The sequence below is a fragment of the Cupressus sempervirens genome, chromosome 1 (assembly GCF_028749045.1).
Source record: "Cupressus sempervirens isolate cs-2001-9-10 chromosome 1, ASM2874904v1, whole genome shotgun sequence".
Lineage (NCBI taxonomy): Eukaryota > Viridiplantae > Streptophyta > Pinopsida > Cupressales > Cupressaceae > Cupressus > Cupressus sempervirens.
In genome coordinates this window covers 812,521,047-812,632,510 of record NC_143118.1, presented here as the reverse complement: position 1 = coordinate 812,632,510, position 111,464 = coordinate 812,521,047, and the positions used below count along the sequence as shown (strand labels likewise).

Here is a 111,464-nt window from a genome sequence, read left to right as displayed (position 1 = left end):
TCCTCTTCGAATCTGAAATGCAACGCCCGACCCTACCAGCCATTGTAGTCATCTCTCTTGTTGCCATCACTAGCATCTTCCTATACACATCCTCTAATGTCACAATCATCTCTCATGTAGGCAGGTGGAATGTGCCTGTTTTGTTGTGCCACTGCTCATGCAATGTTGTCACCATCGCCATATAAGTGCCTATATGGGGCAACCTTGCCAGATATCCCAAGCTGATGCCCTCAATCCTTGCCCATTCTACTGGTGTCAATTGCTCTCTAATGCATAGTAGGACCGCTCATCACTCGCATGACACCAGAATGTCCAAAGACCACTGCACACAAAAACCACTCACACATCAGTATTCATTTTCATAACTTGCATCCCCTCACTTAAACACCCATTCCCCTCTCAAACCCCTGTTTTGTTTGTACACTTCCCCCTTTTCCCCATTTTTCCTACATCTCCGCCACCACATTCCCATGAATGCTCGCAAACTCGCGATCCCACAGACCAATGTTCTTGTGGGATTGCTCTTTAACTTTTGACCCCTCAGCTAGCCTGACCCATATTTCCACCGACAAATTCCCACGCGAGCTAAACCTAGTGATCCTGCTAAACAATGCTTGCACGAGATCGCACTTGCACCTTCCCCTCCCAGTCAAACCCTATCATGTTCCTATGTTGACCAGACCCCTACTACGGGATCGTGTTCCCAAAGCCAAATTTGCATTTTTTCTGGTGGGATCGCATTCTCGTTCACCTAATCGTAATCTCGCTAAAAATCCTTACCCAAATTTGCGATCTCGTTGTTCCCTATCGCAATCTCGCTGGACCCGTGTCCATGGTATCGTGTTTTCTACTTCACAAGAATGCTATAACTGCTAAAAAATAAAAAATGAAGAATGGTTTTCGACCCTACCAAATGATCTGGTGTCTAACGCACTCATACTCGTCATACCACGTTCGATCGATGCTCTAGTCATCCAATTGCAGCCATCGTCTCGTCCAAATCAGAGCTCCTATTAGCAATATCTAATCATCTGTATGAAATAAAATAATCCTTTTTAGCCCCCTTCTAGCCCCTTATAGGCACCCTAAGGTGCCCTATCTTCCTCTATGGCTCCTTCAGGGACCTCCTTTTGCCACCGCCCTATTTCTTGTTGCCATTTACTATCTTTTTTACCTTCTTTTAGCCCTTCCCTATCCTCTTGTAGCCCCTGGCTTATTGCAACTTTTCAAGAAGTCGTCGTGCCTCGTTTTCTTTCCCCTCCGCCTTCTTAAGGGGGCATCATGCAGTTCATTCTCTCCTTTTCTACTCAAAACTGGGGCACCCATGTTGCTTTAAGAAAGTCCTCTTCGCGTTGTTTATATTCAAACTTCTTTGAAATAGTATTGTTCCAACACTATGTCAAAGAGGGGCAAAATGTAGACACCTAATCTGATTACATCACTACATAATCTTATCTAGTTTTCTTCTAGGACATTACTAATTAAATATTTATTATCTAATTAATTAATTGTCACCCCTTAGTTAATTTATTTATTTAAATTAACTATAGCCCAAATGATAACCCAAAATCAATTTATCAATTAAATCCCTATTTCCTCTAATAAACTAAATAAATCCTCAAATCTATTTAATTTAATCCCATGTCCCTTATTTATTAAATAAATTATTTAATAAATCATTCCTAACCCCTAAAACATCCCTAAACCCTACCTTTACCCTTAATCCAACCCATTCACCCATACTAACCTCACTTAGCCACCTAACCAACCTATCCCATCAAAGCTAAGCCACTTGCCCCCTAACCCCCTTTCTAAGCCAACTCTAATCCCCCTCCTAAACATGTGCACAACTTTAAGCAAGGGTTAAGACTTGTTAACCCAAGCCAAAGTCAACAATATCATCCTCACCCTCACCCTCAAGCATTTATGGCTCTTACACAAGCATTAAAAGCTCTTACAAAGCATTCATGAACATTTATGAAGCCCTTATCTCTTGAGCCTCCTTTGTTGACTATTCATCTTGCCCTTCACTCCATCCAATCACCTTGTGACATGTGTCACCTCCTAATTGGCTCCAAACTAGAACAATCCATGTGCTTCCTTTTAGGACATCCTAGCCCTCCATAAGCTTTTCCCAATCCTTGCATCTTGGTCATTCATCCCTCTACCCCTTAGCCTATAAATGAAACCCTTTCCCTTCACAAAGAGAATCCACCTTCCACACAAAGTTATCATGCTATTTTGAGAGCCTGAAAACTACCAAAAAATCATCATAATGTTGAAACCCCTCCATACCTCCATTGTTTAAAACCCTAATCAATTACACACACTTGATAATCACCCATCCATTGGAAGATTGAGCACACCGTGGGCACACATCTCCATCCATTAGGGATATATCCATGTCGTCGAAGGTTATACCATGAGGAGCCTACCATTCTTGTTTTGCATTCCTTCTTGGTGATAACTTTGGTCCTATCATAAGTATTAACTTATTTAGTTGTGTAAATGTTTTCATTTATTAGTTAGTATTCATTTGGAACTACTAGATTAGGTGATACACTCTCTTTGTACAAGGAATTTCATCTCTTTCATAAATTAAAAAACTTTCAATGACAACACAATCTTTGTCCCTGCATTGTTGATTCTTTATATTTTTTAATTGATTGATCCAAAAGGGAGATAAAGGATTCTACAAATTTCAGTTCCTAATGTAATGTTGTGAGAAGGCGCATTTCCACCATGTAGCTTGACCACATGGATTATGCTTAGAGTTGAAGCATTGAATAATGATGTGTCTTATTGTTAAATACCAATGACATCAAAAGGGAAAACCTTAACAAATTATAACAGTCTATTTTTTTAGACTAGTTGCAATGTGTATTTTAATATTAATATTTCTAGAAAGAACCTTCAAATTTTCAAGATCAAAATGAATGTTTATAAAGTAGTATGTATAAAATTTAAATTATCAATATCAATTGTGAAGAAGTTATTGTGAGTATTGCTAATACCCTCAAAATGTACATTAAACTATAATTAGAGTGAGAGGTTTATAGTACGAATCCACATGAGTTTAACTTGAAAGTCTCAATAGATTATGATGTTATGGTTCGAGCATGGGTGCATTCTAGTACTAGATAAAATGTTTTCCATAGTATAAAATCTTGTTATGTCTCACAATTAAATTGACAATAAAGAAATCACATGTGTAGGGCTGGATTTCAAGGTTACCTTTCAAGAAAGGTTGTAAAGCATCTAAAATTCATTTGCATTGGTTGAGAAGAGCACCACAAGTGATTGAATCTACCAATTAAACTAGATATACCATGAAAAATAAGGCCCTAAGATCAAAGGAAATATTTGAACAAACAAAACTTTCCACAAAGATATAGCTATATAAACCAAAAGTGGCATAGAAGGCCCAAGTAAAAAACACAAAAAAATATCTCCAAAGTGAATCATTCCACCTCATAGTAAAATTTATCCAAGCTCAACATGTGTGTGAATTGGTCCAACTATAAAAAACTATCCTCGCAATCTAGGCCCACCACTTTTTGAAGGAAGTGTTTGCCTATGGTTGTCCATTGTCAATGACTCACAAGTACCTATACATCTAAATTCAAGATGAAAGAATGCTCGTTAACCATTTCTCCTCATTGGAGTTTCTTAGAAATGTCCCTCCCTTGACCAAAGAATGCCCATTCTAGGATGAGCAAACACAAATATATGAATGTCATCCAACAAAAGCTCTAGCTTGAAAAACTTACTTAGCAAAGCCAAAGTTTAAACCTTCAACTCACCTAGGTCCAATGAAGATGCCATAAAATGTGAGTGTATCTTTGCATTCACCAAGTATTTGCTCATAGAGTCAAGAAAAACTCGCATGAGAATCATTCTAATGATTTATATGCACAACATTTTTGTCTTCCTAAATGGGTACTTGATTGTATTAACTATATTTTGAAATAAAATAGAAGTAATAAATATACTTTTTGAAATAATCTTAACAAAAATGTATCATCCAACACAAACATTGGCTTGTAATATTTATCATTTCTACAAAAATTGCTACTATATCATCCAACACAAACTTTGGCTTGTAAACCTCACATAGTATAGCAAAAACTTGAACCTTCCACTCGCACTTCTTTGAGAGCCAAAGTTTAAACCTTTAACTGCCCAAGTCCAACAAGGATGCAATCTAGAAGACTATATTTGGTCATGGTCTTGAAAATCTCCTACTGTTTGTTCACAAAGTCAAATAAATATTAGCCCAAGAATTTATTCTAATGACTTCTCGGAACAATAATAGTCTTCCTAAATAGATATTTGATTTTATGAATATTATTTTGAAAAAAATATAATTTTAAATTAATTAAATCTTTTTAAAAATCTATTTAAAAAATCTATCATTCTTACAAATATTTACTCATAACAATTAAAATGATTATAAAAATATTATTTTTTAAAAAATAATTATAAAATTAAAAATTGTACATACTAACTTAAAGTAATCAAATTTTCACAATCTCTTAGAAATGCATGTCATAAATAAACAAGAGACGCAATGCGTCATAGTTCCTGCCCAATGCATAATGGTTGTAGAGGTGTAGATGAGTGAGAACAAGGTTAAATAGTTCTAAATTAACATTGTGAATGCATTAATTTTTTTCTAAAAATGCACTTGTGATCTCATAGGATGGTTCATGTTTTGTTGTTAAGTTCTCGTGTTATTATATATTTGGGCATTTAAGCCCAAGAATTATAGAACTTGAAGAAGTGACGAAGCATTTGGAGTATCACATTATATGTTTAAGCATGTTATGCATGCTACTAGAGAACCATAAGTAGTTGGAAAAACCCCCTCAATGATCAATACATATAAATTTGATGTTGATGAATAAATATGATATAATAAATAAGAAATGGAATATAACTATTTAATTTTAATACATAGTTTATAAAAACTTAATAATAATTTACATATCTTTTAGAATTGAATTATTTCTTTTTTGTGGTTATTTCCTTTACTATGTTTTTTTATGTAAAATATAATTATTAATTTAATATCAAAATATATATTTAAGTTTTAAATATATTTAAACTAAATGATAAATTGTTTAAATATAAAATATTAATAATAATAAATGATATAATTTACAAATTGTAACACTTATCAATTATACATATTACAAACACAATTATAAAATATAATTAAAAAATAATATTGTTTAATTTATTTGTACAAAAGTAAAATAACATTAATAATTTAACAATTTTTATTAAAAAAGCAAAGTTTTAAAAAAATTAGAAATTCAAATAGAAAGATATAAAATATTGAAATTATATTTTTATTGAGAATTAATATTGATTAGACATGTGTGGGGTGGAAGATAAAATGATTGAAAAAAAAAAAAATTTATCAACTTAAAGGTAAGGTAAGGTAAGGTGGTTTTATAGTCCACGACACTATGCCATAGTTTTTGGGTTTACATATGGTGACAGTGATATGGGACTACCTCGTACTCTTTTTCGAGAGGCGCTTGGCGCTACAAACGAGGCGTACATACCCTACCCCCCAGTGGGATTTGAACTTGTGACCTCTCTTTCAAGAGTACAAGTTCTACAAATGTTGAAAGGATAAAGTTGTAATTAATGCATTCATTCATGCAAGATGAAGTTGTTAGAAAATATTTGTATTTTTGTTAAGGAAAATTAATTTTCTTCCTCATCAAAAATAGTATGGATCAATAGAATGATTGAAAAATGTGATTATAAAATAATGAAAAATTAGAAAAATATATAAACATTTGAAATTTCATATAATGTTTTAAATTCTTTGCTTTGATTGGTCAGTATTAATGTCTTATTAGCAATGACATGAATGCATAAGTATTCATGTCTTTGGAGAACTAATAAAATCTAATAATTGATTTTAAAAAACTGATTTATCAAATAATTGATAATACTTACTATTTCTAGAACAATTACTTATACAATATGGTCTACTAAAACATCTAAAAACCTTTTGTTATCCAAAAATGGATATTTATTAAATATAAAGTATTATATTTTATAAATTTCAGTGAAAATCATGACAAACCAAGTGCAAATATGTGATACATCTATTAAATATGTGCAACTTGAAGTTTGAAAAGGCACACTACTGTTGTGACAGCATTCCCAAAATCATTTACCAAAACCCTTGAAGTTCGAGCACTTAATCATCCTGCGACTAAATTATAAGCAACTTATTACCAATGTTGACCTTATCCCGAAGGAATCCTTTTTCACCATATTAGCCTATAAAAACTTCACATTGGGGTATGCTGCTTACATATATGAGCTAATTGGGACAAAATATAACCCTCGGCAAGGTTTTTTATCAGTACCTGACTTGGCCTTCGAAGCCCCCAGCGAAGTGGGTACTGAGCTTTTTTCATTCCGAGGCAAGTATTTGCTAAATCTTCAATCATGGCTGATTTTAGATTCAAGTACTGATTAGGAAAGCTGTTGTTCATTCGTAATTTTAGTAGTTTGGATTCACTTTTATGTTGTCTTGCATTGTATATCAATTGGGTATCTAGTGGACTTGTTTGTTCTTGGTGACCTAGATAACTATTGGGATTTACTTATTTCGTCTAATCTTTTTATAATTTTTTAACTGGTGGGGCAGCTAAGATTTGCTTCAGCAGTCTTAATTTTTGGGAAAAATTTGCCTGATCCAAGGTTTGCTTGATATAGAGGGTGAGTTAATCTGATATTAGACCTACCGGCCTTGTTCATATATTAACATATGGGTAGTTGTTGAAAATGTCCATATTCAGTAGCTTTCCGATCAATTATTTATAGTCTTCGATGTGGGTTTTAGGTTTTGTCTGGATATTTGATTATTTTGAGGTTAAAATCAGTAAGTTTACACGTTTTCTTTATCTGTTATGTCTGTATGTTCGGTGATTTATGAATTTGAAATGGTTTATCCCGTTTCCTGTTGTTTTCTGTTCAATACAAGGATGATTTTGGACATGTGGGTAGTGAATTCGGATTCAGAAAATTCATTTCCGTAACTTCTAGCTCATATATACTGTTGAATTTTTTACTCAGCATAGGTTTTTCTATTTTATTCTGACTCTTTTGATCAAGATATTTTATTTGTAGATATTTACATAGGGAAATGTTCAATACAATGATGTTTTTAGACATGTGGGTAGTGAATTGGGATTCAGAAAATCCATTTCCGTAACTTCTAATTCATATGTACTGTTGAAGTTTTTAACTCCGTCTAGGTGTTTTTATTTTATTCTGACTTTTATGATCAAGATATTTTATTTGTAGATATTTACAAAGGTAAATATTCAATACAAGGATGATTTTGGACATGTGGGTAGTAAAATTGGATTTAGAAAATTCATTTTCTTGACTTCTAATTCATATATATTGTTGAACTTTTAACTCAGTATAGGTGTTTCTACTTTATTGTGACCTTTTTTTATCAAGATATTTTATTTGTAGATATTTGCATAAGAACATATTCAAATTCTTTTATTTGGATCTTAAGCTGAACTGGGTTCTAGGTTCAGTGAAGCATGGCCAGCAAGCGTATTCAGAAGGAGCTTCAAGACTTGCAGAGGGATCCCCCCACCTCCTGCAGTGCAGGGCCGGTGGGTGAGGACCTATTCCATTGGCAGGCAACTATAATGGGTCCAGCTGAAAGCCCTTATGCTGGAGGGGTCTTCTTTGTCATGATCCATTTTCCACCTGATTACCCCTTCAAGCCTCCAAAGGTCAACTTCCAAACCAAGGTAAGCAAAATTAGATATAGCTAGTAGCATCAATACTGTTTTCAGGGAAAACTAATTAATAGCATTTAGTTACAAATCCAATAGTTGTGTTAGAGTTGGTTTTAATTTTACAAATTCAGCACACCAGTTCTACTGAAAACGCTAGTTGGCAGAATTATTGGTTGAGTTGAAACAGGGAAAATTAGTGGATGAAAACTTTGTTGTAATTATTCTTTAGTTGCCTGGAGAAAACATCAACCATTTGGAACCCAGCATCAGAAGGGATGATGAATATTCTTTACAACCAAATGAAATATAATCGAATCACATTTGCTATTTCCTTGGGCATCTCCTGTTACCTGATAATTTAAGCTGGAGTCGACTGCTTAGGATTCTAATAAAATGATTTTAGCCATATCATAACCAATAATTATTTTTCTCATTCATTTTCAGCATTAATTCTTCTAGAATAGAATGCTTTTATTTCTACAATTTAAAAACAAGGGAGAAGAGCAACTTTGGTTGAACCCTGCAGCAGCAGTTATAACGTCTAGAGCAGAGTTCCATGACTCTTCATGAGTTGTGCGGATAGTCTGAGTCACCGAGTCAAGCAGACCTTGCCGAGTTTTTATGACTCGGTCCAGGTCATGGAATATTGATATATAATTGCAGATATATATATAATTATAGAAGTTTATAATTTCAAGGGTTTTATCATTTTGCCAAGTCATTTCCGAGTTGTAGCTGAGTCATGAGTTGAGCCACAAGTCAAGTCAACCTTGCTGAGTCTGGGCTGAGTCCGAGTCTGGGAACTCTGGTCTAGAGTGCTTGTTCTTACTCTAGCATTATCATTCAATGAAATGCCGAGGAAAATTTCTGCAGGAGCAGTATCACACTTATTTTCTTCTATGAGATGCAGGTCCTCATTGAGAAATTAAAAAAATGTTTTATTAGAAGTTTGGAGCTTCAGGGCCCATAATATTTCAACACAATTCTTTAGGGGAAAACTGCATGAGTCCATAGTATTTTATCACAACGTTGAAAAGAACTGTTAAAGTTTTTTGAATTTATGTTATAGATCACACACCATGTTCCATCATCAGGAAGCATTCTTATGCATTATAATTTTTGCTTTTTCTAAGAAAAGATAGGCAGGGACACACTTGAAGAAAAAAGATTAAGAACTATACTGGTATGGTGATTTTCTGAGGACATTCTTTTTGTATAGTCACCTTACCTTTTGTGGGTGGAGTTTTGGTTGTAGAGAGTATCAAAGATATGATAGAGCAGAAAAATCCAAGAGCTGATTTCTCATGTTGCAGGAGCTGAAGATTCTGAAGGGACCGAGAAAGGCTGTCGCATCAGAGGAATGAAAGTTCAGTTATACTTTCGTTTTCTATTTAGTATGAGCAGAAGAAAGGGTTATAAAACAAGCACGAAATTTTATGAACAAAATAAAATGATGCCTACAAAAAGTTGACACTTGGTGAGAAGGTTAGTGTGGTGCTGATTCTAGAATGCAGAGAGCCAAGACAGGGAAACAAATAATTTAATAAATAAAACATCAACAAAACCTGTCCAGATGGACTTTGTTAAAAAAATGCTTTCAGCTATTATGTTGGATCCAGATAGAACAATGTCAGTTAAATAATAAATGTTGCAGGTATCAGAAATATTAGGAATGGTGCAACGAAGGCTTGTATGATTCAATGCAAAAGACCCTTGAGCTTTGTGCATTAACCAAAACAATAAGTTATCTCTGTAAAAATTATCACCATTCATTTCTTGATTTCACTCTATTTGTGGCTCATATGGTACTGCATTGTTGACGTTTTCTATGTTTGTTCATTTTTTTATCATTGATTAACTAAAGAGTCTGTCTTTATTTTTTTTGTCTCTGTGATTATGTCATGTTTCTTTGGATAATTGAAATTCCACTTGCTCATACGGTTTCCTAATATCTGTTTACTTTTTCTTAATTCTTTGCACACAACTGGCTCCTGAATTCTAACAGTCTGACTATTTTTTTCTATTAAATGCATACTCCTTGGGATGAACATAGTTTTCTTCTTGTTTTCTCCATCGTCTTTCCTCTTAACAATAGAGCATATAGGATTTGTTGCATGGAGCAAAATCAAATTGTGTCTGTTTAAATGAACCTTTATAGAGTTGATGTGATGCTCAAATGTAGGCTTTCTGCCAGCAAGAGCGTGGCATAGTTTTGTGTTAGCATAATATGTATAGCTTTTCATTTGACTGACATGATGCTATCCTGTCCTTAATTAGGTTTATCATCCAAACATAAATTCAAGCGGTAGCATTTGCTTGGACATCCTGAAGGAACAGTGGAGTCCTGCACTGACAATTTCAAAGGTACTATTGTCAATTTGCTCTCTCTTAACAGATCCTAATCCAGATGATCCTCTTGTTCCTGAAATAGCCCATATTTATAAGAATCAAAGGACTCGTTACGAAGAGACAGCGAGAGCATGGACTCAAAAGTATGCCATGAACTGATCGGAGTTCAGGAATGATGAACCTCTAACTTCTATATATAAAGGTCAGGGAAGAGTTTGCAGTTCATAAAATCCTTGATTTTGTTTATCAAGTGTTATCTTCTTCCTCAACTCAAGAAGACAGGAGAATTACTATTCTCATGGTATAAGATTGAGACTTAAGGCATTCAGGAGAAGCCTTGATATGGTATAAATGCATGTGATGTTATATTGTACATTTTGAAGTGGAATTTAATGTTTGATTCATAATTGACCCTTACTTTATGATGAAGGTATCTATAAGGTTTTTCTTAGCCTATTAGTTTAGAGTGTAAGAATGTTGGTATTTTGATTATTTCCATTCGATTGCAAAGTCTGTTACAAAACCATTTTTCATAGTGATGCTAGAATAAACTTCAATTGATACAAAATGCATGTTGTGAAATTGAGACCCAAATTTCAGATGCAACACAGATCTGTCTCGCTTTTAGATTTCCTAGATTCTTTTGGTCATGTGGTATGTGCTTCCTAAGTTTTTTATTTGATGTGCTTCAAACTCCAAATGCAGTTATTAAATTGGTATTAAATCTTCCAAACACTTGGGTAGATGTTCTTCCAGAGTTAGTCTGGCAGGTAAACATTGGCCTTGTAAGGAAGGTGGATGTGTACAGCATTTGTCAGAATTTTCCATTTGCTTGTTGGAAACAATTGGGGTTGCTACTGTATTTATCAAATTGCTTGAAATAGTAATGGGAAACATTAATCAGATACTCTGACAGCAATTCAATTAATTAAGAGAAATCTGTTGTTCTAATGACATTAGAATTTAATCGATGCAACATACATATCATGAAACTGAAACTCAGATTTCGGATGAAACAGATTTATTTTGCTTGCCTGGTGTTGTGGTTCGGACTCCAGATTCTTGCAGTAATGTGTTTGCCAATCTTTTGTTTTGAGACACATTAAACTTCAAACGTAGTTGTTAAATTGGTCTCAAACCTCACAAACATTTGGGTAGGTGCTCTTTCAGATTTAGTCAGGCAGGTCATTGTTGATCATGAAAGGAGGGTGGATGTGTTCATGATTATTCTGAGTTGGCCATTTGCTTGTTGGAAACAATTAGCTTCCATACCATTTATCATGTGTTTGAAATGTTGATACATTAATCAGTTCCTCTTACAGCAAGCATGATTTCATTCAATAGATTGTTCTTCTATCTAGTTTTGTCTGATAATGTATTCTGAAACTGGATGTTTCATCCTGATTGGTTTTCCTCTTCTCTGCTCTATAAACAGAACTTTCATTTTATTCAGTACTCATAACCAAAAAGATTGTGGGTCCCAGAAACAATCCTGACATGCATGATATGGCATATTCTACACATGGAAATGGGTTGTTGCATGATATGTACATTTGTGGGTCAGATATACTGAAATTCTCAATTGACATCTTCATTGTCAAATGCTCTGCTATTGACAAGGCTGCTAGAGTTTTAATTGCTTTCCCTATCCCCAGTCAAATCACACACAGCAAATTAGAACAGATCAACATGCAAATCCAACTTAGTGTATAGGCAAATTCAAAGATTTTGGCATGTCTGAGGTTTTTAAATAGAAATTTTGAATATTTTCATTTTCTTAATTGCTTACTTTTTCCCAATTCCAAGTTGTTTGATAGCATAATAGTGCTATGCCCTAACATCATGTGTTACTATGTAATTATAGGTTCTTTGTGCATTTGAAATACTTTAGCACAAATGTGTGATTTGTTTTTTCTGTATTGTGTGAGTGTCATCTTTGTGAGTTTGCTGCATTTATTTTTTGTAATATCTAATGGCAGTAAATATAACAGTAATCACTTGTTAGTAAAATGGAAATTTTGAATGTTTCCATGTTCTTAGTTGCATACATTTTCCCCAATTCCAAGCTGTTTGATTTCATAACAGTACTATGCTCTAACATCATGTGTTACTATGTAATTATAGGCTCTTTGTGCATTTGAAATACATTAGCATGAATTTGTAATTTGTTTTTCCTATATTGTGTGAGTGCAGTCTTTGTGAGTTTGCTGCATTTATTTTATGTACATTTAATGGCAGTAAAATATGATACCAATCACTAATCAGAAGGAGATGTGGATTTTATTTCAGGGCAAATAATGTATTTTTTTTTTTCCGTGCTCTAGGGCCAATTGTTTACACTACAGTTTTACTACTTGTTTCAGTCGGGGATATAAATGTTATTTTGTGTAGCTTCCGTACCAACTGCATGACTTTATCTCCTCGAGGTTAAGGATATAAATGCATTTTTAGGGCTTTTTGGGAAACATTCAATGTTATTCGAGCATGTCATTTGCATTTAGGTTAAGTGGTGACAAAGACAAACTCTTTAACAATTCCAAATATTGTCACTGTTCACCAGAATTATGGGTCATAAATAATCACAAATAGAACATGACATGAATAAATTTAATGATTAAAGATCACTAATGTGATGCTTTATTAGTATTGAACTTCTAGATTTGCATTGAGGTTCCATGTCCAGTTCATGTGATCTTTTGGAATGCTTAGAGAGGAATGCCTATAATTCTAACAAAGAGGTGCAATTTTCATCCTATCACAAAGATGAAGGTCATCTATACAAAGAGGGTGGAATGTATTTTTTGTTGCTTGCATTAGATATTATGCATAAATTGAATGTTTAAGAATCAATAAATAATAATTTTAAATGACTCCAACGACAACTTCTCCTGCTGACTTGCTTGTGCCATTTTTAACCTTTGAAGGCCATGCCGTTGGAGATCCTCTTGGTACTATTGAGAATGCTTGCACTCCTAGGCTTGAGATTTCCTCTGTTGTTGGGGTGCCTTCGCCATTCGTGGGAGTGCTTGGATTGTCCATCCCTAGCAGTTGCCATTCATGCCTGAACTTTCAAATTTCTCTAGGCTTGCTATTAGAAATGGGGGCTCCCTACTGTGCATTCTACTAAAGGGCTTGTCATTGGCTTTGCCAATAGGGGTTGCCACTCTTGTCACAACCTCCCTCTTAGTGTCTTAGTTGAGGGGTTTACTAATTTACCAAACATCTTGGGTGTTTGGACATTCATTGGTGGCAGTGTTGGCCTCCTAGCTACTATTATGGGAGTTCAAAATTCTTCAACTCTTGGTGGCAGGAGCTATGCTAGGGTTGCCAAGGCCTCCAGTGGGTCTCTTGCCCTCTTCCAAATCTCTATTGTTGGGTAACTAGTTTTTGGGGACCCCTAACATTTGGTGACATTGACTTTAATCTGTGTGCAAGGATTAGTTTTTTGCTTCATTTTCCTCTTTTGAAGATTGTGATGTAATAAGTTGCAGGTTTGAGGAAATCATTTCATTTTTGCAAAACCCTGTATTGTTTCTTTCAATCCTCTCACTGAACCACTCAATGTGCATTTAGTATGGGTTTGCCTTCCTAATCTCCCTCTTCACTTCTAGGAGATGTCTTGCTTTGAGGCCATTGAAAACTCTCTTGGTTTTTGAAGGTGGACAAACCTACTGCTACATTAGGCCATTCTACTTGTGCTTGTATCATGTTTGATGTGGATGTCTCCACTCTACTTCCAAGGAGGTGGTGCTTATGGTCGGTGAGAGGCCATGGATTAGAGTGTCGGTTTATGAAAACCTTCCCTTTCGTTGCTAGTGGTGCTTTTCTATGGGACACATGGCTATTGATTGCGTTCTTTTGCATAGAAAAGGAGTTGCTACTTGGAGAGTTGCAACTGTTGATCATTTGATTGTTTGTGCTTTTGATTATCCCTCTAATTTTTCCTCTACAAACTCTTAGTTTGTTGACGAAGATAAAAGTCCTGTCAAAAATTTGGATGCTACTGATGTTGCTGATATGAACCAGAACTCTATAGTTATCCAACTCCTAGTTTGTTGTTGTCCTGGATGTTCCTGCCACTTCTAGTGCGAACCCCACTGGCCATGGGGCTTGTATGGATCCTGCTGTGCTTGCTCCTGTTATGCAACAAATTATTGTTGACAATGCTCTGCCTCTTCAACACGCTGGCCCATATTGATGGGTGTCCTAGTTGGGTTTTCTTTTTTGGTGAACCTAAAGGATAACATCGCTTGGGAAGTTGGCTGACAGCGTAGGAAAAACTATTCTTCAAAGTCACACATCTTCTCATGTGGTGCAAGTCTAGCCCTTCCTTTGACGGGCTTCTAGCCTTAGTGCTCAGTGGTCGTCTTTCTAGTCAGCACCTATTGTGCTGAATATGTATTGTTTATGGTTGGTTTGTCTGCAGGCATGCCTTAAAGGACAACCCCTTTGTTTTGGGTGCTTTAAAACTTAAAAACAATGGCTAATCAATAAAAAAACCACTGATCAATGGAAAAATAAAAACTACATGCTTTTGGGTAAATTTGGAAATTTTATTTGTATTTGTTTCTTTCGTTGAAGATGTTTTGTGCTAGTGCTTTCAAAATTAAACTGAATAACTTTTGAATCGCCCATGTTTCGTGAGTATGGTTCACATGACATGTCTCAAGCTCACTTTATCTATTTTATTATTTGTTCTTTGTATGCATGACCTAAATTACTTTGGAAGAATACGATTGGGTCTGACTGCCAAAAGGTGTGAGGGATGTTGGGAGTGGAACTTGCCACTTTGTTTGCAGTTTTGCCTACGCCATTTCAGCTTTAGTTATACATGGGCATAAAATTAAATGATTGTTCGCTATTAATTAAACCTATTAATAATTCATACTATTTTACTAATAATTGATGTTTTTAACAAAAGTCTAATCAAACCAAGCTAAAAGAGACACCTTATTCTTGGTCAACAATGACACAAATACACTAATTTGTTTTTCCTCTATTTCAATTATTAGACATTCACTGGTTCTCCTTGAGATGTGTCAAGTAGTCATCTCAAAGGGATTAAAGTCTTATCAACATTGAGTTACCCAAAATATGAAGCATTAAGAATTATCTGTATTAATTATGGGGAGGATTTTGTTTTGAAAAGCAGCAGTCATGATAACTTCTAGAAACTTGTCCAAAAAGCATTTTTGGAGTTTTTGGTACAGCAGATGTAATTGATAAATTATTGTTTTTAATTTTGGAAAGTAGGGAGATATAATAGGACAATTGTAATCTTGCCGACACATTATGGGGCAAATAATTTAATTATAGACATTGTATTTATAAGTTAGAATGTCCTCTTAAAGTCTTAGATTCTTTAATCAATATTTCAAATTTTATCATTTATAAGGAAAAAATAATTATGAAGTAGTTGACCTACTCTCGAAAATATTATTATTTATTTAATTGTAATTACATTATTATAATTATGTTCTATTAGATGAAACCATGGGATAGATAAATTATTTTATTGGTTATAAAGAATGAATGTTAATTTGATTTTAATTAAAACATAAAGTGGTACATGAAGGTGATAAATAATAAGTTTTTGTTATTTTAAGTAAAATAAATATTCAAATGAAAATATAGAAGTTTTATGAAAAGTTTAGAAGTGAATATTTGAGAATGTAAATAAATTTTAAAAATAAGTTATTTAATTTTAATAGAACTTAACATAAATAAAACATTACATTTAACCATTAGATTTAAGTTCTACATATTATTTGTAAAGTAGAGGATGAATATAAGAATTGATTTGAGCTTGAATATAGAATATAAATTGAAGATAGAATATAAATAAAAATTAGAATAAATAAAACATTTTAACCATTAGATTTAAGTTCTACATATTATTTGTAAAGTAGAGGATGAATATAAGAATTGATGTGAGCTTGTATATAGAATATAAATTGAAGATTCATTTTTCTTATATAAGGATTAGATAGTCAAATTTCAACAAAGCTTTATGGAGTAAATTAACATTTTTTTGGATTACATGTATTGAATGGCCACATACCCTTTAGTACTATGGGGACAAGGATTAGACTTTGTGACATCTTGGTTGAAAAAGGATGTTTTAGCAAATCGAAGCCAAGACTCCTCCCATGTAAAAATCTTTATTTTTTTCAGAAAAAATGGGTAAATATTTATTAAACAAGAATATCCAATATAAAGCAAGAAAGTCTACCAACCAATATTGTCTACCATAGCAATTTTTTTCTAAAACTTGAGAGTAATCTTTAGATAAATATCCTTAGTCATAAACATTCCACTCCACTCATCTAATTGCTCAAAAGCCCATTTAACCAAACAATTTTCCACTTTGTTCCATTCACAAGAAATGTGACATGAGACTTGAACTAAGATTTTGTTTAACCACCATAAGAAATTGCCAATTAACTCCACACAACCTTCATTCAACACATTAATCGCCAATTGAAAATTTGATTCACAAATTATCTTGGACCTTCATACAACATAATTGCTTTCCACTGCATATATAGATAAGATAAGCTAAGATAATTTTATTAATGTCCAACAAAAGACCACAACATGGGTCTATGGGACTGGAAGCTTATACCAAGAAGATAGCAGACAAACGGAGCACCAAACGGTGTCCACAAAAGAACAAGTACAACAAATGAAAAAGAAAGCAAGAGACATCAGGAAAAAGATTAGGTATCTGTCCTCACAAGGAAAAAGTCCAACAATGACTAAATCTGGGCAACTACCAAAGGCCCTGTGATGAGGCTGAGTGCTACGAGAGAGTGATGTTGGCGAAGAGGTCTACAGGGTCTCACAGATATGGAATGGCCCATGTTAAGGAAACTGTATGGTCGCTTCACACCCCAAGTCAAAGCTAAGGGCAAGAAGAAGGTCGTAATAAGTTGTGTCTGGGTCTGGCTTTTGGGAAATGATAGCTGTAAAGTATGGTCGCCAAGTTGTAAAGACTCACAGAGATAGAGCGCAATGCAACGCTAATCTGTGTACCTAGAAAAATCTGAAAAGGATCTATAATCTCTAAACAGACAATAAAATCACCCTCTAATCTCATAGTATATGAGACATCTGAAAAGGAAATGGATCTCTGATTTTGCCTCTGCTAAGGTACAAAGTCTACACACCCAATCCTCTCTAGCAATATGGTGATCCACTTGGATCCGAAGTTTGTGCGAGCCCACCCTGAAGCAACCAAGGAAGATACGTAGGACGTGTGTCCAATATTTGTGTAAGTACTCAGGGCATACAATAATCCCATCTTGAATATCTAAGAAGTGCTCGGCATAGAAAGCCATCCTCAAATGTAGTCCCCCTGGAAGATCAACCCAGGTCTGTATAATATACTACCTCTAGATGTCAAGTCTGACATGCCCGTTCAACTCCTACTAAGAGGGGAGTAGATGAGCAGGAGCATCAAATGAGAACTAGTAGGGAGGGATATGGTTGATGTCAATCCTAACTGAACTCAACGAGATAGTACCCTGAGCATACCAATAGTGGGCTCTAGTTGCTGGATAGGAGTTTGCAATAGCAACTGAGGAGCAGTGGGCTAAGTAAGGGTATTTGTGTTGGCCTTCAACTGAGTCTGCAAAGCCATGAAGAAAGTGGAGAAACCAGATCAAGTCAAAAATGGCTACAAGCCTAAATGGGTGAGCTCCAAACTCAACCAAATTAACACTGCAAGGGGTAGATCTATGACATCTGATAATCTGATGGAGGAGCAAAGTCTGGGTGCGCTCGATCATGGCCCAATTCAAGTCTAAAAGAGAAGGACCCCAGACCACTGAACCATAGAGCATTATGGGTCTTACTAAGGAATCCAAGAGGGATAGCTTAGATTATGTGTCCTGAAAGTGGTGTCTAAAGCATTGTCTCTCAAGCATGGCAAGGGAACCCAACCCTTTATTAATCTGAGGCTGAATGGTTGACTCAAACTAAAATGAGATCTAGAAAACTTAACCCCAAGGTATGTAGGGCCCATTTTCCGTTGCACCAAAAGCCATGACTATTAGTGAACATGGAACACCACATAATTAACCACCTGTGGGCAGGGGAGCGCGTCGCATCACCCAACAATCTCCCCCTCGACGCGCATACCAGGTGCTTATGGGGGTCGGGAAGGCACCGGGGAGATTTGAACCCATGACCAAGCCAAAACCAAGCTCTGATACCAATTGTTGGGCCCACTTGCCGTTGCACCAAAAGCCATGACTATGACTGATCAGGAAAGTACTGTACAACTATTAGTGAACAGGAAAGTACTATACATACTTCATAAATAGTGGGGTTCGGGGCATCGCCCCGAAATTTATTTTTTTGGAAGTAGCCGACATGGTAGCCGACATATTATGGCCGACATATGGCCGACATGTTATAACCCTAAAGCGGTTTAATACTTGTATAAAAAGGGCTTAGGGTTGGGTATTTTTCATATGTGGTGATACGAAATTGGTTCTTGCGGCGGTATTGAGCTGTAAGGGATTACGGATTGTAATTAGGTTGTAATCACTGGTTTGTAATAAGATCGGACTTGCTGTTTGGTGGACGTAGCCCAAGGATTGGGTGAACCACGTTAAATCTTGGTGCCTTGTGTTCATTTCTGTGTGTTCTATTATTTTTTGTTATTGGTTATATTTGCATGTAGTTTTTATTTCTGTCTGTGGTTTATCCTAACAAGGTATGTGTAAGATGATGTAATCTCAACTTCCCAACCTTGGGAGTGAAAATGGAGATGTGAGGTCTTTAGACCGTTGAAGACCATAACACGAGTCTTCTCAAGGTTCACGACCAGCTCTCTCATGTCGTAAAAAGATGCAAGTCTATCTAGAACCCTCTGAAGACCCTCAAGAAAAGAAGCAAGAAGAACCACATTGTCAGCAAAGAGAATGATGTAGATCAATACCTAGTGTAAATGACAACTATCACTCGGAAGCGAGGAGTCACAAAGAAAAGCCTCGAGCTCATCAATGTAGATCCTGAACAAGGTGGGCAAGAGAGGGAAGCCCTGCTTCACCCCAATGGTGCTCTGGATAGGGTCAGAGAGGCCCTCTATGGTCCTGAGTCTACCAATCACTGTCTCATATAACCTCATGATAGTCGTCAGTAAGATCTTAGAAATACTAATATCTCTAAGTCTCTAAAAAAGGGCCGCTCTGGGGATGGAATCAAAAGCCTTATGAAAATCGACAAAAAAATAGTAGACTTTCTTCGAGCGGTGCCAAGCCTCCTCGATAATAGCCCATAGTGTAAAGATATGATCCATGGTCTAGTAGTTTGCCCTGAATCCTGCTTGACCCTTAGCCCTGTGATTCCTCCTATCAAGCTTACTGGATAAAATAGTATTCAATGTTGTAACATAAAGCTTGGAAAATGTATGCCCAATCATGATGGCCCTATAGTTTACAAGATCATAGGCCAACCCAAACTTATGGATCAAGTGAATAACGTGTCTCAACCATGAGTCTGAAAAAAGAGTGTAGAGAGATAAGGACCCAGGATCATGGTACCGAGCTTGAAGAGCTCAACCTAAAAACCCCCTCATCAGCCACCCTATTGCATCTCATAAGTCTGATGGCCTTGTAAATGTTGGAGGTGGAGAACAAGTGACAACGGGAGGGTGGGCTGGGAAGGGGAGCAAGTTGAGCCAGGATGTCATACAACATGGAGACATGGGAGGCAAGGAGGTGAAGGTCAAGGGTGGACTAGGGTTGGCTACATCGGGGGAACATGATGTGCCAAAATAACTTGGGATATTGAATATGTGTGTCGTAGAGGGATCTGCCCTATGAAGTAATAAATAACCGCTTCTTATGGCGCAGAAAGTGTTTGTAAGAGAGTCATAAATTGGGGAAAGTGAGGGAATGGGTATCAAAAGCCAAGCGCAAGGAGTGGTGGAAAGTTTTACAGGTATCATCAAACCACTAGTTCATGGGGAAAATATTTCATCGAACAAATCTGGGAGTGTTGGGAATGGAGTGGTGGGGGATAAAGAGGAGAGCTGACTCCTAAATCGCGGTGGCTAGTGAGTGAAACATGGTGGACACATGACTAGATCTGTGAAGCTAGCGGGACAAAGGAATATTCTCAAATGAAAAAGGAAGAGGTCTTGATCACTATCATCAAAACAAAAATGGGTATGGGGGTTGATTTGGGTAGGGTGACTAGATATGGGTGGTAGAGGGTGGGAAGAAACATAAACCAAAAGGCTAAGGAGGGCATGATCAGCCAAGGGAAGATGGGAGATAGTAAATTTGTGGATGTACGGGAGGAAAGAAGCAACAATGAGGATATAATCAACCATGTTCGCACCCCCACTATGAGGCCAACACATAAAAAGATCAGAACTCAAGAAGCAAGAGAGGTCATTTAGAATCACCAGGTCAGAGGACTCATAGAGATTGAGAAGGTGGTGACCATAGCAAGTGAGAGGCCCACTGTGATCTTTGGACAATCGTTGAAGCCCCATACTAGTAGGATCACTCTCTATAGTACAAATCAAGTTGGACCCATGGTCATACTAAGGGGTTTGCAAATCTTTAAGTTGTGCATTAAAATCTCCTAAGATGATGATGTCACCCATAGCCCCAAACTTGGAGATGCTCTCGAATAGGTCTATAAAATCCCATCCTCAACACTATGCATGGTGTAAGGTGAGGAAGTCGATGAAAAGTAACATGACAATGAAGATATCTCTTTGACAACAACAGGTGCCTCCAACTCGGATCCACATAAATCTAGCATGAGTGTCAAAAAAAACCAATGTGGTAGTACTGAACAAATCATCTCTAATAAAACAAGCAACCCCACCAGAACCATGCACACCACCTGAAGCGCAGACCTCCTCTCTATAAACTGAAAGCCACTGATACCCTGTGTAACTTGGAAGGGGCCGAGTAGGACTCTCATGAGTCTCGATAACAACTAACAAATTAGCAGACCCAACTGCATCATGAAGTAAGCCCAATAAAGATCACAGGGAGCCCTTGTCATTTCAATAGTTGACAAGCAGAGATCCCATGGGAGGCTTAGACCTGCCCAACTGTTGGTGCTCAGACCGTCATTTGGCTTGGGTATATCTCACATCCCAACCATTGGGAGGTGAGTCACAAATAACTACTTTTAGATTCCTTATTACTTCCCATTTCTCGTTACTCCTTACCTCTACCACGAGACTCCTATAGTGTTTTAATTCAGCTACCTGTGATTTTATGAGGTCCTCATTAAGAAGTATCTTTTTGGGAAGAAGGAAGAGCTTCTTCTTTGCCTTGAGAGCTTGTAATCGATCAGCTAGTGAGAGAAATCTAAGAAAAAGGGTGCCATCGTGTCCAAACCATGCTCTATCTAATGTAATATTTGAAATACCCAGTTACTCGTTGATAAATGAGTAGCATGTGGGGAGAGGGTCAATGGAGGACAAGAAGAAGACCTCTAACCCGAAGGTTGAGTTCCCAGAAGCACCTAACTCAATCTTCTGCTAACTTCTCTTGGACAATTTTTTTGACCTCGAGCAAAGGCATAGTGTTGGATTTTTTGCAAGTGGAGGCCCAAGACTTAATTTGTTACTTTGTTTTAGTCAAAAGAGATGTTTGTTTATTAATGAGCTTGGTCTGCTTGTCCTTGAGGTTTCCAATATCCTCAAAGTCTTCAATAATGGAGCTAATATCTTTTGTAATGTATGTTGTTTGTGTGGTAAAAGTTTCAGAGAGGTCTTGAATGCGTGAAGAATTAGCCACAACTTATTGGTTCAAGTCATTTAATGATTCAAATAAGGAGTGGATAGTGTCTTGGAGAGTTTCGTTCACTAATTCAAACTTCTGCAACTGTACTAAGAGACCTTGGGAAACCGTAGAGAGAGAAAGAGTTATGACTTTTGGAGCTACATTATCCTTCTCCAGTAATGTTAAGTGGTCAACTATCTATTGAAATGTTGTTGGATTGGGTGGGGGGTCCATGATACAAAACAATACTAAGCAATATTTGAATAAACAATACTGCGTAGTATTTGAATTAACCAAAGCAGATACAATACTAGATATTCTATCAAATAGTTCACATGCAATTTGGTGTTGATATCTGGATATCGTGGATAATTTGCTTGAAGAGGTATATTGTCAAACACTTGGTCATCAACCTATACACGCAAAGAAAGTGCCAACAACTGGCGTATCAACACCTCTACAGTTCAATGGCTCTACTACAGCCTACGACACTTGGCTTGGATATAATCACGCTTGGCAATAATCATTTCTTCAACCTACAAAGACAAGGGGGCACGGGTTGGTACCTACACACATCATGGGCATGGTGTCTGCTCACAATAGGGGCTCCTTGCTTGCACAACCCAATCTTCCAAGAGATTATTATAGTTTATTTCTCTTTATAAAATGAAAAGCAAAAAACAATGGCTTCATAATTATCTCTACCAAAAACTTGTGCCCACATTCTTTGGATTCCCCTTGGAAGAACCATTAGTGTTAATCATCAAAACTCCTCAATGAAGCGAAGATCATTGAACTTCTCATCGGATATTCCTTTTAGCTATCAAAAGAAAGGAAGTCTTAACCAAAAGTCTTCCCAACTACCCAAAATTCAACCAACAGAGTGGTATGAAGATAAGTTTCCTTAAGCTGCCACCTACAAGTCCCTGATCTCCTTAGTGAAGGAAGCTTAAAAGAAAATACACAAAGAACATTCCACATTGTTGTTGCAATAACACAGATAGAAGACCCCTCGAAGCATCCCTTCCATAAGCTCTTTCATGTGGGGCACTTATTCTATGCAACAAGTTGCAACACAAAATGCACTTATTGCAAGAAAACTTATGAAAAACCTACTTCTTTTGAATTGTTTAAAATAAGTCCTTGTAATATCATATAACTAACAAAGAACACCTTCCAAAAATAAGGGAAGCAAGAAAGATATACTATATTCCTCAAAAGAGAGATTATAGAATCAAAATTACAATGCATAAAGAATTACTTTATAAATGCAAGTCCTTTCAAATTATGAAAAATTTAATTAAGATAGAAAGAAAACTACATCTAAATTAGGGTAAATTAGGCTCAATTAAAGCTTCAATAAATGAACTTAAGCTAAGAATGCATGGTCAAGCATGGGCTTAGTTATACATGGCTATGTGCACAAATATGTAATGCAACAATATACAAATATGCATCCTCTAATACCTCCCATAGTTCAAATTTAAGAAGAAGAAAAAAGCTCCAAGTGCATGAAAACTAAAGGCTTGATGTGGTACTAATGTAAAAACAAAAAAAAAATTTACATTTGGAGAAAAGGAGAAATCCTTGATGCAACAAAACTACTTTCAAAATAAAGAAACAAATGGAGGGCAAAGAAGTCTACAAAATAATGTTTGAAAAAGAATAGGACCTTGAAGAACCTTTGAAATAAAAGGAAGCTAAAGAAAATTGCTAAATGATAACTACTATCATGATGAATGAATAATTTCCTTTCAAACAAAGACGATGATTAATCCATAAAGATTTAAAAGATTAAAAAACTACATGAGTGACCTTAATAGCACTACTTGAACAATGAAAAATAGCAAAACATCTACCAATTAATGAGATTAATAAAACATGAATTTTTACAAGTGACCTCAACGACACTAATCAACATCTAAGAGTAAACTTCTAGTTAAAAATAGAAGTGCCAAATTGTTCAAAGAGTAGATCAACCAAAGATAAGTTTCCTTCACAAAAATTGGAATGCAAGATTGTCTATCTGGTAAAATCTCCATCTCATTAAAATACAATGCCCACATCTAACTAGTACTTAGGAATAAATGTTACGTATGTATCCCACTCCAAAGCAAAATTCAGAAAGCATTAGCATGAATAGTACAAATACCCACATAGTGTTGACAATGGAAAGAGATGATGGATCCATTGAAATTGTGTCACCAAGTAGCACATGAAGGATAACCTGAATGTGTACAAGTACCTACAACTAAATAATTGTTCACAACCAATGCACATGCACATGGGACAAGAATCATTATAATTCAATGACATTGTAGAGTAACACTCACCAAAAGAATGTGTGATACAAAATAAAAAACAATACACAACCCCACATGATACTCTATAATATAATGCATGTATAAAACAAGGAACAACATAATGTGAAAAATGATCCTTTACTCTTAACATTAACATTATATCTCGATGGCTCCTGCTCTCGCCCGTGCAGCGATTTAAACTATTGCTCCTGCCCTTTGCTCTTGGGCCAGTGCTAGTGTGGAGGCTACATATCTGTTTGTTGTGGCCCAGTTCCCTGTCGCATCTACTCATGCGGCTTCCTTTGCCATGGTGAATCATGTGCCTATTGTGGCTAGGGTCGTTGACGCAGGACCTGAAATTCTTGCTCCAATTGTTCATGTTGTGGTTGCCTCTCTTGATGTGTCTCAGGTTGTTGTGGGGAGATCTGTTATCTCTTATGCAGATGTGGCTTCTTTTGAAGCAGGTATTAATGCTCTAGTTCTAAGGAAGGAGTTTTGTCTGGTTGTGGTTAGTCATGCGATTGTGCTTGTTCTTGTAAGTAATTTGATTGTGCTTAATCTTGATTCAAATATTGTTGATGAGATCAACACATATGTGGATGATTTCTTTGCTACTGCTATTATTTTTCATTTTATAGGTTTTTGGCCCTCTCTCTCAGATTTGCATGCTTGGATCTCCAAATTTTCAAAGCCAATCATTTTGGATTTAGTTCAGATTTACCCTATAGCAAGGGGTTTTTTTATTGTGAAATTTGCTAATGTTGGTGACACGAATTCCATCATGTGTCGTGGTTTCTCTTGGGAGGAAAGGTTCCCCCTGATGTCCAAACCTTGGTATTTGACATTTAATCCAACTACTGAATCCTTTAATAAGATTCCTCTTTGGGTTAGGTTGTTGAATCTTCCCCTTCACTTTTGGCAAGACTCAGTCTTGGAGGCTATAGGGGAAGGCCTTGGGGATTTCTTATTGTTTGATTCAGTCTCCTCCAATGTCTATAGGACAACGTATGCTCGCATCCTTGTGGAGATGGATGTCTCTAAGGGGCTCTCTGTTATGTTGAAGTTGGCTTCTTCAAGTGGTTCTTGGATTTAGCTTCTTGATTATGAAGGTATCCCCTTCACATGTAGGAAATTTCATAAAATCAGCCATCTTGCTAATCGATGCTCCTCTGACAAGCTTAGATCGAAGAAATCACCTTCTTGGTGCTTAGGGGTTTTGGATGATCATTATACGATTCAGAAAGTTGCTACGGATGTGGATGGGTTGGATAGCTCTTCTCATGTTGATCTCACTTTGGATAAGGATTATGTTGATGTCTCTAATGATGCATGTTATCCATACCACAGTTTTGACTCAAAATATTGTTGCTAATGTGTGTCCTGCTACCGACTCTGTTGTTCCAGTCCCTTTGGCAACTTTGAGTTAGAATTTTGTTGTTGTTCCTTCTGCTGCTAACTCTATCCATGACACTATTTTTGGTGCTTCTACTGTTATGGGGGTTTTGGGGGTTAGTGGGGATTGGTAGAAAGCTACGGGGAAGGTGGAGGATGGTTTGGACTTCAGTTAAAGGAAAAAAAGGCAAATCCTCCAAACCTTCTTTTGATATGTCTTTATGTTCTCAAAAGACTGGACCAAAATGTAAATCTTCATGGTCTGTGGACTCTTGGGTTGTTTGCCCTCTTGTTGGGAACTTTGGTGTGTCCCTCTAGTTTGTTGGGTGGTTTTCCATAGTTGTTTTAAGATTCTCATTTTTATATCTTTTTTGTTCCATTGTACAAGGTTTTGGGTCTTTTCAAAACCTCATTTTACTTAATCAAAACATAATGTGCAAAATCCTCAAAAATCATATACAATAGTGACACTTAATCTCAATACATCTACAAATATAAAAGAGCATGAAAATGATGTTCAAATGCTTAAATATGACAAAATGTGAGAAATTTATGCAGAATATTCAAGGGCAAAATCTGAAAATTAGCATGGATAGTTATGAAGAGCTTGAGGAGACCTTTTCAACTCTACAAGAATTGTAGATAATAAAGGAAATGATAGAAAGATATTAGCTCATAAGAAAGAAGAAAAAACAACATATGAATTCGAAGGGCTCTAGGAAAATATAGGAGAACATTTTGAAAATAGAAAACATGAGCACTCTAGCTCTTTGGATAAGCTTTCCGATGATATCTTATTTTCAAGAACTGGATGTTGTATGTTTTATGGCCATTAGAACATTCTAAATTTAGCTAACCAACAAAGGTGACCCTTGGAACTTGGTTTCGACAAAATTTAGTCCCAAAAATTCTAATCGATGTTGATTTGGTCTTCTAGGGTTAAGAAAAAGAGACATGAAAAATCTTGGGAAACTAAGAGCAACCCTGATGATTTTTTTTGGTTGTGTAGAGAAATTGAAAATAGTTTTTGTCCAATATGAGATTATGCGTAGATTCTAAAAAGTGCACACTTCTAGATCCATGATAAAGATAGACATGTTGAACTTGTAACACTTCTAAGAGAAGAAACCTTCAAAGATTGAAAAGTTTACTAGACCCACACTTTGATACCACGTTGAATTTTGCAACACAAGCACTTGCAAGATCAAATAGAAAATGAAGAACACCTTCGACAAAGGAGAGTAGCAAGAATGATATACTACACTACTAAAAAAAAATTACAAAAATAAATATTACAATGCACACATAATTGCTTTAAAAAAAGTAAGTTTTCTAAAATTAGGAAAAGTCTAAATAAACTAGAAGTTAGTAACAACTAGAATCATTATAATCTCTTACGCCAAGACAGCACTAGTGACAACAACTTGGTGCATCAAAATCTTTTACAACAAAAAGTTGTCAATGTAAATATGGAAAAGTTTTACTTATTCTAGAGGCCTCAATATTTTAGGAGTTTCCTACAACTTCAAAAGTCTCAACCCTAAGTAACTTGCAAATGGGTTTTAGTCCTTCGAATGAAACTATTGTGGATGAGAATAAAAGAACGTATAGGAGCAATCGTAGAGCCAAAAACAAAGAATAATAAGGGACTAACTGTGGAGCTATGTCCATGTTGTCAAATCTTCTATTACTCTTCCTCCAAAAGTGAAAATACAACCTATTGCTTATACCATGGAATCCTTTGTGTTTCTACCAAAATTGTGGATTGATTTCTAGATTTTCTAGTGTCTTTCCCTCTCTTTAAAATTTTCATCACTAGGTAAAAATTAACTGGTGATCCTTCTTTGGTAATATTAAGTTGTTCCCTTGTGCAAAAGTGTTTTTTATTGCTATATTTTCATCTTTTGAAGACCATGATTGGGTGTTGATCAAGCTATGGGTTTGGGAGAATCACTCCCTTTTTTCCAAACCTCAAACAAACTCCTTCAACCCTCTCATTGAACCACTCAAGGTGCGCTCAGTACGAGTTCATCTTCTCAATCTTCCACTGCATTTTTGAGAGATTTCTTGCTTTGAGACCATTGGAAACTCTACTGTCAATTTTTTAAAAGTCGGTGAAGTTACAAATTCATTGAGATGTTTTACCTTTGCTCACATTTTGGATGACATGATATCTCTACACCACTTTAAGGGGATGTGCTACTCATAGCTAGGGAGAGACCTTAGACTCAATCAGTAGATTATGAGGGCCTTCTCTTTCAAGGTCAATGATGCTTCTCTACTACTCATAAGATTACAAAGTGTTATTTGTTGCATCATTAAGGTGTTTCTTCTAGGTAGAAGGATGCAAATGATGGTCATTTGATAGTTCAATCTTTTGATTCTACCTCTAAGGACTCTTCAAAAGTTGATGCTCTTGTTGAAATAACCTCCTCTTATCCAATGGACTTGAATCCATCTCTTGTTATTGGTGTGGTCCTCTCTGACTATGTAGACCCTTGTTCAACTGCTACTACTAATATGTGCTAGCCTTCATTGGCTAATGTACAATGTTGCAAACACTTAGCTATTAATTTTGATTGTCCCACATTTGGGGTTTAATTGCAATCTAGTGGAGGGGGCTACTAATAGTATCACTTGGATGGTTGCATGTTAATGAAAGAACTATGTTGTGAGTAAGTTGGCTTCGCACTCTTAATGTGGGTTACTAGCTATGGTATGGTTTAATATTGATCATGTAGTTAATCATTCACTTGTTATAGCCAACACATATGGTAATGTGCATTTTATTTTTTGATGCCTTTTGATTTTGGTTGTGTTAGGGTTAGGCCCCTTTCTTGATTGTTGAGCTTGATTAAAAAATAACAAAGAGATATTTTAGGAAGCATTTGAGTTCCAATTTCTAGATTTGGGTACTAAATTTATGGTCTTGTATTGACACATATTTCTTTCAAAATCATGAAAATTCATTGTAACCATTGAAGGATGAATGTCATGTGCATATTTGACCTCAATTGAGATTTTTCTATGTGTTTTACTCATTTTTAATGTATTTTATGGAGTATTTTATAAAAAAAAAGAAACTTTCTTATTTATCCAAAATCGCTAACAATACTCGTCTAGTAATCTATAATTCATGTTATATATATGAAAGTGTGTGTGGAACCTAATTTGGTTGTGTCTTTGAATGATAATCTTTTGTAAGATCTTCATTAAGTTGCCACTATTGATTTCAATATTGCATCTTTTGAATGAATAAAGTGGCCCTCTATTCAAGTTGATATGACAATAGTCTCATCAACCTAACATACCAAGATAATTTATACATCCTTTTTATACCATGTCTAAATGTGAACAGGCAAGTTGTGGACTACTTAAAATCATAGTTTTAGAGCTTCTATATGGTATATATTTATTTAATCAAGTATACTACCTTTTAAGTTTGAACTAATCCATATATTGAAAGCAACAACCTAGATATAGGTATACTATAGAATGGGTGTAGTTGGTCATTAGTAACATTTGTAGCAATAAATAGTGAATCCCCACTCTCTACTCCCTCCATTGCCTAGTCAGTGAATGGTTATTGGGGTCTTGTCTTCTCAGCCTGTCTCCAGCAGTCGATTAAGGGTTAGGTTTCCTGCCTCGGTTGATGGTGCTAGTGTTGCTTCCTTTGCAGATGTGGCCACTTTCGAAGTTGAGGTCCATGGTTTGGGGGTTCTAGTTATGGATCGTCTAGTTTTCTTCTCGGTTGTGACTCCTATCATGATCTGCAATCTAATCCAGTTGGAGTTGGAGGATGATGTTGCAGATAAGATAAAATTATTAATGTCCACGAAAAACCAAAACGGTTTATGGGACTGAGCATACAAACAGAAGAGCCAGCCAAGCAAAGGCACCAAACGGTGACTGAAAAGGGACAAAGCAACAAGAAGAAAGAAAGACAAGGAAAGGACTAAGGGTCCTTCATTGTCACAAAGAAATCCATAATAGAGAGGTACATCTGTGGACAATCCATAGTCTTCGGATGTCGTGAAGAACCCCTATAGGACTAATGCTGCTTGTAGAGACTGGTACAATGTCTGACAGATCTGGAATGTGAAGTAGTGAAAGGCCTTTTCAAACCCCACGGAGGAGACAAGGGAGAGAAAAAGGTGGTAATGAGCTGATCAGAAGTCTGTCTGTGATGAAAGGACTACAGGGTATTTTATCGAAGATGGGTGGCCTCTTGAAGATAAAGTGCTAAACACCGCTGATCAATATAGCTGAAGAACATCGAGAGAGAAGAACAATCTCTGAAAAGGCAATAGAATCTCCCTCTGATCTCATAGTAATGAGGACAACGAAATATGAAGTGAGTCTCGGTCTCAACCTCCATCAGAGTGCATAACTGGCATAATCGATCAGCCTGATCCATATGGTGATCAGTCAGAGCCTTGAGACGATGAGAACCAACCCTAAAAGAGTCCAAAGAGAACCGTAATGCATGATTCCAACACCGGTAAAGATAGGCAAGGCGAACAACAATACCATCCTGAATAACAAGAAAATGCTCAACATAGAAGGCCATCTTAGGTCGCAAACTACCCAGGGGATGACACCAAGTAGTGGTAATGCACTGCCTATAGATATCCTATCTGACATGCTCATTCAACTCCTAACGAGAGGGAAGAAGATGAGCTGGGACATCCAACGAAAACTGATAAGTAGGAAGACGATCAATCTCAATCCCGATCAAACCCAACAAAGAGGTTGCCTGAGCGTACTAGCATCTTGATCTAGCAAAAGTGTCAAATCTCATAATCTCCACCGAAGAACAATATGCCAAAAAAGAGTATCTATGTCGGTCAGTACCTGTCTCCATAAAACCATGAAGCTGATGAAGAAACCAAATCAAGTAAAAAATAACGGCAAGTTTGAGAGGATAAGCAACAAACTCCGCTAAAACAATGTTGTGAGGGGTGAATCTGTGGCACCTAATGATACGACGCAACAACAGTGTTTGGACCCGCTCAATAGAAGCCCAATCAGAAGCAATAAGAGAAGGTCCCCGAACCACTGAACCATAGAGGACTATCAGACAAACCAAGGAGTCAAAAAGGGACAACTTGGATGAAATATCCTGAAAATGATGCCTGAAGCATTGTCTCTCCAGCAAAGCCAGGGAGACCATACCCTTACTGACTCTGGACTGAATAGCAGGTCTCAAACTGAAACGTGGTCCTGAGAACTTCACACCAAGATACATGTAAGAGGGAGTAATCTCAACCTCCTTCCCCTGGAAGAAGAAATGGAGATGAGAGGTCTTAAACAGTTAAAGACCATAACCCGTGTCTTAGATAAATTGACCACAAGCTGTCGCAGAGTACAGAAAGAAGCAAGACTATCAAGGAGTCTCTGTAAGCTATCAAGAGAAGAGGCCAAGAGAACGACATCATCAGCAACGAGGAGAATAGAGATCAAAACCTGATGTAAATAACACCCATCTCCTAGTTGAGAGGATTTCATAAGGAAATCCTCCAACTCATCAATATACAAGCCAAACAGTGTAGGGGAAAGAGGACAACCCTGCTTCACGCCAATGGTGCTCTGAATCGGATCAGAAAAGCCCTCCGAAGTTCTAAGCCTACCAGTAACCTTCTCATAAAGTCTCAAAATAGCAGTATGTAACATATCTGAAATCCCAATCTCTTGAAGCTGCTGAAATAAAGCCAACCAAGGAACAGAATCAAAACGGAAGTCCACAAAACAACAATAGACCTTCTGAGAGTGGTGTCTAACCTCCTCAATGATAGCTCGCAGTGTAAAAACATGATCCATAGTCTAGTAGTTTGCCTGAAAGCCAGCCTGACCTCTCGCCCTACATCCCCGTCTATCAAGCTCACTGGATAACATGGTGTTCAGAGCAGTGGCATAAAGTTTGGTAAAAGTATGACCAATCATAATAGTTCTGTAATTTCCTGGATCACAAACAAGCCCAAACTTGTGAATAGGGTAAACAACATGTCTAGACCAGGAATCAGGAAACCCAATGCAAACCACTCTATTAAAGAGTGTAGGAAGGTAAGATCCAAGAACTAAAGCACCAAGTTTGAAAAGTTCTACCTGAAAACCCTCTTCATCAACTGCTTTGTTGCATCTCAAAGATCTGATAGCCTCCATAATGCTAGAATAGGTGAACAAATAGTAGTGGGCAGGTGGAGTGGAGTAGAGAGGAGGCTACCCAGGAATGTCATAAAGCGTCGTGATATGGGAGGTCAGAGAACAATAGTCAAGAGAGGAGGAAATTGCTCATAAGATCGAGGACTTCTCTAAGAGGGCAACTATTTTCAGATTTTGAGGCTTCTGGCCTTCCCTTCAAGCTCTTCATGCTTGGATTTCTAAGCACTAGGACCCTTGATTTTTTAATCTATCCAGATTTACCCTATGGCTAGGGGTTTTTTCATAGTAGATTTTGATGTTGCTAAAGATAGAAGGGCTATTTTGTGTAGTTGCTTCAGCTAAGAGGATTGTTACTGTTTGCAGGACAAACCATGGCATGAAGGTTTCGACCCTACATCTGAATCTTTTTCTCATATGCCTCTTTAGGTTAGGCTCCCGCATCTTCCCCTTCACTTGTGGTTGGATTTGGTTCTTGAAGTTGTGGGAGATGCCATTTGAGACTTCCAAATAGTGGATTCTAAATCTTTGGATATTCTTCATACTACTTACACTCGCATCCTCGTGGTGGTTGATATTTTGAAGAGCCTCCTTGAGAAGATCAAACTCAAGGTCCCTAATGATTCCTAGATTCTAACTCTAGACTATGAAGGTATTCCTTTCCATTGTAGGGTCTGCTCCAGAACTGGACATGTAGTGTTGCCCTAAAGAGTTGAGGAAATCAAAGAAAAGACCTTCTTACTCTGCTCCTTTAATTTCCCCTGTGTCTATGGTTGCTTCGGGTGCCTGTAGCTCTTCCTCATCTAACCAAGCTTTTGGTCCGTTGTTGAATATGGATGTCGTGGTTGCCCCTCCCTCTGTGGGTCGAGATCCTGTGAGCAATTTTTCTGGTATGGTTTTCCCTGTTTCTCCGGTTGGGTCTGATATTGATGCTCTGGCTTAGGAGAAGGAGGCTTCCTTGGTGGAGGAAGGTTGGACAAAGGTTAAAAAAAAAAATACAAACTATCCCAACAATCCTTTGATCAGCTTTTTAGTTCTCACTCTTTTGGGACTAAATGGTCCTAAATGGTTTTATTGAGTTGTAATTTGGTGGCAAAAATGTAATGTGTTATCTGTGAAGCCAGCCTGCTCACATTATCTTGGTTGGTAACCTGTTTCACCTCTAGTTTGTTCTATCTTTTGTTTGGGCTCCATTAAAAATATTTTGATGTGTAAAGGTTTCAAGCACCCTTCAAAACTTGTTTTCCTTAATCAAAAACATTTGTAGCAATACTTATTCAATACCTTAGAGACGACCTCAGTTTATTTATTTTTTAAAGTAAAGATAGTTGTTTTAACCCACATCAATTATTATTTTGTGGTAATTTAGTCTTAGCATAGGTTTCATGATCTTCTTCTCAAGTTTGATAGCCCTAGCACCTATAAGAAAATTAATCTTTAGGGATCTTGGACATACAGTTTCAATCACAAATAGATTAAAATTATTGAAGAGGAAGTGTTGGTCTAGTTATATATGTTGAGAACCTTGGTGATCTTGTGAAGATTATATTGTGAATGTGTACATTTGACAACATAACAATTTACACCAACAAATTGGCTAGAAATGGTGTCTCAAATGTGCATTTACATGAAGTTACTTTTAGAGTCATTTATTTATTTGAACGTGGTTTGGTCCAAAATTTTCCCCAAAGATACAAATTGGATATGTAAGCATATAAGTGATTTTTTCTTGCACAATCATATCTAAATTTGAAGATATTAAAGTCTTCATTTTTAGAAAATCCGGGTCAATTTTGAAGGGCTTCAAAGACTTTTTGGACTTGATAGTGTAATTGGCACAATGTTTTGTAACTTGATAGATCACTTTATGAGCTTTATAACTCTTCAATCAATTCATCAGTCGGACAACTGGATCAAAATTTATTGACTATAGAAATTGGCCCTCCTAAAATGGAAAATATAATGATGCGTTTGACACATAAATTACTCATAAATGGTGGTTTCAAGTGTTAGTGTGTACTTTTTGGCCCTCCTAAAATGGAAAATATAATGATGCGTTTGACACATAAATAGTGGTTTCTAGTGTTGGTGTGTATTTTTTTCCCAAATACATCATAGGCCATCTTGAATTGGAGATAAGTCGGGGATTGTTTTAGCTCAAGGTTTTGTAATCTTGTTCAATAGTTTCTTGTACAATAACTCGTATTTATTAGGTCTGTAATTTGGGTTAATGTAAGAGTCTTAGATCTTGAGTTACCTTTGGATCTCTAGTTGGTGATGCCCGTGTGTAGAGGTTGCTCTTCAAATATATTGCATTATGTTGTTTATTTATATATATTATATTGAGTTCCTTTTAAAGCATATGGTTTCTCCTAAAAGAGTTTTCCCATGTAAATTATTGTGTCGTTGTATACATATTATTTATATTCATTGTGGATTGTTAAGTTGACGAAAATACTCATAGAGAGCCCAATCTAGAAGCGATATAAAAAAATGCAATGACTACTCTAGTAAAATATAAATTAGTTGAGTTTTTGCAAAGTACATTCGTTTCGTAGTAAATGTGTTATGTGCTCACAAGTGACTCGAGGTAATCTACCATCAACCGTTGACCATATTGATTTATTATTTGTGGCAGCAATTTCACAAACTAACATTCTCAATTTCACTCTTATGGATCACGCATTCTCAATTTCACTCTTATGGATCACGCATGTGGCTCACAATGCAAGATACACAAATAACCAGTGTTGTGGCACAAAATATGGTTTAGTGCATAACCTTTGGCTGCATTTTTTGTAAGTAAATATCTTGTTCACCACCAGTCAGATCCAAATAAATTGCACTTTTTTGTCGGAATTGTAGACTACTCTCTAATCATTACAAAACATCACATAAATAGAACATGTAACCTTAATGCATAACATCAATGATATTTAATCATTCCAAATTTATTTATGTGATGTTTTATTAGAGATTGTTTCTGACCCATAATCCTGGTGAAAAGTAACAAAATATTTGGAACTGTGACCCATAACCTTAGTGCACGACTTATATCTGCTTTGTGCATTAATTACATGTTTTAGGGAGATGCTCTTTTTCTACTTCGCCCATAAAGCCAGTTTATTCTACTTTCATCTTGGCCTTTTCACCAATCTTTTATACTGTGACAACAGGCCTGCCACATAATGTAGGCAAGCAAGAATTCAATATTTATGTCGATTGCATAATGTAGCCTACAAGTCCACTTGAGTTTCATAGATATGCAAGAATGTGAATAATCACCTTACCCCTGGCGCCATCTTATACATCACTTTCTTGTCCCGCAAAAGCTTATGAACATACATTCAACACCACACTTGGATCACTTGTCATTAATCTGTATTATAAAGCCCGAGGTATGGAGAGCTGCAAAGAGCTTCACAACATAATCAACTTACTAAGCTCCTGTTTTGGAATTTAAAAATATGTAAACATTACAGAATGCTCCAAGAAAAACAACAAAATTGCTCCACTTGCACAGATATGTAGAGGTTTATGTGAGTAGTTGTGTGAATGAATGACCATTCAATCACACCATGATTTTCAGAAAGCCTGTTTTGTGTTTGATCACATCAGTTTAACATGTTTCAGCATCAACGATATTTTTGTCAGATGAGTGCAATTCAAGCTGCAAGCAATTTTCACAACTTGGATGAATAGCTTCCGAATTGCATTGGACTTTTATGGTTGCACTGAAATCAAATCTGTCTGTAAGCATCCATCCAGTGCTTTGAAATAGGATCAGTGTATTGTTTACACATAAGTTTACAGTAACTTTTGTTGACGCCCAGATGCATTGTGATGTATTTTTAAAGTTTCACATGTTATACAACAATTACAAGATTGCATCCACTCACTTGCCATTCCCTTACAGCAGACATTTTCCATCTATAATTGTCCAACAAGATACACTTAAAATTCCACCCTCAATAACTCACTCAAAAAGATGAATAAGCATACATGTTCATTTGCAGCATTTTAAAGTGTAAATAATGTTTAATAACACGTTTGCCTAACTTCATCTCATAAAATACAATGTTTCTCAACCAACACAGGTGCACACTAGCTATCGGGAAAAAATGGCTGATAACACATAGATCATTTCTTAATATTTGCAATACACGTGAGAAGCAATTGCTGACAGAGATAATTTATGGGATAAAAATTTATTTTTCTTATCATGAGGTTCTTCATACACCAGCAACAAAGCAATAAACATGTTCAAAGTTAAAATTTGAAGTCCAGCTAGATGAAACAAATGACAAGAAAATATCAAATAAATGCCTTGGAATAAGTTTCTGATCTAGTAGGTGAAAAACAATCAAATTCGATTCTGATTATTGGGATTCACACACTCAGTAATCAACAATCCAGCCCTAAAATAGCATATCTGATTCAACAGAGCTTAAATCAACCTCATGGTAAATGTGTCCAATCTCTTCTGGATGATGTGTACAAGTTTGCGTCCAGATGAGCTCCATAAAATATCTTTTTACCAAAGACTCAACTGTAAAATACATGGCAAATTGTTGAGCTTCTTATTGAAAAGTGGAGAGTGCTCCATAATTTCCTATTTGTAGCAAACGTACATCACTCAGAAAAGAGTTTTATTGTTACACATCTGCATCAGTCAAAGCACTGTTACAACATCTGTGTGACTTAAAATACACTAACCTGCCAATTTTTTATCAACATTGATTCTTAATTAGTCTTACAACAACATTAACAGGATAAATACAAAATACTTTCCTTTGATTGGACTAGAAATAGCATCAATTGTGAGTTAACATACAAAATATTTCAAACATTAATTCTTGATACATCATGCTGCTTTAAGTTTGAACACTGCCCATGTCGTAGAAGAAACTGAAGCTGTTCCAGGCAATGAATAGAAATTATGATTACATACTACATTAAAAGCAATTTTGTATTGTCTTATGATGTAGATCAGTACTCATAAAAGTACTCTAGTGTTACTAAACAGAAAGGGTGCAGCCATGCTTTTAGGTATAGAATTCAATACAGTAATATACAGCAGCAATTCAGAGTGTTGAACAATGAAAATCATAGTGAAGAGTTTAATTTGACAAAAGGGTGGAATGAATTAAACCTTGGAGCAGTTATGATGCAATAAAAAGTGCATACCATTTGTAGACAAGTTTCACTGTCACACAACAATCGAATGCTCCATTTCTGGATCAAGGTTGCAGAAACTTGTACTTCTCGTTGCAACCTGGATAAAGTGACAATGGCTATATGTGTAGTTATCACACGATTTTTCCATTCCTAAATAGTTATATTTAAATATCAAAACATCTATAGCCATCGGAATGCTGTTAAATAAAAGACCATTATCTTCATTCACGAAATTTGGCAAAGGGAGCTGGAGGTGCAAAGAGCCAGCAATTACATAGAACAATTGGATTGGAGCAAACAAAAATTGCCACCACTATCTTATATAAATACCCACAAAAAGATAGTGGGTTGGTTAGAACAAAATATTATTTATTCAAAATCTGTTAAAAATTGAAAGCCAGAATTCTCTAACTGTATAAGCAAAAATCATACGCATGAATGTCCATAGAGACCAAAAGGCAATTCTATAACCGTATAAGCAAAAATAATATGCATGAATGTCCATAATAACCAAAAGGCTCTCACATTAGTACTCCCAAATCCCTGCACCACCAATAAAAAGATATTTTGGGTATGCATATAATCAACAGTATTGAACCCAGATATGATCTACCAGCAGGACCAAACATACCAACTTATGCCTTCAGAGCACTGCAATAAAAACTGCATACCATGCCTGGGAAAAGTGACAATGGCTATGTGTAGTTAATAAGTTATCACATAATTTTTCAATTTGTAAATAGTTATATTTATATTTCAAAACATCTATAGCCCCACCGGAATGCAGTTTATAAACAAAAGACCATTATCTTCATCCATGAAATTTGGCAGAAGGAGCTGGAGGTGCAAACAGCCGGCAATTACATAAAACAATTGGATTGGAGCAAACAAAAATTGCCACCGCTATCTTATTGAAATACCCACAAAAAGATAGTGGGTTGGTTAGAACAAAATATTATTTATTCAAAATCTGTTAAAAATCGAAAGCCAGAATTCTCTAACAGTATAATCAAAAATCATATGCATGAATGTCCATAGTGACTAAAGGCAATTCTATAACCGTATAAGCAAAAATAATATGCATGAATGTCCATAATAACCAAAAGGCTCTCAAATTAGTATTAAATCCCTGCAACACCGATAGAAAGATATTTTGGGTATGCATATAATCAACAGTATTGAACCCAGATATGATCTACCAGCAGGACCAAACATACCAACTTACGCCTTCAGAGCACTGCAAGCTTGTGAAGAACATATTGATGGTTTGATTTTAGTTCCTACAATGAGTGGTGTCAAACATATGGTACACATGTACAATTCCCGGAATAAACAATTAAGATTCTCCTCACAAACAGATTCAGAGTTGCATAAGATCCTCTAGTCGATGTTACAAAATATTTAAGCAGTAAATTTGCTTCAATTCGAATCAATAATACACGAGCCACATTTTGAGGCCACAAAGGATTGCAGTGATAATCTTGCAGGGGGGAAAACATACAGACTGTCAGGTAAACTAGTCGATACTCCTGATATCTCCTCAGAAACACTGCTATTGACATTCAATAGTGTCTACAACATAAAGCACTTTGCAGTTAGCAATAAGCATTCATCATGTTGTTGCATTTCTATTTATATTAACTATGGAACAAATGGAGAACCCAAAGCTGGATACCAGCACAATAAAACTTGGAAAACTCCATACTTATTGCTACAAATTGGAAACTAAGCAATGGAACCAGCATAAAATCTACTTCGACCAATAAATTTTGCTTTAGAACCCGATGAACTTTTCAACTTCCCGGATCTCTTGGGCCTTTGTCCATCTTCTTGCTCAACTTCATCTGATCTCCACCTCAAACCACCATCTGGGTTTGGAGACTCAACCCCTGAATTGGAACTGGTATAGAAGACAGTTGTACATATCACCACAAGGTTTCAAATTATCTACTACTTCATTTAAAAATACAGACTTCAAAAACAAGAGCTTGAATCCAGACTTACGTTTGAAAAGACTCGGCAGAAGAATAGCCAGGTGACAGATCCTGATCTTTTGGACTAGACGAACATGGAGCTGTTCCACTTCCTTTTCCCCTCCTGGAGTCAGCATCAGATGGACCAGCCAACCATGAACGATCAGATGGTGGTCGTTTTCCATTTGATCCTGGACTTGATATACGATGCATTGGCATACCTAGTGTTCGAGTTGCAACACTTGATCTTTCTTGCAACCCCTCTCTGCTTGAATGTGGCGCATACAGATGTGAAGTAGAAGAAAGGTCTCTTATCTGGATTAAGCCATTGTCAAGGCCCAAATGGTTACCTTTCCCAGTTAAATCAACTTCTGAGATTGAATGGCCATTTTCTATTAAGTTTCTAGTTTCAATCTGTGCCTTGTTTGATACTTCAAACCTCTTCCTCTCATCAGTTGAAGTTTCCAAATCTGAAATGAATTCTTTTGATGGTCGCCTGTTGAAAGCAACTCCTTCCTCCACAATATGCAGCTCCTGTGATGGCATGTAATCAGATGCATGTGACCCGTGCTCAGTAGATTCAATACCCTCAAGTGCCCTCCCAGAATCGAAATCGTATTTTAAAACTCGGGCTTGTATGGGACTGAATCTAGGCCTTTCCTGATCCCTTTTGTTTGATAATCCACCTAGCGTAGGAGATAAAACAGGTAGAGGATTTGCAGCTGCAGATCTAAATGGTTTACCATGAAGAATAGATGGCTGAATATAATCAGCCCATCCCAAAGGTGAAGACAGAGGAATATCCTTGGATCTATTGAAAGTGTCTAGGGTAAGTTCTCTTTTCCTTGCATCAAATGGTTGATGAACCAGTGAAGGCATTCCTGTGCTGATATTTTGAGTAACTGGAAGGACTGTTGATGTTTCTCGTTCTTTCTCCAAATCCAGAGGTTGATCTCTCTCTCCTGTAAGAGGAGAAAAATAACATTCAGAAATGTTTCCACTTCTTAGCTGTTGGCGTTGGATTTCTGGCAGCAACTCAATACATTTTTCCTGTTATGAATAAAGCAAACATTAAGGTCATTGTAAAACTTGTGGGTATGCATATACTGGTAAATAGAGTGCAATATAAAAAAAGTTCCACACTATGTAAATAAATAAGAATGTGCAAAGACACCAGAAAAACAATAAGGTTAATGGTCCAAACCGAATACACATGCCCTGGCTATCTGCTATTATCAATAAATAAAACCTAAAAATTAAGATTATTTAAATACTAAATGGAATATAAGCATTCTGTTAACACATCATTGACATGGTGCCATAACAGTGCAAATGAGAAGCACACAGAAGAAAACTCTGTAAAAAACAAGAGATAAATAACTATTTACTGATTGTATGATCAGAATAAAAGTAATATTATTATTTCAGCTTAAACTTACTGTGTAGATAAAAATAGACATTATTATGATAACAATTATAATCATTAGAGAATTGCACAGAATTCAAATTTATTTAGTATTTAACTTCCACCAAGAAGGTTTTCTGAAGAAAACATGTCTGGCCTGAAACAGTGGGAAATTCTGTCATAAGCATGCAGTATAAAGGCAGGCATGTATTATTGTCTAAACCCTGTTTATGGCATGACAATGAATCAAAAAAAAATTAAATTAAATAAATAATTATGCTTTAAAATTGAACTTATAAGAAAAATCTATTCCTTGTTAAAAAAATTACAAAGAGAGTATGCTAAACCAAAATCATTATGGGCCAGCGTTAGCAATGAAATTCAAAAACCGGGTTTTGGAAAACACAGAGACAGCGTGGCAACAGCAGCAAGTCATGATCGCTTGAGATTGGCAGGTTCTCAAAGTGTAAAGCTACGATGTCTTGAATGTTACAAATTACAATCACCATTGAGTTTATTACTTGGCCACAAGTTATAGAAAAAGAAAACAGTTCAAACTCAAAAATTTACAACTTCATTAATCAGAGTTGATTGGTTCAACTTGAAGTTCTCATGTGTGCAGTCCCATCATCCACCATTTAGGGCCAGACCATCTTCTAAATGCAATTCATAGTCCCTACCTTCATACTCCTTGCAATATAATTTCATATCCTTTTTAGCCTCTTCCAACTAAATATGAAATTATAACTTATGGTTACCTTTGCAGGTGTTTAAGTGCCCACAAGGAGGATGCAGGAGCAAAAATAAAACTGGAAACAATGTCCATCTAATTAATGGTTGTGATCAATGAAAAAATAGAGATACAAAGTAGTTCCGGGCTAGATACCAGATTGAAAGAGAACGGAAAAAAAATTGAAAATGATTTTTGTCATTTGTCAAGAGTTTGGCCAACCTTGTGCCTACAGAAGACCAGCCAAAAGTGTGCGACTTCCTATTGAAATTTTCTGCATTTTGCTTACATAAAATCACATTAAGCATAAAAGATTTAAAATCTTCTCAGCACTGCTCTTTATTATCTTAGATATCCTATGTGCTTGATGGGATAATTTTAGAGCCCATCTAAATTTAAACTTTCACCAAAACTTAAACAGGTAACTTCACCTGTAAATCCTGAAGGATTATAATACAGCACATCTTGTGCTTTCACTTTTTTTTAACTAAATTTATAGTTGTTGCCTCCAGAGATGAATTTAACTAAATATTTCACCTTCGGGATATCCAACAATTGAAAAGAAATGTAGTGATCTAATTACTCTGCAAAGAAAACAAGCAACTCATATCACTTATAGCTTCTAACTAACTAATTTGTAGTGCTCTTTCTAACAGAATTAAATGTATTTTTAGGCATATAGCTTGTAACTAATTAATTTGTAGTGCAGTACACCAATGCATGATTCCTCATGTTTGTTTCTTCATCAGAAATTCCTCAAAGAAAGAATCATTACCTATATAGCTTTTAAATAGAAACAACGCAAACACTTGTACCAATCAACACTCAAAGAACCATGTCTGCATCTTTGCAAAAATGAATTCAAAGATAAGCTACTCACTGTCAATCGTGCTCTCCATTCTCTTGCATTCTCAACCCTCTCAGCCATTTTCTCATCTGCACTTCCAGATACAAACTGTTCTTCCAAGTTCCAAAGTTTTCTGTGTATTTGATATGCTTCAATATAGCGGCAACGCTGTAAAAGGTTGGAAATTCAATGGAATCAACAAATATAATCTTTGATAACATTGAACTATTTTAGTTTAAAGAAAACACCATAATATCAAGAGCATCAAAACCAGTAACAGAAAAAGAGTTTGCAAATATCTCGATCAAGTTATCATTTAATTAACATCACCATAAAACAGGACTTGTTAATTCCTTACTTCACTCAAATCTCATGCAAAAGTGAAGACGTTCAAAGTGATTAAAAACTTTAAAGTCAAATCATACTTGAAATTTTAAGAATTGAAACATGTCTAATTGAAAATGCAATGCAATCAGATTAGGTTCAACAGTTTGTTAGGACTTCAAATTAGATAGCCTTTACCCTTCTGCTATAAATGTTAATGAGCTATTAATCAAGAACCTTAAGACCAGCCAATGCTATTCATGTTAAAAATAATTTTTAAAAATGCTGTAATAGCAGTTTCCATGGGGACGCATCCCTGCCAAAAAGCTTCTGGGACATTTCTGAGACTTGAGGACTTGGGGAAAACATCCCCCCATAGAACCACCACCTTTGCCACCTGTATTAGGGATGCTAATGGGTCACTCGCTATATAGTACATGTCTTCACATAGTACATACTGATTGCAAGCATTAACTTTGTGAAAACTAGTTTGTCTTGCATACGGCACTATCTAAGATGCTATATTGCAGATTTTGCTTTGAAGATTTCAATTCACCTGAATATGTCCAGGAGATGATACTCCAAATTTCTCAAACAAGAACTACACAACTAAGTTTTTGGCAGATTATTTTTTGAAAAATAGAAAACAGATTATGCCATTGGAAAGTTGCAAAAGAATAGCCCATTTCAAAAAAAAAAATGTCATTAAAGACCCTCAAATGATAGAGTTAAGCCCCTCCACAGTTCAGTTGCAAAACCAAAAATGCCCAATGGAGCAAGAATGTCCATCCAAACAAAAAGATTGTTGACATCAAGATACACTTGTGACTTTGCATGCCTAGTCAGCAAACATGTGTCACTCTCCCATCGAGAGTGAATCTATGAATTTGCATGGTAGATCAGAGTCCTCTAGTCTACTCACCACATAGGGACATGTGACAAAAGTATATATGCCACATGAGAGATACAGCATGGAGTTTGAGTTGCATTCCATGTAGGTAATCCTACTCAAAGAATCTCCACAGGTTCAAAGAACCTCCCCTACAAGGCATTAAGCAAAGGCCTACAGTGATAACTCCTACGCATTGATGATAAACGTAGATACATCAGACACACACCGCAAGTTGTATCAGTCAGCATAAAAAATCTTTCAATAGAAAATACCAACAATATTGAAAGTTGTTGGAAGTAGAAAATTGAAATTGCAAAGTCCGGCAATGAAAATTAATCACAAGACATGACAATCACGAAAGCCATCAAGTGACTAAAGCCAATAAAGAAGGTGCAGTTGCTTGTGTGAGGAATGACAGTGCTGATAAAACAAAGTGACCATGGTACAAATGAAAGGTATAACTACCAAACACAGTGCACAAAGCCAGGCACCTCTTTTGGAAAAAAAAGTTCAGTGTAAGCAGAATACCAGAATACCATATCATTCAACAAATGTAGCCAAAACACAAATACACCAAGGGTAGCTCAAGATTAAACTTTGCAAAGAATCTTTGTATGAATTTAAAAAACAGATGATGAATATACCTTAGCAAACCATACAACTTTCACACTATCGTGATCAGGAAAATCTCATAGGAGATTAGAGGAGAATGCTTTGTTTCAAGAAACAAACACTTTATCCCTAAGTTTTTTGGACCTTGTGGACAAGATGGCAAACAAAAAACGTTCACTGAACTGCCCAAAAATCTACTCACTTCCAATCGTGCACATGTTAAAATGAACAGAAACTCTAGATGTTCAAATTTGAGAGAAATAAAAGTGACGTGAAGAATTTTGGGCCCTCTCAGATTAATGGCACAGAAGAACTTGACAATGTACACTGGAAGACATGAAACATGCAAAGAACAGGTCAAAAACAAACACAGAAACCAAAAGCTAAACCCTGAATATCTAACCTAGATGACTTTAAGCCAATCCCAATTAAACTTCGCAATGATAGGCAAGACAATGCTATTCAATTAACTTGACAATGTCCACTGGAAGACATGAAACGTGCAAAAAACAGGTCAAAAACAAACACAGAAACCAAAAGCTAAACCCTGAATATCTAATCTAGATGAATTTAAGCCAATCCCAATTAAACTTCGCAATGATAGGCAAGGCAAGGCAATGCTATTCAATTAACATGAAAGCAAATACATGTAAAGAAATAAATGCAGCAAAGATGCATAAGCTTATGAGGCCCACACTGACACAAATGCGAGTATATATATAGAATATGTGAGAGAGAGTGATAAATACAACAAATAAGAGTCTAACTCCTAAGATAGATGTTGACAAATCAGCCCGCATTATTCACTCCAAAACAGGCCTAAGCTTGGGTGTTTAATATTAAAATAATAAGATTGGAATAATAAAACACCACCACCAACTCTAAAATTATTTTGAGATAGCAAATAAAAAATGTTCACTGAACTTCCAAAAATCAACTCACTTCCAATTGTGCACATGTTAAAATGAACAGAAACTCTAGATGCTCAAATTTGAAAGAACGAAAGTCGTGTAGAATTTTGGGCCATCTCAGATGCACTGGTACAGAAGAACTTGACAATGTTCACTGGAAGGAATGAAACATGCAAAAACCAGCTCAAAAACAAACACAGAAACTGAAAGCTAACCCTTGAATGTCTAATCTAGATCAATTTAAGCCAATCCCAGTTAAATTTTGCAATGATAAGCAAGACAATGCCATTCAATTAACATGAAAGTAAATACATCTAAAGCAATAAATGCAGCAAAGATGCATAAGGTTATGAGGCCCGAACTGACATAAATGCAAGTGGGTACATAAATAGGATGTGTGTGTGTGTGTGTGTGTGTGTGTGTGTGTGTGAGAGAGAGAGAGAGAGAGAGAGAGAGAGAGTGGTAAATACAACAAATAAAAGTGTAACTCCTAAAATAGATGTTGGTAACTCAGCTCACATTATTCACTCCAAAACATTGAAAACAAGCCTAAGCCTAGGTGTTTAATATTAAAATAATAAGTATGACAAAATAAAACACCACCACCACCAACTCTAAAAGTTTTTTGAGCAGACCAAAGTTCAATAAGCATAAGAAACAAAACTGCCTGTTAATGGGCCTAGATGGGTTAATTCATCTTCAGACAAGGAGCCACAAGTGGTTTGGAAGGAACTAGTGAAGGATGGAAGTGAACTTTGACACCTCCAGAGGAAACCCCAATCCCTCAAGGGTGGGTGTACCATGTTTTGGCATGGTGTACACAAAAATTGGCTATTGAAACGAATAACATTGCCGAAGCCAGAGCTACTTTGTTGGGGACAATATTGGACAAACAGTTGAGTAACCCCAACATGCACCTCAAAGGATATTCTCATATTATCAAGGATGCAAAAGGCAAAGCGTAAGATTTGCATATTGACAAGCTGGTCAAGTTGACTTCAAAAACATTGGCTTATTGACAAGTGGTTGGAAGGAACCAGTGAAGGATGTATGAAAGTGAACTTCCATGGCATCTCGAGTGTAAACCATGATCCCTGAAGAGTGGGGTGTATCATGTTTTGGCATATGTTGTACACAAAAATTGGCTATTGGAGCCAATAACATCACCAAAGCCAGAGCTGCTTTGTTGGGGACAATATTGGCCAAACAGTTGGGTATCCCCCACTTGCATCTGGAAGGAGATCCTCTAATTTATAATTATCACAGATGCAAAAGGCAAAGTGGAAGATTGGCATATTGAGAAGTTGGTTAAGTTGATTTCAAAAATGTTGGCAATGTTCAGGAATTTCAAAATCTCCCAAGTTAGGCAGGAAGGCAATGTAGAGGTGAATGTGTTATCACATGGCAGCGATGTCTGAGAGTGAACTGGACTTGATTATTTTCACCAACCATAGGGATAAACAAGCTGGCAGTCAAGCAGAAAAATTGACATGAGGCGGATTTCGATAAAAACCTTTCAAGCCTTCTCCTCAAGCTTTTCATGTTGTCGTTATGTTACAGCAGAGAACTGGTAGCAAGCAGGGTAAGAAGATGTAGCCCAATTTCTCATTAAGAACATTGAAGATGATTATTGCTTTTGGGGTAAGGTTACACAGGACTGCCTAAAGGACATATTTGCATTTGAAGATGCCGAGTCCCTCTAAAAGGTCACCATAGTGTTTAGTGATGATTACCTGGCCATGGAAGGCAGATAGAGATCAGACATAGAGATTACTTCCCAGTTCCTCAGGTTCGAATGAATGCAAGGTGACTGGCGACAAAGTGTATTTGAGAAGAAACAAGGGGTGGGTCAGATGACATACAGCTTAGGGCTTGTACTGGAGCTGGTCTTGTGCCAACAGCGGAGGACTGGCTACGAATTGGGGACGTGGATGCACCCATGCATCCCTTCTTGATATGGAATGCATTTGGTGACAGGGAGGTTTGGAAGTGGTCGTGAGCTTGGGATTGAGCGCCATCAAGAGCTTCCTGCAAATTTGGGAGATTAAAGCTCGTCGGGATGAGCTAGACCCAGTCAAGGAGAGCCCAAAATGTTACGAGGATGCTCACGAGGGAGCTCAAAAATCATAAGGTTGGAGGCGGGTTCTTCCTCACAAATGCCATAACCGATCTTGTTGCAGGGGAATCCAGGTTTTGAATTTGGCACTCTGTTTTTGTATGGAACTGATTATTATTGTATATTTTGCCCCTTGCCTTCTAATGTGAAATCTGCAAATTTTGGTGCCATGTATGGCCCCAAGGGTAGGTTGGTACTGGCTTTGGGAGGGATTAATGATTAGTATAGAAGGAGGTTTCTTTTGGCTCAGGTTAGACTGTTTGGGGTTTATTAATGCCCTGTTTGGAACTTTTTTATGTATACTTTACTTAAATTGTCACTATAAACTAAAATATTTACTGATTGAAAAAGCATAAGAAATAAAACTAAGATAAGTTGGGTACAAGATCATAGGAATTGTCTGATTGTTATTTCCAGTACTTTAAAGCTTAGTCACAGAGTTCGACAAATTTCATGGATGAAATTTGAAGTCCAAAGAATTGTTTTTTAAACCCCCTAAAAAAAATCTGTTTGCCTTAAAATTCCAATGGAAAACTGGATTAAGCTTTTTCTATCAAAGTATATTTTAGACACACATTCAAATATGGTATACAGATGAAAAATGGTATCACAGTCTACATTGTGAGCTATTTAAAATCCACCCTACATGATGCAGATGCTTGTGTCCTACAAAGTGACTTCTACAACTCCTTTCTGTGCCGGTCATTGATACAGCAGCAAGTAGCTCTCAGTGGGAAATGCGGGCCATATCTCCAAGCTCTCAGTTGTCAAGCTGAACTCTCAATGACATGTCTCACATATTTATGTCCAAACATTTCCAATGATTAAAAAATACATGCATCCTTCCATTATGTGAATAAAGCACCTAGATAAGAGTCATTTTGACTTGTTCCCAACGAGGGATTAATGTTCAATTCATTTTTTATGTTTTGTTCTTTTCCCTTGATTTATTTAATTTATGTTTCATAAATTCAATATCTTAAAATTTATTGATTATTTTATTTTTTATTTATCAAAATTAAATATTTTAAAATATTTAATTTAGATTATTTATATTAATATACCTTATCCAATATATTTAGTGTTAATAACATTTAAATGAGTCTAGACTCCAGGAGCTGGAGGATAGGATTTCCTCCCTGGAAAGCAAGAACACTGGTCTGGAGGCAGCTCTGAGGAGTATTGGTGACCAAAGCTACAAAATAATGAAGGCTTATGCGGATCGCCTTAGGATCCTTGTTTGAAAGCTGGAGAACCCTGGAAGTGATAAAGCCATTATTCAGATGAGGGATGAGAAAGACAGTCCTAGGGATGCTGCCTCTGGCCCCAGCAAAAGGACATGAGTGAATACCCGAAAAAGGACCAGCCTACTGTGAAGGAGATTCATGACATAAAGAAGGCTGCGGAAGATATGAAGAAGCTGGAGCTTGAAGCTGCTGAGCTTCTTTATGATTTCGTTTAGCTTTTTCTAGGATCTAGGTTTTGTGTCTACTTGCTCTTGTTGTTGTTGTTGTCTGTTTACTAACTTTCTTGGAGTGTGGATGTTCCTCTGGCTGGACTTTTGTTGTTCTGCCAGCCTGTCCGTTTTTGGTTGTTTAGTCTAGTTGGGCTTAATATTAAATCTTTTGTTCTTTTATTCTGAAGGGTTTCAGGGCCCCTTCCTACTTTCACGTAATCCAAAACATGTAAATTTTTTATTAATTTAAGTTGAAAATTATAAATGTATTGATATTTTATTTTAATATTCTTAAATTTATATAAGGCAGATATTTCGAAAACAAAAATTGAAAAATCTCTCCTTGTAATATTTTATCAGAAATTTATCACTACCAAATCTGAATTTGAACTCGAACCTTGTGACAGAGATTTAAATGCTGGAAGCCTAAAATTAAAAGGACAGATGACACTATTTTTTAAAACAAGTTTTCAGTACAAAAATTTATGTCACTGGAAGATACATTTATTCAAGGAGTTCAAGGAATGTGATTCAGAATTTGTTACATCAATGTCACCACATCTACTTGTACACAACACAAAAACTAATGGATACAATAAAAATAAAACCATAGTTACTGCCCTGGGGGACAGGTTTCTGGGCAGGGGGGCGGCAGAGGCCTCAATTTGGGGAGGGCGAGGGGATGGCGGGGTGGGCAACAAGAGTGGGGGGTGTATATACTATATAGTATATAGTATATACAGTATGTAGTAATATACTATACATGTGGTACTTCAAATGCTAGTTATGAAAATATGTATGACAATATAAGACATAAAGATGTAAAAAACTAATTTACTAAAATTTAAATACTTGAACATTGCATTAAACATTGAACATGAAAGTTGAACATTGGACATTGAACAATAGATATTTAACATTTTAAATAATCAAATCAGCAAATGGAAGAGCTCTAACTTCTATTATATAAATATTAAATAATAATAGTTATAGATATCAAAAGTATGAGTCTCTCACCATTAATGATTACATTGAGCAGCATGATATGATATTCATTGTATTATGCAATCAATAGAATATTAGAAAAATGTTTTTATTTTAAACAACTTTTTTTTTGGTTGGAGAGGTCAAGGGTTGTGTTCTCGTCTCCCTGTCCCCTCAGGGAATGCCAGGACATCCCCAGTCTCTGCCAAAACTGTGGCAGACTGGTGATGCTGGAACGGCATCCCCCTGTCCTTGTCTCAGAGACGTTGGGATTTTGGTCACCTACACCCCAATCTGTATTTATAGATCTTGTGTTTGATTCTTTCTTCATTTGGTAATCAAGCAAAAGAGTAATTCAAGAATCAACCATTCTTAAATTTAAGAAATTTACATCAAATACAACTTTCCAAGTTCAATGCATGTCTTAACATGCAAGATGCTTCAATTTCATGTTTCATACACTAAGTTGCACGGTGATTATTTCTGGTTGTGATCTCTCAATACACAGATTATGGTTTTAACCACATAAGTGTATCAGCAACTAATGCAGTTGTTAATTTAGACTAAATACTCTAAAATATAACAGTTATTAGAATTATAATTTTTATAGGAGGCCCAGATGAATCTGTAGGTCATCCAATTTATCTACTCATATATATTGGAAATAATTACAAGACAAACCCTTTGGAGCATCATGAGCCTTGAAAGTTACCCTATTCTTACAATTTTAACCAGTATGGGACTAAACTGCATAAATGTGTTTAAGCATTGAATGCTTTAACAGGTGTTTTTACTAGAATTCTTATTTGGGTAATCTCATTTGAATCCATAGGCATTCATTGACACTAATGACATTTTATTTCCTCTGGAATGTTGGAAATAATTACAAAGGTGATAGGACCCACTTCCCACACAAAGCAACCATTACCATTTAGTGGCAGGGGGCTCATGGAATGTTATGTGAACAATTTCACCCTTTAGCTATTCTCACTTTCATTCCTCAAAATTAAATGTGAATTTTAAGATTTTCCTATCCTGATGATCAGAGCATAACACTTATAAATTTGATTACAAATAATCTCATCTATTCTCAACTACTTAAACTTATGAAAAGTAGGATGTGGGCCAAATCCAGCAAAACAACAAATATTCTATTATATTTCTTTTACACCTAGGGGCAGTACAAATTTTAAAATGAGATTCTGGCAAGACTCGCTACAAATCACAGACATCCTATCAATGCTAATGTTCATTTTAAAAACAAACTTATCATGATATCCAATTTCTTTAATTGTTAAACATGTTGAATCATGTAAATCATACAACTCTTCAAGCCTAACTGCATACTCTGCATTGCTCACTTGACATAGGTTAATGGAAATGCTTTTCATCATCAACTTACCCTTTATTGCTAAGCAAATGTGAATTCTTCTAAGTTTATATCTTGGTTTCAATTCTGCACCTAACAAATTATAAAATACAAAATATTAGTGAATTTCCTAGCAAGCCATGTTTTACATAGGTTTTCTGGTCCTTCAACACAGTGACAAGAAAATTAATTTCTTTAATTCAATAGGCTCTGTTACCATGACAGTAAGGGTTAAGGACATGCTTCTCTTCACTCTTTTATGATTGTATCTTTTATGACTGTTTGTCTTAGACAAAATGATAGAAAACAAGTGTTCTTAAAATTCAAGGGTTTTTGTTTGCTGCAATGCACTGATTAGCAGAAATAAAAATTCATTTCAAGGGAAAGGAACATCAAAAAGGTGACAAATTGTAAACAACCACCAAACAGATAATTTTCTTATTCAGATTCTAGTTGCTTCCTTTTTCACAATTTCAGAGTTAAAATTCACATCTAGATAGCTGTCAGAACCTACAAATACTATAGGTATAGTACCAAACAAGTATGAAAAAAAATTATATCTTGGTTTCAATTTCACACCCAACTTACAAAACACAAAATATTAATAAATTTCCTGGCAAGCCATGTTTTTCATAGGTCTTGCTGGTCCTTCAACAAGATGACAAGAAAATCAACTTCTTTAATTCAAAAGGTTCTGTTACCATGACAGTAAGGCTTCAGGACATTCCTCTCCTCACTCTTTTATAAATTGTATCTTTTGTGACTGTTTGTCTTATGGACAAAATGATAGAAAACAAGTGTTCTTAAAATTCAAGGGTTTTTGTTTGCTGCACAGCACTGATTGCCAGAAATAAAAATTCATTTCAAGGGAAAGGGACAAAAAAAAAAAAAAATTTAAACAACCACCAAACAGATAGTTTTCTTATTCAGATTCTAAGTGCTTCCTTTTTCAAAATTTCACTGTTGAAATTCACATCTAGATAGCTGTCAGAACCTACAAATACTATAGGTAAAGTACCAAATAAGTTTTTTTTTAAAGGATCAATTTATGTTAACAAAGAACAGTAACATATGGCATTGGCCTTCAAGCACTTACATAATGGATGGATTCACAATTAATTTACATTATCATAAGCAAGACTTCCATTTTTATATTTAATAAATTATTTCATATAGGGCATGCAGGAACACAACAGAGATGAATTTGCAGTCTTCTTTGAGAAGTCGGATTAAAAATAGATACTTTGGTAAATATAAACTTTTCACACCAGATTAAATGCTCCAGTAAGCACTCAGGGGCACAGGTAACTAAACTAACTCATACGTAACATCACCTTAAGTTTCCCTAGCACATGCATTATTTATAAAAAGCCAAGATTACCCAAATAAAAGAATAAGAATAGTATTACTTTTTTCTTTTCTCTATTCGAGCATTTAAGTGGAGGAACAGTAACCCACCTGAATGAAAAACACAACAAGAAGACTGCCAGCAGAACACGAAGGATCTTGTATTGTTATCTCTAGAAGGCACTTCTGCATAAATCTTTCCTCCTCCCTGTACCAAGGTAGCTCAATCATCCTATCAACCAATTTTCTCCGTATGCATAAGAAACAAATCTCGCCAACAAGAACCTCCATTTCTGCAAGCCAATCTCGATGCCTATTAATTTCTTCTGCTTCTTGAGCTGCAAATGTACCCCTTCTATTTTTTGATTGCCCGGCTTTAATTCGTAAGCAATGTGTTCTCTGATAAAGATATGCTTCAGTCAAAAGTCCACACTCAAGCCTAACTCTGACGGCTGTCACAGCCTCAGGAAGAGTGACCACACTTCCCCACTGAGAACCAGAATCTGTGACTCCTAACTGTCCATCACGTCCACTACAGCGCAAAACCATTAAAGCTGCATCTGGATTCTGCCTTTCAAGTAAAACTCTTGCAATCTTTGGATGTGTTGTTGAACCAACAATTTCAGGAAGAATTCGACAAGCCTCCTGAAACATAACACCATTGTTGAAAGCTATCATTTGGTCATAAATACAAGAACCATACCTGCAAATAAATCTACAATTGTTTCAATTCTAAAACTTTCAGTTTCATTTACAAATTAAAAATTTCAGGTATCTCGAAAGAGGTCTAACATAAAATACATTGAAAGAAGTAGAATTAATTAGCAATGAGCTTTCTCAAATCAGAACCCAATCAATAAATAAAGCCTGCACTCTGTTAATAAAAAATGAGAACATTTTAGCCTTAGCATTAAACAACATTTGAATCCCGAAGAAATTAGACATCTGCAAACTTTATCCTTAATCTGCAGACATAAAATAACGTAACTCATGGCCATTTAATGGGCCTCTTGGGTTGCTACGGATGCACAAAATGGTTTAAAGGAGTATTGGAAGTGTCCTTTTCCCGGATGGACGACCACGAAATTCGATGGGGTTTCCAAGGGTAATCCTGACCCATTGGGTGCAGGGTATGTTGCGAGAGATTTACAAAGCAACCTTTTGGTGACTGGTACAAAACGCCTCTGTGATGGAACAAAAAAAGAGGCAGAAGTCCTCGCCGCATGGACTGTAATTTGAATGGCTAGAAAATCGAATGTTAAATGGATATATTTTGAGGGAGACTCATTAATTGTCATCGATGCATTAATTAAAGGGAAAACCAGCACATGGAGTTCAAATCATATGAAAAACTCAGACTCAGCAATAACTCGGCCAACCCAAAAATTTCAAAAATTCAGGTAAAAAATTGGCAACTCAGCAAATTTATCGAGCATTTGAAATTATAGAATATTTTTAAATGATATTATAAAATCTACATAAACCCTAATTTTTGTAGAACATCAACATCTTATTGAATTTCAAATATATTAAAGATGAATATAAAATTAAAATATATATATATGTAACATCCCCTAATAGGTTTAGACATAATTATTACATATTTAACTTAAATTCTACATTGTATGTCCCACGATACAATGATTCAAGCTAAGATATTTATAATAAAAGAATTATTTATTCATTTAATTAGATAACTAACTTATCTAATTGTAACATTAATACCCCAACATACAATCTTAATACTCTTCCAACTCAATGATGGAAGGAGTGGGTGTTATCCAAGATGCCTAGAGACCAACTCCAATGGGCTACCTCAAAGTTTTCAGGTCCAAGCCCATCCTATCTAGGGACTTCACCCCAAGGTTTCCACAATGCTTACCCCTACCCTATCTTGGGACAGATGGCCTTTGCTTGGATTTATATAAGCCCCTCCTTGGACATACCTCACCCCTCATGCCAAAATAGTAATGTGTGTGTATTATAAATTCCATATATATATATATATATATATATATATATATATATATATAGAGAGAGAGAGAGAGAGAGAGAGCTTACTACTAATTTGGCATGAGGGCTGAGATATGTCGAAGGAGGGGTTTGTATAAATCCAAGCAATGGCTATCTATCCCAAGATATTCTTATTTTTATTATTATTAACAATTTTATATAATATTAATATACATGTTTACACATTGATGATCTATATATATATATATATATATATATATGTTGCAAGCATGAATGCCGATGATATTCTTATGGGGGAGTATTGTAGATATGTTATTCATGAATGAGTTTGTCATTGATGTCAACATAATAGTTTTCTATGGGATCTGACAGAAGAACAGCAGAAAGATCAAGTTGGTACAAACGACTAGTTGAGCATTATAACTATCTGAGGTTATGGGAGTTACTCTGAGTATCTGGTTTATGCAGTTAACATTAGAAGACGAAATGATAAGTCTAGAAGAAGTTATGTAAGTTTTGGTGATGTTTGTTCTGAGATAGAGTTTACAGAGGCATGTTCTGGTAAAATTGTTATATCTCTTAGCAGAGTTGATATTCTAAGGATCGAGGTTGAGAACGTGAAGAAGACATGTTGATGATGATGTAGCTAAGTTCGCTCGGCATAATATTGTGTGTACAGAAAGTTATTCAAGTTGCAAGGCGGAAGATTAATGTTATCACTAAGTGTAATGTGTTCTTAATGTGATCTTATAATAATTAATTGAAAAGGTCTAACAACCGACTCAGGGAATTGATTTGAGAACTCAATATAAAGGAAGGACATTTTCCTTTATCACGATCTGGTTTTTTATGATTGATGATAAGCAGCAATAAGAGCAAAATGCGAAGTTGAGCAGAGCAATGTGAAAGTGAAGCAAACTTCATTACCAAGGTTTTGTTGAGTGATCCGAGGTTTGATATTTGGATCCGAGGTTCGTGACCTGGTCCACAAGGTCTGACAGTGATTGGTTCAGTTGACAAAATGAAGAAAAGAAGAAAATAATAGTAAACTCCATGTTTGAGCAGTGAGCTCTTCTTGTAATTGAAATTGCATGTTTGGGCAATGGGCTCCTCTTGCATACATTGTACTACAACTCCTAACAGGGTTGGAATCTCTAAATAGGGATTCAAAGTCTCCTAACAGGGACTCTATGTACTAAATGTTGTAATAGACTCCTAATAGAGTCCATCCTCTAATAAGGAATATTTATATTAGTACATCATCTCATGGGCATCATTCCCACCGGGGTTTTCCCTCTTGATCAAGAGTTTCCCTAGTTAACATATCTAGTGTGTTTGTCTATGTGCATCTTATTATGGTTGTTGTTTACTTTGGTTGAATGGTTAAGTTTGTTTAAGGAAGATGAATGTTTTAAATGTCAGATAACATTTAAAACATTGATTCACCCTACCCGCCCCCCCCACCAAAGTTCTCTTGGTCAACTATTGTTTCTAACAATACATATATTCACACCAATATATTAGAATATATAGGGATTTCTGAACCTGATAGAATGCAGATGTAATATTCTGCAATTCAACAATGATTTATAGATAATTTACAGCATATCGCTATACTGTCATACGATACTTGCCAGCCATTTAATATAATATGAATTCTCTTTTAATAAGCACTGTTGATATGTATTCCTTTCTAAAGGCCAAATATAATAAATAAATTTCCTTATATCTCCCCCCTACCATAACTAATGAGAAAGCATTCTTATATTGACTTCTACAAATGAAAAGATGGAATGAATGAGACATGTCCAGTTTCTTCCCTCCTACCCCTTTGCTAATTGCATCTTTCCATATTAAGAATGATTTGCTGCATAACTAACACGCATAATATTATTTCATTATCAAATTGTTTTAATCTCGTATCTCTTAAGATTATTATTGGCTAAACTTTATTAATTGCTGCTTTCAATCAATTAGTCTTTGCTAAAAAATTGCTGTTTAATATTGATTACCCTTGCACCTCTTCAGCCATGTAATCACTTGTAATATTTTAATATGTGTTTGACTAGCTCAACTGATGGCCAGCATTTGCTTATCAGAACTATCCTTTAACACATAAATAGGGCAGTTTTTGATATCGATTATTCTAGTGCATAACTTGTATAATTGCAACTCTCCCTGACTAAACTGTGTTTGGTATTGCTTGTCTTAATTAGTATTCTTAATTCATGTCTTTTCATAACTACACACCATTGATAATGAATATTATTTTATTTTTATTTTTTAAATATTGTCTATTTTATTAAATTATTCTTTTGCAATAGGGATATCACAGTTCTACCCTCCCCAAAATTGATTGTTTGTAGTTGCCTTAATATGTAAATTCATATCCTTGAGAGACTTACTATTCTAGATGAACTAAATATAGAATCACAAATGGAACATCCATTTGAAAATATGAATATATGAAGGTAGGAAGCATGATTGATGAAAACACTTTAATGCATGAAAACACAAAGTATACCATTTCTAATTGCAATATATTAATACATATATTAAAAATTATACATACATATATAATATTAAAAATCAGAGTTAAAAAAAAATCATAGAGTTAAAAAAAAATCATAGTTGATATTATTAAAAATCATATATTCTTCCAATGCAAAATGTAAAGTAATGTTTTCTTTAATTGAAATCAATATGTCCTTGCAGTCGTCATATCTGTAAAGATTCAAGAACAAATGAACAAAAAATAATGCAGGTATTCAATTAGGCCAAATCTTGAGGCCTCATTTTGCTTAGCTGATATCAGTGTGCCCAAGCATTTGCATTTGCTATTTCTGTAAACAACGAAGTGTGCTGCCCTCTGTCAATTTTGTGAGTGCCCTCTGTCAATTTCGTGAAAAAATACGTATCAAAACCCTTCAAAAGTCTTTTTTTTAAAGATTGTAGCTGTGATAGAGATCTTTACCTCTGATTTTATGAAATAGACATATGACCGTTATGGTCATCTTCAGCCAAAGAAGTTATTTATGATAATATTCAGAATTATATTACATGTAGAGACAAAGAGGTGTGCATTTGGAGATATGACAAGACTTTTATTTGGAAATTGAAGAGACCGTCGGTTATGATATGAAGAGTCGCTCAATCCTGTATATATTTGAGATTGCAGTGTGACAATTACAATCAAGTAAAGCATTGTACTCAAACACTTTATTATCAATAAAAGTGATTTTTTGTGGTGTGGCTGGGTTTTCCCCTTAAGTGGAAGGATTTTCCCAGGATAATCTCATGTGTCTTTTGTATCTATCCTTGTTCTTCCTTATTGTTGTTATCATAATTTCTAGGCTAAACATTAACATGGTATCAGAGAAAGGTTTGATAACAGCGTATGAGGGTGTGTTAAGACTTGTGGCAGCGATTGCGATCTGATCACATGCTCCTTTCTGTGGGCTTGATCTCCTCTCTATTGTATCCGTCTTTGGCATCGTACATTGCTCGGTCAATTTTTTTTTATGTTATTCAAGAATGTCTTTGTATCCCTGTGTTCAATATCTCTGCTCCAGATTTCTCTTGTTCGTATTTGGTTGATGATTCCTTTAGCGGTTTGTTTTCCCTGTCTGTATGTAATTTAGGTTCTTGTGCCATCGTGGATAATGTATTGGCATCTGACACATCCAGCATAATGTCTCCTGGCATCGTGTGCTCAATGACATGTTCGTTTATTTGTCTTCATTATCCCTTTCTCTCCTATTATGTTTTGTTTGTATCCGTCGTCTTTTCTCGGGCCTGATTTCGTCATTTATGGACTTACCTAGAGTCCTCGCTGTTGCTGTCATAGAAGCTTTTTCTGTCATTTTGTTAATACAGGAAGCCACCATTATGTGTAGTGATGTTTTCAATATTGGAGGTGCCTTTGTTGGTTCTTGTTTAATCATAAAATATATGTAATTTTAGAACCGTTCAAGTTGTAATGTCAGTCTTGGTCAGTTTATTTGTTTTCCATTTTCTCATTCAAGTTGTATCAATGAACTTTTGTGCTGTGTATTCTTGCTTGTCTTCTATGATCATGTGGCAGCAATAGTGTATCTGTGTTGTATTATATGGCATTCAATTTGTATGATGTCTCTTGTTATCAGGATTTCTAATTTTCATTTTTTCCCATCTCCAGTTATCTCTATTTTTTGTCGGCTTTGGTTTCTCTTCCTCACCGTCAGGCATTTACTCTATTGTTTATCTTGATAACTGACGTCTATTGGCATTTTTCATTTTGATCTCTTCATCAATTTTGTGGTTAGTCTATGGACGGGACTTCTTTGTTGTTCAGGCAATGATTTTTAACATAAAAAGGGTTCATGAATTCTGGAACTGGTTTGATTATGACAGCTGGGATCCTTTGGGAAGGATCATTGGAGGGAGGTTGTGCCCTGGTCTCGTGGCAGTTAATATTGGATCTCTAGCTTGCTCCGTGGTCTCCACTTTTCTCTATTTTTACATGGTGTTTTCTTGGGAAGGATATACTTTCATCATCAATTTGATGCCTACTAATGTTGTGGTGCTTCTTGTGATCAATAGGTAATCACTTAGATTGTACTTTGCTTATAGTTTTATGTACATTTTGGAAATGTTTCTCACAATGCAGATCTGTTTTGTGGGGTTTCAACACATGCAATTGGGGGAGAATATGGCTTCCATGGGGGTCTTCTTCTTGTTGCAGTAAGTGCAAGTGCACTATCACTTGGTTTGGGCATGGTATCTGGCTACATTTTGAGTTGAGGAACATAGATATGTGTATCATGAATGACAGGAATGGTGCTCTGCAAGATATTTCAAACAACAATAGACTTTGCACAAGTGTTGTGGTGAGTGGAGAGTTCAGCAGAAGATCTCATGATAAATCACAGCAACAAAAGATTATTTTACACGTGCATTTTATTATCGGGAGTTATTTCGTGTTTCAGCTTTGTATGTTGTCATTGGTGTCAGGTGTCATTTTTATGTTTCCCATCAGCCATTGCAATGTCATTCTAAAGTTGTATAACCTCCATTGTAACTGTTCCGCTCATCTTTCATATATTAGTTCAGGTGAATATGATGTGCATAAGTGTACAGGTTTCTTTTCATGTAATTCATCTATTCATTTATCAAAGAACACAAGGTTACATTTGCAATACACAACATGCCTTTGCTTATGAAGAAGGTTCATACTAGTGTCCAAGGGGGAGCGTGGCGAACCGGCACACCCGTGTAACTCCCTCGGTTATGCCAACTACCTAACTACCCAAGTTTCCCGACATCATTCCCCCCCCCCCCCCCACCCACCCCCAAAAAAAAACACAAAACACAAAAACACAAGACTAAGAAGAAGAAGAAGAGGGCATAGGAGGCATCCCTGGAGTGTTCAATATCTACCTGAGATGGTACACTTGTTGGGTAGGGATGTGCAAATCTGCATGTGCCTGAGAGTTGACCTCCGCTGCTTCCTTTAGCATAAGTACAACATCCTTCACCTCAGCCTCCTTCCTCTCATGCGTTGTTCTCACCTTGGCCAACTGTGTCTTGGCCATATTTTGACCCTGTGTGGCTGCCTCTAATTGAGCCATAAGTGTTGCACGTTGCTTCGCCCAATCCGCCTATTGGGTGTCTAGCTAAGTGGTTATCTCCACCCTATCTGCCTTGAACACCGCTGAGCAAAGTGTCTCTATACACCTCTACTGAGCTTCGCGACATGGCTACTATCTGCCAGCAACGCCTCTTCAATAGTCCACTCAGCCATCATCTCTCACGTCTCTACTGCCAGCTATCCCCTTGCCTCGAAGCAGGTGTGGAAGGTTGAAGGACATCCCTCTCGCATTTAGTACAAAACATGGCTCAACTCATTTGTTTTAGTCTATGCCACATGTGCAAGCACCCAACCTCTCTCAACCACATTGGTAAGAGCGTTAAGATATGCATGTAATCTCTCATCATCTGAATCATACACTACCTCTATCATCACTGACACAGTCTCTACCTCCACTCTTGGAGAACATCTCCTCCCTGCTACACCTCCTTCCACATCAAGTGTCGTTTGGTCTCCATCTTTCGTACCCTCTAACTCTGGTATGACTACATGTCCATGTGTTGCCATATCCAATGCTTGCACCGAAGGAGGGACTTCCCTCATGGGGGACTGAATGGAGAGCCCTAGTGCGTCTGGGTCAATCTGAACCTCTTCATGAGATAGGCGCTTGCATGGTCCATCACCGCCTCTTGTTGAGGCATAACCCTACAACTATCTCCCACAGGATCAGCCAATAGTGTTGTATCAATCGTCACCATAGCATCTGACCCAATCACCTCAAGTCGTACCTGTGACGTGTTGTCTTCTTCCTTTGGACTCTCCCTCAATCCGACCTCCTAAGACGCATCTCTAGGCGATGAATGCTGCAACTTTGTGACCTCTCCTCCCACTAGACATGTCTCAGCCACTTGAGGCATCTCACTCTCCATCTCAAGAACTACAACAAGGGCTTCTTATGCTATAGGCTCTGGCTCAGGTACAGTCATTGGAACTCTTGTCGTTGTCACAACTAGTGGAGTCATAACAATAGGGATCCAAATTCGCCCAAACATCGAGATAGGGATAGCACCTATAGTGGGCACCAAGTGTGATGTGGGAGACAACATAGGATGCACAAATAGTGACTGAGGCCCCAAGACAACCTCTATCTCATCCTCCTCGTCCACCTAAGTGCTGTCTTCGTCCATGGCACTCGCACTTTCTGTTGTCTCTTGTCGCCCACTATCGATACCCCTGTGAGCATGGATCTCTTGTCTAGACCATTTCTTACTTTTTACCTTCTGTCCACCAAGCGTATCAAGGTGACGCCATCTCAAAATTAGGGCTTGCCAGGCACTAATGTTGTCGCCCTAATCTCCTTAGACAAAATGTTGTGTGGAACCTATCTAACCACGACATCCAAGAGTAGCCCAATTGCATAATGGGCATATAAAAAGTTTTATGTTGGGGCATCATAAACTCATACGTGCGCTTTAACAATAATGTAGCCCAATCATACAATCCGTCACCCATTAGATTATTCATCAAAGATACCTATGGAAAGGAGATATCAGAGGCACAACTTGAACCAGTCAATCAACTCTTCACGACATCCATGAGACATCTCCAATGACCTTCCTGGATAAATGTCTTTGATTCCTCTATTGTAGGACGACCTCCAAAGGGACTCCTTTGTAGCAATGAGGTTCTCTCTATAGATCAGCCTAATGCAGAAATATTTATTCTCCTAAGTCATTTTCTAGGGCTTCAACTCAACCTTAACCCCCTTCTTAAAAACTCGGCCGCTGTGAATGAAATCTCTATTGTTTGGCCCAGGTAGGGAACCGTGCATCATTTTGAAAAGCTATCAAATGTTTCAATCATCGCCCTTAAGTAACCCTCAAAATCTCTAATACAAAAGATGGGCATTTGGATAGCCCAGTGCACCTATGTCTTTGGTTTTTCTGCACAAGAATTGCTTGTGCCAATAGACGAGGCAGTTGGTGCAAAAGCCTATATGTCACAAGACTGCCATTTAGTGCATCCCACACAGAGTCCTCTGTAACTTCCTCTTGCATAGCCTCCCTTCGTACAAATATCTCAATGGTGGCCCGTAAAAACATATGGAGGTCACATGTCAAAGTGTGGTTCCCTTCAAAACGTTCTATGATTTTTTCTTCATCAGTTGTCCTGTTGTCCTTCACAAATAGTCTCATCAATTCCATTACCGTGCTTCCCAGATTCAATTCGGCAACGGCACCAAATGTTTACCCTCGTGGGGTAACAGAAACTTAATGCATAGATACAAAAGCAAGGCATTTGATACAAGAAATATAGAGAACTCAGAAGTAATTTGTATATTCATTAACCACCGAACACAAGGTTACATTCACAATACGCAACAAGCCTTCACTTATGAAGAAGGTTCATAAATATAGTGCCCGAGGGGGTGCGAGGCAAACTGTCGCACCCGTATAACTCCATCAGTTATGCCAACTACCTAACTACCCAAGCTTTCCAAAAACACCACCTCAATGTGTTTGATGTTCTGACAAGTAGTTTTAAACCTGTCTTCAAATCTGATTTCCGTGATTTTGTGGGATTTTGTGCAATTTTTAAAGTAAGGTTTAAATAAATGTATCAACTTAATCGCCTTTGAGTTCTTCTCTTTCAAAGACTTCAAAAATTTCACATGTAAAATGAAACGGTAACCAAAATTTCAATGGTTCTAGTTCATGTTGCAATTTTTCTATGTTCAAGTATTTTAATTTCGTATGTTCTATTGAAACATCATTTCATAGCAAGCATTTCAAGTTCTATATGTATACTATACAACACCCCTCCCTTCCCCATCCTCCCCTTGCTGCCATCCCCTATTCATCCACCTATCGTCCCGAAAATGAGGCCCATTTTCTCCCCGTCCAGCAAACTCATCTCGACATACCTAGTACTGGGGTTACATTGGAAATTAATGAAAAGACATGCAAAGTAAAAAAAAAATCATGTAAACTCAACATGAGATCACTTAACATAATAGCACGATGTTTCGCTCACGGAAGTAAAAAATGATAAAAAAGTAATTTGTGATTTAAATCATTCAAAAATGTCTCACTTGCTTCATATGCTTTAAAACTTGAAAAATTTAGATCATTTAATGCAGATATACTCTAAATCCAAAATCAGAAAGGATGATACAGACAATCAGAAAGATTTAATCAACTTACATTTAAACAGCCATTTTGTATATAAAAAAAATTTGTTAATAACAGTTGCATTTATAATTTGCAGTTTAAATATACACGGAAGGAAATGGATTATAGTTTATAAGTACATGTTTATTGCACACTTTTGAGTCTAGACTTGAAACAATAATCCCCTATATTAATTAACAAGATTTGTTTGCATATATATGAGCACATAGCATACATATAATGTTAGAATAAAACATCTGTAGGAAGATTCGTGCTACATATTGGATGTTTTTAATTGAGAAAAAAACCCAGGCTACTACAATAAATAAGGAATTTCTTGGGCCAAAACTATCAGAGTTTTGTCTGATGCATGGTTTGTTTTTCTATGACATCACAATATGCATAAACATATAAACACAGCAGCTTAGTTGGAAATAAAATGAAATTGTACTATATGATGGGCCTGAACCTTAATTTTGTTATTCAACAAACAAAAGGAGTGACTACATTCGATGAGCTCTTATAAGAAATCATGAAGGCTATCTTAAAAAATAAAATACAATGGTTTGAATCCTACCAGCATTTATAAACAGAGAGTACCAAGAAAAGAGTGTGGAACAAATGAGAATTAACAAATTCCTACATTCAATCTATATAAACCCACATCACCTAAAATCACCTGGAAAATAGAGAAGGCCTTAGATCATCAAGCACACTTTATTCAACATATAATCAGCAGAGAAAGGCAATAATACCTCCAAGGCCTCACTTGTGCTGTCATCCAGCAGATAAAAGACCAACGATTCAAGAACTAATCGCCTTGTGATCCCAAAAGTTCCAGCATAATCATCCACTAAATTTCTCCAGTCCACATTGGGCAGGTTCCAATGTCGATCAAACAAGTAATACAGAAACTATAGCAGAATTAAGGGCATACAACTCAGTGACGCTTAAATATAAAAATTTCTGTCCATTAAAAAACATAATTGAAGGATACAATTGCTCTCTTTGCAAGAATGAGATCAGAGCTCCCTTCTAAAAACAGAAGATCAACTGCAGCACGCAAATTCTCTGGTGGATACACAGATCCATCATGTTTGGATTTGAATGGCACTTGCGACAAAACGCCTCTTTGCCGCAGCCAACCAAGCTCACTAAATTCCCCCTCTAGTTCTTCATCATAATCATGTCCCATGCTCAGATTAGAAATGGCATCTTCAATAAACAAGGTTGCTGAAGATTGTGACCCAGTCATTGTGACATTATTCAAATAATCCGGCCAAACTCGTTCAGAAGCTGCAACCTTTTTTTCATGAAATGCACTTCGCCAATGAGAGATGCTCACGTAGCGACATTGAACACCCTCAAGAAATTCATGTCTTGCACACCAGGTCATAGCTTCTAAATGCTGAGAATATTAACAATATTATAATAGCAATATAAATTAGTATACTCCTTAAGTTCAAAGCAAGTGTATTTGATCAATTTGTCACACAATACTAAACTCATCACACCAATCAAACATAATCATCCAGTACCTGAATAAAGCATTGCACAAGTTCCTTTGAGATTAAAATTCAATACCCAAATGTAAATGGAAAAAACACAGATTTAAATGGAAAAAACACAGATTTAAACTAACATTGATGCTAGTTTATTACTAGCAGCTTCTCAAACCATCCTTAGATAACACAAAAATGCACCATAAGAAATCCAATGCTATATGGATTCACAAACAAATATTTCATCCTTTGAGTTTTGAGAACTACAAAATTATCAGTATAGTTTTGCAAAACACAGATTAATTTAATTCAAGCCTTTTTTCTTTATGAAAAGTGACAGTAATCTGAGTCTATTTTAATCATAATTCCCAGACTCTCCAGGACACTTGAGTCCTGCCGAGTTTCCAATCAAGTGACCCTGGCTGAGTCCCAGGGACCCAAGACTCCATAACTCAGCCTAGGCAAGACTCCTCAGAAATCTAGTGCACTGAGTCTCGACAAGTTTTTGCCAAGTCCTACCAAGTTTTTGCTGAGCCTGAGTTTGGCAAGTCTTGCCAAGTCCATGCCGGGTCCAAGTCTGGGAACTATAAAATTAATAGATAACATCTCAACAATTATATGAAACAAAAGTATATCCAGAATCACTATCAATTTGATATACAACAATGCACATAGATCTGGTGTTCGGAGCCATGAAAATTCATTTGGAAATATTTCATTTGCATTAACATATATATCTCAAACAAAGGTTGAATATGTCAAGGACAATTGTGGAGTTCGCCATTCTCTAGCAGCAGAAGTGAAAGTTCAATTTGATAAAAAATTTGGAAGAAAACATCAATATATACTCAAAAGATGCGTATAAACAAATGCTAGAAAAATCTTAGTTCTTGAAAGCAAAATTCTTTAGCTGACTCATCCAATGACAAGCCCAATTGCAAACTTTTTTGAGAATGCAAACTTTATGAATGATGAGAATGATGTTGGTGTACCCTCCAAAACTAGTTCTATTTCAATCTGTGTTACAAGGCTCAGACTCACCTCAGACTTCACCAGCTGAATTTTTATTCAGACTCGGACTAGGTGCCCAGACTCGACCTAGACTCGACAAATTGAAAACCCCAAGAGATTGAGAATTTTAAGGATTTTCATGCACCCTTGGCTAAATATACCTTAAAGACCAATAATATTATCAAATAGAAGCTACTTTGATCACATACACAAGCATCCATCGATCACATAAGTATTAACAAAAAATGTAGCTTGATGAAATAAGTTATAACACATTTAGATATATAAATATTGTCAAACCCATAGAAAATTCATGGAATACAAAATCCATGCCCTAAAAAGATAAATCTATAAGAGCCTGCATTACTCATCCCAACATCATGGCAAGTCATTCACTAGCATTTATAATAGATCCTAGACAATGCTGTGGTCATGATATTTGCCTTCAGATCTGAATGTTTTGGACAAGGAATTTAATAGTAAAAAAATTATTGAGGCATTCAGGTCTGAATGTTTTGTCAGTCAAGCTCATTAAAGGGCAAATAGTTATCTTTGAACTTTGCTGGGGTACTAATTGGTAGGTGTCTTCTACAAATTCTTCATGCAAGGCATAATTGATACATTTTTACATTGTAAAAATGGGTTTTCTTGCCAACCATGACTTCAGCAGTGCGATAATTGTAGCATGACAGCTTTTGTCATGACAACCCCTGCATACTAAACACGTCCAATGTGTGTTACAAGTTATTTGTAAATTGTGGCTTTGACTGTGAAGTTGCAGAGAATTGAAATAGGGGAAATTTAATTGGTAAATTTTATGATAATGGTTCATCATTGATTTTATGATAATGGTTCATCATTGACCTATTTTTCTTAGACTTATAATACGATGGGGAGCAACACCCCAACAGGGTCGATGAGCAATGCCCCTTGAGGGGTCTGGGGCGAGCACCCCCAGCAGGATTAAGAGGCATCACACCATTTTCATTGTTTTTTGTAAATCCTAGATGTGCAAGTCATAAACAAAACAAGCATTGAATGGTTGTTATTATTTTGAAGTAACAAAATTGATTCCCTTAAAATGAGTGAGTCTGGCAAGTACTCAGTAACTGTGTCTCCCACTCATCAAGGGTCACTCAGCCAGTCTAGGCAAGTCCTACCAAGTCTTGTAACAGTAACACAATTTTGAATATTCCCATAGTGTAGGAGCCTGACTTAACACAAACTTGGAGTTCTAATTTTGAACCGAGGTTCAGACTAAGTGACTTTGAAAAGATGTAATATTCAGATAAATGTTCTAATGGGATTTCTAACTCGGTACTTTTTTGAATTCTTTCTGTGCAGGCTTTAACTGTCTGAAACAAACACCAAGAGACAGACCTGCTGTGCCTCCAGAGAAAAACAATATCAAAATAAGAAATACCATCACAGCATCTCTTTCAATATGATGCCTCTGGAAAAATCTGCAAGTCCACAACAAAACTGCCAAATCTGTAATATGTTGTGGACTTGCAGATTTTTCCAAAGGCATCATATTGAAAGAGATGCTGTGATGGTATTTCTTATTTTGATATTGTTTTTCTGTGGAGGCACAGCAGGTCTGTCTCTTGGTGTTTGTTTCAGACAGTTAAAGACTGCACAAAAAGAACTTCAAAAAAATACCGAGTTAGAAAATCCCATTAAAACATCTCTTTGAATATTACATATTTTCGAAGTCACCTAGTTTGAACCTGAGTTCAAAAATGAGATATTGAGAGAGAGAACCACCCTTAAACCTGTGAGTCAGATTTGTAAACTTACTAGAAAACTTGATACAACCCTTCAAAATTAACTCCAATGCAACCACTGTGTGAGGATGCCCTATGAGGACATGAGGGTTTTCGTCCCCAACTTGAATGAGTCAGATTTGGAAACTTGACCCAACTGGAAAACTTGATACAACCCTTCAAAATTAACTCCAACGCAACCACTGTGTGAGGACGCCCTATGAGGAAATGAGGGTTTCTGTCACCAGTTCCAACAATGACACTGAAGTCTCCAAACAGCCAAGGGCTTTTGTCCTCAGTTGTGAACTTGAACATGAATGTTTCAAGGTGAGAAATGCCAAAATGAAATCTCCAAAATGAGGTTGGACACCCTTCTTTATACTAACCCTTTATATTTTTAGCCCTTGAATAAATTTCCCTCAAACTGACATTTAAAAACAATTTTTAATGTTTTTATTTGAAATACCATTAGTGAGTACTGTCTTCAAATCAAGATTTCAACCATAAATCCAGCCCAGCTCTCATTGAATTCAACAAAAATGCCTTGAATTTGCGAACCCTATTAGAGGATCAAAATCGTAATTAAGGTTAGAATCAAATGCTAGTTGTTCAAATATTATGGAAAAAGAAAAATTGCAACCAAATTGCAAAATTCAATAAGAGACTATGAATTAGTGGAACAAGGAAATGATTTAAAATGTGTGAACGGATTTAATCATAGGGGATCCAAAACCAATCACATGGCTTTTAGGCCATTCAAATAGTCTTGGATCCAATCACTATAAGCTCAACGCCAAATGTATGGTTCTGAAACTCTAAACGTGTAATCACGCTTGTAATGCTAAATGTGTGGACTCAAAACTCTAAGCATGCAGCCCAATGCCAAACAAATGGCATAAGCCCTAAATCTGAGCCTAAATTTGATAAAGCAAGGCCCTAAAATTGGCATCATCAACAAACATGTGACCTCCTAAATCAAGGCATGGTCTCATAATTTCAAACATTTGGATTGAAACTGAAAATGACCAGCCCCAAATCTGAAATGTGTGGTTCTAATTTCAAAATACATGAGCCTTGCAACAAAATATGTAGATTGAAGTGGAATAAGGTCAGTCCTAAATAGGTAACATGTGGGCTCTAAATTAATAGACATGACCCTAAATCTGAGAGATGCTACATTAATTTGCCAATGATGGGCCCAAATCTCAAACATATGGCCTCCAATCTGAATGCATGGCACTAGTTTCAAACATTTATGGTCATTTTGATTGAGGAGTGAGCTCATTAAAATCTTACAGGTCTGTGCATTTAAAACTTATGGTCCTGATCTAAAGTGAAGAGTCTCAAACTGAACAAAAATGTTTGAAACTAGATAGATTTCATTGGCCAATGATAGGAAGTTAGATCCAATTGCATGGGGAATTATATGATGAGGAGAAATTCATTTTAATAAGAAGCCACACATTAATTATACGAGGGTTCAAATATAATTTAAGCCAGCCACAAATCTAATGAAGAGATTGGCTTGATTATGGCCTCAGAGTAAAGATGTGCCCCTTAAGTGGCAAAACTTGTATAGTTTGGATGTTGAGATCATTTCAACACCCAATCCAAAATTCACTTACTTATAAGCAAAGCTGCCCAGACTCATTGAGAGACAAATTATAACAAGTGCAGAAATTCCTTCAACAAGGCAGTTAATTAGGCAAGACAAAATTGAGTGTTGATGCAGGAACACCCATGGGACGAAAGAACTCAGAAGGATTCGCCATCTAGTTTTTGAATCCAATATGTAATTAGACCATTTATATGTCAAATGCAATCAAAATAAGTCATCATGTAACACCCATAAGCCAAAATTTGCCTTATAAGGGTATATACGTCAAAGTTGGTCAACATGGTCAAATAGGATATACCAACATGAAAATGATGTTTTTAAATCATTTATGGTATGTTGGTGAAGTTTTGATGTCATTAGGTCCATTACTTCGTCATAGAATCAAAAATGTCAAAAAGATGTAAAAATGTTGCATAAGTTGCTTTGCAACTTTACAACATCTCTTAACAAGTTGTCAATTTGATGCAACCTATTGGGAAGTTGATGGAGATCGATTTCTGTTCAGAAATGAAAAAATAAAAAATCATATTTTGGTTATGTGAATGCAGATAAGGGAAGAAGTTCGGTTGACAGATTTTTAAAGAAAATGCTGTCTGTCATGTGACTTTTCTGTCTTTTATGCTGATCAGGCATCATTTCCTTCCTCTCGTGGGTTGAATTCATTTTGAAATCAATTGAAGGTTAATCTACAATGAATTATCTTGGATTGGGGACCAGTTTGAGGATTTGCCATGCTCTATGAGGCAGAATGACCAATTTCTTTCAAAACTGTGTTAAAACCATAGTTGGAAAACTCGCCAAATCCAAAAACTCGCCGAGCCCCCCAAAAGTTTAATCGGGAAAAACTCGGCCATTTTAAAAAAAAACTCGGGAAAACTCGGGAACCTAAAAAAACCGCTAAAATTTAATTCAAAATACATTTTTTTGCAAATTTCAATGAGAAGATGCATCTAATGAGTTCAAAATCACATTCTCATGCTGAATGCTGATGGTGGGAAGCATAATAGTAAATAATTTGTGTCAAACTAGAAGTAAAAACATCATTACAATCACATTTTCCTCTTCCTAGCTCTACTAGCATATTGTAACTCTCTATCTTACATAATATATAAGGCTTTTTGCCTTTTTTTTTAACCAAAAAAAAAAAAAAAAAAATTTCTGAAAAACTCGCCGATTTTTTGCAAAAACTCGGCGATTAGTCGGCGATTTTTCACAAAAACTCGGCGATTTTTTCTGGCGATTAAATCTGAGAAAAACTCGCCAGTCCCAAAAACTCGGCGATTAGTAAAAACTCGCCGATTATTCGGCGATTATGCCAACTATGGTTAAAACCCCTACTCACAAAGGTTTGGACAATTAAAACCCGATAACCACTGAAACTCACACCCCCCGCCCCCACTAATATTCAATTGAATTCATTGTGAGGACCAAGTGTCACTTTGGAAGAGAGTTGTCTGATGGAAACCCAAATCATTTAAGTATCCTCAAACGGGTGTATGAAGTCTACGTCTCTGTTGAAAAGAGTGCTAATTAGACTCTGACTGCAATATTCACAAATGTGAAGGATTTTCCTTCTGTTCAAATTGTTTATTCCCAAGATACTTGGCTGCTAGAATAAAGAAGTTCCAAAGGGTATGAACTAGTGAATTAGAAGTTGAGTAATAGTAACATTGAAAATGCCAGAGTGTGAAAACATAGATGTCAAGGGTGAAGCTTCCTCTTGAAGCCTTTTGAGTGGGTGTTATTACAAAACAAAGGTAAAGAGTGACCTTGTGTCAAGTTGATGTTGGTGAATCCTTGTAGCCTTTGCATCATATTGGTATTAGAGCCCAGAAGATCTGGGTGGATTAAGTAGAGTGAGTTTGTGGGGTTGTGATAGGTTGGGAGAACCTGTGTGGAGTTGTCAAAAGACTAGGTGGGGGGATAAACCTTGGTGAGACAAAAGGATGGAGTTAACATATGAAGAAGTGTTGTAAGATGCATGGATTGCATGGAAAGCTTATTGGGATTCACAAAAGAAGAAGAGGAAAAGAAGAGTGTTAATGCATGTAGCTTCGGTCTAACATTACTATGGTAAGCACATACATATGTATATATATACAACAGTGTGATGCACACACTGTTATACATATATGCATACGTACATGCTGTTGTATCTGCCACAATCTGAAACCGATGAGATATATATGTCCTGAGATCATTAAGGCATGGTCGAGATTATTTTTGGTTCTTTTGATGTTTACATCATGATCAATCTATCCCTTATATTGGGCCGCAGATGTAATGATTGGTTATACATTTAATCACTGTGTTTATGACAATAACTAATCATGAGTATTAGTTTACAATGAACAGGTGTGAGAATGAATGTCCATGTCTCCAATTGGAGACATGGTCATTCATCCCCACACCCCTTCCGTTGATATTTATCCATTATGCCCGATGTAATCTTAGCATCGAAATCTATTAATGCAAGCACTCTAAAAGGATCGAAGATAATTTTGAGTTTGATAATACTTCATTTCTGTTATTATTGCACTAATGTTTGCAAATTCTGGAAGCGATTCAAAACATTAGTGTCATTGTTTGTACTTGTAACAAAAATTCTGCAATCAATTAAATCTAGTAATAAACTTTACATGGTATCAGAGCTTGGCTAAGGAAAGATCACTCTAAGTTTATAAGGATCAGATTTTACTTCAAATAACAGTCCTCCCTCTCTCTACAAAGATGACAAACACAATGAGATTGAACATCACCTTGGAAGGGCTAATAACTTCGAATCTTGGAAACTTCGATTGATGATGTTGTTAAAAGAAAAAAAATTGGAATCATTTGTAAGAGAGGACAAAGAGGAACATAAAGATGATCTTGAAAAATCAGAATGGATCAAGAAAAATGAAAAGGTTATGAAGACAATTGTGGATGTTGTTCGAGACCACATAGTACCTATTGTGGCAAAACATACCACAGCATATCGTATGTTTCAAACTTTTGAAAATGCATTTATAATCAATAATACAGGCAGAAAACTTGCTCTTAAAAGGCAGATGATCAATGTAAGCATGAATAAAGGAGAAACTATAAATGCTTTCTTTATGAGAATCACAGATTTGAGAGATCAATTATCTCCACTTGGTTATGAGATTGAAAATCAAGAATTATCCCTAATAGGGTTAAGAGAACTTCCATACTCCTGGGAATCCTTTATACAAGTGCTAGGTCTAAAATCCCTAAACTAGATCGTTTAAGATCAGATTGTCTTCAAGAAGAATCGAGATTAATGATTAAGGGAAAACATAAAACCTAGAGGAAGATGTTCAAGTTATTAATACAAATGCTCATAAGAAGGGAAAGAAGAAAAAACAACAAAAGGAAAAGAAATTTTCATGTAAAAGGACAATCCAAACAAAAGAAAGACTTGTTCAAAATCCAATGCTTCAGATGTGATCTATATGGATAGTATGCAATAAATTGTCCCAATAGATCTAAACCTCAAGCATCTTTTGCAAAATCTAAGAAGTCAAATGAAGGGAATGAATATGAGAAATATGCCTTCTATTTAGCACTATCCAGCCAGATATCAACCAAAGGGAATACATGGACAGTTGACAGTGGGTCTTCTAGACACATCACTAGATATCAAGATAACCTAGAAAGCATGTAAATAGAAACAGATGAAGAAGTTACAATTGGTGATGATACTGCACACTCCGTAAAAGGAACTAGAACCTACACAAAAAATTGAAATCTAGAAATTTTATTGAACTTTTTGGAGTTCTTTATGTACTAGGTATTAAGAGGAATTTAATATCTATATCCGCACTTGAAGATAATGGTTTTAGAATTGCATTCAATAGAGCGAAAGTACTAGCATGGCCTAAAAGTTCAACCATTAAAAGGGCTCTAACAATAGGAGTAAGACAAGGACTTTTATATGAGCTATGTGCTATGACATACCTTGCACTTGTACATAAGACCTCTGATTCAAATGAAATATGGCATAGAAGACTAGGTCATATCAACTTTCGTGCCCTAACATCAATGGAGAAGGTAGTAACTGGAATGCCCAAGTTAAACCACATTCACAATGAATCATGTAAAGGTTGTGCCTTAGGGAAAAACACTAAAAAGCCATTTCCTCATAGTTTGAGCAAAACTAAAGAAGTGTTGGAACTAGAACATTCTAATCTATGTGGGCCCATGTCTATACCTTCTATAGGAGGATTCTTGTACTATTTGATATTTGTTGATGATTTTTCAAGGAAGACATGGATATACTTCCTTAAATGCAAAGAATCTGAAGAGATTCTCTCTAAGTTTAAAGAATTCAAAACTATCACTAAGAACTCCTCCGATAAGAACATTAAAGTTCTGAGAACAGATAATGGGAAGGAGTATACTTCTGAAATATTTAAAGAGATCTACAAACTCACTGGGATTAAGAGGGAGTTCATAGTCCCTTTCAATCCTCAACAAAATGGGGTTGCTGAAAGGAAGAACACAACTATTGTAGAAGCTGCTTGGGCTATATTTTTTATCAAAATTTGAGTATGTCCTTCTAGGCTGAAGCATCCAACACGACAGTCTATATTCACAATAGATGTCCTCACTCACATTCGGACAATAAGACTCCTGAAAAAGCATTTTCTAGAAAGAAACCTAACATTAGTCACCTAAGGATATTTGGATGTCCTGTGTATGTTCATGTACCTAAGGAGAAGAGGACTAAGTTAGAAACTTTTGGAAGAAAGGGTATTCTCATTGGTTTAAGTGAAACGGTAAAAGGATACAGAGTCTACATACCTAAACAGAAACAAATAGAACTAAGCAGAGATGTCATTTTTGAGGACATAGCTTTCAAAAGAGTCAAAACCTCTGATGAACCAGATGCATTTGATGTATCTCTAGAAGAGACTCCTACTCCTGAGATTTAGAGGGAGTTCCCTGAAGAGACTTCAATTGAAACTAAAATCCTTCCTGAGACTCAAGAAGAGAGTCTTGATCACTCTAAAAGGCCACTTTGGGCAAGAAAAATAATACAAGAAGGAGATGGATTCGCAACCCCTTCAAGAACCTTTCAAGAAAGCAAGAGACCTAGAAAATCGGCATATAATGCTTTCTTGTGTGAGAGCTCGAATCTTGAACCTTCTAGTACTTCTGAAGCACTTAAACATCAAGCTTGGAAAGACGTCCTGGTGGAAAAGAATACCAGTCTATACTAAAAAATGATGTTTGGGACATAGTTCTCAGACCTAAGGAAAAATTTGTCGTGTCTTCAAAATGGTTCTTCAAAGTTAAGTATGTTGGAGATGGTAGCATTGAAAAACATAAAGCTCGTTTTGTGGCTAGAGGTTTCTCTCAAAAGTAAGGAATTGACTTTGAAGAAGCCTTTGCACCAATTGCCAGGTACACTTCTGTTAGAGCTGTAATAGCCATCGCAGCAGCCAAAGGTTGGAAAATCCATCAAATGGATGTAAAAACTGCTTTTCTTAATGGAAAAATAGATGAAGAAGTATCTCTAGAACAACTAGGAGACTTTGTAATTCATGATGCTGCCTCTCATGTTTGTAAGTTAAAAAGGGCTCTATATGGACTCAAAAAGGCTCCCCGAGCCTGGTATGAAAGGATTGGCAAATACCTTTTGAGTCTTGGATTCACCAAGAACGTGGTTGATCCAAATCTCTACTTTAAGGTAATTAAAGGTGATATGCTAATTCTAATTCTTTATGTTGATCTTTTGATTACAAGGGAAGAACATCTCATTAATCAGTATACGAAAGATTTGACTTCTAAATTCAAAATGAAGGATTTAAGAATTCTTCATTACTTTCTTGGTTTGGAAGTACGTCAGAAATCTGGTAATATCTTTCTTCATCAAAAGAAGTATACTATTGATATTTTGAAAAGATTTGGAATGTGGGACTATTGACCTATGTCTACACCTAGGAAACCAACCTTCGCAAGCTAAAGGAAGCAAGTGTTGAATCCAAACTAGTTGATCCCACCTTATACAAACAAATAATTAATTCTTTGATGTATCTTGTAAATACTCGACCTGGTATCTGCTATGCACTAAATGCATTAAGTCAATTCATGTGTGAACCTTGTGAGATTCATCTTGTTGCTTTGAAGCATATATTGATTTATCTCCAAGGTACTATTGGATATGAACTTAAATATGAGAATACCAGCTTGGAGTTACATGGATATACTGATTTCGATTGGGTCTGAAGTGTGAAAGACCAAAAAAGCACATCAGGATGTTGTTTCAATTTAGGATCAGCCATGATTTCTTGGATCTGGAAAAAGCAAGCTTCAATTGCTCAAAGTTCTACTGAGGCAGAGTATATTGCAGCAGCTATGGGAGCTAGAGAGCAATGTGGCTTTGGAAGTTGCTTTCTAACTTGTTTGGTGAACATATGAAACCTACCACTATTTACTGTGATAACCAAAGTTGCATCAAGTTATCTGTGAATCCAGTATTTCATGATAGATCTACGCATATAGAAATTCCTTACCACTGCGTAAGAGACATGGTGGAAAGAAGAGTTATTCAATTAGAATATATTAATATAGGTGATCAAACAGCTAACATTCTCACCAAGGCTCTCTCAAAGTGAAGGTTGATTATTTTAGAAAGATGATTGAAATGTAAGTTTATGAGATTGAGTCTGAACTTTGTAAATTTGTATTATTTAAATAAAGATTTTTTAAGTGTAAACTCTTTTGTCATATGTGTGACTCTATGACTCATGGGGCTACCCTATGTTCATTATTTAAGGTGATAATCTTTTATAATGAAATATTGATTCTAATAATATAAGGTGACGACTTTATAATTACTAGATTACTATCATGATGAATATCATCTGACTTGATATTCAAAGAAAAATCATGATAGTTAAAAGAGCGGTTGATGGATATCATGTGACTTAATATCTGTTGAAGATCAATATGTTCAAATTCATGGTGGATATTATGTGACTTAATATCTATGGATGTACCATGATCTATTATGGTGGATATCATGTGACTTGATATCTGTATACACACCATAACTAGAAAGAATATCATGAGACTTGATATCTGTATACACACCATAACTAGAAAGAATATCATGAGACTTGATTTTTTTATATATATCTTGAGGATATTACTTTTCATATAAAGAACTCATATATATGCACTTTGTCTTCCCTAACTAAAAGGGAGTGTTAACGCATGTAGCTTCAGTCTGACATTACTGTGGTAAGCACATACGTATGTCTATATGTACAACAGCGTGATGCACATGCTGTTATACACATATATGCATGCGTACATGCTGTTGTATCTTCCACAGTCTGAAACCGATGAGATATATATGTTCCGAGATCATTAAGGCATGATCGAGATTATTTTTGGTTCCTTTGATGTTTACATCATGATCGATCTATCCTTTACATTGGGCCACAGATGTAATGATTGGTTATACATATAATCATTGTGTTTATGACTGTAACTAATCATGAGTATTAGTTAACAATGAACAGGTGTGAGAATGAATGTCCATGTCTCCAATTGGAGACATGGTCATTCATCCCCACACCCCTTCCGTTGATATTTATCCAATCTGCCCAATGTAATCTCGGCATCGAAATCTATTAATGCAAGCACTCCAAAAGGATCGAGGATAATTTTGAGTTTGATAATACTTCATTTTTGTTATTACTGCACTAATGTTTGCAGATTCTGGAAGCGATTCAAAACATTGGTGTCATTGTTTGTACCTGCAACAAAAATTCTGCATTCAATTAAATCTGGTAATAAACTTTACAAAGAGGATAAAGAGAAAAGGGGAAGAGGATAAAGAGAGACAGTGGATAATGGAGTTAGAGAGGTTCAAACAAAGGATGGAACAACTCATAGATGACTACATTGAGTGGGTTAGTAAATCATGGTATTTGTAAATCAGACCAAAGATCAAATGGCCTACAATCAATGTCACCAAAAGGAGAGAAAAAGAACTAGAGAAGCACGAACCTATAGCCCAAGATAAGCAAGGAGATGAACAAACTGAGTTTTTGATGAATGAACCAATACAAGGACAAGATGGCATTGAATCTCATGATGAGATAGTTGTTGAACAAGAAGATGACCAGGGTTGTTTGCTCATTGAAAAGGCCATACATGAGCCTATTGATGATGGTGTTCATGAGGTGATTATTACTGCTGCTGATCAAGAAGATGGCAAGGATTATAGCATACATGAGAAAATGTGGAGATACTTTGAAGGATTGGTTTCTTGGAACCAAGAGGTTGATTTCAAACTGAATGATAAAATCCAAAGGAGGAAACACCTAATTTTTTTGCAGGAATTAAAGGGTATTGTAGAAAGGAATTGGAAGTCTAGAAAGAATAAGGACATTAAAGGGGACTTAAATTATTTTCTCCTCGAGAGTATGACGCAGAAGCACCCATGGGACAAAAGGACCTAAGAAGGATTTGGCATCTAGTTCTTGCATCCAATATGTAATAAGGTATATTAGACCATTTATATGTCAAATATAATCAAAATTAGTCATCATGTTGTAAGGATCATAGTCATCATCAAAGTTGGTCAACATAGTCAAATAGGGTAGAACAATATGAAAATGAAGTTTTTAAATCATTTATAATATATTGGTGATGTTTTAATGTCACAAGGTCCATTACTTGATCATAGGATCAAAAATGTCAAAAAGATGTAAAAATGTGGCATAAGTTGCTTTGTAATATCTCTTCACAAGTTGTCAATTTGATGCAACCAACTGTGATGTTGATGGAAATTGGTTGCAACGGTTCAAAAATTATTAAAATTCCATCTTTTGGTCGTGGGAATGCAGAGGAGGAGAAGGGAAGGAATTTGGTTGAAAGATTTTTTTAATGAAAATATTGTCTTCCATGTAATTTTCCTGTCTTTTATGCTGATCAGTCATCATTTCCTTCCTGTCATGGACTGAATTCATTTTGAAATCAATTGAAGGTTAACCTACAAATTTACAATGAATCATCTTGGATTTGGGACAGATTTGAGGATTGGCCATGCTCTAGAAAGGGACAATGAGCAATTTCTTTCAAAACTATCTTAAAACCCTTACAAGGGTTTGGACAACTAAAACGTAATAACTCACAAATGCACCCAATCAAATTAGGTCCAACTCTGGAAGTTGGAAGATTTGAGAGTGCTTTTCAAAATGATAATGGCCTTCGATTGATTGGTGATGTCCTTGAGAAGTTTCTGGATGCCCTAGATGGACTGCAAATTCGTTTTTCTTTCTTGTTTTATGACAGTCAAAAACAGTCACATTAAAAAGGCATAACTTTTTACCGGGGCATAACTTTTAACTGCACCATTGGATCTTCGCACAAATTGAATATGATATTCATAACTAAGTTTTCTACATCCTCACCTGAGCAATTGACCTCATAATGTTTGGTGTGAAAGTTATGAAAGACAAAATGCTGTACTGTCAATTAGCTGTCTAAACCTTAACATTTGCAGGGCTGAAACCTTCTTCTTATACATAGAAATGATGATATTCATTTGGATCTATTATAGTAGGGATTATTAGGTGGAAAGGCATAATTTGGCAAGAAGAGTTTTGGCCATTACATGTTTTGGCTGCTGCTGTAACACAAATAATGGTGACTCTTATGGGACAGGGTGGTACGGTAACAGTCAAACTAATATTCATTGGCATTCATTGTGAGTACCAAGTGTCACTTTGGAAGGAGAGTTGAATGGTGGAAACCCTATTCTTTTAACTGTCCTCAAACGAGTGTATCTAGTCTCTGTCTCTGTTGGAAAGAGTGCTAATTAGACTGTGACAGCAATAGTCACAAATGTGAAGTATTTCCCTTTTGTTCAAGTTGTTTATTCCCAAGATTATTGGCTGTTAGTATATGTTGTCACAAAAGCTTGCACCCTTGTCCAAAGTTTTTACCTAACGACAACCATGTGAAACATGGAAACAACCTCCAAGCTGTGGGACTTGAACTATGAGGTTGAGTCTCCGGAGAAGGTCGGCTTCCTCTACTATTAGGGTGCACTTAAACTACTATTGAAGAGAAAAGGGAGAAGGAATACATGAAAGTAACTACCTAATCTATTCTAAGGAGGTGATGCACCAAAATAAGGTGTTCAGACCAATCTCTGCCCATACATGCACAGTACAATTATCATGTCAATCCAAAGACATATGGATTCAGAGTTGCTTTAATCTATTAGCTACATACAGATCAGATAACCAAGTGAGTGATATGAGGAAACAGAGCTTCACTTCTTATCATTCATAAGTCAAAAGAGATACAGAAATGTAGGTTATAGATATCTAAAGTACATCGAAGAGAGGCAAACAAAGCTTGCACAGTACATCGCTGGCTAAAGGAGATAAGATAGGATGTCATATAATGCAGAGGCAAAGAGGGAATATATACTAGTATGCCAAGGCAATACCAGAAAAACGGAGAATATCCGACCCTACGAAAGAGTACAACACCTACTTTTATAGTGTAAGCATAACTTAGATAGCTTCCACCCTAAGATAAAATTCAACTACTGCATTGTAATCTACAGAAAATAATTACTGCAAAAATTGGAAAAGATCTATCACAGCACAAATCCAGACACAAGAAGATCACTTATCCACCAAACGATCTCTAAGAGGACAGGAATGGTGGCCATTAACCTTCTAACTGAGCAGATGGATCAACATGCGGCGATGGAGTGTTCCCTTGCATTTATCAAGCCTAGGGAACGATGAAAGTGGCTGCAAAAGATCGAAAAGATTGGATCTATAATCAAAGAGTTGCTTCCTCTGTCATCAACTTGCCAAATCAAATAGAAAACATAGGTCAATCGTTTTCAACTGTCGCTCTATACCTTTCCTGCTACCTGACTGGTCGGGAACCTCTCCTTATCCAACTTGGTGGGTGAAGCTCCTTGTATATTGTGGTCAACAATGGAACTCGCAATCTTACGAGCGTCAATTGCGGTCAAAACCCTTCATGTCACCTTTTGTTCATAACCCTGACTTCTACAATCTTATGATCGCCAATACCTCGTAATATCGAGCCCATGCTCCATTCTCTCTACAATCCTTCAAGGGCAACAAGTCTTACAATAGAACGATGATAACACCCCTTGCATAAGGTCGCAATATCATTATTCTCTCCTTGCGATGTCACGAGCACGGTTGATTTGACCTTTACGATCTTAGGATTGCAGTTCATCGTGATATAGGCAGACGTGGCAATAACCTTTGCGATCCTACGATTGCAGTTTAAGTATCTTTTGTCGCAACCTCGGGAGGCATCCTTGCTTGTGCTTGCAACCTTACAACCGTAAGATAATACGACCAACCTTCCCCTTCGTAGCATCGATGACATGAGATGTCAACCCTGCGATCCTACAACCATTGACTTTCGTGGAGTTAGAACACATCTTTGCGGCACCTACAATCTTACGATCACTTATTGTCATAACATCAAGCAAGACCTCCTTTTGGCTTACAACCCCTCAACTATCTGCGATGTCACGACAACCCAATCAACAGGAGCCTCGTAGCATCTTATCACCGCCCGACGATCTTCCAATATATGAGCTATCGTCAAATCGGGACCATACCATTCTGCCGCAGCCCCAGGAATTAAAATATAACATGAAATTGATCGTTGGGTGGGTTTAAATATTTGAATTCAATCCTTGGTGGGAGGGCACTTTTGGCCAATTGTATAAATAAGTTCCAAGGGGTATGAACTAGTGATTTAGTAGTCGAGTAATAGTTACATTAAAAAATGTCAAAGTTTGAAAACATAGTTGTCAAGGATGGACAAGACTACACCTAGTAGTGACTTGTGATATCTTGGTAACAAGACTACACCTTAGTTGACTCACTAAGATATTCACAAGTTACTTGCATCCTAGCATAGAAATCGCAGTAGTTTAAATTCACAAGTTCGTGACAAGTTGAAAATCATTATATTTACATTGCACATTGTAAAATCATATTATTTTAAGTCAAGTTGATAAACCTTAGCGAACAACGTCAGTCCCCTCACGATATTAGCATATCACATCATTACAATCTGTTGAAGATTGCAGCTGCAATAGAGATCTTTATCTCTGATTTTGTCATATATTGAAATTGAGATATATCTCTATATTGTGTTTACAGCTGGAAAAGATGTTTATGATAATATTTGAGATAATATTATATGAAGAAACATGTGGCATGAGAAGAATCATGCATTTTGAAACATGAAGAATCTTGTATTTGGAAACATGAAAAGTCTTGTGCTTGGAAATTGAAGAGACCCCCAGGTGTAATATGAAGAGTCTCTCATTTTATATGTGTGATTGCTTAGAGTAATGCTATAAGGTATCAAATGGAAAGCATTATACTTAACATTTTATTATCAATAAAAGAGATATTTTCTGGTGTGACTGGGTTTTTCCCTTCAAGTAGAAGGATTTCCATGATAATCTCGTGTCTTTTGTGCATCTTTATTCTACTTTTCTTATTGTTGTTTATCATTATTTTTTGGACAAAACATTAACATGGTATCAGAGCCAGATTTGATATGAACAATAAGGGTGTGTTGTGTTGTGTAGCATGGCTTCAGCTGTAAACCTAACGGCAAGTCAGGGTAGTAACCAGGCACTGAGATTTGGTTCACGACATCACAATTGATTACTTTGGGAAGCACATGGCCACCTGCTTCTCAGACCAAAGCATAAAATCTTTGGCCTCCCTGGCTCTGCCTCACCATCACCTTTCGCCAATCTCCGATCACCAAGAACCATCTGGCAGCATGACTAGCCGCATCCCATGTTCAGATCTTTGCTCACCTTTTGCTCTTATAATCGACGCATAATCTGCTAGCATGAGGGCAGTACGCATGAGAACGAGTGGTCACAGTTTAAAGTCTTCACCATGCACAACGTCTCAGTCAATTCAATTTATTGGGCACCACATGAACTCAGACTCTGCCTTGCTTGATGATCTTCTACCAAGTAAAAGCTAAAGAAAAGAAATCGTCACAAGAATACTCCATCAATATGCATTGAACAGAGTTTGTGCTGGCATCATGAGGTATCTGCAAGTATGGCTATTGATTTTTCTTCGGGCTAGTATTCGTCCTTGTGTTCGCTACACTCATATTTGTTCATTCTATATCTGTTGAATTCAATATGACATGGCATTTTGTCCTTCTGATGTGGTTATCGTTCGATGCCATCAGGTGTCTTGCATGTTGAGCATGATGAGGACACCATCAAGGACTTGTAATGGCAGGCTTCTTGGTTTCCACTCATATCATCTCTGTTTTAACAAGCACCATTATGCATGTGTGTAATACATTTTATTCTAGCAAAAGTTACAGATCTATTCTTTTCAGTCCAGCTCGAATTATTATTAGAACTATTCAAATGAGAAGGTGGCCAATATTATAATAAGCCTATAGTGGCACTTGGTAAGGAGTTTGGTTTTAAACTTTTATCGTGAATCCATGTTGTGAATGGAGAAGTCACTCATCTCATCTCTGTTTTAACGAGCACCATTGTGTATCCATGCAATACATTTTATTCTAGCAAAAGTTACAGAGCTCTATTCAAATGAGAAGCTAGCCAATATTATAATAAGCCTAAAGTGGCCCGTTAATGAAAGTGCTTGGTAAGGAGTCTGATTTTCAATTTTTTTCGTGAATCCATGTTGTGAATGGAAAAGTCGCTCCAGCAAATGTTGTGGTGAACTGGACACATTGGGGGGCAAATTGATAGTCAGGAGGGAAGAAAAGGGAGTTGGGCAATCTTTTGTGGGATCAATTTTCTGAGAAATTCAGTATTGAAAGTTCATTGCAGATCATAGGATTCAACCTGGAGATGTATATCAAACTAATTATTTGATGCTGGAAGTCCTTCCCGCTTATTTAGACACTCAGAATTAGACATTGTGGCTGGAACCAGAGGAGGAGAAATTCGCAAGTCGCAATTTAGTAATTTATAAAACAATTACAAGCAAATTGGGTGTTACGGACAGGATAGCAAACGAAATTTTCTAGAAGCTGAGAGAAATTATATTGTACTGGATTTACATCTGGCTACAGGCAGTTCAAGGTTGACCTACTGTTTTGGCGTGGCTGCTCATATTCTGTGCAGCTAAATGACTAAGGCTTCAGCAGACATCAACAACAGATTAGAAGTAAGCAGTTAGCATTTAGCAGTTCTGGGTAACCAAATTGCTGTTGTAATCACCTAGAGTTCTGCGAAGGTTAAATCTATCATTGGAAGTTCTGAATATCATTCTTTAATGGCATCTTATGTTGCTGATTGACTTACTAAGGGGCTAGAGTAGATTGGAGATTGTTAGCACCTTGTGAAAGTCGTCCCATGAATCAGCCCTCTCGCATTTGGACACCTAGTTGGTGCTCAGTAAAGTTCTGAGCAATGTATTACAATGTATGGTGATCATATCAGGACGCATCAAGAAGCATTAACATGATGAGATTATTGAACATGAAAATGCTGGTTGCAGTCTTGGACTGAATTAATATTGCATATCTTCATAAAAGAGAAAGTATTTTTAGTTTCAGAGGGAGGTTATGTGACAGAAGGAGATGTCTAATTCACCCCTAAATGTCGGAAATTTGCCCAGAAAATAAATGATAAACAGCAATAAAGAATAGTCAAAATAGATACTAGAGACACAAATTACCCTGGGAAAACCCCTCCAAAATTGAAGGTAAAAGCCCAGCCACACAACAAAAGATCACTTTATAGATAATAAAAAAATATTCAAGTGTACAATGCTTTTTGCTTGATTCGATAAATATAACAAGTAGAGAGACTCTTCACATTACAACCGAACGTCTCCCGAAGTTTCCCATGACTCTTCATTGTCAAATATACAACTCTCGAATTTCCATGCCTCAACGCATGTCGATGACACATATTGTTATATTTATTATAATTATTATCATAAATGTCTTCTTCAGTTGAAGGAGACAAACAATGATAACGCCCATATATCTAGAGATAAAGATCTCTATCGCAGCTATAATCTCCAACACTCCCTCCTAGTGAAAGAGAGATCTTTAGTTAACCAGTCAATCACAAAGGGCTGCAACCAAAATGTCAATGATAAATTCTAATCACGTAGATATAATTCATGGAATCAGTCAAACATGAAAACCTGTAAGATCCTATGTTATTGGCAGTAATAATGGCCAACACCTTCTTGTCATAGAGATGGGTATCCTTGGAACTATTCTAACGGATGCCATTGTAAACTATGAGTCCAAGGTAAATATCATCCCGGAGGTGATATGGAAGAACCTCAGGAAACCCACCTTGTGGCCCCCAACCTTCGACTTATTAGGTGCAGACAAATAGGGAACCAACCCCCCGAGACATTGATGGCCCAATAGGTTTATCATAATAAACGCAATTGTTTGTGTTGGACTTTGTTGTGATTCCACTCAAAATTAAGGGATACGACATCATTCTTGGCAAGGATTGATTGGTGACGACTAAGGTCAATCACAATTGGAAGAAAAACACTCTATCCATAGGAAGCGGCAAGTGAAAGTTTGTCATTGACCTTCGTACCGAGATGGTGAGCAAAGAGATTACATCTTTGGGGCACATTGACTATTATAGGTGATTCATAAAGAACTTTGCCCCAAGTCACCTACCCTCTCGACAGGTTGACATGGAAAGGGGAACCCATGTTTGGGGGACGAAGCAAGATACCTCATTTGCAAAATTGAAGACAAGATTGGTCGGGGCACCAATCCTAGCATATCTCAACTAGGACAAGGAGTTGTCAATGCAACTCTGGCACACGAGGTGATCACGGTTTAGACCACTCCATTTATTTTGATACCAAGTTGTTGTCAATGGGGAGTATAACGGAGATGGAGGCCCTCGGAATGGTTTACACTGAATAGAAGTTCAGGCATTACCTCTTGGTGACGATGTTCATGTTTTACATGAACCACCAAGCCCTGATGTATGAAGTAAATAAACCAATTATACAGGGGAGGGTAAGCATATGGTTGTTGCTACTACAAGAATTCACCTTCACTATCATTGAACAACTCGGGAAGAGCCACTCATTGTAGATCAACTCTCTTGGATCAAGTCCGGAGAGCAACTGGAAGGAGTTAATGATGAATCCCCTGACACACCCTTATTTCACGACATCGTCTTGCTAGAATGGTATAAGAGCATTTGTCAACTTCACAGTTTCTGAGGGACATGTCATTGGGTGAGCAACGAAAGTTGGCACTTAGAAGTCAAACTTTCTAGTTGATCAACAGGTTGTCATCCAAAATGGGACCTAGCCAAGTATTGAGATGTCATAGAGGAGGAAGTACAAAGCGTCCTTTGAGAGGCACATCAAGGACCAATCAGAGAGCATATGATACTAGATACCACGACATGGAAGGTACTCCTTACACGGTTATGGTGGCCTACTTTGTACAACGACATCAAGGAGTGGGTCATAAATTGTGATACCTGCCAATGAGTGGGAAAACCCTTAAAGAGCAGTTTCATGCCACTCAACCCTCTGCAAAGTGTTAGGGCTTGGTTTCATTGGGCCTCTGAAGGCAAGTAGGGCTTGAAGGTGGATCGTGGTGGCGATAGAGTACCTAACAAAGTGGGTGGAGGCACAAGCTTTACCGAATAACTCGACCATAAGTACAACAAAGTTCAATTATGAGCATATCATTACATAGTATGGCATTCCTATTCAATTGACCAGTAACAAAGGTCACTTCGTAAACCATGTCATTTGATTGCTCACAACAGAGTTTAGGATCTTCCATTCATTAGCAGGTCCATATTACCCCTAAGCCAATGATTAAGCAGAGCCGACAAACAAGATTCTAGTGTCAATGATATACAAATTGTGTGGGGTAGAGCATGTCAACTAGGAGAAGTTACCATCAATGCTTTGGGTGTACCGCACAACATTCAAGGTAGCAACGGGACAAACTTCATTCCAATTGATGTTCAGGCAGGACGCTATCGTCCCGACAGAGTACCATAGTTCCCAACCTCCAGTTAGCCATTGAAAACAAACTGGTAAATATGTAAAGCTTGCAGGAGAGATTGCATAACTTAAATAAGTTGGATGAACAAAGACTAATGGCGCAATGCGTCACTAAGGTAGAACAACATACAAGGTAGCAACGGGACAAACTCCGTTACAATTGATCTTCAGAGAGGAAGCTATTGTCCCGACAGAGTACATAGTTCCCAACCTCCAGATAGCCATTGAAAACAAATTGGTAAATATGTAAAGCTTGCAGGAGAGATTGCATAACTTAAATAAGTTGGATGAACGAAGACTGATCGCGCGATGCGTCATTGAGGTAGCACAACATACAAGGTAGCAATGGAACAAACTTCGTTCCAATGGATGTTTGGAGAAGAAGCTATTATCCCGGCAGAGTACATAGTTCCCAACCTCCGTATAGTCATTGAAAACATATTGGTAAATATGTAAAGCTTGCAGGAGAGATTGCATAACTTAAATAAGTTGGATGAACGAAGATTGATGGCACAATGTGCCACTAAGGTAGCACAACAAAGACATAAGATGTCGCATGACAAGCGCCTCAAATGAGTTTAGCTCACCCAGAACAATTGGAATTGAAATACAATGGTTGAAATGAGATCAAATCGGGAAAGTTTAAGGTGAAATGGCAAGGTCCCTACCAAGTCAGAGAAGTTGGCAACAATGGCGCAATAAAATTATGGACATTGAACGGACATGAGATCCCAGAGGTGGTAAATGGGTCTAAGTTAAAGCCCTATCACGAAAGGCGAAATCAGCAAGCAGGGTGACTCAAGCCAAAGGATATCGCCGCATGAAGTAGGTTAGGAATTTCAAAAGATAAAAAATAAAAAATAAAAGATTTAAAAATATAAATATAAACATAGAGTTGGTGGGTTGTACTATCTACTGTGGTGACCAATGGTTAGAAGATTGTTCGACTGCATAGGATTAACACCTACATATAGTAAAATAGATAGTCGAGGCTTGAGGCCCATTCACCGTACGGCAAGTTTGAGACTCTCAAGACAATACTAAACCACACAATAAACTAATCACTGTACGGCAAGTTTGAGGTCGTTAGGGCAATACCACACCACACAATGAACTCATCACCGTATGGCAAATTTGAGGCCATCAGGGAAATACCACACCGTATGATAAACTCATAACCATACTGACATCGTACAACACAATAAGCAATGTGCAAGCAAAAGAAGGGTAGCAAAGATGGACGGGAACAACACTGCAATTTTGGTAGAAAATAAATAAAAGACTAAAGGAACCTACAATACAACATCATTTGATGACTATTAAAAGCTAAGCATGCGAATGAGAGTGGAAAACATATAACATACGGTAATGAGGAAAAGTTCAATAGCAGTCTCAAACAAAGACGAAATGCATAAGACTGGATGCATACACATACGCGTTGATAGACGAGGGCCACCAAGGTTAGGAGGTACGACATCGAAGGAGGAACATTAGAAGACAGATACAAGTCAAGAAAACTAGGTTGCGCAACATATGCAAACCACACACTACAGAAGTCATAGAAAACAAGGTGCTTGGCAAAGGCTCGAAGAAGGCAAATGCAAGAACAAAGACACCATACACTAAAAAGCGGGTGACCTACTAAAAATCACTAAACAAAGCACATGAGAGGAGGAAGTAGAAATGTCGCCATGTGTAGTATACTAGAAAAGAGCCCTAACTATATTTTTCATCTTGCACAAACAAACAAGAAGGCGACAATTATGAATTCAGCAAGCAAATAGAATTGGAAGGCCAAGTTGGTGACGCAAGCAAGTAGTTCGAGCCGCAACATGGATAAAAACGCCCAAGTGTTACCATTCAAAGTAAAAGTTCAAGGAGAATAGATACCAGTTGTAGCAGCAGCAAGAAGAAGAGAAGGCCCAAAGTTTAGATGGCGTCGGCTGCTCCAAAGAGACAGTCACAACACAAACTGTGGCATTGGAGGGTTTTTACAGGTTCGAATGTCAAAAATGGTGGCAAGACACACCCGAAGATGATTTGATAAAGGGAAGCTTAAGGATTGCGCAAGTGCAATGGGCAATATAGATGCTCGTGTTTTGTATTAAGGACTATGAAGATGCACTCAAAAGCGATGATAGAGACCTTCAACAGGCATTCTCGAGGGAGCATATTGCCATATCTTGTGTAGGACATGAGGGTTGCATTCACAGCAGCAGAGTTTACAATGTGTTTGGCATACAAAAAGCAATGGAAAATAGATTGACATGAAGGCATGCAAGACAACAAGGGAGGCAACAAAGTTCTATTCACAGTTACATCGACACCTACAGCCACATAGGTTATATTCACACGACCCTTGTTATCAAATGCACACTTGACTCTAGTGGTGTCAATGGGATTGGTGACCGCCATAGCGATTATGGCCTTTGGCCAGGTCCACGTGCCAATGAGCATGACAACACCTCCAACCACAATTTCAGCACCTTCCGTGGAGTTTCTTTTTTGCACCCCCCGCTAAGTCTGTTTCATTGGCACCACCACCTTCAATAGAGTTGGCTATACCGCAGGAGGTTACCGAGAGTAGACACATGCAGTTACGAAGTGTTGAACCGCAAGGAGAAGAGCATAGACCAACAAAGACAGAGAAAAGAGAGCCATGCAGTGAGGTGGAGATCATAGAGGGCAGCTAGATGCTACAGGAGGAGACACCACAGGTAAACTCATTGTTAAGCCAATATAATATGGCATTGATGAGTCCGATTAAGGACACCCTCACCTCTCCATGACACGCCCCCAAGCCCCACAGGAGGTCCTCGATTTGGATAATGAGAGCTCACCGGAGAGATATATGTCACCAATGCCAACGGAGTTAGGCAGATAGATTTTGAGCCTACTCAGGAAACGCCTATGACAGGGAGTGTGGAGCAAGGTATCGTACAGGAGTCTAGTAGTAGAGGGTCGAGAAAAATCATGTGTTGTTTAAAATGTTGTTAATGTTAATCAAGTCGTCGATCGTTAGCACTGCTGAGGGGTAGGTAGTTATAGTCGCGATAATTCATGTCGCACCCTCTTGGTGGTTATATGTACACTCCCTCGAACGGAAGAGGACATCATTGGCATTATTAGTATCATTGGTATCATTGTTGTTGTGCTTATCACTTGATGTAAACATTGACTAATATTAATGGAATACATGGCAGCTCTCTGATGTTGCCTTGCATTTACTTATATCTGTTATAACTCTTATTCAGTAGCATGCATTAAACTTCATTTATCATAGGTGGCAAACACAATAGAGATATTTATCTCTGACTTTGTTATATTGAAATAGAGCTAATACACTTGTATTCTTTACAGCTGGAGAAGATATTTATGATAATATTTGAGGTAATATTATATCAAGAGACTTGTCATGCAAAGAATCATGCATTTGGAAACATGAAGAGTCTTGTATTTGGAAATTCAAGAGACTTTTAAGTGTTATATGAAGAGTCTCTCATTCTATATATGTGAGTCCTTAGTGTAATGTTATAAGGTATCAAATGGAAAGCATTGTACTTAAACATTTTATTATCAATAAAAGAGAGGATTTCTGGTATGGCTGTTTTTTCCCTTGAAGGGTTATCCCAAGATAATCTCGTGTATTTTGTGCATCTTTATTCTACTTTTCTTATTGTTGTTTATCATTATTTTATGTGCAAAACATTAACACAATTGATTTGACTATATCATATGAAGGAACCTTGGAGTCACCTTAATGATCTTTCCTTGCAATCTTTAGCATATAAGGGCTCTTTGTTCAAGAGAGGGTTAAAGGGTTCATATTCCATTCCGAAATATTAAGTATTCAGTTCTGCATGTTGTAGTGGAATAAAACTCACATCAACACAACCTCTGGTCCCATTGATTTACTTTTGATCAATTGAAGACCTGTATATAATTGCTCTTTCTTTATTTCGTTCTTTCTGCACTGTTGTTATACAGTCAGGAAAGACCTTAGTTAGACCGTGATGTTAAAATATACTAGCATGGCATTTTTATTTTACTAAATAATGAAAAAGTTTTTGAATTATTCTCAATAAAAGGTAACAGCAAACAGATAATTAACAAAGTCTAGAATAAAGTTATTACTATTAATGAAAAATAAGTATCATAATTATGTCTCAAAATAGTTAGAAATATCTGTATACCTGTTTCACTTTTGATACTGTCTCAGAAAGAAGCTGAATCTCTACCAATTGTGGTGAAGATGACTCCAAAAGTGGTTCTTCCAACACTTCAAGCACATTGCCAACACCATCAAGTTGCATTGTAAATTTAGTTAATAAATCATAGTGATTCTGCATTTCTTTCACTCCAAGGTTATCTTTATTCAAGAAAATGGTTAAGGAATTGCATCTTTTGCAGATACAAAACTGAAACAAAAGAGAGGTCAAGTCATATTCATGACTTGATTACTTGAAACTATAAAGATGAAATGGAAAGCCATGCATACTAGACAACTTGGATACAAATCTGCTGAAGACGACACGTGACATTCAATAACTTCCTCTTGCACCACTCCTTTACAACTGCTCCATCCAGAAGCATGGCAACAATGGGATCACTAGAAACAGCAGTTTCATCCATACAAACATCTGTGACGTCTTCCCATTTGGTTAAAGATAAACTAGATAGATAATGCAGAAACAATGCAATATTGATTTCACAGAAACTAAATGGATTATGAAATAATAAATTACTCTAACAAATAAAGGATACAATGGCGAACCAAGGAGATCAGATTATTATCCAGAGCAACATCAAATAATGAATAAAGACGCTGAACATCTTCCATTGAAAATTGGGCATCTTCTTCCATTTCATTTATGTCTTCACCATGACTTCTACAGATTAGGCCAGCTTCCAAGCATTCATCATATAAACGCAATCGCACATTGCCATCCTGATTTGGAATACGAACCCTACATATGGGGCAGACATCACACCGTTGACTGCATTCTGCACAAAGAGATGCATGGCCACAAGATATTAAAACATGTTGAATAATACGCCCACAGCTCCTCAAGTCTCTTGTAGCACGGCACTTTTCAACTTTGGCCTCACTGCATAGATCAAGTGGATCAATATTTGCCAAGTGCTCCAGTGCATCCTACAATATAACCAGAAAATTATGATCAATTTCATGTTAAATTTGAATGAGATAGAAATTGAAAATATCAACAATTTATCTTTGTCCAACACCAGATATAAAAAACTGAAATGTTTATTGCAAGCAAAAAATATAAATATATAATCCAGAACAACCAAATAATATGGTTTCCAAGAACAATTTTTCTATTAAATTCACAGGGTACTTACAGCAACCCCACAGTCCAAAAGAAATACACTCCAAAGAAATGAGCAAGAAAAAGGTAAAAATTTAATACAAATATAATCAGATAACAGAATCCAACATGTGACATAATACAGTTACGGATTAAAAACAAATATATTTGATCCAACATGTGACATAATACAGTTACAGATTAAATACAAATATATTTGATTGTTTTAAAGAAGAAAATATAGACTTAGTTCTTTGTTTGTTGCTAAAGAATGGGACAGCATTCTAGTCTCCAAGGCAACAGCTGTAACCAGAAAATTAAACAATTACTTAAGGTAGTACAGTTGTACAGTTGTACTAATTGTCCCCAGGGTTCTTAAACTTCATATATATAAAAATAAAATGCACAGAACACTGTCAGGTAACTTCAATAATCTTTTCAGTGAAATTTTGACCAAAAGACAAAACATAAAGAGGAGTTACAGCATTAGCATCCATGATGGCAGCATGAGCTTTAGAACTACGGTCAGTGAAAAATTATCACATGAGCACTTCAAGACACCGCCAAATTTTTTTTTTTTAAATCAGAACTTGGAGTTAAATATATTACGATTATGTTAAGCAAACTTTAGTGAAAGATTTTGACTGTTCATGGGAACTCTCAATCGACCAAATTCATTCAAAAACAAAACCTTTTGTTAGAATTCTTCATTATTTTAAAATTAAGAGGAAAGACTTTTAGCTAAAATTTACAGAGATGCGAAAAAAGACCTCAAAAATAAAACCTAAACCCTACTTCATAGTTTATAGTATATACATTTGGAGAATAGCACCATACATATTTGTGTGTGTGTGTATGAGTGAGTCCAAGTTGGAATGTGAGCTCAAGATTTGTGATAGAGAGCACACATTGGTATTGAAAATTGGGGATTTCCCAAATTTAAGAGTCAGTGAGTTAGTGACATCAGCATTTAAACTTCATCACTCTTCAATTAAGTGGAAATTAATTGAAATACATCTTTCTCGTGGTGAAATTATAGGAGTAGCTTTTCAAAAACCATCAGGGGGTCAATCTTTAGTTTAAGACTCTCAATACAGCATATGCAATTTAAATCTAGGTGGTCTTCCCATCAAAAGTTGCACTTCCCATTGTCTTGTGCCCTAGAGCATCTTTCAAAACTTTCAATGTGAAATCTCATTTGTTTACACTGTCACAAGACTATGTTCAGATGTGTTGATGTTTTATAGCTTTAGTCGGATAAAATAACGACTAGACATGTCCCTTAAAGGGACATGTCTCTTCGTGACTTATATTCATTATAGATATAAGAGGGAAAACTGCCTTTGGAAAATATATACCTTGAAAGCAATATCATTACATTTGCAGCGATCTCTGAATTCCAACATGGTATCAAAGCCAAGTTGCAAATGTAAGAAAACAAGAGACGAAAGTACTAGAAGGGAAGAAAAGGATACAACTGTCTAAACCTCTACAACAGGTATAATTTGATTGCAGTCAAACAGAAAATATCTTGTGGTCAGTGTTGATGTTGTGTTTTCTTTGGTCTACATCGACATTTCATATTTAACTTGGTTTGTACAATAAATTTACTGGAAAGATACAATCTTCGGTGATTATATGAATGGTTCAGATTTTCTACATGGTATAGTGGTAGTCACAAAATGTTTGGCATGATAATCTTCAGCGACTACCTACTCCAAAATATGGAAGACATATGTCGAGTTCTTCAAAGATCAAATCTTCAGAAGAGGCACACAATCATATAAGCATTGACAGTATTTTTTTTAACTATCGGGTTTTAGGTATAAAAACATTGTAAGTTTCAAGTATTTTGTCTATGGTGTGTGTTGTCTGCTCGAGTGTTAGCCCGATAAGGGACAAACATAAGAAGTTTTGATACACATTGAAGATGACTCAACAGTCAAAATTTCTGAATTACAAATGTCAAAGACAACTAGGTGAAGTTGTAAGCAGTTTACAACCGAATAACTTTCTCAACTGCTCAAATTGGTTTAACATCTTTGTCTATATGAGTTCATAATCTTTTTAAAGATGATGTGGAATGATCATTGCATTTTAATGCATGAACAGTCACAGTGAATATGGCATGAATCTGATTTGGTAGCAGTGAGTAATTTTTTATAATATAGTCAGAAAAATAGAGGAGATGAGGCATGAATGCTTTGCGCGCCAATCTCAAATACACTCTGAAAATTAATGAATGAAGTATGCGCTGACACATACAGATGTTATGGGAACCCTAGTATGCATATTTAGAAAACAACAATCCTTGAATGGTAGAGAACCAATGTGAGTCAGAGATGGAAGCTCATAATCTATGCAAATAAGTTTTCACAATACCGCACTTTGAAATAGACGTTAGTCTCTAAGCTGACCCTTGAGTTGAAGATCATTGAAGAGGGCCTAAACAGCAGGGATATGCCAGTCATCAGAGGAGGGTAAAACAAATAAGTCACAATAAGAAGAAGAATATGAGTAGAGATGAAAGCGAAAAGAGATTCTAAACAAAACATTGTCACCACAGTCAAAAGTTGTGCAGGAATTGAGGGTTTGAGGAGATACAAAAGTCTTTTCATAAGGCCCATAATCATCAACCAACTCAACTTATTAAAAATTGTTTAAGATCGGAAACCCAAGTACAAGTGACTCGTTCAACAGCTTGTGTATAGTAATGTCTACCACTTGAAGCGTAAGACCAGGAATTATAGCTAATTAAGAATGATCAAAGCCTGACATTAATTATTGAGGAGTACTCAAATTCATAAATAATGGATAATAGAGAATTTTTTCACTTATTATTAAGGATATACCAACATAAAAAAACTGAAGGTGTGCAAAATATATAAAGGGCAGACATTATTTTAAAGAAGTTGCGAATGAGCATCGGACCCCACACTCTAGAGAAAGGTAAATCCAAGTAATACGTATATTACATTATGGAGATCTTGAATATATTATATACAAGGATCTATTTTTACTATAATATGATGAGGATATATATATAGCATAATGATTGATATTAATTTATCATGAATTATGTATAGACTCAAATTTCTAATATTTTATAGTAACATTATTATTATTGAGAATAAAATTATTAAAAGTGATTTTTACTACAAGAGTTATTTGCCTTGATCATTTCCTCTGTGAATATTCTTCCAGGAAAAGCAAGATTGATTCAAAGGGAGCTTGACATTTCGTTAGAGACAACCTTGAAAAAGAGAAAGCAAATAGAGGATGTGATTCAGTCAAACTTCAGTAATCTCAGTCATATTGATTCAGAGGGAGTAAACCATGTTGAGATGGATTCTTTAGTGACCAAAAAATTGTAACAATCAAGAGGACTGTAATTCATGAACATACCTTGTGACTATGTGATTTTTCTAGGCCTAACCCCTGTGTACATCATGAGGAAGTGATGACTTCCAAATGATGTCACTTGTATTTGCAAAAGTTATAAAAAAGTGATGATCTTACAATAACTTAATTTTTTGTTATGATGGATCTCTTACAATGTCTATACAGATCATAATAGATTATACTTTGCATGGTGGATGTTTATATGGTAAGCATTATGAGAATGTTTGTGCACATACCTTATAAATATTTTTTGAGTATATGGTGAATGTTAAGCAAATTGATGTTCTAGAGGCCATTATACAAAGCATGTGGTGAATATTATACGACTTGATATTCTGGAGGCCATTACTCACAGTACTTGGTCAATATCTTACATCTCATTCCGGAGGCCATCACTCAGAGTATTTGGTGAATCTCATATGTTGATATTTTGTAGACCAATACTCAAATGTGATATCAAAAATGATGAATATCATATGTTGATATTTTGCGAATTGATGTTCTAGAGGCCATCACACAGAGCACGTGGTGAATATCATACGACTTGATATTCTAGAGGTCATTACTCATACTACTTGGTGAATATCTTACATCTCATTCTAGGGGCCATTACTCAAAGAGTATTTGGTGAATATCATATGTTGATTTTTGTAGACCAAAACTCAAATGTGATATCAAAATGGTGAATATCATATGTTGATATTTTGTAGACCGTTATCTTATTGAGTACATGGTGAGTTTCAACTGTTGATACTCTGGAGACCATTACTCAGAGTATTTGGTGAAAGATATTCTTAATCATAAGATATCATATATTTTGAAGGCCAATACTCATGATTCAAATCTGATATCAAAATGATGGATGTCTTATGATTAAAGATATCCTTAATCTTGCTAACTTGATGTTACATTGAGGTAATACATGTGTTTATCCTCCCTAGCTAAGAGGGAGTGTTGATGTTTTATAGCTTTAGTTAGATAAAATTATATATATATATATATATATATATATATATATATATATATATATATATATATAAAACTTTATTGTTAATATATACCTTGAAGGCAATATCATTACATTTGCAGTGATCTCTGAATTTCAACAAGATGTTTTTTCAAAGGTAAAATCACAAGTTATCTTACTAGCGCATGCACCATAGACAATTTTTCAACATTCAAACAATAATCATGGATTTTTTAGTCAACATTTGCATGATAGGGTAAAGGCACGCACTTGGTAATGTGGATGGTGAAATTTGCCAATACATCCATACTCAGCATCTTAATGTTACCAGAGCCAACAGTGTTTACTTGTATGATGCTTTTATGAGGGTGCATTTTGCTAGGATTGACTAAAGGAATATATGGGATCTGATATAAATAGAAACACACGTCTTGTTTATCATCATACATTTTAACACTGAGCGGACCAAGTTATTTCTGCATTTATCTTTTTCTCTCTCAGAATTATCTGGCAAGTTTTTTCCAAATAGCTCATCTTGTTTTTTGCATGAAAATCACCACCACATTTTTGGGCAACTAACACAAGTTGTTTTGTCTCCAAAGAACTAACAAGTTAGGCAAGTTCCTTACAAGTTCATAGTCCATGGTCAAGGGTTTGACCTTTACCCATAAATGTGAGACTTCTATATCACACTCAAGATTCTATGCTTAGTCCTACAACTTCGATATAGCATTAATCTCTCAAACCTCAATGGTCACTAAAAAGAGTCCACTCCTACTTGTCCAATATCATTTCATCTATTTACAACTATCAAGAAGGTTGACACTTACATGTAAGACCTTCTATTTAGCATCTTAGATTTAAAGAAGCAAGGTCCCCTAAAGAACCATCCTTCCAAAATACACAAAATTTCTTATATTCGAAATTGTGAAGGGACTCAATTTATATGAAGTGTGAGATTTTGCATACATATAGCACTTGAAATTCAAGCCTAGGTGGTATCCAAGAAAGCCACCTTCCTACTAGATTGACCATCTCTTTCAAAATTGCAAAGCTTATTGATTGCAAACAAAGAAAGATAGTTTTGAAGTCCTTAATAATTAAGTAGTAATACTTTCATGGTTACTCACGAATTTGATTGTAAACAATTTAAACCATACATACCTTAGCATTAGAAGTTAGTGAAGTTATTTCATGCAATGCACTCCATACACATACTTTTGCAAGGACAATTAACCCTGTAGCTCTGCATACAGTGTACTGTACTTTGTCTTTGACAATGTAAAACTTTTCACACTTACTAATAATCAATTAGCAAGATATTATGTCCTTGAAAACATGTGTTAGCAAACAGCTATTTAGTATTAATGGCTTAGTGAACAATCATCCTCCTCTAGTTGCATGCCTAGATCTGAATGTTTGATTCTTCCAACAAAAGAACCCTAAGACTCACATATGTTCTCAACTCTTTTATAGTGTTAAGTTTTATTTCTCGTTAGGATAGATCCTTTGTAGTTGTGTACCAATAAATTTCACTAGTGAACCAATCAACACTCAACAACAACAACAAAAATAACAATAACAAGCTTTTACTGAATAGACCACCATATCATGTTGTTAGTCTCCAAGTTGAAAACAAACAATTATTTTTCATTTTTTCCATTTTTGGTGAAAGTGCATCCAAGTTTGCCAGCAATCCTGCTAACAGTTTTTGGCCTATCCTGATTTAAATGAGTTTGTTTGTGCTTTTTTTTTTGCATGTTCTTTATCTGGTTTAATTTTGTTTGTTTGCTATCTTTTTGGAAAGGGGTCTACATACTGACTTAGCAACTAGGATTTCATGAAGGCATTCTAACTTTTCAATCAGCAATTCTAATCAGTCTATAATTGGGCCCACATAGCTAGCACTTCTAGGTGCTGAGACCTTCTGAAATCATGTCAGTGCAGATTACAATTTTATCGAGTTTCTGAGTACTTGCCATTTTTATAGCTCCTAAATTCTTTTGAAGGAGCTTAGTTTTTACAGATTTCATAAATGAGTACTTGGCAAGTCTGAAGGTTTGACTTAGCAAGTGAAGTAAATCTGTGCATGCACAATCACTATCCGAGCTCATGATTGATTATGGGCTGCAGCAAAGAATTGGATCCTACACAGTTCTTGCCTCTCCCTACTATAGAAGTGGTCTTTGTGAGAATTTTTCCTATTCTCAATCAAATGAATGTATTTCATCAATGCCCACCTGATATGTACACCTCTTAGTGCATACTAACAAAATTTTGTGTTGAACCTTATGCCTTTTGACTATGTTGAGAAACCATTTTCAGAAGCATCAGGGAAATGTAATCAAAACCAGTACTTTTACATGTAATACAGGCTCAATTCATATGGTATATAAGCAAAATTCAAAGGTATGGTATAGCTTGATTCATATGGTATATGAGCAAAGTTCAAAGGTATGGAAGAAGTTCAATAAATGATGCTGGGAAAATCTGGATTCAAATCCTGATTTCGGGGCCTTGAAAACAGCATTCAGTTTGAAATGATGTAAAACTGCTACAAGAAATGTCAAGGTTTGGTTTTCTACCTTATATATACAAACCTCCTATATCTTAATGTATGGCCATGGAAAGGAATGTTTATATGATAAAAATATTGCAGCCATAAAATATATGCAGAACAGCCTCTTACACTTGGATTGACAAACAAGAAAATTTCTACATTTCCAGATAATACAGATAAAGATATCAAGTTAGAGAACAATTTGAGAAACATGTATGATTTGGTATGGACATTTGCTTCAATGTAGAACATAAATATGTGTGTATTTAAGATACCAACTTTTGAATATATGAAACACAATCTATATGAAATAATAAAGTTATTTTCCAGTTTTCACATAAAAAACAACAAAGTGTTAAAATTATCAACATACCTGCAAATCCAACCGCCCAAATCTGCTACCATTCCCAGTGTAAATATCAGCACTAGTTGAGCGGCAAATTTCTGTCCTGCAGATATTAAAGATAATTATTGTTTACAAAGAAATGATGAAGATGGTAATTGTTAACAAAGAGCATAACATTGAGCAAAAAAATGGAAACTTTGACCAAAACGAGGTACAAAATTCATTGATCAAAATATGGCCTCTTCAAAAAGATCGTATCAACATAATCTACCAGAAAATAAAATGTGCATCTATTATGCAATAAAACCATGCAATGCATGTTTGTTTGCAAAAATTAAGTAAACGTATTGAGGACATGCAACTGACATCATTAAGTGTCAAACCCCCTGGAAAAAAAATCCATGGCAAAACAATGCTTTCATTGACTTCTTACCAACTGGAGGCAACAACCCACATAAGATACTCATCTCAAACATGAGCTCCAACTCATTAGAAGCACCAACTCCCTCTGAGCACCAATTCAGTATAAGGCACTGACCTCCAATAAGCTCTCCTTGAAAAATTCTCTGCACCCTGCTCAATCTTTATAAATATGTACTTCACTCTCTGCTCATCACCCTCTCTAATTTTAAATCACTAAAAAAAACCTTATATTCTAAAACTACATTTTCATTTTTCTTTAATCTCAAAGACAAAAAAAAAAAGGACATTTTTTGTGCCTTAGTCAAAATCGACTTCTACAAACAGCTGTATATTCTCTTCTTTCTGTTTTAAAAAAAACACTTCACTAAATAACGAAAAAACACTCCATGCGCATAAGGCATCAATATCCTTCATGCTATTCTCTTTTTACATTATTCTTTCATTAATATCCACAAAACTCTTTAAGAATAAAACCTCGTATAATGGTGCAGTTTGGACTCTCAAAATTAAAGATTTCTAAAATATCTGAGGCGCCCAAATCTGATCATGAAATCTTATCAAATCTGCATTAAATAAATAGAATTTAATATCCTATTAAATTCTATTTATGATATTTTAAACATTTCTTTTTATGGCATAACTCAGATTTGGTTTATACTATCACATCCTCACACATTATTTTTCCTTCTAAAAGTGGTGGCCAGCTTTATGTGATTTGCCGTCCTTTCTTGGCAGCTCTAAATTATGATTTTGTTTTATCTAAATCTTCTCCACCTTGGTGCCAAAAATGAAACTTATCCGATTTCATTTCCATAAATATATTTCCATTCAAGGCAGGTAACTCTTATTTTTATCATAACTTTGATTTAAAGCTTATCTGCCTTTCTTTCTTTTATTGGCAAAAATTACCTTCATGAAATCACATATATTTATCCCTATAAGTGGGTGCTCATATTTGCGAAAGGCAGCGCTCTGTTTTATTTAGCTGCTTTAACCATGCAGCTGTCTTATTTTACATGCTAACTTTTCTTTTATCTAACACGAGCAGATTTTCTTCTGTATCTAGGCATGTATAACGCAGCAGTATCAAATACTGAGTGAATTCTTTCTAATACACCAGCATATTCTTTCTAACAGCAGGTTCTTATATCTATTTCCATGTATCAAGCTTTGACTTCAATGAAAAATATCTAACAAAATACTCATAATAATGATACCAGTAAGGGTCAAGAAATACTCTGCAGAAAATCATGGGTAATACAAAGCATAACTATTCAAAATTTGTAAAACTTACAAATTTAGTAGTTATTTTTTCAGATGTGGTGAGTTTTTTAACCCTTGTTTAACCAACACATTCATAAGAATTGTTCTAGAGATTCTAAAGAGGAGCGTAGAAGAGATTTTAAAACAAATGTCCAAGTCCCGAATATAGATATCACAGCTTTCCACAGACTATGGAATTTGAGACATGCTCAAAAGAAATAAAAGAGCTTGGTGACACCCATGGAGACTATATTAAATTAAAAAATTAAAAATCATGAAGATGTGGAAAAAACATAATATTTGCAGAGGCATTTTTCTAAGAAACATATAATCTGATAGTCCAGCCCTTCAAACTTTAATTATCACTTTACTCACTTTTCTAAATTCTATGTGCCTTGCACATTGTTTGTTCCTTACAGATCCATCAGATTTTGGTAAAATAATTTTCGTACCTTGATGAATCTGAAATTGCAATGGCTTCAAAATGCACTTCATTAGTCATATTCATAGTACTTTAAATGAGATGAATATCTAATCATGTTACATCCCAAATTTTGACCAAATTTATATTATTATAGCCATTGAGTTGAATGGGTTTTTTCTTTCCTATTCATGTGAAAAGGGTAGTTAAATATAACTGTTGTATCCTACGAAATTGTTTTTCGTCAATTATTTTGTCTTAACTTTTAATGATGATGGTCGTTATCTGTTATTTGTCATATGATGATGATAGCAGTTAGTAGTTGCTTGGTTTCGGAATTGTGGTTATTTAACTAAATTCCTTGTTAATATCAATGTTAAATGTTAATATGGATTTATCATGGAACTTGGTAATATTGTGGAAAATTCTTGCACGAGTGATTGCAGGAGCAGACGAAAGGGAGAAGCATTGCTTAATGGGATCTACGGAATGGGATACTACCTTAGTCCATTTATCTGGTCAAAAAGTATGACCTCTAACTATCTTGGTAAGGACCTAATAACTTGAATAGCAGGATACAATCAATGGACACGCATGAGCTATTAGATAAACATTAAAAACATTAATCATTTTAACTTAATTAAATACATACCTCTAATGGCTTTTGGTTGACATTTCATCCCTTCAATATAATACATATTTATGTACGTGCACATAGATATAAAATTAAGACAACACCATAGTATTATTTATACAAGATTATATTTATTTAAATACGTACATTTAAATGCTTGAATACCATGAGTGGATAAGAAGATAAAATAATCTTCCAAGTGAAACATGTATTTAGATATACATACTTAATAGGTATAATCTTGAATAAACATTAAATATGATGTCATCTTAATAAAATATATAAGTGCAATTAAATATATATGTGTTTATAAATTATCCTTTTTAGTAACCATCAAGTTCTCTTCCATATTTATTTATTTTCCTTATAAGAGGTGGAAATATACACTTGTTAGATGTTCTCGATGATTCTTTCTTTTTAAAACTGCTCAAGAGTTACGGCTTCTTGGAAGCCTTTGGTATTTTCAAATGCCTCCTTATTTATGGAAATCGAGCGAGGCCAAAGACATATTCTTTTCCCACAATTTTACCTATGCTCTCTTACGTTATTTCCTTCTTTCACCCTTTTCTTGCAAGTGATTCAGTCCAATCGTAATTCATATCTACTCTGAGTTTTGCATTCGGATTGCTCATATCTAAGGAACCAGTTGCATAGAATCAAGCCAAGGCTCGCATCTTCTTTTTTCAAACCAAGTTATGTGGTCAGCCTTCCATTTTCAGATTGCTATATGTTTTTTAATTGTTTTCGAATTTACAGTAGAAAAGAATGTGTCCATGAAAATTTCATACGTTACTTTTGAATTGCAAATCGAATGGATATTCGATTAGTCTAATCTCTCTATGATGAGTCAAGACCAAATGTACATGACATATTCATACATCTTTGTTTTACTGAAGTATATTAGAATCAAATTATATTTCCTTGCAAGCCCATTAAGATCATTTTTCAAGTCATCGAGACTATGATATAACACACTGAAATATGTAATATTCTTACACCAGTTGAGGTTCAGTAGAAAGAGTTGGATTATTCTAAGATTTAAACACCTGGGACTCACCTAGCTGAATGGCCAAGGAAGAGGGTGAAGAGGCGAGAGAGAGAAATTTGCAATAACATGAAACAAAATCAAATGTGACATATCAATTATTTATTATTTTTTAAAAAGAATCATTTAATAGCTCATGCATGTCCATATTTCTTGTTTTCCTATTGTCAAGTCGAGCAGTGGTGATCGAATAATAGAAACCCATCCAAAAACCTTGGCCAAGGTCGTTAAAAGCATGCTTGCCTTCTTAAGATCACATGATGTCGATAGTGTTAGTTATTCAAACATGTCCGTCCATAATTGAGGAGGCATTCTAAACACTGGTATTGCTCGGATGGCTAGACTAGTGGTACCCCAAGCCTAGTCCCAGGGTAGGGAGGGTCTTTCTTTTCAAAAGATTGTGTGAGGATGGATATGGTCCCACAGTTGGGAGGTTAAGCCTAAGTCAATGCTTCTCCTCTTACCCAGAAGTTGAGGCTTGCACAACCAGTTATAGACTCACCAATTACTTTTAGTATGTTCTTTCTATATCCCTGCTATGCATTTGTTTCCTCTTACATTATAGTAAAATGGCAGCAATTTACCTTACTTGTATACAAAGAATGACTAGGAAATAGTTATTTCAGTTAATTGATATTTAATTGATATCTCATGAAATGGATTATAAGATGTTATGTTTCAGAAGTTAGTTGAAGTATTATTTTCATTTCTACTTAAAAATGATTTTAGTTCTTTTCTTTTTCTGTTAAGAAAATTCATTTGTTACAAATCAATTGTCTTAGAACCATTTGAATAATTAAGATTCCTTTGTGCTAAAATGAGCCATTATCATAGAATAAGATTGCTCTAGCCAAAACTAAAAGTTTATCCACCTTTTAAATCACTTTTCACCAACACTTGTAGTATTTAATAATATACAATAATAATATTAAAATACTAAAGAAAATAAATAAAATTTAAATTTAAATTTATTAAGTTAATAAATGGTCATAATGCATGAGATGAAAAGATGCTACTCCTTCAAACATGAGATATGAAAGGGAGAATAGAATTTGTTTTGATAGGGCAGGAGAAAGGAGGAAAGAAGTGAAGCGGAGACTAAGAAAGAAACAAAGGAAGAAGATTGGAAGGGAAGAATTGATGAAGGGCCGTACCTCTTTGAAAGGGCATAGAAGGATGAAGGATTGTGCCTCTCCTGAAAGATTGTAATGATGAAAGGTTGTGACTCTTCCATCATAAAGATATGAATAGGAGGTAATGTCATTTGTTGAATGCATGGATACAGGGATCATCAAGACGAAGGTAACTATGGTAAAATCTGTTCTGAGATATAAGACAGTTCTCATCTGCATAAACAGAGCATAAGAATTAATGAAGGATTAATGGAAGAAAGAGAAGTAACTTCCAAAGGGAAAGCAATAATGGATTGTGAGCCTCTCGCAGGGTAGTAATTGAGAAAAAGTGACCATTGAAAAGGGTAGACATGGTGAAGAGGTGCAATCCTTCCTCACAAAAGATATAAAGGGGGAAGAATGATCAATGGGGAGAAATAGAAGTAATAAAATATGTTGGAAACAATTCACAAGGAAGAGATCAGAAAAGAAATTAGTCATTTGCATTGTGTGACAGCAAATGATGCTGCAATGTATCTATGAGTTTAATACTAATTTCCAGAAAGTTAGATCTCAACTCTATTAAGGATAAGGAGCCCTCATATGGTCTAATATGCATACATCATATATGTCTCTTAATAATAGTGAAATTGGAATTGTATACCAGTCATAATGTGTCATGTATACATAGCCTATTCCTTAATCACTTTCTAATACTGTTAAGCGAATAGGTTGGTTTTGTCAGCAAGAGATGGAGTAAGACCTCACAATGTAGGAGGAAAGTCCTGACATGGGGTAAGGACATATATCACAAGACCTTAAGAGAGAAGTCCTGAGATAGGTATGAATATGTGATCTGATAGCTTGAAGGAGCCCACTTGTAGATTGGTGTCCAAGTGCCCTTGGGAGCACGGAAATGTGAATCCCCATTCTTCTTCAGACTATTGATTAGGAGAGAAGCAAAGCAATGAGGACTCTAGTACATATGAATCAGTAATTGTTTCTTAATTTACCCTGATTTAATTGCACAGTGATGTATATTAATCATCGGGAAGTAGGGAACACTACAAATTGCCATTTCCAGGCACAATGAAAATGATGCCGCAATGTACCTATGAGTTTAATACTGATTTACAGAAAGATGAATCTGAATTCCATTAGGGATAAGGAGCCCTCATATGGTCTAATATAAATACATCATATATTTCTGTTAATAATAGTGAAATCAGAATTGTATATCAGTCATGTTGTGTCATGTATACATAGCCTATTCCTTAATTGCTTTCTAATATTGTTAAGAGGATAGGTTGGTTTTGTTAGCGAAAGATGGAGTAAAACCTCACAATGTAGGAGGAAAGTCCTAACATGGGGTAAGGACATCTATCACAAGACCTTGAGAGAGAAATCCTGAGATAGGTATGAATATGTGTTCTGATACCTTAAGGAAGCCTACTTGTAGATTGGTGTCCAAGTGCCATTAGGAGTAAGGAAATGAGAATTCAGGCTATTGATTAGGAGAGAAGCAAGGCAGTGAGGGCTCCAGTACATATGAATCAGTAATTGTTTATTAATTTACTCTGATTTAAATGCGCAGTGATGTATATTAATCATTGGGAAGTAGGGAACATTACAAATTGCCAGTTCCAAGCACAATCCAAACCCTAGTTGGGGAATTTTAGGGTATATATCAAGTACAGTCCCAGTTGTGGACACTACAATTTCTGAGGACATCCTACTATAAAAGGGACTCTGTGGAGACAGTCTACCGTCCCCAATGTTCAGACATACCCAACCACTGCCAAACTCAAACCCATAAACACTTAAGCAAAAAAATAATATCCCTTAATGAGGGACCCACAAACATGAAATAACCTTTGTTATACACCTAAAAACAACACATCATCATTTGCCACTTGTATGGGTAAATTTTAGATTTACAACAAAGAAAAAAAAAAAACAACATGCGCCATAGAAGTTTCTGGTCCTTGAATATGCCCTTCATTGTGATAGGGAACATGCTAAATGCTACCTCAGACCTCACTGAGGACTGCTACCCTAAACCCCTGCTCTTGCTTTAAAAAAACAAATACTAGTGTTGCTTCTATGTTGCAACTAATAGAAAGCAACATTTGATTTCCTAACTTGTTCCTGATTGAAAACAGAGTAATTAAATTTCATTTATATTTTTGGTTTGGAAGTCAATTTGAAATAATACTACTATGATATAAACATTTTGATTTGACATTAAGTTATTATAAGTAGCAATTTGATAATTCACCTTGAATTAGGAATTATCAACTACATTCTCAATTTTCAAATTTTGTATTTAATTCGGTACATATTGTGCAAATTGTGGTTATTTTAATTTTTTATGTGTGTATATATCTAAAGATATATATATATCGACCTATCCCCATGTTGCCTCTCACAATAACTCAAAGAAACACTAAATACAACAGAGATAATCATCATAGCAATAGTTTCGCATCATCCCTAAATAATTCCCATGTGAGTAAACCTAGAGAGCATCCTTGCCAACATATCTAGTAGTGCTGCTTTAAACCTGATAGCTTACCAAGGATTTCTAAATATATTGAGCCCATCCCAAGGACAAGCTACATCTCTGAACCAAAAACTGATGGACCAGCTCTACTCCAACTAAGATGAAGAATAAATCATTGCAGCTCGAATTAAAACTGTACTCCTACACTGAAGATGTTTTCTTGTTGGTCTGTACATAAGAATAACCCTAGTCCCAAACTCATTACTAAATCACTCAATTGAAAATGCAGTGCCTTTAGGGCAGTGTTACACCAGTACGGGGGTACTTTGGGATGGCGGGACGCCGGGGCAAGTTTCCGGGACGCGGGGAAAATGGACCTCATTTTTGAGACAGCGGGGGGACGGCCATGGGACAGCGGCAAGGGGAGGACAGGCTAGAGAGGGGTGTTGTATAGTGTACATATAGAACTTAAAATGCTAGTTATGACATGATGTTTCAGTAGTTCAGTAGAACATACCAAATTAAAATACTTGAATATAGCAAAATTGCAACATGAATTAGAACCATTGACATTCAACATAGTAACATATTACATACCCAATAGTAACATTCAAAAATCAAAATTCAAATAGAAATTCAAGTACACATCCCAGCGGCAGCATGCTTGCAGAATGGCGGAGGTGGGGGTGCTTGGGCATTCAAGTACCCAGTGCAGGGACATCTCGGGGATGGGTACTTCAAGGTTTGGGAGGGGGGAACGAGTCTCCGGGTTACATTGCTTTAGGGATCACCCTAGAAAAACAACTGATGTTAAACACTTGTAAGCTAAGAATGTGAGAACTCTGACCAAGATAAAACAGACCATCTTCTTTGTAATTGTATTTGAAAAAGATAACTTGGCTTTGGTTGGAATTTATGTTGACACCATTTCTTTGCATACTTGTCAGGGCTTCAGACATAACTAAATTGGTGCCTTACTTTCAATTGTTGTAAAGGGAGTTCTATTACCACTGGAAAGTATGCTATGCAAGGCTTGGCTTCAGACATAACTAAATTGGTGCCTTACTTTCAATTGTTGTAAAGGGAGTTCTATTACCACTGGAAAGTATGCTATGCAAGGCTTTTCAGTAAAGGAAGTAGGTCCTGTTCATGCATTACATTCAAAAAACTATGATTAATCTGAATAATTACTGCACACTGCATTTGTTGTGACATTTCCAGAGCTTCTGAGAAGCAGTTTCAATTTTTTAATTATCTATTCTTGGCTTGTTTTCATGCTTAAAGACATCAAAATAAAGAGCAATAGTTTAACATTTTTTCTTTTGTTTAGGGTTAGGTTTTTTTATGTTTCCATGAAGTTGTACTCCATGTAAATTTATTTCAAAAGTAAAGTTTGAAACAACCCCAGAGAATTGTAGGCCCGCAACAGGGATACTGGGAGGAGCTCTTGTTGATTGTGAAAAGGAGAATAAAGCATACTCGCTGATTGAACCTCTGATTTGAACCACTATGAGGATTTTTTCATTTAATTTATACCCCATCTCAGGTTGAGGAGGAATGAAAGAAGAGGCCAGGTCCCAAAGGCAGGGGTGCCAAGACCCTAGATTTAGGGATACAAAGGGATGGCTGTGAGCAGGTGTCTGGAAGTAGAAACCCCAGCAGGTTGAATAGGCTGCACCACTCATGTATTTCCAGTCACAGCATAGAGCAGGTTCAAGGGGAAAAGCCCCTACTTCAATCTCACAAAAATTTCATGGCACACATCATTCCTAACTAATCGCTATGATTTCTACATCGACAAATCATTACTATTCCTAACCAGATCTTCATTCTTCAGCTAATTAATATTGAAGCTAGCAAAGGCTGTGAAGTTTTTCAGTGTTCCACTGTTGCTCACTTTCTTCCTAATGATGGCAGGATTGTAAGTCGGTGCCCCTCATGCATTTTCTGTCATAGAACAAGGCAGGTTCAAGGGGAAAAGCCCCTGCTACCAACCCAAATTAAGGCCTTCGAACTCACACAGACCTTCACAGCACACATCATTTTCACAATTTTATCACTACAGTTTCTACATCATCAAGTCCTTACTATTTATAACCAGATCTTCATTCTTCAGAAAATTAAAATTGAAGCTAAAGAACTTAACTAGCCTATTTGATGAGGGATTTTCAGGGTTCCGCTGTTGCTCTCATTCTTCCTAATGCTCACACTCATCCAATGAAGAATTAACTAAAGTTGTCAGTCTTGCTATTTCTGTCACTTTTCCTACTTAAACTCATCCAGGCACTCTCACATCATTCATGACTTCTTTGTATGTGGTGGGGCTCATGTACCATTATAGTTACATTTGTCGGCACAATCATTAAAAGAATAATGAAACTTTTTCAAAATGCGCATTTGAGCTGAACAACAGAGGGGACGCCATTGCAGCCACTGTCAGGCGGTGGTGGTGGGATGTTTCCCCAAACTCCCCCACATTTCCCTGTCTGAGAAAAGTGGGAAAGGAAGGTGGAGGGGGGCGCGTACTCATGGAACACCAAGTTTCTTAAAGTTTGATGTAATTTTTATAACTAGCATTTAACAATATATAATGTGCAGTTTTATAAATGCATAATATATTTGGCATAAATCACAACATTCTTTAATTTTTTTCCCTTTTTCTTCATATACTTACAAATAGCACATTATGTTTAGTTCCAGGGTTTTCGCAAAGATTTTCCCGCTTAAAACCTAGAGAACAACTTTAAAGAAAAGTCTGCTTGCTTTGGGGGCCAAAGTAGAAAACAACTACATTTAACCAACTTCAAAGAACAAGCAATTCAAATTTCCAGCTAACGTTAAACAAAAAGTGCCGCTCAAAACGGGAATGTATCTTTTTCTTCGTTTATCTATCTATCGCGCCCAATTTTTAAATAATAATAAGCCAAACCCCTTCACATTATCGTATTTCAAACCAAACCCTAAAACCATAAACCCTAAGAAAATCATTCTAGTAACAAAAAATACCAACACAAAAGTTCACTGTGCGAACTAAAGCTGCGTTTTGAGTAGCCATGGAAATGCAAATCAGTCAAGACTTAACACTATAAAAAACTAATAAAAACACAGTAAACGATCTTACAGATTGATTCTGCCATTCCAATGTTTTTCTAAATCAACTGAGATGAACTTACTTGAGCGCCATGGCGGCTAATCAAATCTCCCTCCACTCCTCCCGCTGAGTCCACGTCTTATTCTGCTAATTTCACAAAACCGAAAAAAAACCCGCCGAGACCTACACAGACAATAATTTCTAAAAGAATTGCAAATTTCCGAGTGGTGAGAAGATTAGAGGGAAAATTTGACCGTTCCTTGTTTTGGTGATTTAATGGCGGTAGGGTTGGATTATTTTAGGAATTATAAGAAAGTTTCTACTATAACGCTTAAGCTATGATTTTTGTAATTAACTTGCTTTACATCGTGAGTTTAATTATTTACATGGATGAGGAATTTTCCCTGGTCAAATAGTGCTGCATTGAAGTAGGACGTGAAATGTGGCTTTTGGTTTTGATCTTTAAGCTTTTTGAGGTCAAAATCGGGATTCAAAAAGTATTTCAAAAATATTAATTTCTGTTATATGTGTGCTTTGGAAAAGTGGGTATTTTTAGAACTTTGTTTCGGAAACTAAATTTTTGAGGGAAAATTTGTAAGACTTGAAAATTGAAAATCTTTCTTTTAATTATATATATATATATATATATATGTATATATATACACACACATATATGTGTGTGTGTGTATGTACACACACACACACACATATATACTAAATAGGAGTGAAAATAAGAAAACGAGAGAGAAAATAAAAAATAGAAGGAAAGGAAGGAACTAAGAAAATGAATTCAACCTAATAAAATAATAATAAATAACCTACAACCATATATATAATAAATCTATAGCAATAGAAAAGAGAATATGAAAAGAAAAATATCAATATATAAACAAAAAAATTATAATAAATAAAAAGCAATAAAAATGAAAATATGACAATAAATATATAGATAGATAGATAGAGAGAGAGAGAGAGAGAGAGAGAGAGAGAGAGAGAGAGAGATGAAAAAAAGATCAAAATTAATGAATAAGTGAATATATATATATATATATATATATATATATATATATATATATATATATATATATATATATATATATATATATATATATATATGTCAAAAATGAATCAATGAAAACAAATAAATATAAATTAAAAAAGGAGTGAAAATAAGAAAAAGAGAAAAAGAGAAAATAAAGAAAAAGAATGGAAGTAACGAGCACTAGCTAAAAAAGGAGAGAATCATTAAAAATTAGAAGAGAAGGACAAACTATAAAATAAATACTACCTAATAAAATAAAGATAATAAATAACCTACCACCCTAAATATATAAAAATATAAATGCAAAAAAATATATAGCAATAAATAAGAAAAAATGAAAATAACAATATGTGTGTGTGTGTGTGTAAAAAATTATATCAGAAAATAAATAGCAAAATAAATGAAAATATGGAAATAAAAGATGTAACCAAATACAAATATATATAAACCTGTACAAAAGAATAAATGAATATAGGGTGACCGCAAGAAGTTGGGTCGCAATTCCACGGAAGTCAAATTTGTAGAATTGTACTTTTCAGAAAAGGGTACCCGATTTTTTTAAAATGAGGTACTCGTTTCTAAAATCAAGCTTCGGGCATCCCGAGCCGAAATTCAAAAATCGGGTACCTAATATTTAAAAGCGGATCGGGTGCTCGAGGCACTCAAATATCGGGCGCCCGATTGCTTTTAGAATCAGTTGCTCGATTTTTTAAAAATCGAGTACCTGATTTGAAAGACTCTATCAAACCCCTTTTTTTGGCATTTTTGAGTCATTTTCATGACCTCAAAAATGGGAGCCCGATTAGAGACGCATACGGGAGCCCAATTTTCAGCCGTACCGACCACCCCCCTACTGCTAGTTTTCAATATACCAGGTATTTTAATATGTTTTGTACTATTTTACTTTTTTTTCAATTTTACATTTTATATGTATGTTAATTTATTTTTATTTTTTCAGTTTTAATATACGTAAAATTGTAAATTTACATTGTCAATGAGTAGATGTTTAAATTTTTGTATCTGTTAATTAAAATATAGTTTCATAAATGTTTATTTAAAAATTTATTATTTTAGATGTTTTGAAATGTATTTAATTTATGTATTTATTACAATGTTGAATGATTAGATTAGATGTAAATTGATTGTTTAAACACGTAATTACAAATAAATATAACCTCGACCTAGAACCATATAACCTCAACCTTGTTTAAACTATAACCTCGACCTAAATTCATTGTTTAAACTATAATCTTGACCTAACCATATAGTTATGTACAATAAAACCCTAAACATATATAACTAAGTACTTAATCACATGACAACCCGCCAAGGGATCCAAACAAAAAACTTAATATTTAAAATGATTTTACTTAAATTCTATTGTACTTTGTTTCATGGATTGAAAATGGATGATGTAAACTATTTTATAAATGTATATTCTTTCAGCCTTTCAGACCCTGTGACATGTATAGTGGATGATTGTGCATTCCGAATTAATTTGCCAAGTGGCATTCGGAACAAATGTATATATTATTTAAATGGATTGAACTGAAGTAGTTAATATTCTTTCATGTGGATGTGTTATTTATTTTACTTTTAGTACTTATAATTATTTAAAAATGAAATGTAAATGTGCTCATTAAGGAATGCAATCTCTTATGTTTTTTATAGATGTAAATTATTGTATGTATGTTATTACTTGCTTAGTAAAACTTTTGATTAGTTATTTGGA

At 35.9% G+C, this 111,464-nt stretch overlaps 2 protein-coding genes across 5 annotated transcripts; one reads left to right on the top strand and one right to left on the bottom strand.

Annotated features, from left to right (window-relative positions):
• The first annotated feature begins 6,338 nt into the window (after window positions 1-6,338).
• LOC149580357 (ubiquitin-conjugating enzyme E2 5A-like) lies at window positions 6,339-10,593 on the top strand. 4 transcript variants are annotated; one of them, XM_089790426.1, is made up of 4 exons: window positions 6,339-6,452; window positions 6,680-6,750; window positions 7,578-7,805; window positions 10,071-10,593. In XM_089790426.1, exons 3-4 carry the CDS (start codon window positions 7,590-7,592, stop codon window positions 10,299-10,301), a joined length of 447 nt encoding a protein of 148 aa, XP_089646552.1. In that variant the 5' UTR covers window positions 6,339-6,452; window positions 6,680-6,750; window positions 7,578-7,589; the 3' UTR covers window positions 10,302-10,593. The 4 variants fall into 4 exon arrangements, with proteins under 4 accessions (XP_089646552.1, XP_089646542.1, XP_089646539.1 ...); XM_089790416.1 differs by lacking the exon at window positions 6,680-6,750 and having other exon boundaries at window positions 7,584-7,805; XM_089790413.1 differs by lacking the exon at window positions 6,680-6,750.
• A 27,663-nt stretch (window positions 10,594-38,256) lies between these two features.
• LOC149580356 (E3 ubiquitin-protein ligase HOS1-like) lies at window positions 38,257-109,043 on the bottom strand. The gene is made up of 11 exons (XM_089790410.1): window positions 108,773-109,043; window positions 98,226-98,301; window positions 90,358-90,748; window positions 90,108-90,242; window positions 89,787-89,962; window positions 63,613-64,023; window positions 63,371-63,529; window positions 52,014-52,547; window positions 41,925-42,059; window positions 38,941-39,959; window positions 38,257-38,836 (listed from the first exon to the last, which is right to left on the bottom strand). Exons 1-11 carry the CDS (start codon window positions 108,781-108,783, stop codon window positions 38,662-38,664), a joined length of 3,222 nt encoding a protein of 1,073 aa, XP_089646536.1. The 5' UTR covers window positions 108,784-109,043; the 3' UTR covers window positions 38,257-38,661.
• Between the last annotated feature and the right edge of the window lie 2,421 nt (window positions 109,044-111,464).

Bases quoted from the DNA above. Each gene is read 5' to 3' on its own strand.
- LOC149580356 (XM_089790410.1), bottom strand. The intron at 90,243-90,357 runs GTATCCTTTATT...CCAAATGGGAAG, and splicing joins GATCTCCTTGGTTCGCCATT to ACGTCACAGATGTTTGTATG. The intron at 39,960-41,924 runs GTGAGTAGCTTA...TATTCATAACAG, and splicing joins AATGGAGAGCACGATTGACA to GAAAAATGTATTGAGTTGCT.
- LOC149580357 (XM_089790416.1), top strand. From the start codon at position 7,590: ATGGCCAGCAAGCGTATTCAGAAGGAGCTTCAAGACTTGCAGAGGGAT. The intron at 7,806-10,070 runs GTAAGCAAAATT...GTCCTTAATTAG, and splicing joins AGGTCAACTTCCAAACCAAG to GTTTATCATCCAAACATAAA.